Below are 144,179 nucleotides of genomic sequence, written 5' to 3'. Positions count from 1 at the left end.
ACTTCTCATTTTCTATCTTTTCACAACTTCTGTAATTTTTGCTACGGTTGCTCTAATTCTGTAATTTCAGTAATAATGGAGCATCTATTGTGAAATAAGCCATTAACATTAAATTCAGAGTACCTGAAAGCCTACTTAAAATTGATATTTTTTTCAGAAACAGAACAACAGAACAAACTGCATGAAAAAGGCTGTTTTCCTAACAGCCTGAATTCCCATGTGTACAAGTCCTCCTTCTTGGCATGATTCAACACTGAGTGAAGTTGGGATGCCTGGCCAGAATAGGGGTGAGTCCAGCAGGATGCACTTCCAGAAGAAGGACTTTCCAAAGACCTTAAACTTGATCTGGCAGTTGATTGTCTCCAGAGGTGGGAATTAATTCTGTCCCCAGGTCAGCTTAATCCCCTTGTGAGAAGAAACCTTCAATTATGATAAACTATGCTAAATTATTTATGATATGTCTGTGATCTAATGAAGCTTTATTCAGCAAGACCTTTGTCTCAGGCTTACACAGGGAACGGAATGGAGCAACTGATCATGAAACTCCAGTAACCATAGACTACTAGAACAGAAGCACTAAACAGGCTGGTTCAAATTTCTTCTTAAAAAAAAAATCTGTTGATTTCAGAGGAGTTAACATAGGAAGGAATCTAGCCCATAAAACCCAATTCTGCCCTGTTTTACACTGAGTATGGTCTCAGAGAAGCAACTGAGTTTGCCAGGGCAGCATTTCAGTTCCTGAGGTAGACTGCAGGAAGTCCTATAGTCCTGCAATTCTCACGTAACCTTTATTGTCTTATTTTCAACTGGCTGCTGTAAGCTGTAAAAATGAATTTGTAAAAAAAACCCCAAAACCCACAAGACTGGTGCTTTGGGATATCCAGTCTTAGAACCTGACCCAATAAAAAATATATATGTACATTCAACTTCCACACCATTAAAGCCAGATATTTTCTTTTAACAAAACCTGGCCCTCAGTTGTAGTCAATACCATACAGAGGCATTTAGAGAGTAACACAATCTCACAGGAAATTCTTTATATAAAGAGATTCAGAAATGAAAATACCATGCAGGTCACAGTCATTGGCACATAATGGTACAGTTAAGCCATTCATTTCTAATTAGGCCTGTGATCAGAAAATAGCCAATTTTGCTCTCTGCTTCTTGGTGTGTTCAACAATTTTGTCAGCCAAAAACTGTTAGCTGCTGAATTTTTAACGATCCTTTATTGGATAATAAGGTTTTGTTTTCATTTCTCTCAAACTGCTGGAGCCTCCGTTAACAATTATATTGGGGAAAAGGTTTCCACAGTAGGTGGGCCCCACAGTCTGTCTAAACCATGGATTAGCATTATAGAAAAAAAATAAAAACCAGAGGGAAAAAAACAAAGAAAGCTTAAGAAAGGGAGGCTTGGGCTTGGGTGTGTACAGAATTAGGTTACTTCATTACATAAATTAAGCAAAGGAAATGAATACATTCAATACAGTGAAACCTATATGAATCTGCTACTCTCTGGGTTGGCAAGATCCAGCCACCTAGCTGAAGTGGTCTTTAATCAATGGTGAAATAAAACTATATTTGTTACTTTAGGAATAATATGAGGTTTTGACAGTAGAGCTGGTCAAATCCCTGGCAGGTGCATACCTGGCTCAAAAGCTCCCTCTGCCCTACCATGATGTTTAAATGACCTGTTCCAAGGACAAGGTCCTTTTGGTTTACAGCAGAAATTGTTCACATTTAACTCAAAAAAACCTGCTCCTCTTATCACCTCGGGAGTATCTTCTCTTCAAACCAAACCAAATTTTTTCCTCTTCCTTTTCATTTCTAAGGCAAAAGAAGGGTTTCTTATTGGCTCAGCAAACTACTTTTCTTCATTTCTTAACTTCTTTGTTTCAGAAGACAGTTCTGGGACTTGTGGATAACCTCTGCTTTGCTCTCTGGTCTCAGATATCTGCCAGCATTACTTTGAGAACCGTGAAATGGCACATCAAGAAAGGGTGTCTGTTTTGGACATCTGCATGAGTCCTGAAATTTGAATATAAATGAGTGCCTGGATGGTTCTTGGGGTTGGAGAGACAAAATCAGTGACTGCAGAAGGAAAGATGTCAAAAAGAAGATAATTTGAAGGAAAAAAATAAAGTTCAAACGCACTGAAAATAGGCACAGGGCAAGCCATAGAACAAAGGAGATTTTTAAAGAGTATCTAAATTTTTAAAAAATGGTTTTGCAGCAGAATTGTATTGCAAAGCCTCCAAATCTGTACAGACTGGAATGTAGACATAATGTATGTAGGGTTCATTGCACCACCTATTTCCTGAGAAGACTTCCTGGCCCTTTGTATTAAAAACTCAGTGTTGCTTTTAACTTTGTCAAACTTCAACAATTTCCCATATGGGTATGAAAGTGAATGATAAAATGAAAAAATCCAGCCATACCAGACCAACTGTTTTCATGCATAAGGTACAAGAATAATTTGTTTCACCAATATAAAAAATAATCTGGTGACCTTTTCTTTCTTTCAAAGACTCTGAAGCAGAGATGAAAAATTCAGCATCATGATTGATCATTTTGACAAGGATATGGTTTCTGTTGCAACACCTGGCCAAACACAGCCAAGCCTTTGAAAAAGCTCTATTTACCTACAGTCATTTCTCCTTTCATCAACCAAAATTTCTACAGATTTCAACCCTACAAAGCATCCTCAGACTTTCACACTTTCTAGAGATAAAGTGTGTATTCTGCCACTCCAGAGTTGATCTCCTATTTTATATTGGACTGCATGTTTGAAAGATAAATTAATTTTTATGAATCTCGCAAATATTATCAGAGTCACAACACTATGAGAAAAGTATATGAGGAAAAATGCTGTTAAGGGGGGTGAGGTTTGAATAAAATATCTTGAACAAGACACTGGGTCACAGTCTGAATAATTAAAAGGACATCCAGAAAGAAAAATCACTAAATATAAATATTTATTTAAAGGATGGTATTACAAAGCACATGAACAAGAAAGGAAGGTGGAATTATAGACAGCTTTAAATCTTCCTTTCTTAAGCTATAAATTTTTACCCTACTAAATATCTGTAAAATACAGCTTGATACATCTAATACATTTATACAAGAAAAGTAAGTGTAATTGTGTACGCAGAATGTGTGCACCTATACGGGTCCATAAGGGCACACACAGACATACAAATTAAATGAATGAGAAAGGGTGACGGATGTAAGATAAACTGTGTCTACCTCATTTGTAATTGCATGGTTCATCCTAACCCTATGGTGAAGAACTGTATAACCCATTCCATTCGGTATATACTGACTAGGTCACATTCAGCTTAACTTCACTTGCCCAAATGCATTTCCTTGGTTGGTGGAGCCCACCAAACTGAGTCCAAAGTGACAGATGAAAAGAAGTTGTGCTTTCTCGGCACAGTCAGTAGAGCAGTTTCACTCAAATAGCTGTAGAATACGGTAACAGGAATGCTTGAAAGCTTTAAAATACAGGATGTGATGATAAGCATTCGCTGTTTGCTATGAAATATATGTGTTGTGGGTTTTGGTGCTCATATTTGAATCAACTCAGTATTATGGTCAACAGAAAGTCTCCTTAAGGAATCAAATAGCATAGGGCCGGTCTGCCGAAGAGCTGTCTTTAACCTTCCATGCAGTCAGGAAATTGAGATCACCCAGGATTTCCTAAGGTTTTTCCACTTTTTGATTGTACTGGTCCAGATTCTTTCAAGTCTCAGACTTCTTCAGTTTCTGCTTCACCTGTTTTACCAGGGTAAACTTTTCTATCTCTGCTTTGCACTCTCCATGCTACTTTAATAAGCTGCTAAGCCTGAAGCTCCAGACGCAATGAGCTCGGTGAAATCAATGGGAAATATCTGTGTGCACCAAAGGCCAGATTTTGATCCATTGTGTTCAAGCAGAATGATCCTCATTAACCTAACAGATAAAGGCAGCAATGAGCGACACTTCTGTAATATCCATGAAATCACTATTTCATTATACCGGTGAGAGCCCAGGGAGGAGGTTTCTTGGTTGCAATAATTAATAATTTACAAAAAGCTTTAACTAAGCAAGACATTGCCCACCTGGAAATTGGAATGAAAGGATATTAATGAAGCTGCGATGCAGATGGTCATGTTGAAGGTGATGAAGAATTTATTAGGGAGACAGCCATCAGAGGCTGTGTAGTATATGAAGCATAAAACTGCTATAACTAATGACAGCAAGTAGTTTAGGCAAGTAATGGACAGCACAGCTACAAAAGGGAACATGGAGATATATTATTTAGTAATAAAGTTCTCATAGAAATGTGAAATATGAAGTAGAAAGATTAATATGATTGCACAAGCCATCTTAAATATCCATACCCAAATTCTGCCTTCTAAAAGAAGTAGACTGAATTTATGCCCAAGCAGCAACACGTAAGTCACAGCACTTATTTACATAGTTTATGCAAACTACTACAGATCTATGGGCTCAATTTATTGAAATAACGTTTGAAAGTGGTTTAATTTATTGCATTAACAATAGAGCAGATGCTATATTTCTACCTGCCAAGAGATCCAAGAAGTGTAGGTCAGGTTATCAATCATCATATCATACTCCAGAAGATCCAGGGACCTGCAGGTTAGTGGCTGCTCTGCTTTCATAATTTCAGTCTTCCCTGAGATTGAGTAACAATCCTTTCTTTACATCTCCACTGTTGGAATTAATCTTTGCACAAAACCTGGGTAAAAGACTTGGCTGCAGAAGACAACACAAATATAAACATTGCTTAAGATACTTTTTCTCTAGCATTTTATATGCAATTGGAGCTAGAAAATATTTTTTATTAAACCATCTCTTCTATGGTTTTCTTTTAGTAGTAGAAAGCTAAAGAAATATTTTAGATTATGCTAACACTGGTATGCAGAGGAGGTGAGTAGGGGGAAATTACTGAGGATTCTGGGCTATTTTTAAAAGCTGTTTAAGCCTGCTTTTCTTTCACCCATCTGAATTCATAATACATTAGGAAATGTGTCTTTAATGCATACATTGATCAAACTACCTAATTAGAGGAAGCCATTCCTTTTTCCAGTTCTTTTTAAAATGTATGAATGCTTATCCCACACCAAAACCTCTACACCTGAATGTGAATTTTCTGTCCAAAATAAAAGATTGTTCTAGTGCAGATACCCTGTAATATAAAAAGCATTGCAAATTGCTACACTTCACACCACAATACAGGTTTATCCTTCTTCCCAGATTAAGAAGAAAAACTTACTCCAAAATATTCTTGATGGTATCAAAAAAGGGGATTTTCATGCATTAGCCCAAGTTCACCCATAATACTTGTCTTTACTGGAATTACAGTGACATGAGATTGGCATGAAGTAAAACACAAAAGGATTTTCTTGAGAACATTGACCTGATCATTCATCTAGAAGGACAGCTATTTTCTCAGCCACTCTTTTACTTATTGAGTTTTTAATTGCTGTGTCAAAGCATTTTTTCTATAGAGCAGTACTTCTGGGAATGCCAGTAGTACTGGGAAACATTGCTGAGATGATTTTGGAAAGAAGCAGGTGTTGAACTGATATATTTTTGGCTAAGACAGTAACTGGCAAAAATCTGGGATGTGATAAAATGCTTTCTGTCAGAGTTTTCTCAGTCGTCCATTTCAATGTGGAGGCTCAAAATGGAGCCGTCTGCCAACACTGGGGGTAAACCTTGTCTCCAGAGCATTCAGTCTCTGATATTAAACCAGCACTTAAGTAGTGAATAAAATATATATATATATATATACACACACACACATATATATTCAGATAAATAAAATCAGCTTCTCTGAGAATGTACTTTCTCTGCAGGGCACAGACAGCTCTGCAGGGTAGGGGTAGTGAGGTAAGAATCGTAGCTTGCACTCAGAAAGGCAAGCTTTGCCTACAAATACAGCGACACACTTTCATAATGGTGGATATGGAATGAATAGATCCTGAATCACAGCCTAAAGACTACCCCATGAGTGTTTGTTTTTTAAAGAAATGGAAAAACTACATTGACAGTCATTTGCGTAATTCAGAGTCGAACTGAATGAAATATAAAGGGTTATTTTGATATGTCAGCAGTAATATTATATTCACAAGTTCTGGGTCACTCACTATTGAGAGACTTATAAAATCTTTTAATGGGTAGTAGTATGAATAAATCTATAGCTTGTGTTACTTTCAGGCACTTGTTTAGAAATCATATAACATCTGCTCTGAGGAATATTCCATTTTCCTTTTAAACTGTTTCTTTTCTTCTTTCTCTCTTTCTTTCTTTCTTTTGGAGGGGGAAAAAGCTTAGAAAAATCAACCTACAGAGTGGATAATTTTCTTTTTCCATAGTACATGGAATTATTCTGCTACCTGGATGTAGTTTGTCATATTTAGTGGAGGCGTTTTTTGAATCATAAATGAATAAAATAGTTCATTTAACTCTTACTGGAATTTTGCACTTTCCCCTTGTGAGTGGTTTTGCTGGCCTTGTAATACTGTTTTGGCCAGTTGAAATCTCATGAGTTATGAGTGTTATTTCCTTACAATTGCACATATTTTCCATATTTCACACAAACCAATTATTTATCACACACATATACATGTGTTTCAAATTATTTTTAAATTAGTTCCTTCCTATTTTATACAGTTTTAAAATTACTCTCAGTGTTTTGAATCTTAAAATAAATGATCTATTCAGCACTTATTAATGTTTTTCAAGATTTCATAGAATAACTGCTGGTTTGTTTATGAAGAACACACTTTCTCACCTATGCATCATATCCTCTTGCACCAGGGGATACTTGGCAGTGGGTTCTCCCTTTCTCTCCTATAAATGGTGTAGAGCCTGACCAGTGCGGTAGAAATTGGGAATGCTTGAGGTTCTTGAAACCATCCTCATCGTCTGTTTGTGTTGTGCCAGATAGCAAAGGCTGCATAGTTCCACAAGTCAATCCTGCAACAATGGGCATAAGAGAAACATAATATGTAAGTGCCCATGTGACACCATAAGGTGATGTTTAATACATAACATATTAAATAGTAAATATATTTTAATATCATTTATATACAGTGTTTTCTATAATATTTCTATATTGTATGTTTAGACCACATATACATCGTTTTAATACATAGATACATGTATCTAGGTAGCGAGCATTTGCAGAACTCTATGTATGTCCACAGTGCCTTCTGCTGCTTTTTTCTAAACTCTCTGTAATTGGCCACAAGTAACGAGTCATCCTCAGTATCTGAAAGGAAGCTGTACCAGTGCTCTAAACAGGTTATTATCTTTTTTTGCTTTGTGATGTGATGCTTCTGCAGATTCTGCCTAGTGTTGCGTTGAGCCTTACTGCTGTCACACTCCATTGCAAATTCTTGCCTCTTTTTCTCTCCAATACTATTCGTGATCCCTTTTGCAGCATTATTGCTTTCCAGGTTTCGCTGTCTCCACAAAAATTTGAGTTTTGAATTATATTTCACCCAAACAGATAAATGTTCATATTTTTTCACACTTAATTTCATTTACTTCTTCTCCGTCCATATTTTAATCCCTCTAGTTCCACCTACAATTTTTTTTTCAGTAGTGATTGCAACATTTTCAAATTCAGTACCATCAATGGATTGTATGAATAGGCCTATTACTCCACTTCAAAATCAATATGAAGAATGTTAAAAGAAGTAGAAACAGTTCCTGTTGCCCTTCACTAAGATCCTCCCTTTTCAGTCTATGGCACTTCATGTTTTTTCTTGTTTTATGGTTCTGCAGTCACATTTCAGGCTGTGGATTAATTTGGAGAACAACATTTCATAAGACATTATGTCAGAGGTTTAACTAGAATTCAGACTCCTACTGCTTTTCTTTCATCCATTCATTTTACACACAGTAAAATGTTATCTTTGTCTATCAAGATGTCGTCTTCAAAATCTCCTTGCTGCTCTAGATTTTCAGGTTCCTGAGGAAGAGGTTACTCCTCTGCTCTCTTTCCAGTAAGGCAAGTACTGCTTCTGTAGCACACCAAAAATAAATTCTTCATGAAGTCAAAATATTTCTGATTCTTTTTCCCTTGTGAGTGAAGGAAATTATTTTGTTCCTCTCCAAGATGCAGCTTTTTTAAGTGGCAGGTAATGAGATGAAACAGAAAAGTTTGGGGTTTTATTTTTTCATTTGTGTCTGCCTGCTTACATAATTTTAATGGAATTGACTTGAAGAGTAAAGGACCTGCTCTCTGGCATGTCTGAGTAACCTAATTCCCAGTGAGGATTTTTCTTTCAATATTTTTCCAATACTGTCCTGGGATACAGAGATAATCTTCAGAACACAACTGCCAATATCACTGTTCTTTTTCTCCTTATGATTTTGTTTTGTATTCTCTATAGTGTTTTCATAATTACCAAAATTTCCATGTCTCATCAAAAATAATTGCCTGTGGCAGAGCAAATGGATTTCCTAATTGTCTCCCTACCAGTTGGCCTGGACAATTTGTAAATGTTCCACTTTTCCAAGTATTCTTTTGTCTGGTCTTTATCAATATATATTTTAAAATGTCATAATTTGCTAGTTATATAAGCTTTATTTTGTATGCCTTCTACTTAACAAAAATCTTTCAAAGGATAACTAATATCAATAATTTTTAACTATTACTAAAGTCATCTTCTCCTTCTTTTTCTGATACATTTTCTTTCCAGGATTTTTACTTCCTCAAAAAAAATTTTAAACCTTTTCATTTCGTTAACTACTTTGGCATACAAGAACTAACATAGACTAATTTTTGTTACCCCTATTTTCCTTCCAAAAACTTAACTTTTTCCATAAATTTGAGTTCATTCCTTTTTTTCCAATTTTGCATTCTGGAAAAAAATATTTCATACCATTGACAGACCCTTTGAATAATGACAAGTATGGACATTTCTTCTTCCTTGCATTCTTCTTTCATAAATAGAAATTATGTTGATCCTTAATTAAAGTATCCTTTAAATGAGCTGCTCTGAAAGATAATGGGGCATCCTAATGGACATCAAGTCTCAGCATATAGTCCTGCAGGTTGTGGTTGAACAATTCTTTCCTTTTTCCTTCACTAGAGGAAAACAACCACAGGCCTGTTCACATAGTCATGTTTTAGTCACAGAAAATTCTTACTGAGGAAGACGGAATTAGGGGTTAGTAAATGCTGATTAAAGATTTAAACATATGGACATGGATTTCTTAATTTCTTCCATTAAGTGATTCCTGAATCCTCTGAGTCTTAAGAATCCATTGGCTTAATACTAATTTGAATTGAGAAGATAATTACTCAAAATTGGTGTTATTTTCTGTTCTTTTTTTCTACTTTTATAAAGACGTAAAGAAAGATATAAGATTAATTCTCCTTTATTTATCTATTTTTTTAGCAAAGTGATCACTATCCTCGCTCCTTCCAATTATGCTTAAAATCAAATAATTCCTGTGGCCTATAGTCATCAAAGACTTTTTACTTCTTTCTCTGTAATTCTGAGAAAACTGTATCTAGTGTCCTTTTTGACTCTTATTTACAAATTTAAATCCATGTATAATATTCCCTTTACAAGAACCACCCTTCTAGGCATCGCTTAGTCCTATTAGTACTAATAGCACTATAGACAATATGTAATTATCTATACTAATACCTATAGATAAATTCTATCACTTCTGTATTCCCAGCTCTTGGGTTTCGTGCTCCTTTTATACCCCTGATTATATTGAAATATAATAATTCTCCTCTTACTCATCATTTTCTATTTCATAAACACTTCATCCTCTATTTCATTTTAAAATTACATGCCAGGCCATACATGAAGTTGTAAGGTTTACTATAAAGGAGTGGATGCATTACAGAAACTTAAGAACAGAATGATTGCATGAAGAAGATTCATCTCAGAATGGCTGAAGATAAGAAACGAGATAAAGGCATTTTATACTGCTTGTTATATCTGAAAGGGTCCCAAGACCAAGAAGGTGAATCACACGTTAACAATAGGGAACTTACCTAGTCTTGCCCTCAAGGCAGCAAACCACCTTATCACTAAAGAGAAGGAAACAATCCTTAAAAAAAGAAAAAAAAGAATAAGAGGGATAAAATATGAGTAGAATAGCAAAGATATAATCTTGCTTTTGCTATCAGATGCGGAGTCTATGTGAGTTTCTAAGATGCCGAATTCTCTTTAATTATCATTGTAAGATAGGCTAACATTGAGCAGGTGGTGAAGGTTATCAGTGTTACACTGACAATGTTTGGAGCAAAGGATCTCACAAAATTCCCAAGTTACTGTGAAATTCTAAGAGCACTTTAGCTAAAATATAATCTAAAAATAAATTAAAAAAACACCTCACCTCTCTGGAAATACTCAGCACATAATTACAGTCAGTAGCTTTCTGCCTAAACTGCATAAGTGAGAAAGAAGGCAAATGTTTAACATAAAGCCTTTAAAAGTTGGAGATTATTTTAAAAGCTACTTTGTAAAAAGGCCAGAAGGGTTTTTTTTCTATTACTACTGGTCCAAAAAAAACCCCAAAATGGAAACCAGGAACAGGAAGTTATATATCAGCCTTAAGAAATTAAAACACAAAATAAACAGCACAAACCCTTTCTTCCAATAAACTACAGATATTATTCACAGAGATGGTTCTGCTAAGATAAATCATTACTGAAATACTGCACTTTTAGAAACATAGGTAATCAATGTAAAGATACATGGAATTTTCTTTTTAAAATGAAGTACGTAGAGTTGAAAAATCTAAGCATCAGAAAATCCAGAAATAATTTAAATAATTAAAAAGCAGCCTATCATAAGACATGTCACATTGGAAGGAAACTGACTGCCCATTGGAAGTGTATATAGATATAAAATATCTCAGGATGCATGACATATATACGACTGTGATGTGTCCATCATAGTGCTCACATGACCTTAGCCAGCTTTACAAGGGATGTTAAGATGAGAAAGGATCATCAGTCATCTATTCTGATTTTCTGTGTGATAAAGGACTAGCATTTTCAAAGCGCATACATAATTTAGAAACATATAGACTGTGGGGTTCTCGTTAGATGCCCGACTCCTACTGATTCCACATTTGATAAATGACATTGAGTATCTTAAATCTCTAAGGTCCAGATCCTCAAAGGCACTTTGGAAGCTAATTCCCCCTACAATCAAAGAAAATCAAACGTCTAAATATCTTTGAGGACCTGGGCCTAACCCATTTTTGAAAATTTTGCCCTTTATGTCTCTCTTGATAAAGATAGGTGCAGTTAGATGAGGGGCCATTTTCATTTTCCTTCATAAGGAGGTGATAATGCAGCCACTTGTCTTTAAGCATTCATCCAGGAAGTGGATGACTTGGAATCAGCCCTCTCCTCTGTCTGAGGATATTCTAATTACATCTTCTGCCTCCTAAGAGGATGCCCTAAGCAATGCTCTATGCTAAGCTATATTCTACACTATTCAGGAGAGGGTACATCATCCACTGTCTTTTGCACAGCTGCCCTATCATGAAAAAAAAAAAGAATTCAAGATCCATTGGGCCAGAGAGAGAAAACAAGCAGAAACATGGCACATATTTGGAGAAAGAGACAACATGGATCATGGTCCTTGCTTGAGTTCATTCCTCGTCTATATTATTGATATATTAAAGCAAATAGAGATGTGGATGTGGGAGCAGGAGTCCTACCTGCTCCCAGCTACCAGGGTAGTGCCTTTGCCATTGGGCTGCCCTATAAAAGAGAACTATTGCCAACACTAGCACCAGCACAGTCACAGGGACCTTCTCTGATCCTTTTTTCACATGTGAAGATCCTACTCTTTCTCTGAAAGAGAAAGTTCAAACACTCATTTTCAGGAGAGGATAATAGTCTACGAATTCCAAGTAGATTGGAGCAAGGCTCCTAACCCTTGAGGACAGGTTAAAAGGTACTCTTTTTACAGGATATTTTTCATTGTCTACTGTCAGCTGTTGCTAAATTCAGGTGTCTCCTTGATAAATTAGTCAACTTTTTGCTACCCATTCTGAAGGAATGGAAATGTTACCAATAGCCTACACAAGGTGCACAAGTGCCGAACACAGAACCCTGGGCTCCATTGTACGGAAAAGTGTAGGGGCATAGCTGGCATTGCAGTTAGCTTTTAAAATACCTAAACCCATTGCTGGATTCATTTGTAAGACACTAAGTAACATAGCTGCCCGTTTCAAAAGCGACCAGGCTCAGAGAAAGAAACACGGGGATTGAGAAGTCTCAGGATAATCCCAAAATGAAGTTAAGCTGCTGTCACTGCTGGGGTGCAGACAGCAGCTTTTCAAAGGTACAAGAGTATTGGTACCATTTAAAAAGCACTCCTACAAATGTCCCAAAATGTAAATACAACTTGTCTCATATGTAATGCATTCCCCTCTGTGATCAGGAGAAACATGAGAAAACGCGAACAAGCTACAAAATGTTCTGGTTAACAAAAATCTAGACGGGAAGCTCCTATACTGTTTTCCTTCTGCCAGAATAGCGCTAACATACTCTGTTTAGAAAAATCAAGAGTAGGCTTTAGGCAAGACATATAAGAGGGCCACAGTAGGCCTGACCCTACAGTTATCCTGTGATTTATAGTCTTCTTACAGCAATGTACTGTATTTGACACTGGCTAAGGGGTTAACCAGTTCTGAGCATTGGCTTGGTAATAGGGTCCTGCCCTCAGGGTCTATTCAATCAATCAGAGTTGTCCAACGCGGTAATGCCTCAGTTCTGTGTGTAGGCAGATGAGTGTGTTGTTGTTCAGCATCCTGGAGCTATATGGGCTTTGAGAAGATTAGTGGAAATTCCACCTAGATCAGGGCTGTCAGGCTCGCTCCACGGAGAGCACAGAGGAGAAGAAGTGAGGTGACCATGTTGAAACAGGGGTCACCATCTTCTCTGAGGGCAGCCTGAAGCCTTGGACCTGCTGAGAATAGGAAGCTACAGCCGTTTAGAAGAAGGAAAATGTTTGGCCACACCCCCTCTAGAAAGATTTATTCTTTGGGCCTTGTTGGATAGGAAATGCCTCATTTTGAAGAATACAAAGGAAAATTACCATTAAGTTTAATACATTTCTTCTCAAAACCAGCCAAAAAAGCTCAGCAGGCAAAGGAATCTGGGATATTTCTGTAGAATACATGGGGGACTAGAGAAAATATTCATATGCATAAAGACAGGTTAGGTCAGAAACTGGAATGAGCTTAGGTGTTTCTGTTGTTCTGCTGTACAATATGGCACCCAGCTTGTAAAAAATAATTCTTAACCTATCAGTTCAGTGCTTATGTGCAACATTTTAAACAGTTTCTAAAACAACTAGGCCTAGGACAGTTAAACACAACTAGATTGTGCTGTGCTACATTACTGCTTCATGTGCTGTTGCTGCAGAAACTGGTATGCATCAACCTCTCAAGACCAGTGGTCTGCCTGGGCTTATGTATGCCTTTTATCCTGAATATAAGGGGAATTTCCAGCGATATCAGGTATTTGCAGTGCTGGAGGTCCTTCCATCAACTACCTCCTGCAGATGACCTCCAGGAATAGCTAGCACTTATGAGTACCCCCAAAACATGCACATACTTATAAAACTGACTACAGTCACAATACAATGCATTCAGACAGTGCTTGCGTTGTCCAAAACAGCCTGGCTACTATGGAGAAGCAAGATGTTTCAGATATAACAGTGAAGGTCAGAGCTCCTATAAAGCATGGAGGGAGGGCACTTCACTTAAACCTTTTGTTAATAATAATTCACAAGAATATCTGAAGAAAAATAATAGCTCTCTAAAGACAGCATTCTTTATTTATCCTAATTATAGTTCTGTATGAGATTACCCAGAAGTAGGTATCAGAGGAAAACTAAAGGAGCTTTCTGCAGTAATAGTACATATGTGTGAGGTCAAGAGTTTTTCAAAAAGCTTCTGAAATACTCTCTGAGCAGGGGAGGAGTGGAAATGTGATCCTTCTCTCTGGGTGGTAAATAGGAGGTGTAGGAAATTGTGTGTGTGTGTACAGGGGAAGGAGGGATAAATGTTTCTGTTTAGACCTCAGCAGAGCTTTCAGCAGCTAGTATTTCAAAACATAAATGCGAACACATTTGACAAAACTGCATAAGCTCTTTCTTTTCAATGACAAAAGATGACATCATTTACTTTGTTCAAAGTAGTGTTGATGATAGAAAAGCTAGCCTCAATACAGTCAGTGTGGTTTTAACCATTGGTTTCAATGGAGCTAGATAGAAAATCCATTTTTATTGAAATTGGTAGTTAACAAAATTAACACATATAAGAATCATGCATATTTCAGAATGGATCAATATAAATTTAAAAATATAGACCTACAGAAACTGCATTTGCTTTGGTCCTGAATAAACTTAAAACAATGCAGTTATTACTTATTATATGTAATATCTTTGTATATGAGTGACTGGACAGGGTCCATTTCTTATCACTTTTTTTTTTATTTGCACGGGTATAGCTCTTTCTCCTTTATTTATTTTCTGCTCCAACAAGTTGTTTGTATCAATAACATTAATTGGCACATGGCAACAGAGTTGTGGGTGTCTATGAATGGAGAAATTATAATTTTCCATGTGTTGCTTCACAGCTTTGCCACACATCCAAATAAGAAAAATAATTTGTAAAATAAGGAGGGTAAAAAATTACCCATGTTTTCCCACTATCAGTCATTTAACTGCCAAATAAAAATTAAAAAATTATTAGATGTGTTGGTGGAGCTTGTAGCTGTTCGGTTTTTTGTTTGGTTTTGTTTGTTTGCTTGTTTCGTGGGCACTGATGTGCCATGGAAATGATTGAAAGCATCACCATGATGAAAATATCAGCCATTAATTACCTATGATGTGGCATTCAGCATACCTAGACAAAATGTTAGTTTTCTTTAAGCACCTAATTATGAAAACAGTTACACAGCACAGCTCATTAGACAAAACAAGTCAGGACACAGGTTAAATCTGCTGCAGCAACATGTGCAAATGATCTATCTTGTCTTCTCTAAGTGTCTGTTTATTCACCCCTGCACCTACATACACTTCCTTAAATATTTTAAATGCTCTGGCCTGTAGACCTACCATCTCCGAGCACTTCTACAACATGTAGGATAAAGCACCTCCAGAGGATGTACGGTCATAGTTAGAACTAGTATTTTTTTAATTATTGATTTGAAATATAGGAATGATCTCACACACTAAGTACAGCAAAAATATTGAAGAATTCTTATCTTACTTTCTTTCTGCCAAAATATTTTTATATTATCTGTGAATGTTTCAACAATTTTATTCAGATGCTGTTCATGTAATTCACCACTGGAGGACAGGTGAGCTTAGTCAAACTTCCATAACCAGCACAGAATTACTGGGTGCAACAGTCACATTAGATAAGGAAGCAACATTTTGCAACATTTCTATTGTTTTAATACGTTCAAGGCTGATAAAGTGTTAAATTAAATATGTGACCCTTGAAATTCTGATGTCATTTCAATGGTTTCTTTCTAAGAAGAAAGGTAAGAGAATAATAGCAATATACCAATGTAGTTGTTTCTAGTTCAAGGTCAAGATAATTCACTCACTGTTGAGAGATTGGAATAACACTGGTTTTTGTGAATCAAATGGTTATTATTAGTGGTAGTATCAAAATATTTCAGTTCTTCTGTATGAGAAGAAATGACTAGGAAAAAATCTCTAAATGAAAAAAGCACAATTTCTGGGCAATGCTATGCAGTTTTACTTAATGCTCAGAAAGAATTTGCAATATACATGACCAAACAGATATGTAATGAATGTAGCATTTTTAACAGGATGCAGCATCTCTTTGACATCTTTCTTTGGCATCAGCATTGTAATCATCCACCAATGCTGCCATTTCAGCAGACAGTACAAAATTACCAGTCAAGAGAGAACAAAAGGAGGCAGCTGATCTTTTTATAATGCTTTTAAATAATGTTACAATTCAAAAATGAATGCTCATGTGGTGCATCATGTAGTCCAGCATAGTGCTGTGAAGCTTCCTTAACAAATAAAATATTTTCAAGCTAGGTAGCATGATGTATAAACTGGCCATGGTCTGACCACAATGACAAGTCCTGGAGAAAAACAAGGCTTTCTTCTTTAGGTAGATCAGTTTGCTTTTGTTTTGTTTTCCATACCTATCTTCTCACTGTAAATACCTACTTGAAATCTAAAGCTGCAATATGTGGATTTTTTCTGTCACAAAGCCTTTCTGTGCAAAAAAAGTCTCTGACAGCTTCTTCACCATGCATCTGGGTATGAGAATATTGTACATATGATGCTGGGATTTAATAAAAAATATCTATCACCATAACAAAGGTGATTCTGTAACAAAAACACTATCTCAGTTCTTAAAATTTTGTATGCAAAGGTAGATTTTCCAAGATTTTGTTACTATGAGTGGGAAGAGAGAGAATCAAATAGGAAATAGAAACAAGTCATGACCCAAGAGTTTCAAAACCAAACAATAGTTTTGAATACTTGATATTTTGTTGTTTCAAATTGCTATAACATAGAGTGACTGAATTTCAGAAAGTACTGACAGTGCTCTCTGCTGTCCACAGTGCATTTTAATTGCAGTGTGTTTAGGTAGCACATGCTATGATCCGTGCAGAAGCCATTCCAATAGTTAAGACATTGTAAATATGCTGCTGTCATAGCCTTATTGGTCACAGTCATCACTGATATCCTGAGTCACTACAGTAGTAGAAAAATTTTCTAACTGAAACTGGCCAGGCAATTCCATTGAGTGCGCTCTGGGCCACAGTTAAAGTGAGAGGCAAAATCTAATCGGTCTGTGAGAACTTGACCTTGCAAATGTTCTTAAATCAAAATCTAGAGATCAATTTAGCCCTAAATGACACATATCAGTCAGACCACTGAGAGTTTCTCAAATGCCTATAAGACCTTAAGCACTTCTTGCCCATGTTGCAACACCTGGCTCTTCAGAAAAAGGTGGGAAACCCACAAGCCATTCTGAATCAGAAAGGTGGGAAAAAAAATCCTTCCTGGCCACTGCAAGCAGTCCTGAAATATACGTGACAAAAATGGTATGGAATCCTTCTTCTGTTCCTCTTGAAATAACAACTAATTTAACACCCCAAGATTTCTGAAAGGGAAGCTGATGGTAGAACAGTGGTTTGGGAGAAAGCTGGGCTGCTCACTCTTTACAGGCTGGAGTCCAGGTCCCTCAGCCAGGAGCATGCTGGGTCTGTCCTTTGGAGCTGAGGGCTGCTGAATTGAGCTCCTCACCAATGAAGTTTACAGCACTATTGAGCTTACAGGATGCTGATACCTGATTTAATGTCAGCTGAAAGAACCTTCAGGCTCTTCTGGTGATGTTGGCTAAATCTCCATGGATTACAGTGGCAGTAATAGTAGATACCCAGTGCACATACAGACACTTATATGAAGAACCTTAAACGTAGGATTCTTCACTTTGAGTTTACACCCATCTCTAGCTGGAAAGTTAGAAAGTGGGACCAAAAGTGTAGTGGCTTTTTTCCCAAAGAAAATACACTGTTGACTCTAGACATATTCCGTAACGCAAACATGACTTCAAGTTGCTGAGCTTGCATTTTGGTCATTAAGACACTACAAATAAAAAAGGACCAAGTAAACATGTGTCGCATAAGCGGCATCCACATGGACAACAGCTCCCAGAAGCACAGCACAGGAACGGCTCTCTTTAGTTACCAAAAGGTTATGTCAGTCTCTAAGTACAATGCATATAAACTGTATTTCTTGTGTCACTTATCTTTCAGATGTATTAATGCCATATGTTTTCATAATGCCCTGTGTTCTAATAATGGCTTTTTAATGCCTGGGAAATGGTGACTGTGGCATGGTCTGATAAGGATAACCAAGTAACTGTATTGGCCATAAACAGCAGGGCACAATCCTGCATCCTGATATCAATTACCATAGCATGTCCTCTCTCTGTCTAGCTTTTGCTTAGGAACTCCCTAAGTATTTGTCTTTTTTCTTGAATACACAGTTCTCACCAGCTGGGATCCACCAATGAAACTGACCAACAAGATATCCAATGAGGACACAGGCCCTCTGCCAAAAAAGGGACAAAGTATATATATTACAAGTAAATGGTTTGCTGGATCGTTTTACTGCTATAAGTTTTACTTATGAGCTTTGTTGGATTGAGTCCTCGCTAAACTTACAATTTCAAGTAGAAAAACAAAGCTACTCAGAGCTACTCGAGAAGCTCAACAACCACAAGTGGAAAAGGACAAAACTTAAGCATCAGCAGTTAGGAAGCTAACCATTATTACCTTCAACACTGCTGGAAAAATTCATTCCAGACTCATATCTGGATTATTACTCATACAAGAAAAATGATTACATTAAGTTTTCTTAATATTGTAGTCTTTGTGTAAATGAAATGCGATGTTAAAATGTCACCTATTTGAAAAAAAAAATGACTTAGTGTATGTTGGACAAGCATATTGACAGAATGATATTTCCTGCCTGAAATCAAAAAGGGATCTATGTTCCTATGGGAATTTATAATACAACTAGAAGAAAATAAATAGCCAATTGTAAGTTAGGGTGTGTGGGGGCAAACTTTTCAATAAGGTTGTTATTATTATATTATTTTTAGGTGAACTGTTTTCAGTGATAAAAATCTCATTTAAGGAGTTGATTGGCAAGAAAAAGTGAGTCATTAGTTTGTGTATAAGGTTATTTCTAGCTCTTTGGGTGGATTTTTTTTTTTTTTTTGCACTTTCCCGAATTTCCAACACAATTGGATTTTTATTTGTTTAAGAGCTGGAATAGCTTTAAGAAGGCTAGAAACTGGGGCTGCTTACCATGAAGTAATCCCTGTTTTCCTGCAGGGATTGGATGGTTTCCTCTGAAGTCCAGAGAAAAATTCCTACCTCTGCCTACTACCTAAGCTAGCTGTGTTTCACTTACGAAGGTAATTAAGTTTTCTACTAAATGTTCATATAAAATATGTCACGTCTACAGAGCTCTAGAGCCCTCTAGTGCCTGTAATTCTGCTTCCTGTGTATCTCCTGAGGAATAATTCCATTGATTTTAAAGAAGAGATTAATCAGCCTGTCCTGCCACAACTCTCTGTGCTGCTGCTTTCAAAGTTGGTTCCACAACAAGAAAAACCGGTATGAATCTGATAGGAGGGTGGTAAGGCTGGAGCTCCTGGAGCTTCAGGGTGTTGTGATGGCCCACTCACTAGTTCTATAAACAGTGCTAGTGTCACTGGATGATAATATACTGCCTCTTGGAGCTGTGCTGTCTGGGGAAGAAGAAAATGGCTTCTGTAAACTGTATATTATATTGTGTATGTACAGATTATTTGCCGATGGCTTTTCAAGGCTGTTCTGCTCAGGAGTTTGGATCAGCTGTGTCTAAAATATAAGAACATTTGAAATGAAAATTGAGAAGGATGTGCTCAGCGAGATTAAAAAAAGAAAAAACCAACCAGAAAGCAGGAGGTTTGGGTGAGAATATTTTACGTACTGCAATAAATATTTCCTGGTGAGCAAGAGCAAAACCTTAATTCTGGAATATAGTACTGACCACAGAAGTGATATATCCTAGTTCCCTGCAGACCAGATTGCTTAGTTTAGAGCAAAAATATCCACTCTTGGAACACTGCATATCTAGGAAACAATGCAGAAGAAAAGTGGAAGACCATCATCATTTGTGACCTAGAAACCCCTGACGAAACCCCAGACTCCCAAAGCAAACTAGAGGGTTATTCATCTCTGCAAGTCCTTAAAATGTTCCCAAGGGGCTGTCAAAAACCACTGGACAACAGAGAAGCAAACTGTAGGCCTGGTAAGAGGCTCCCCTCCAGCACATTGCCCATGCTCATGTAGTCAAGGTGGAAAGAGACTTCACTGGAAGTATCAGCCTTGCATTATTCACAGATGGCTTCTCAAGTATTCAAACATATACACACATACTCCAGAGGAACTTTTCAATAAACAGTTAAACAACACTATGCATTATGCTTTGGTAATAGAAAATCACAAATTTTGTGTGCATATTTATAGTAGTCATATCCTTAACAAGAAAATAACAGGCTCCATTAGCTGTTTTTGTTGGGGTTTGAGGAATTCATTTATAAGGAAAGCCCAAAAAGCAGAATCGTAGTTAATGTCTATTCATTACTAAAGCTACGTTCTTGATGTAAGTCTTTGGATTCAGACATTTATAACTTAGAGAAATTCCAATCATTTGGACTTAATTTCACTGGTCAGATTCAAGCTAGTATTTTTTAGAGGAGTAGGAACACAAGATATCAGCAATTTCTGATTACAAGGTGAGGGGAATCATTCTCAGGGGAATCATCAGCTGTAGGTACAGCAGCCATGCCCAGCCTTTTGGAAGTGGAGGGAAGGCACATAGACTCTTATGGAGACACTCAAGAAGCTTCACATCCCTTCTCTCCCACATTATGTCACTCAAACAAAATGAAAGGATTTTTCTGTTGTGTGACCACAACACATTTTGTAACATCAGCGGGGGAATGTAAGAGGGGTCACACATCACATCTCATGATCAAGATCAGATGATGTTCATGTATTGCACATGACAGGAGGGAACACTTGCATTCTGGTAATGGGTGAATGTACATCCAGAAGAGTGGAAGAGTCATGGAATGTTTGAATAAAAGGAGCTGAATTGTTCTCATTAATTATAACCAACCATTAGAAAAACGGGGCATTTTTGGTATAGGATGTCCATAAGTCAACTGTTGCAAAAGCTGGAAGAAGATTAAAGAGGATTAAAGCAGGGTCTTATCATGAAGCCATTGAATGGTGTTTTGGAGACTGAACTTCTAACCTTGAAATCCACTGAAAAATTTACTGTTCACATGTATTAGTTTCACACTGCTTTGATTTTGAGAATAAATCCCCTGAACACATCCTCTGCTTTGGACAGGCTTCTACCATGGATGAAACTGAGGATGCAGACAGCCTGTAGCCAGTTGAAGGCCATGGCACTTCACTGTTTTGGTATGTATGTTCCTCCTGAGCAGAGAATCAGGTTTTTTCCCACTCTTGGCACCACAGAGAAAGAAGCCATGTGCTCCCAATGTAAAAGAGTCAAAGACATGTTAAAGAGAGAAGGAGAAGTGGCTGTAATAGATTAGAACAGATTCTGGAAGATTAAGATTGGACTGTTACTTGAGGCTAGATGGCTACGGGAGTGGGAAACTAGGAGATTACTATTCAGTCAGAATGCCAGGCCAGTAAAGGACTCTGGGACTGACTGAGCAAGCAGACTGGTTTACAAGCTTATAACAGGAAATGCTAAAAGAAAAGCACTGAAGAAACAGGGCAAAGGAGAACAGAGAATTAGATACTGGAACAAACTGGAAATGATTTAACCAGGTACCTGGGAAAAAATGGAGTAGAGGACACAAGATGGGTGTGAGTAAGCTGGACAGTGGAGACCACAACCTGGGAAGCTGTTTGCTATCTCTGCCTGTACCACAGAGTCCCTGCATATAAAAGATGCAAATAATGAGCAGGAAATGAGCATCTTGGAGCCATGCATTAAGCCAAATAATGAAAATACTTTTCTATCATTCTAGAAGCATAATTTGACGGTGTTGTTCACAATGGTAATTATTCAACAAAATGCTTTTGACATAATAATGCTCAGTGCTGCAATGCTTAAAAGTTATGCAGCCGGTGTATTTTAAAAAGGAATTCACAAAGCTGAGTCAGGCATTCAACTTTGTCTGACATTGTCTGGAGGAAAAATTAAGTCCCTAGACTGGGATTCAAAGTAGGCAGTATGTGGAACATGAAGATGCATGATCCCACTCTATCAGACAGCTTCAATGTGCCGTAAGTGTCTTGCCTAGATTTAAACACCTGTTTCATGGTCACTGCTCAGTGTTCCAGGTTCCGAGTGCCTGAAATCACTTCCTGCATTTAGACACTGGTTTGGTCCCAGGATAGTTTAAGTATTTGGCCTTTGACAAAAAATAAGAAAAAAGAAACTGTGCAGGACTAGAACCCATATGACCCTTCCTGGCCAAATGCCCAAACAACTGTTCACAGGGCAAGGCTCCTACTATCTGGTCTGATCAGCTTTCCCTTTCTGGCTGTAATATATCTCGGTGATAATATGAAGAGAAGCTAAGTCATGGTCAGATCACTCCAGGGACTGTCGGTACAGATGCCCTTCTAGAACACAAAAGCTGGATGTGAAAATCCTCTTACAGTGAGGAGCTAGATCAAAGAAGTCCTTTGGCAAACAGCTGAATTATTAGGCTATCATGCAAATGCAGCCAGAAGCATCAACTTCCCCCTGCACCCATGCAGTCAGATATGATCTCAGTGATTCTAATTAGCTGTTCATCTCCAGGGTCTGACATATGCTTCTGCCTAACAATGTGTATATCTAGGGCATCTCATACACCCCAGGACATAAGAATAATATTTTCCTAAACTTAAACTCTCAATTCTAGCTGAAAAGTTTCCTGATCACATGTTTAAATTGACCCTGTTGGTCTGACTGAACATCTAGATAAAATATATGTGATCATGTCATTAAGTGCTTTGTCCTACCTACACTGTGGATAACAAAAAGTTGCATACGCAGCCTAAACTGCATTTTTAACTTCCAAATACTTGTCTTTTCTATCACAAAAGAGGAATATAATGTGATGCTTCTGTGCAGTAGGCTTGAGAGCTAAAAACATAGCAGCATTAATACCAATGACATTAATATCAAAGGGATATAAGAATAATTTTATACAGTACCTGTGCAATGAGAAATAATAGAATGAAATAGAGAAAAAGAAAAAAATAAGAGAAAAAGCACCCTGAGCATTAGAACTATTAGACTGCTGAATAATTTCCCATGGGAAGTAATAGGTGTTCTGTTGCATTTTTATAAAAAGTTCAGCCAAATGCAAATGTTCTATATCAAATGTTCCTAAAGGAGAGAATCTACTACTTCTTTTCCACATATGCATCTACTTTCAGTGTTTTGAGTAATAACACACTTAACTTATTTATAGTAACATAAATCTGTAGGAAATCTATTGACTTCAGAAGATGCAGTACGCTATTTTGCAAGGTGCTGAGATCCCCCCTCCCCAGCTCTAAATTTGTACACATAGATTGTAAAAATACAGAAGTTTTTCTGTTCTTTGCTGCACTTAGGACTACAGTTCAAAGACATTTCACTGCACAATTGTGCAATACTAATATTGATTTCCTGGCTCAGTGATAGCAAAAATGACATGGAAATACTACAAATGAAGCTCAGTCAAGACCGTCTCTCTGTTGGAGACACTACTTAATTAACAGATACGATGTTTCCTACAGTTTTTTTTGAAATAAGAAAAATGTTGGTAAGTAAGTAAGTGTAAAGATAGAATCAGTGACATCCAGGGCTGTACATAAAGAGTTTGAGAAAGTTCAGCTGGATCTAGACAAGCACTGAAAATTGTGGAAGTGTCCACCAAGTATCAGCTTCTTTCAGATTAATTTTTCCAACAAAAGTGTTGATTAGCAGCCATTCCTCTTGTGGCTAAATATTTATCAACATTGTTGGGTTTGTTGATTGCAGATCTCATGAGACTCAGATCTCAACGGAAAAGTATATTTCCTGCGCATCAGGCATTATTTGAGATAAAACATTTTTCCATTAAAGGAATATTCAAGTGTTTAGGAAAGCAAAGGAATTGTTGATTCTTCTCCATTGTTTTTTTATTTAAATGAAGTGTCTTGGGCAGTAGTCAAAGTCTGGGTGTAGAAATATAGAAACCCCTGCTGGACTTCTCTCTCGCAACAGCATATATTAGATATCCTCGTTTATACATATCAAGTCCCAGTAAGTATGTTGATAGAACATACTGTTACATACAGTCCATTCTGACATTTACCTAGACCTACCATTTGTGTAGACTGGAAAAAATCAACTCAAACACCTAATTTTGTCTAAGTCTGTAGGTTCTGGGGTTGACTTAAAAATCATAAGGCTTGGTTTGGAATGAAATGGTTTTAAATAGCAGTGAATTCACTCAGTTGACCGTGACTGTAGCTAAATAATGACCCAAGACTGCTTGCAGCTAAGCCAGATGATCTCTGAGAGTTTGCAGAGACCTACTTAAAGTGGATATTTCATATCTGAAACATTTTTAGTTAGAACAAGTATTTGTAGGAAAGAATAGGTTAAATTCTTCTCCTGTTCACACAGACAGAAAAAAAGTAGTTATACTGATATAAATCTGACCCAAAACATTAAAAACACCAAGATTTTAAGCATAGTGGCTGTGCTGTCAACTTAACATTTTGCAATATGATTACTGAAGATACAAAAAATAAACACCATCTTTCCACTCAGTTGCAGTGTTTGGGTTTTTAAGCAGCCTCTTGAAAGCCAGAATACTGGCATAAAAGGTAGCTTCCTGCATACTGTATACATTGGATATCATTTTGTTATTTCATTCAGGTGAACGGGATTGCATGCAACAGTATCGCATACATACATATGTACATACATTTAAAGTTGGGTCTTGGCAAAAATCAACTGGACATGTAGATTACTTGAAAGTCCCTTAACTTTTCTTATTTTGCCCTCTATTTTATATTGAAAACCAATGAGGGACTGGCTGGCACCATCTCAGAATACATTGTGGTTTGTTTCCTCATTATGGAAATTTGTGGTTAACTTTGCATTTTGTTTTTTCATTTCAACATTGTCTCATTGTTCTCTCCCCTTATGCTGGGAAGTATCTTGTTCAAAAAAGAAAAGATACTATTTCCCTGTAGAAATAAACCCAGGCCCACTTATGAAGAGAAGTATTCATAATATAGGGTTAGAATTAATCTAAAAAATGCCCATCTGTGTTAAGAAAAGATCTCTGATTCATGAAACTATACAGAATGCCAGTTCAGCCTTCTGAAATAGCTAATGTTTTACTGTTACAAAGTTTAGACAAACATTTGCTCCCTTTAAGCATTACTCTGGATACTTAGAGTGGTGTTCATACTACGGCAGCTAAGTTAGGTACTTACAGTATTCTGTTTATCAGTTTCCAAAGGTGGCCAATCTAGTCAATGGGAAGAAATAGAGCCCTACAAGGGCTAAAGTCAACTATAGGGCTGCATATCTCCCTCTTCTCCCTGTTTGAAGAGTGGTTAATGGCACTGTGAGGGATGCTTGGAAACTAAAGAGAAGAATCACACTGTTTTACTACAATAATATTATTCATTCAAGCTTCTATGCCTCTTGTCCAAATAAGTGTTTCTTTCATTCCTCTTTCGCCATCATATCAGAAGGAAACTCAGAAAGATTCATGGAGGGCAAGTGCTGTGTCATAAAGTGAAAGGAAACAGATGGTCACCCATGACCTAAACAGTAACATTGCAAATAAGCAGCCAGGGCTGAACATCTGCACTCTGGTTTCTATAAGCAATGGAAGAGACAGGGTTCTTTGCTCAGCTTCATCTGACAGTTTTTCATAGGTTTTACTTTATATTTTATTTATTTGTAGACTAACATATTTATTTATAGACTGAAAGGTGAACTTCAGCTTCAATTTTACAATTGTGTAACCCTGCAAAGATTTGAATGGGGTTTTATCCATACAATAAAAGGCAGAATTTGGGTCCTGGGAAGAACTCTATGTGTGTGTGTACGTGTGCTCGTTTCTGAGTCTATGTATAAATACACATAAAAATCTTCATCTAAACCATGAACTGAAACAGAATGTCAAGCATTTAAAAACAGAAGCTCACAATGCAAGCCAGAAAGGATCATAAACACTGTGTCTTGTACTTGGGCAATGGTGTATCCCAGAGATACTCTCAGTAACACTGCGCTTCCATGAAGATAACAGTACTATCAGTCTCATCAGAATCTTCATTATACACTACTCCATTATTAATTCAGAGTTTCTTGAGTCCTCTGCTTTGTATCTCTAGCAAGGAATAAGCTCTTCCTCAAAGTGGTAAGTTCTGCTGATCAATATATAAATTAGCTTACTTGAAGCTGGCAGTTTGTCTTAAACAGCAAAAATATCACATATCATAACAGTGATTCCTCACTTAATAGTGCCCTTTTTAACAGAGTAAGCAGTTTGTTTCTTTTGTTTCATTTAAAAAAAAAATCAAAAAATTACACTAAGAATGAAGATGAGAAGCTAACTTATAACAGAAGCTGCCAAAACGTTAATCAGTGATTGTTTCTACTTCATTGGTCTCATTTTCAATAAATTGCTTTGTACTCAATACTGCAACTGTACTCAAACTAGTTATCTATGGCTCATTGTCAAAACAGAAGAACATTCTGTGTGAATATCCATAGGGGTCTGCTCCAGTTCTGGCATCCATTGACCTGGATGAGAGAATAAAGAGTTCGCTTATTAAATGTGCAGGTAATTACACTTTCAGATAATAAGATAGGAAGGACAGCCAGGACTTTGGAGTACAGGGTAAGAATTAAAACTCATATTGAGAGATGGGAGGTATAGTCTGAAAAACACTGTGTCATTAATAGCCATATTAGAATCAACTTCACAAACTGTCCATGATGCTAGAACAACATCTAATCAGATTCAATAGGTTTTAGGGCTACCATAAGAATACTAAAAGGCCTGGGCCTATGAGATAATGTACAGAACAGCTGTCTTGTACATTAGGTAGATTCCAAATATTATGTGTCCATGCAGACATTCTGTATGCTGGCTGTTCACCTACGCTTCAAAAAATAAAGCACTGGTGGCTTTACAATGAGTAACATATTCAGCATGTGTCAACAACGTCATCCTGCTGCAAAAAAGATAAGAACCATACTGGGATATACAAATAGAATTGCAACCTGCAAAAACTTGAAGAATCAGTCTTTTAACTCCATTCAGAACTGGTAAGTCTTAGTTGGTGTCCCTGCACTTCAAGGAAGGTGCAGACCAAGTGGAAAAAGGAAGAGAATGAAAAGAATTACCAGGTATCTAGAAAATAGTACCTATGAGGAAAGTTTGAATACATTTAATTGTTTACACTGAAAAAAAGAAGATTAAAGTGAGAGTATGATATGTTTTCTAAGCTTATGGTGGATTGTGTTTAAAGAGCAGAAAAGGAGATTTGAGTTAGATAATAAGAAAAAAAAAGCTTTTATAACAGTAAAAGAAAATTAAGCATTGCAAGAGATTTGCTGGGGAAGTTGTAGAATCTTCCTGACTGGAGGTCTTTAATACTGGATAAACAAGGAATCATCAGGAAGGATGTAAGTAAAATTAATTATGCTTGAGTTATTGATGAGGTGATCTGGCAAAGCACCTTCTAGGATTACAGTTTTGTGAAACAACTTTTCACCCCCACCATTCTACTTAGGAAATATATTTTAATATATGACTGAGACAGTATCTAAAACCAAATTGTTCAAGATATATATCTTTGCTCCACAAAAAAAAAAAAAAAAAAAAAGAAGTCCTTCTCAATTATGCTTGTGGCTTTGTAGACTGTTCAATTCCAGCTCAACTGCAAAGCTAAAAGAGACATTAAGTAAACAGCAGAGTAGTCATGTACATCTTTCATGTTTCCTGTCATGCAGTGATATTCTCAAAAAACTAAATTAACCAGCTGGGTAGTTCTCATTTTCAGCCATAATTCAGATATTGTGATCAGTGAACACACATAGTGTTTTAAGTGCTGGTTGTCCACTTATTTAAGTGAGGCCCAAGTCATTAAAGTTAAGCTTTCTAAACTGTATTTGGTTGTGTCAGAGCTCCAGACAAACCGATTTCCCTAACCTGTCTGCAGGTTATGATCATAGGATAACAGCTCTTACTGAACAAAACCATATTTTAAAATACAGAGGCAAGGATTAAGTACAAAAACACTATAACCAGAAAGGTACCACAGCACCAACAGATCATGGAGCATTAAACTGAAATTATAACATCAGCTGCAGTGTGATTTCATTCTGATACACTGTCAGGAAGTGTGGAGCTTTTCTGAACTAGCTACTAATGCTGAACAGCACCTTCAGTAACCTGAAGAATTTTGGAAATTTTGGGAAATTTGGAAACTCTGCCCCAGGAAGGAACAAATCCCAGGTAACAGTGTTCCTGAAGGAATTGTTCAGGAAGGTCTCAGGAGTCTGATGTGAACCACTAGGCTCCAGTCACTTGGAACCAGTACTCATCACCATGACAGATGCTACAAGTTCCTGAACCATAATCCTTCCACTTAGCTCTCTATATATCCTTGATAGGAATGAAAATGTTTTTTGGTTTGACCTAGATAACTCTATATTACATCCAAACAATGCTACTACACTTGAATAAAGAACAGTGATTTTTAATGAAGTAAGAAGGGTAGATGAAGTGCTTGAGGATATATGGTTTAGTGGTGGACTTGGCAGTGATAGGTTAGCGGTTGGACTCCATGATCTTAAGGGTCTTTCCCAACCTTAATGATTCTATGATTCTACGACTCTATATAATTGAACAGGGATGGCTAAAGTGCTCATATATTATTGTGACAGAGGCCAATAGAATATGTTAGACAGAGAAATGTATCAAATTTAACATCATCAAATTCATCATATTCATGGATTTGGAATTTTTCTTTTTTAATGCACAAACATCAAAAAAAGTGGAACATATGAAGATCCACAAATGCAATTTATCATACAAACAAACTGCAATCACACCAGATACAAGAAGATTAGCCTTGGAAGGAAGAAAAAATGTATGGCAGCAGGGGAGTATTCATCTGATCAAATGTAGACTCCTACAGTGCAAATCTGATCTAGCCAGCTGGATTACCCTTCGTGCTAGTGGAGAAAAACAAGTACACATAGGGTGTTATTCCTCACATCTTATTTAGAATAGGTCAGATTAATTATGTCCTGCAGTGCCTTTGTCTTCCTTTAGACTATAAATGGAGCCTAGGAAAAGTGGTTCAAATGTAGACAGCTAGACTGCAGACTTCTAAAGTGATGTGAGGCGAATTCCACTTTTAACAACCAACCAGAAGTTATGCAGGAAAAGGGGTTAAAAAAAAAAACTAGTTAAGCAAGAAGCCCATATTTTTTCTTGGAAAGTTTTCAGAGGAAATATTTGAAAAAACATAAACCTGCTAATAGCAAAATATTTTTCATGACCAGATTTAAAAAATGAACTTTGTAGAAAATATTTCCATTTATTTTCACCCCACTTTGGTTTTAACCACTTATTAAGTTGTCTTTTCCTCTCTTTCTCCAAGTGACTCCAATGGAGATAAAAACCGAAGATTTGGTACTAATGAGAAGCTAAAAGTACAGCTACGGACTCAACTCCATCTTGGTGTGTGTCTTTGTTGCCTTCAGTAGAATTCCACAAAATGAATTTGACCTTGGATGTTTTCAATCAGTGTGTTCCAAATGAGAAAAAATTGTTGTTAGTAAAGACCAAAGAGGGAAATAAATCAAAGACACAAAGGGCAGTCAGTCGTCCAATTCTGTCTGATTCTCAGTGGGAATTGGGTGCTTAACAGCCCTTAGTATCCTTGAAAATCTCCTCTTGGGATTTGAAAATGAAAAGAGAAATGGCTGACCTTTTTTACCTTCCAAAAATTGCTCGGTGAGAAGTTAGGCCTTTCTCTTGTTTTCTAGGGGAAGTGAGAACGAGGGAGAAAGACTGAATAATTTTTGATAAATTAAATTTTCCTATAGTGGATTACTCTAGTAACAAAGGTGGGGGAAAGGGATGTCACTTGTTTGTCTCAGTTTCCAAAATGTGTGTTTGAGTCAGTTTGCTTTCCTTTGCGTAAAGGCAAGGTAATAAAAAAATCCATGTCTAGATCAAAATAGTTTGTGTACTGAAAGTGGCAAGTAAGGTTTCTGCAAGAATGACTGTCATAGCTCTTTAAAAAAATACAAGAGTGGGAAGCATATACTTTCGCAGGATTATATAGGTATTAACTCAAAAGAGCTGATCAGCCTGGAGATCTGCCTCTCTCCCTTCTCATTCATATATTAGATTCCTGCCTCCTTTCACCAACCAGACTGAAATGAAAACAACAAATGTATATAATTTTCCTTTGAACATGGTGTGAGAGCTAGGAAAGAAGAATCTCTAATATATACGGACAAAAGTTTAAGATTAAAACATGAATCTCATTCCAGTTGTGATGATGAGTCGGGGTTGAAATGAATTCAAGTCTCTGGACCACTTTGCCTTAACCCAATCATCCATACAGCAAATTACCTGGAATGATTAGACTGTAGAATTGCACCCATGGGCCCCTTACCCATTAAGCAGGGGGTGCTAGAAACTCTGCCGCTGCTTCAATAGAAATGAAAAGGGCAGCTAACATTATACAGAATATTTCTGTTCTGCAGCAAGTGCCAGGAAGCCTGCAGCATCTAATCCCTGCTAGGGAGTTCCCCTGTCCTTCCTCTTTTTAAAATGCATTTGTTTGAAAGCTTTTTACTCATTCCTTTCACAAAAAGGAAGGTAAACACAGCTGTAGGTTTTTAATGGCCTGAAGATAAGTGCACATATTTTTGTTGTTTTGGTATTGCAGGCTGTTGACTGAATTTCAAAGAAAGCAGTAACAACAGAACAGTGAGGAATTGTACTGACTCAGGAGATGCATTAATATTCAGACCATTCTACCAAATGTGTTTGGGAATATTTTCAAGTATAATAAATGTACCACAAACTCCTGAACCACTATACATTGTATGCTACTATAGGCAGCTGGCGATATCTAAGGTAACTGGCCAAAAGCATGAATACATACACTAAAAATTATTCAGGCCTCAAGCTCCCCTTGACTAAGTGAGAAGATGCAGCCAGGTATAAAATGAATAGAGGGGCAATGGCCTTTGTTAAAACAATATAAATGAACACGATCATGACACTGTTATAGCATGTGACGGTACTCAGAGCATGCTGTACATATCTGATGTCATTACTTGTATTAAGTGCATTGTGTGGATGCTGACAAAGAAGAAAAGGAATTATTTAAGGTCTGTGAGTTTATTCTGTTTTAAAGATCATTTAGCTCCACACAGTCAGATTACAGCTTGCAGCTAGCATTTGTATTTCTGGGTGATAGAAAACTAAACCTGCCACCATATAGACATTTGGAGATGCTCTGGGAGTGTGCCTATCCCCCCCAAAAAAAGGAGAAAAAGAAACAGGCTACTGAAATAAACAGTATAGAAGGCTGAAGCAGAACTGAGCCATAATTCACTACGTATATGTGCATGTACCTAATGTACATGATTTGTCTCTCGGTACAAGAGTTGGCTATACATCTCTGCTCTTCTCCTATAGATGTGAAACAAAGGATCTTCACCTCAGCCAGTACACAACTAGTATGATTCTGAATTATTACTAATTTACCTGGACTCTTTGCAACTCAGTATCCAAGAAATACACATTTGCTGAGATTTTCTTCAGATAGATATGCAAAAATGTTTTTCACATTAGGTTCTCCTTTTCCTGTTGGAATTCCATTTCAGAAGAGCTACTTGATTCCCAGAGATAATGGATCCTTAAACATGCAGGAACACACTTCTATTTTTCTGGGAAGCCTCCAGGTCTATTAGAGAGGTCCTCCAACTGGAGCAAAATCAGGTGAAAGCCTAATAGAGGTTGTATTTACTGCTTAGAACTGATTACGCCGTTGATCCTCCAGCTGACCTTCCCAATCAGAATAAGCAAAAAAATGTTTTACAAAAAGAATAAACAATAGGTGATATATTGCATGAGAACAAATAATTATAAACTACAGAGGTGACTCTTTCTGGATTTCACCCCAGTGAATTATAAGGTAGAAAGCATTTACACTTTCTAATTTGAAGGAGAGAGTTCTTTCTGGCCAGTACAACTCTACATGTTGTAATGTAAAGGCATCAGCTATCCTGAAAAAACTAAACTTATGATGCTCGCTCACTCAGGGACTACCCACAGTTTCACTGACAATATTACTCACCCATATATAGCCACTTCCAAATCTGGGTCTGGTAAAATATACATACCAAGCAGAGCATGGACCAAAGCAATGAATAACTGAGTAAACCTCCATTCAGTTGCAGCCCATCAGTATTATTCATTGTCTGTCATATGCAAAGTATATGTTTAATCTGCACATAGGATTACTGCCAGTTTGTAAATAAATGGAGTAACCATTTATACAAATGACTGATCAGACATATCTATGCATATAATGCTTATATTCAGTGTCTGCGTGTATGCTTGAATCAGATGTCTCTGCGTTCAAGCATTTTGCACATACAATCGCACAACTAAAAAAGTATGAAAAAAGCAGTTTGAAAATGCAATAAGAGGTAAAGAAAAACAGTTTTAAACATAAAAACAGCATTTCAGGACTGCATCATTCTAGTGTATTTAATTACAGGGAACACTGGAAGCAGTATCTGATTAGCTGAGTACTTGGGGCCTCAAATTTCTCATGATGTTTTCAGCAAAAGGGTTCAGGAATATCTATCATCGCCTGCCCGGGCTGTAAACAGAGGAAAAAAAATGAAGCACAGAAATTCAAGCACTTTCAAAATAACAATCCTTGAATACAGGGCTTCAATATTCTCAAATAATTTGGAACACAAAAACAAATCCTTACCCTGTGCAACTGAAAATCTCCATGAAAACCTTAACTGCAGACTTACGACTACTTCAGCACAACATAGAGTCAGTACCCAGAAAAAACTAGATTAATCAGCCCCTGATTCTCGGACTACTTTGGTGCCCTGGCTCAGTTCTCTAGAATGAGACAGCTGCATTTACAAGGAATCCTCGCTTTGTCCGGCACGTTCTCTTTCATCCAAATGCTGAATATAATTGCTTAGAAACACAAAACCCATGATCAGATTAATTACTCAAAGTCTATCGGGTACATTGGTTTTCCAGTGGTGACATGATAGTCGGAATTCCCAAATTCCAGAGACATGAATAATCCAACAGGCTGTATTCCTAGCGTTATGCTTGACATGGAATTCACTATTAGACTCAGACAAGTGACTGTAATATACACAGGAAAGCCTGACTGAAAACACATCAGGCCCTTGGAGAAAATTTGGACTTTGACCCAGAGCTTGTGTCTGCTCCCAATCTGTAATGGGCTGAGTCAAATCATGACCCAACATTTGGGCAAATTCCCAGCTGGCTTTTACAGTGACAGTTCTGGCTCACCCCTAATACATTTTCTAGCTTTGGAGATAGAATATAGGGGTGGAGGGTTCTAGTTTTTAATAATAATCTCTATTTCAGAACTAAATTTAGTCAGAACTATGCAGAAAAGTCTTTCTCTTCCAAGTACATTTTAACATAAAGAAACATTGGAGATAATATCTTACCAAATTGGATATTATTTAACTCAAATTCCTTATAGTAGTCTCAAGACATAGCTAGAAGTATTATCTCTCCTAATGAAATGGCTTCCTCAGAGTTTGATATACAAAGGATTAGAAACACCAACTGCATTGATATCAGCACATGAATGACAAGTAATGACAGTTAAAGAGTCTCTCATAATAATCACGATAACTTCCTTTGGAAAGCACTCCTATAACTTTAATTGAGTTGCAGTAGTTAGTTAAAAGAGATGTAAGTTCTTAGGAACAATGTGAATATATTTTACTATTCTGAGTTTTAAAGGACCCACAGTTTGCTCTGATGAGGTCTTACGAATCTGTGAAAGAGTTCATAAGCAGAATTTTTATTACAGTTTATATATTTGCAAAGATTAAGGTGTACAGTAACTACTTTATTTACCAAGTCTTCTACTAGAGGGGCAAACATAATAATAGCAATTAAAATGGAAAACAGCAGGAACACTGAGCACAGCAGTCTGGTTACAATGGAATTCCTGCTGGTAGGACAACAGGAACACATCAAACAAGAAGCAGCACCGAAGAGAAAAGAAGCCAGCAAAAATAATGAGCTTTTAAATTATAAACAGAAATGGACAATCTTCTCTTTAAACAATGTAAAAAAGGTGAATATAAAATTCAGTTACATGAAATAGGCAGAAAGCAACTATGAATAGAAACACGTTAGACAAGTTATTATAGAATGAGGGCTGTTTGCTGCATGGTTGTCAGTGAAAATGTATTGCTCTTATATTCCTTTCAAAATTAAAATGCTGCATCTGGGGACAGCTGTTGACTGATAAGGAAGGACTGCCTGGATTTCAGTGACATTATTTCTCTGCAACAGCATGTAGAATTAATTTAGTTAAAGGGAAGACATGAAAATAAAACTGAAATAGAATGGATTTAAAGATGGTTCTTTTCCAAAACTTGGAGTTTATTATTATTGTTGCTGTTATTATTATTATTATTATTATTATTATTATCATGGTTACTTAGTCTTTATTTTCCTTCAGTTTCTGGTGCTGAAATATGTTTCTTTCAGATTATTTCCTTCTGTCTGCAAATCCAAATAACTGAGATGTAATGACAGTTGTGAGCATTAGGAAAAGTATTCTATACATGTTTTGATTGAACATTTTACATTCAGTATTTTTAAAGGCTTTATATTAGAAGAGTGAATATCAGCTAATACAAGATTTGCCTGGAAATGGACCAATAGCCACACCTTTGCTGTCATTTGCACACAATGCCTAGGGATTTAATGGAATAGAATACCTGCTGTATATAAAAATTCTCATTTTACAACAAAATGAGATCAGGCTTTTTTTTTTTTTGCCGCCTAGAACCAGAGAGAAAACCATAAACAAACCAATTCCCCATATGCTATATTGGATGATGGTCCTCATACATCCCTATTTGGGCGTATTTTTCCTGGAAAAAAATTGCTTTTGTGTTTATCTTATTGAAACTCAGTATCTCTTGCTTGGGAATAAGCTCATTAAATGTTGCCTAACATTCTGTGGGAATAAGGGTTCATTCCCATCATTCCCAGTGGAAATCTTAATTATAGGTTGCCATGAGAAGCTGAGTTATTAAGACACTCATCACTTTACAGTTCTACAACTTTCCAATTTCAGTTATACTCCAAAAGGTGATTCTTCCAGATACAGCAAATGCCTGAAAATATATCCACAGACCAACAATTTAATATTTAACAGAGGACACAGTACACTTTTCTTCTACTCAGGACTGAAGCTCAGAAACATAACTACTGTGATCCCTAGATGGTCTGATTCTGATGAAGTTTTATTGTTATGACAGTGCCCTACTCACACACCAGTGACCAGACTCACATGATATAGCATTAATAATTTACTCTTTTATTTATAAAGCTCAGCCCTTTTCATGAATCAAGATGCTCTAAGTTAACTACCCAAGATGCTCAATCTATTTTAAGTGAGGTCACAATAACTTTTGATAACATGACAAAGAAGGCCTTTACAAAGCTTTCAAATGGCAAGGAAATTTAAAAAGCATTAGGTTTGCAAAAAGAAGCACCTGCAAGAAATGTACCATATAACCTTAACTCATCTCTTTTTGTATATGAGCACTGTCTTTCCCAGTACATAACTACCACTGTTCTTATTAAAACAAAAGCCTCTTGCTTTCTTGCTCAGTGCCCAGGATGTGTTGTGCTCAGGGAACACAAGCTGTGTGACACTCCGTTCTACCCATATAGTTTATTTCCTGCACAATGACAAAGCCCTTCTCCAGGCACTTTGGCACTATTCAGTCTTCTCAGCCTTGGTCATTGTTTAGCAGGTACTGGGACAGGCTGGTCATGAGCCCACTGAAGTCAGTGAGGGTCTTTCTACAAATTTCAGTGTCCTTGAACTTGATCTGAAGGAGGTGGAGGTCCCATGGTGGAGCAGAATGTGGTCCCTTAAGCAATGGGGCACTGCTGAGCATGGAGCATTCCTTAGCCAAATTTATTTTTCTTGAGTATAGATTTCCTCCCTTCCCAAGAGAAAAGGAAAAGAATAAACAAAGGCAGTTTACCAGTCATTTGCTTTGAAAACAAAAATGGTCCGATCTGAGCAAGATACATGTTTGCAGAATAACTCCAAGTATATATGCACTTATGAGTAGCATGTAAAGAAAAAGATTTTTCTCAAAACCTTTTATTTTTATGTATGTACCTTCATATGCATATATGAAGCCAAAGTAAAGAATCTGGTTCAGAAAAAAAAAATTACATGTGCATTACAATGCAGAGAAATAAAAAATTATTTTTGTGAAACTGCTGAAAAACAAATCCCTGATGCAGTCTCAGTCCAAATCTCAGCTTTCCCATCTACCACAAAAACATCAGATTGCTTCCTTCTTTTGAAAATTAAGGTCTTTTCAACAAGAAGTCCTTCCTCCTCTCCCCTTCTACTAACTCTTTCTCTCCTTAAGGATAGAAGCATACCAGCTTTTCTTGTTACAGTTCCCAGAGTAAAACCATCTCTCTGGCAGCAACCAAGCAAAAATCTTTTAAGTAACTGACTCATCAAAAAGGAAAGAAAAAAAAAAGTCTATGAAACTGTGAGATCAATTTAGTCTGTTTAAGATAATTCAGAGCTGCCCATCAAAAGGGATAATCCTCACTTCCTCTCCGCCAGCTGTTCGTATTACTTCCTTTCTGATGCACTGGAATTCATGTAGGTGCATGGTGCAAGACCATTAGAAAAATTAATCCAGGTAAAAATAATATTAAAAAAAAAGAAAATCTGTTCTCTTTTCAGCTGAAGGCCTGGTCTGACATAACATTGCTCATTTGCTTAATATTTTTAAAATACTAAAATCCTAATCATACAAAAGAATCTCTATTAAAGGAGAGTTGCTCCTTCACAATATCAGTGAGAAGTAGCTGGCCTGACTTCCTTCTCAAAATTAGGACCTCAACATTATTCATCCCAGGAAAACTTCTATCAATATAGCCAGGAATTTATGAGCCAGGAGTGAAGAAAACTTGAATAACAGTGTCAGCATTTATCTGCACAGTGAAATTCAGAGTTTAAAAAAACAAGAAAAATCTTATTGAAATCCATATTAACTGTGGTACCTTCAAAAACATTTTCAAACAAGTAGTTTAGACGTTGTTTGAGATAAATGTCCCAAAGAATTAAGTTTCACAACACACAGAAAAGAATTTAAGATAATGTATTAGCCACATAAAATCAGTGAAGATTTTGGCTTTGACTGTAACAAAACATGACTTTGACCTGTGTTTTTCCAGGGCAGACTCAAAGTCTAGTTTTTGCCAATCTGTTATGAAATACTAGGCAGCTAACAAAGCATCTTAGGTGCTTATTAAATGTCCTACATACCTATTGTTTCTGAAACCCTACAAACAACAATAGATCAAAACAGAGGTCCATGAACCAGTGCAAATATTACCCATCTCTAACTAATATATACACTGAGCTATCTTCAAACAGCGTCCTTGAAGAAAGCTGCAAAACCAGACGGGTTTTCTGTTGCTTTCTTAGACTGGCATTGCACTTCTTTTTTCAAAGCTAACGTTTCACAGCCTTCTTATAAACAAAAAAGTGTCTGACTCAGAAAAATTTTCTTTCCTCTGTAGAGGAAGCAGCAGGCGGGAATCCGTCCCAGCGCACATCTGTGCCTCTCCTTGGAACTCAGCGCATCACCCCGGACTACAGGAACAGGAGTGATTTCTTATCCGACTGTGCCACCATGAGGCCAGACTGCACCGATGCACTAAAAACACACAAGCATCTTGTCTTTGGTATCAAATGCTTTTAAAACTGACAGCCTTCATGTGTACGCATTTTACAAATACTTGTTTTAGAAATTTCAAAATATAAGTATTCATAAAGGCAACAGGAGAGAAGCATTATTTTTATTCCAAATGCATAACAAATGGTTCAACAAAGAGTAAATTAGACTAAACATCAATTTAGCTTCTTTTTAGTTTCCTTTTCATTTACCACTATGTACAACAGTTTAAGAAAATAAAAAGTGAGGGATAAGAATAAAGGCATTGAGGATTATATAAATTAAGGATGGCTGCATTAATGTGAACTTCCTTCCAGTTCTCACAAATTAAAGCTTCAGCATTTGTTACATGTATCAGTGCCATTTGGGGCCCAGAAAGCAGATGTTACTACATGAGGATTCTGAAGGACCCTAACAGAAGCACACACACCACATTTAATACATAGTGATAACATTAAGACGAGCACAGGGCACAGCAGCAGGCAGGGGTCCTTGGATGAGAGGACAGGAGTGAAGACAGCACTCTCAACTTTAATAATGTAACCAACCAGTATATGCATTCTCTCACAAATAGGAAGCAGTGTCCCTGGCCCTCTGCATCCACAAAGGGATCCAGATCCACCGTCCAGCAGCTCACCTCTCCCACCATATAGGGGCATGTAGTGAGGCTGGGGTATGGACTGTGCAGGGAGGAATGGAAGGGGAATGGCAGACAAGAAAAAGGAAGAAAGACTTTTCATATTGTATCTGGGGCCCTGTTTAACAAAATAATGTAGAGAGTGGGGAGCAGAGAGCAGAACTCAGGTCTTCCCCTCCCAGCCAGCTGCTCTCATCACCATGGTATGGAGCCATATGGTTCAAGTTCAAGAGAAGAGTGGTTATTTCACCTACGGCTAATAGGATTCCCTGGTGTGCAGGGTAATTTCTTGGGAACGTAGATTTGAGCCCCTTCGATTCAAAAAATTACATAAAACTTGACAGTGGAGCCTCCCCGCCCCCCGAGATGAAGGCAAAGGTGAAAGGCAAGGAAGGCAGTACACAGGCTCAGGGGCTGGCAGTGTGGTTTGTAGGGCTTTCTTGCCCCTGCAGCACTGGGTGCACCAGCCTCACATCCTTAGAGCTGACCCACACACTGTGGCTGATGTTAGCCCCATATCCTAAGCCTCTAGAGCATCTGCAAGGAGTGAGGTGAGAAGTGATAGAGAAAGATTTACTCTACTCCTACTTCAAATCCCATATCCCTTTTTTTAAAAGCACAGGCAGTAAAAAGACCATATAAGGAATTTCAGACAGATTACAAGAAAAGGCTATCAATTGAAAACAAAGACAAGGTCACTCACTGTCATTGCCTATGTGCAAGTATCTACTTTGAGGACAGTCACTTTCCAGGTTCCATCAACAATATGGACAAAAAGACTCAATTCAGAGGTCTGAACATAGGTATGTAGTGACTTCTGAGAGACCACAGGCTTTCTGAAACACCTGCACGATGCTGCAAAGGTAACACAAATCTACAGGGAACATGTAGCTGAATCAAAAGGCCTACATGGGACTTCTGGTAACACCTACGTTTGGGCAACAGAATTGTACCTAAATCTCAGTTGGCTATATTAAGAGCTTAGATATTGAGGACCCATGTAGACCTACATATATAAGACCTGTAGTTACCTATAGGAAACTACATTTTAGTTTCTTAGTCTAGGAACTAATTCCCATATTTAATGTTTGAGCTGAAATATGAGAAGACCTTGCAACCTGGCAGATCATCTAGTGAGCCAGCTAGAGCTATTTAGTGGCCTTTGAGATGCCTTCAGATACCTCCCCTGGATCTTAGATGCCTCACTAGAAGATCTGTAGCTTCCCACAGGTTGTGTGTCATCTCTGCCAGTCCATGCCAATGTCTTGAATACCCCAGTGTGCCTCAGAGGGCACTGCATACCTTTGTATAGGCAACCAAATAAAGATTCTACTAAACTTAATTCATCCCAGTTGAGATGAGTGTCTGCTCATGGAGGCTGCAGCAGTAAACTTGCTAGACCAGAGACTGGACTGAAATGCAGTCTTCATGTAAGATGTAGACATAGCTGAAATCCCCTTCCCTGAGTGAGGACTCTCACTCTTACCAGTCGTTTTCAACCTGGAAGACCTGGAACACTTCTTAAAGAGTTAAAAAAAATATAGCTAGGAAAAATAGACTCATTTATAGCAAACTACACAAAATCCTACTCACAAGAGATGTATTTTATGTTGTGGGTCTTGCACCTCTAATGAAAAATATTTAGGTGTCCACAAACCAAAACAAATTTAATGCCATTTCCCTGAGCTGTCATAAAGAAAGTGAGAGCTTCAGCTGCTATTCCCTTCTGAATAAGGAGGCTGGAGGAGACTGTAAGCCAAATGTCTGAATCCCAGACTAACTGATACCCACAGAGAGACACTCATGTGCACTGCTTCTCTGCAAAATCCCTACTGACTGGATTAGCTGACCCTTTTCTCAGGGGCCTCAGTTGTTATGAATCCTACCACAGATGTCTGATGGTCCCTATGCATTGTACAAGTAACTTCAGTACCTAGGATGCAGTGGTAAAAAGTTTTGAGTGATGATTCTCAATAGAAACCTTTTTCTGGCTGCTTACATTTCCCAAACTGCCACAAGACTGGCAAATGAGAAGTCTACAAAACTAAATAATTAACTTTCAATTTTCTAAAAGTTATTACTATATTCTTTATGACTAGACAATAAAGAAAACAAAGAAAAGAACCTTTACCTTAATTATGACAGAGGTATGATGTATTCATTAACTTTAGTAAGTTAAAGTACACATTAATTTGAGGGGTTGTTCTAGGAAACCCAGAATTTTTTTATAGAGAAGGGTAGCATTTTAAACTGTGTTCAAAGAAGTTGCTAATTTTATTCATTATTGGGTTTTGCACATAATTTTTTGTAACTAACACACAGCATATTCACACACATCTACACACACACACACACAAGGCCTCTGTTTAGAAGTTCTGCTTTAAGGACCAGAGCCAGTATCTTCAAACTTCTCAACTTCTGCTCACAGATGGGTTCCTGCCTCACCATCCTCTGTGGCCTCATGTTTTTGCAGCCCATCTCAGGATCTCTCTTCCTCTGCCAGACTTTAAGTACAGCATTTTTCATGGAATCTCAGAAGACCAAGCCCAAGTGATGAGAAGGCAGAAGAAACCAGGAGAGCGGCAGGGGTCCGTGCACCATCCTAGCAGCAACTGTACAGTAGCTGTGGTGCAGTAGCAAGCCCCACTGTGCTGCACGCCGTGATGTGGGGAGGAGGATTAATAGTATTGTATGTTATCACTGGAGAATGGGCAAGAAACTAAAGTGGCCCAAATTTTTTCTTTTCTAACAAAAAGATCCTTGAGCAAAGATCTTCTGCTTTATTATATAACTAAAGACAGAAGTCAAAAATAGGCTTTTCCTTTTAAAAAAAAAAATGGCCCAAAAAATCTAGTTGGGCCCATTTAACTTTTAATTCTGAACCCTATGTTTTAACAGGGATAGCAAACACAGTACAGCACTATGAAAAGCAATAGCTAGGAATTCTAATAGAAGGAAAGTAATGGTAAATCTTATCCTCAGAACTATAAGTAAAATCAAAAATATTTTTTAGAAAAAATATTTGTAGGAAAGTCATGTGTACCTATCCACACCCATGGAATTCTATCAGAGCTTTTGTTACGTAATAATATTTTTCCCCATTTTATTTTAATATTCCTTCATTTCTTCAGACTGAAGTCTGAAGTGACTGAAATACAGAAAGGTACCATTATCTCAGATTACTGCCTCATTTTAATTCATCACATTATCTGCAGTACTGAGTAATTCACAGGACTTTGTGTGGCCATAGTTTATTTTCCAGAAAGACGTTTTTTATAACATAAATTGATCTTAACAGCTTTCCTGAGTTTAAGAAAAGAAGTTTGTCAAAATTTGGGAAAGACCGATCAGGAAAATCTATCCTATATAGAATCATGGAATCACTTAGGTTGGAGAAGACCTTTAAGATAAATGGAGTCCAACTGTTAACCTACCACTGCCAAGTCCACCACTAAAACATGTCCCTAAGTGCCACATTACATATCTTTTAAATACCTCCAGGGATGGTGACTCAACCACTTCCCTGGGCAGCCTGTTCAATGCTTGACAACCCCTTTGGCAAAGAAGTTTTTCCCAATATCCAACCTAAACCTTCCCTGGTGCAACTTGAGGCCATTTCCTCTTCTCCTATCACTTCTTACTTGGGAGAAGAGACCAACACCCACCTCACTACAACCTCCTTTCAGGTAGTTGTAAAGAGCGAGGTCTCCCCTCAGCTTCCTTTTCTCCACACTAAACAACCCCAGCTCCCTCAGCCGCTCCTCATACGACTTGTGCTCTCGACCCTTCACCAGCTTTGTTGCCCTTCTCTGGACACACTCCAGCACCTCAATGTCCTTCTTGTAGTGAGGGGCCCAAAAATGAACACAGTATTCGAGATGCAGCCTCACCAGTGCTGAGTACAGGGACACGATCACCTCCCTGCTCCTCCTGGCCACACTATTCCTGATACAAGCCAGGATGCTGTTGGCCTTCTTGGCCACCTGAGCACACTGCTGGCTCATGTTCGGCTGCCAGCACCCCCAGGTCCTTTTCCTCCAGGCAGCTCTCCAGCCACTCTTCCCCAAGGCTGTAGCGTTGCATGGGGTTGTTTTGACCCAGGTGCAGGACCTGGCACTTGGCCGTCTTAAACCTCATACAATTGGCCTCAGCCCATTGATCCAGCCTGTCCAGATCCCTCTGCAGAGCCTTCCTACCCTCAAGCAGATCAATGCTCCCACCCAACTTGGTGTCATCTGCAAACTTACTAAACATGCACTTGATCCTCTCGTCCTGATGATTGATAAAGATATTAAACAGGACTGGCCCCAGTACTGACCCCTGGGGAACCCCACTCATGACCGGCCACCAACTGGATTTAAAGCCATTCACCACAAATCTTTGGGCCCGGTCATCCAGCCAGTTTTTTACCCAGCAAAGAGTACACCTGTCCACACCATGAGCAGCCAGTTTCTCCAGAAGAATGCTGTGGCAAATGGTGTCAAAGACTTTACTAAAGTCCAGGTAGACAACATCCACGGCCTTTCCCTCATCCACTATGTGGGTCACTTGGTCATAGAAGCAGATCAGGTTGGTCAAGCAGGACCTGCCTTTCCTAAAGCCATACTAACTGGGCCTGATACCCTGGTTGTCCTGTATGTGTTTTGTGATGGCACCCAAGATGATCTGCTCCATAACCTTCCTGGGGCACCGAGGTCAGACTGACAGGCCTGTAGTTTCCTGGATCCTCCTTCCAGCCCTTCTTGTAGATGGGCGTCACATTTGCTAACCTCCAGTCAACTGGGACTCCACACTTAGCCAGAGCTGCTGATAAAGGGTTGGAAGTGGCTTGGTGAGCACTTCTGCCAGATGCCTCAATACCCTTGTTACAGCTATGGTCTTTGTCAGTAAAGGATACTTTTTCTCGTGCAGCAGACAGAAATGGATACACCACACATGCTAGCATTGTGATGTGTATAGATGTACTTTCCTGCTCTGGTACGTTAGAAGCTTATTACTGTTTTATAGTCTTTCTTTCCAAGGACATATCATGAAATAGGCTGTAATTAATGCAGCATGAACACTCAGAAATGAAGCTATCCAAAGTCAGGAAATGCAAGTTAAAAAAAGGCTAAAAAGCTTTTTTGTTTTCATTTTGATGGCAGTAGAAAGATATATGAGGCCCAGATTGTTCAGTTTATTTTTGCACTTAGTTTCATTGAATGTAATTGAAATTCTCATGAGAGAAAAGCAAATGGATTTGGCCCAGTGTGTTTCTGAACAGACTGTTGTGAGAAAATGATACAGACACTTAAATGCATCTCCAACTTCTTTATAAAGATATCATTTTCCACATATATCGAATTTCACGCATAGTGATTTTCTCTAGACAATTTAGAGAAAGCCAGTTAGATTTAGTACACTTTATTTTGACTTTCTGTTCCTTTTTAAGACTTGACTCAATAGAAGAGAGGCTTTTTGGGAACTTCTATAGCTAGATCACCCTAGCTTTTACAGCCCATGTGGTCAAGTCTGCACAGCTACATTTTACCATTACAGCATAATATTTTATATAATGATACCTGGACAAATGCACAAACACTCAAAAAAAAAAAAAAAAAGAAGAAATAATTAGCATTATGAAAAACTGCTTGCATCATTGTGTTGAATTGCCCCAGCAGGAGCATGCAAATGAGTCCATCTCAGCCAAGGCTACTTCAATTGTTATAAGACTCTGAAGACTTTCAAAAATTTAGGTTTTTTCCTTCAACTCAAAATGGAAGATAAATGTGTTTTTTTCTGTCTCATTCCTACACATGGAATTTCTGTCCCAAAACTATCCTTGCAGTCATTCAGAATGGACAGCATATAGCTCTGACTTCACACCAAGTCATAAATGAGGTATTTTATGCCTTGCAAGGGGTAGAAATGAGAATTACCATATTTTTTTGGCTTCCAGGGAGAATACAGAGATTTACAGTTCAAATCAATATACAGTTATTAATATTAATTATTGATGTGATTAATATTAGCATTACTCAGTATGAAGGACTGAGTAATTTTTAGATGTCTCTAACAATTATAAATTCCGCTTTTTGTCCTTCATGCCTACTTATAACTTGGCCCTTGGCACCCAAGTACACTTATCTAAGAGGCAGAAGATATTATCTTCAAAAGTTAAAATTAGCTGTAGGTCAATTTTCCTGAACACAATGGTATAAGGTGATCTTAAATCGATTTTCCATCCATTTGAGATGACTGCACTTCGCGTTTTCCAGCTCCTGTCTAATTTTACATGAACCTGACACGGTCTATCGGGGACTGAAGATCCAAGTATTGCCTTTCATTGACTAACAAGGAAGATACTGGAGGCAACTCACCTCACATCAGCTACTTTATGTTTTCTGTTTGTATATAGTCTCTTCCCTTTAGCAGTTTTTTTATCAATTTACTTTGAAGCAGGTTCCTAATCAGTTAAAAAAGCTACCTCAGACTGACTGTGGATAGAGTGTATGCAGACAAACCACCATGCAGGACTTGCTAACTCAGACATGTGTTCACGATATTACAGGCAAGCAGGGTCACCCTTCACCTCCCCATGGGAAGTGCCCTTCCATCAGCTCACACAAAATAACTTCAGGCAGCTTAGGCCTTTAGAAAGTGCTAAGTGGTCTAGACTGAGATGTGGCTGAAGGTCTGGTGGAGAAAATAATTGTTGCAAAAGGAGAAAGATAAACTACAATACAAAATTATTTGTGGCCCAAAACCATTTGTGCCCAAGAAAAATAAGACAGTGATAGCAATTTCATTAATTGAACAGTATTTGCATGCTTGATTTAGAATTATAAGGGAAAACTGCACTTACTGGAAAATGTTATTTGCAGTTTTAGCTTGACATTTGAATAGGCGGAAAAGAAAAATCTATCTCATGCATTATATATCTGGTCAAAATATTACCTGTATGTTCTCGTTAGACAAAATTCTGGAATGGTATGGTCCAAGCAGATCTCACTTTGCCTACACATTCCTAACATTACCTCAGATACATAATTTCTTTACATAAGGAATATTTAGTCACAGTCCTCATCCTAAACAAACACTGACAATAAAAACCCTGTGACTTTACCTCCCAGCCTCACTCCCACACACACATAGACAAAATACCTCATTCCAAATGACAAGAAGAAAGGCAAATAAAAGTTAAGTTGCCCATCAGTATGCATTATTTATATCTCGCCTCATGAGGACACACTATATCATTACCACAACTGCTGTACTCCCCATACTACTCAGCAGCAGCGTAAATCAGCCTCCCAACGTGCCCTGCCTGAATTTTCTGTTCTCTTTGCTATTAACTGTGGATCATAGCTTAATGGTGGATCACAGCAGCTCCAAAATGAGGGGATGAAGAAGCCATAGAGAGATACATTTAATAAGTTCCTCAGTGGCTTTTTGTTTGCTTGTTTTTCAGTGTTTCCAATCTGCCTGGATGAAGCACCCTGGTTCTGAGAACAGGGCTGAAGTGCAGCTACAGTTGGAAGATTATTTTTCTTCAACAGCATAAAGCCTTTACCATTGTAGAAGAAAATCTGAAAAGAGAAAGAGATTTTAACATTGCCCCCCTGCTCTGAATTTCCAGCGATAACAAACGGCATATAGGAGAATCCAAAGTCAAGCATTTACACCAATCTGAGAGGGATTTTTACAGTTCTTAAAAATTTCATTCACCAGCATTTTTAAAACACCTCAATAAACTGTATAAAAGGAAACAAAATAGCACAGAAAAACAGTAAGAAGTCCCACCTGAGTAAGAAACAGCAGCTTTTACAGAGAACTCACCCATTCAGAAATGCATGCCTGTTCAGCTCTCTTCAAAAGAGAAGCTTAGCTGTCAGTGCCTGACTAATGCTGTAATTTAAATCCTCAGATTTTTGCTACTAACAAAAATTTGTTTGGAGCAGATATAGACATACCACTAGTGGCATTACTCTCATTTTGCCACTTGAGGGCAGTCATTTCGTGTCCCCTAATAAAATGCTAATATTCAGCAGCAATTTCTTATGTTTGCAGTTAGGCTGTTCTGAGCCAAACTGCGTCACTGACATACAGAAACAGAAAACAAAAACAAGCTATCTCTTCTGAATAGCCAGTCCGATCTGAAACACATCTCGGTCAACCTTTGAGAAAGCTAATAAGCTATGACAAAATCAGCAATCAAGGGATAAGTGCTCAAATGAGAATTCAGAAAGAACAGCTTAAAGGATACTGAGAAAACTTAGATGTTTTCAGTCAGCTAGGCCTGAAGGATTTGCCCTGAAGTACATAAGGCACTTGCTGAAGCAACCTCAGCATTGTTAGTAGTTGTAGTTGAACAAAATTAATAGAGGATGGGTGGTGTTCCTAAAAACAGGAAAAAAGTTTAAAACGTGGGAGATCTTGAAAGCAGGGCAGAATCAGGAGAAGCCAAAACATTATGGAGTAGCCAAATCACTTCAGAACTGTAAAATACTGAAATAAAAAAGAAATTCTTAAGCTCTTGAAAAGTACAAAGGAAATGAGCAAATGCCAGCCTAGGCTGACAAGATAAAAACCTTGTCATACCATCTTAATTGTCATCTATGATAGACTACAAGGTCTCATGCAAAATGAAGGAGAAGTGGATGTCATACATCTTGGCTTTTGTCACATCTCGACAATAGCTCAGGTAGCTTTAGTAAAAGAAAGTTAGGAAATCATGATTTAGCTAAAGCCGTAGTCTAGACGAAACATGCTTGAAAATGTGTATGTAAAGAACAGTTATCAAAGAATTTATAATTTGAACAGTAGGACAGAAGGAGCCCTTATTAAATCTGCAGAGGATACGAGGCTTAAGGTGAGGTGAAGAGTTTGTATACCCCAGTCAGAAGTTCATTCAAAACACATCATAGAGTTTTTCTTCCCTAATAAACTTCATATTTTGGGTGTCCCATTGATTCTGCCACTCCATTCAACCAACACTCCTACTCTGCTCTCATTCAAAGTCCCCTCTAGCCACTGCCTCACAGAGTTAATTCAACCACATGATCTTCCTGAATTACTCTGCAAGGCCCACACTACACTTCCAGCTTCTTTTTCAAAATCCATTTCTGCGTTACCATTAGACTCATTCATTCACAGAAAATAACCCCTCCTTTTCTCCTAGCCACTCCTGCTGTCTCTGTATTACAAATTCCACAAATCTTCTTGCATGTCTTGACAGTCAGTTGAACAAATATCATTTGCTACGAACCCATGTTACTGATCTTAAACCATGTATACTTTTACATTGAGGTTCTTATTTTAATTAAAGTGGGTTTTTCTGTTTTCTATTTATTTTAATTTTTAAGTAGAAAGATATATTAATTTGCAAGATAGTCTAAGTCATTTTTTAAGCAAACTCAAGTTTTGCAGCAATTAAAGACTACTCTCCTTGTTCATATTTCTTCACACTGCGAGTAGGAAAAACTTGTATGGGCTCTGTGGTAAATGTAAGATATTCATACACAACGAGGATAGTCCTTGGATTTCATCAGTCATTTTCTGTATATAGAAGCTACTGTAAAGGACCTATTGACACGAGGAAAGAAGGTGGCAATAGGAGGTGAATGGATGATAAAGACCCCTTCATTTCAGTGACAATAACTGCCCTGAACTTTGATCCTTTACTGTAGCTTAGAAAGTGTGAATTCTGTTCCACTAATGGAAATAACCTTGGAAAGATTATTATTCTGAATGAAGAATAGTAATAAATTTCACTAAAATATGTATTGAAAAGAGAAGACAAATATTTTTGTTCTTTCAGAGATACCAGATTCTACCATATGAAGCAGCAGAGGATAGAGAAGGTGTTCAGGCTTTTTACTTTTATAGTTCCTTAAATGACCTTCAGGCAACCTATCTAAGAGATCTCTCTCTTGAAAGGACAAAGGAGAGCTTGTGACAGCATGAGTGCCATAAGTCTCTGGAAGGCTAGGCAGCTCTTGACTGAAGGCAGCATCATATTTATTGACATTGCAGATACCTACTGTTCAAAAGGATTCAGGGATCTGAAGTGCTGGTTAGGTTGTTAAGGTTTCGTATCATATTTAGAGCTGCCATTTAATATGAAGTAAGGATATTATTAAAATCTGTATTGTATTTGCAATGGTAGACTATCAAGATTATCCAGGACATCAGGAGGCAAGGAGGGAGAAGAGAGGAATTATTTGTTTCTCATAGTGTTATCCCACACCAAAATGAACAGCAAAATAATTTCATGTAATGTAGCCATAAGATTGAGGGCTACACAGTTTTAACAGGACACCTTTTCTATCCTCTGATGTTTCATATGGTAGAATCTGGTGTCTCTGAAGGAAGAAGAATGTTTGTCCTCTCTTTTTAATACAATATTACTATAGTTATCACTGTGATATTAAAGAATTATACTTCCTGACCTGACCCAGTTGTACTGACTCATTGCTAGAAGAAGAGCTTAGTGGTTCAAAGAGTTTTTAAATATAGTTCGCAATCTTCCTTGAGATGAAGTAGAGTGACTGATAATCTTAGCAACAGGCCTTCTGAAAGCCCTGAAAAGAGATGGGAAAGCTTTTCAAACAGAGATAGTCAGCCTGGCCATAGTGTAGCCTGTATCATTTAGATACTCTGGAGTTCATCTACAGCAATGGTGCAGCTAACTATTGTTGCAAGAAAAGCGTTTTTAAAGGTGTTTTTATAGTACTGAGAATAATATAGTTTATACTGCATTATAAATAAGCACTTGCTAACAGACAATTATTCTTAAGGACTCTAAATACAAAACCGCATTGCCCCAAAATACATTTCCCCTTCCTTAGGGGAAGGAACTCAGGAATCCGATTCTCCAATACTTGCTCAAATGACTCTATTAGCGACATCCTTCCTGGGCACAACTACGGTCCTTTGTAACATGCTGAAACATATTTTAGGTTTCGTTTCATCTACTGAGTGACTAGATTTACTTCCATTTAGTTTGTGAAATATTAAATGATATGCTTCCCAAAGCATTATATAGTGTTAAACTTGAAAAAAAAAAAAATCAAAGGAATAGTTGGAATAGGTGTTCAGAATTTTGGAGCTGATGTTTCCACTGCGTTGATAAAGGGCTATTTTATCACTCTTACAATTTTTGTTATGATTTAATTTACAGTTACGTTTGATGCAAATTATGATGCTTTTTGACATTTTAAAGGAATGTCATCAAGCACTATCACAAGTTCTTACTGTATTTTGGGTTATTGGCAGCTTGTATATTCTTGTGTATCTATTCAGGAGAAATAGAGCTAGCTGTACATTGTGTGATAGAAATGTATCACTGGTTTTAGTAAAACTGATATACTAGCATTAATAATTTAAAAGCATTCTTCCCTCTCCAGGATATTTCAAGATATATTGTATGACTGGTTTAGATCATTAGCTAACGTAAGCCTATGCTATCTTAGGATGGGATTCAATAATTCTGAAGTGGAGGCACGCGCGATCTAATATCAAGCAAATGTGGGCAAATTATACATTGCTCAGAGAAAAGTGTAGTTTGCACAATCTGAATAAGACCACATGCTTCTTACAGAAAGTCAATCAAAACACAGATTTCAGAAAGAAAAAAAATGTTTGCATTACTAATAAGTCTAATAATTCAATAATTAAGAATTTAATGCAAAATAATGAACAAAAGCAGAAATAAATTATTGAATTAATTATGCTGAAGTGGGAGGAAAATTATAGGTCATTATATACTGCAAGAGACATCAATTCTTAGGCTCAAAAAATGCTTTAGTGAAGAACTGGTGGGTTTTGGATAAAAGCAGAACTCAATGAAAGAATGCAAAAACCCATTAGCCTCAAATTTATAAATCTTTCTCTTTTACATTTGAATATACCAACACTGATCATATTTAAAAGTGCACTTCCCCTACACGGTGAAATTCATGCTGTTTGGAACACATCATCTTGCTGCAACACCTGTTGTCCCTTAAGGGAGGTGGTGAGGGACATGGTCAGAGGTAACCATTGTGCTGTGGCAAATGTTATCAGCAGTGATAGAAAACAGAGTTTTGAAAGACTAATCAGAAGCTGGATTTTCCATACCTGAAAATTAAACTCCTGTCAAATCTCCCAGTATCTCAGGCTTTGTAATACTTATTTTTATCTTTACCTTAACTAACATAAAATATGTATAAGTGATTTTTGCCCTTGTGAAGAATGAGACTGGATGCAGCCAGATATTAGTCTTTATTTCTGCTACCAAAGGATGGCTCTCGCAAGCTTGCCCCGACTCGAAATAGGAAAGGATGGTCTTACTTGTGAAAGCTACTTTGTCCTCCCCTTTCATCTAAGACCTTCACTAGTGCTAAAACAGAAACACCACATGCTGCTACCCAACGCCCAATGCAACACCTCTGAGCTCGGAGCGCTGCTGCCAACTGCTCATGAGACAAGCTTGACCGGTTTTGATGCTTCAGATGCGCAGCTGTGCAATGGGCTCCACACCATTTTCTTTAGTTAGTCTTTGCCTGTCTTGTTTATTCAGATTGGTAAACTCTTTGTGCAAGAAAGTAGCCCATTCAAAGTCAAGCTGGCTATTGAAAACAACTCAGCATCACCAAGGCACAGCTTTGACACTGCTCCGCCACAGCCCCCAGTGCCTGGCTGCTAGCACGCTCCCTGGCATGAATTTGGCTGAAACCAACTAGCTTTTTCCCAGAGAGTGACCACACTTAGCTTAGGGGACAGTATGAGCCAAGCTGGCAGAGTGGATGACGCTACCTTGCTTGGGGGACAAGAGGAGGAAGAGTTCAGCCACAAAGAGCAATGTGCAGTGAACAAGCCCCAAAGCCCCAACTTGGTTTTGTTTCTATCACACACATAACCAACCAGATTCTTTCAGTCTTGCTTCTTCCAGCTTAGCAGAAAAAAAGAAAAAAAAAAAATTAAAAGTTGACAATCTTTTCTCTATTTTAAAACTAAAAGTAGGCATTTTCTTGAAGGAATAGAATAAAAACAAATGAACACAGAACATGCAAAATAAGTGAAAACAGATCCAATCCCACACCATCACTCTCCTTGTGAGCTATACCTAAAAACTTTGAGAATAGCAGATGAAATACAGAAATTTTTTCTATATTCCCATATTGTACATATTTAAGAAAGAAGTTTAAAATGAGAAAATAATAACATTTTTCTACCACTCTGAAATACAATTGTTTAAAATTCTGAGACTAAATTTTGCCTCAAATAATTTTTTATTACAGATTTTAACCTATCTTGGCAAATACGAATGTTTGTGTTGCTTGAACAATTTTGTACATGTTTGCACAGAAACCGTTAGAGGAAAATATATCATGCTGACTCCAGCATCCCAAGAGAGGCGAAGCTGCTGCAGCTCCATAACCCCAGGTCCAACCAGTAGGGATGCTGAAGATGTATTCCCAGTAAGCACACACATACACCACATGCACCACATACACACACACACACACATACATGGCCGGCCAGCCTCACAGATAACGGACAGAGCACTCACATAAACACAGACAGCACCGACAGTCTCATCCTGCTCCCCGCTCTGGCTGAACAGGACGGAGGTCCACTAGTGAAAATACATGTATGCACATATACAGGGTGGATTCCTGCAGCAACTGGGCTCAGCCTGCCCAGTAGGCGCCCCTTGATCACAGTCTCCCCAGTTGCTGGCACCTGGGCATACAAGCCCCTGAGGCTGCAGCCCCATTCCAGTTGCTAGTATGGACCATATCTCTCTCTCACACACACACACACAGACAGACAGAGCTGGCCAGGGCTCCCCCTGGTCCCATAGCTGACCTCCTGTGCTCTCCCACCTCAAGACACACAGGCACTCTCTCACACTCACAGCTGGATCCTACAGACCCTCTCACCCCCCTGCTCCCAGATCATTTCACCTACTCACCAGCTCATCTAGCTTGATCTTCACTAGCAATCACAAACTCATTCACATACCCACACTTGCTCCAGTCTCTGCACCATGGACACACAGGACCTCCAACCCATGGCATGACCCCAGTTGCTGCACTCATACACACAAGAATTTAATAAGAAGACAAGACTGACTGCACTGATAAGCCACAGGGTGTGGCTGGACAAATACACCAACCAGTCAAATATTTACATTTTACCAGCCTTTCTTATTCCCTTATCCCTCTATTTCCCACACTTGTTCCTCCCAAAGTCACCTAAATCCCTCCCTTTTATCATTTTTGGTTCCTCCCTGAAACATCCCATAAGGTCTCCTGTGTGATCTCAAGGTGCTTTTCCCCTGCGTCCCATCATGTGTGCCATCCCCAGGCAGCCACCCCCCTTAGTCTGAAAGGTGATATGGAGAGCTGCTCCCCATGTCTTATGATGATGGGTTTCACCCCTGGACAATGGGGCTGAGGGTCTCCTGGGGCAGTCCTAGGAGGGGCCCAGGCAAGGCGTTTGCTCCTCCAGAGTCCTGAATTTGGTTTCCTGCCTCCCATTGTGCCACTGTGCTCCTCTGGGCTCATGAAGATGGGTCTTTGATGGACTGATGATTCCTGCAGTGGGCCTGGGAGTACCCCAGAAGAGTATTATTTGGGGTCCCCCAACCTACCATGGTCTCTCTGTGCAGATGAGGGGGTGCAGATGAGCATCTGCCACATAACCTGACAAAATACAGCATAATGGGACATCAAGCCTCTTGGACAAGACAGCTGGTGCATAATGAGAGCTTCTGGGTGTCTCAGTACAAAAGACTGTGATTGAAAATCTTATCTCCTTAATTTTATTTCCCCCACAAACATATACACAGTGCTGTTTGCATGCTAATGCTGTTTGCCTTGTTTCAGTGTTTAGATTTCTACAAACTAGATTTACTGTAATTTTGATTGAACCATTTCTTAATTACTAATTGATGCTTCTGCAAGGTGTTCTGATGGTATGAGAAATAGTACAAATGCACTGAATCCTGAAGCATTACTTTTTGTTGTTAAAAGTGAGGGGAGGTCCAGAAAGACTATCATTTGCCACATTTCTGTGCTGTTCAACCATTGGAGACAAGGAAAGCCCACAAAACAGCCTATGTCAGTTTCAAATATGGGTATATTTAACACTGCTTGGCTAAGAGGAATATGAAGCAAAAATAAATGAATCAATACATTATTAAATGGACTACCCTCTCTATTGAAACTTTACTATCTGCTTCAAATCTGTACATTTCTCTAGACCTTGTGCTGTTCATCAGTCACAACAAGCTGGAGCAGCCAAGAACTCTGCTCCACCTGTTGTCCACATTCCGAATCACAGAATCACAGAATGGTGGGGGTTGGAAGGGACCTCTGGAGGTCATCTGGTCCAACTCCCATACTTCAGCAGGGACACCTACAGCAGGGGGCACAAGAACATGTCCAGGCGGGTTTTGAATGTCTCCAGGGAATGAGACTCCACAACCTTCCTGGGCAGCCTGTTCCACTGCTCTGTCACCCTCACGGGAAAAAAAGCCCAGGATACCATTGACCGCCTTGGCCACAAGGGCACGTTGCTGGCTCAGGGTCACCTTGCTGTCCACCAGCACTCCCAGGTCTTCTCAACAAAGCCGCTTTCCAGTAGTTCAGCCCCCCATCTGTACTGGTGCATGGGGTTGTTCCTCCCCAGGTGCAGGACCTTGCACTTGCTCTTGTTGAATTTCCATGATGTTCCCCTCGGCCCAGCTCTCCAGCCTGTCCAGGTCTCATTGGGTGGCAGCACAGCCTTCTGGTGTATCAGCCACTCCTCCCAGCTTGGTATCATCAGCAAACCTGCTGAGGTTACACTCTATCCCATCATCCAGGTCATTGATGAATACGTTGAACAGGACTGGACCCAACACAGACCCCTGGGGAACACCACTAGTGACAGGCCTCCATCCAGGCTCTGCTCCATTGATCACGACCCTCTGAGTTCTGTTGTTGAGCCAGTTCTCTGTCCACCTCACTGTCCTCTCATCTAACCCACACTTCCTTAGCTTGCCTGTGAGGATGTTATGGGAGACAGTATCAAATGCCTTACTGAAGTCGGGGTAAACAAATGATGAGCTTTACTTAACATGTGCTTCAGCAAAGCATAACAATTTTTTAATTGGCTTATGGCACAGATACTTAAATTATGGTTCCTCCCAACTTTCCTTACCTGCCTATTCAAATACACTTAATTAATAAAACCAAATAACAAATGTTTATGACTGTACTTTAGCTGAACTGAAACGCTGTGCAATACAGCATGGCCTGGAAAATGCCATAACCTTTTGTCATTTATTTGAATGACTCATCTTTATTTCAAGAGCTCATCTGTCTTTGCTGGTAGCATGAGAAAAGGGAAGATTGAAGAAAATTACATTTTTGCAGGGTAGCACTACACACTATAATAGTCAGAGTAAATCAGCCGAAGGAAACCTAGTCCCTTAATAAAAATCAGCCACAAAGCTCTAAAAAATGTCCTCTGTTTATATTGTCTTAAATCTACCTAAAATAAAAATCACTGATGTGGTTCCCTGGTTTGAGACTCTGCATGTTAAAACTTGATTTTGCCCCAGGGTTCTTTTTTTTATGTTTGTAACCAAGGTAAGAAAACTGGCATATAAAAAGACGAATCTAGAAAGGTTAATTAATCATTGTGTAAACAGCTAATATGAGCAATTGTACATTTTACCACAAATGTTTAGTGATTATCATGTACAGGGTAAAGCTTGAAGAGCCTCCAGGTAAAAGAAGGCTCCAGCCTCCTGGGGCAGCCTCCACTGTCTTGTACTACACTACTGAAGAATCAAAGGACTTCAAAACCAGGCACTGGAACCTGACAAGGGGTGATCTCCCTTTGGGCTCATGACTAAGAGTAGGTGTGCATTCTGAGATGTTTTTAGAATACAGTTTGAGGGGGAAGACTATTTTTTCCTGCTCTCTACTGTCACAACTGGTCAAGAACTGAAAATCTGGTTAGAGAAGCGAAGAACTGTGGATGAATGACATTGTGCGTCTTTAGTGAGGCTGCATCTATGCTATCTTAGCCAGTGACTACCTCATCACCCAGACAAACATGGTGCTTGATAACAAGTGCTATCTGATTGATATTGATATTGAATAATATTTCATGTGCATACACCTCTAAAAGACAGGGAACCTTAACTTTTTTCAGAATTTTTTTTACAGATGTTATTAAAACCATAATTTAAAAAGTTTATTTTAAAATGACATTTCCAGAATAGCTCTGGACTGCCTACAAAGCTCTAGCTGGGATAGCCCAATGCATTTAGCCAGTTATCAAATAAAGATTTCATTTTTTATATTTATCATAGGGTAAATACTACCTATTATAGACTAGACTATCTGGAGACTGTCTCTGCTAATACCAGTCAGTTATAGAGAATGGCATGGAAATAATAAGGTAGAACCAGGTATTATTTATTTTTATCTGGTTAAGTTACATCCTCCAACAGATCATGAATATGATGCTGGTAAAATGTTATTAAGTCACGCACTGAACAGAAAATATACTTTCAGGAGAATAGGCTTTGCTCTTTCAGTAATAACAAACATTTTGTGTGATATGTATGGTTACACTTTTTACTATACTTTATGTAGCAGTTTCTCTATTGCTCACAGGGACTGTTTGGAGTAGGACAGCACGCAGGCAATGCAAACCCTCTAAATAATTCTAACACAGCACCTAGGAACAAAGCTCTTGGTTTTGAAGTATTGTTGGTTATTGCTAACAAATATGAAAATGCAGAAGCTCACAAGGTGGCTGCTGCAAAAGCAACCAAGTGTATTGCTGTATCATTTGGAGTCATTCATATGAATTATTTTATTGTAATAATAAAGTAGCAGGCTGTCTAAGAGCAGCCGTGTCTAAAATGTTACCTCTTTGTATGACAGAGCTTTGTTTATTGCCAGTTTTCTTTTAACTAAGAAATTCATTAAGAATAGTTGGAAAAAAACCCTATTTTCCTTTGTGGCTATTGGTACTTCAAACAATAAATATACCAAAATAATTTCTGATAGTCATACCTTATTAATACTTAAAGAAAGAAATTAAATCCACTGTTTGATGGATTACTTTCAAAAAAACCAGTGAAACTGCAGCTGGAATTTTGAACAAATGACAAGCATACTACTTTCCACTGGCCTGCACTTTGACAGAGTATTATCATCTCTAGCTGACAGGGTTAACATCAACTCTTAAGATATTGCCCTGTCTGCAAATTAATGGCGAATAAAAACAAATATTCACATCCCGCTAATTGTCCATCTCCTACAGAGCACAATACACTATAAGTCATGAAATGAACCTGCCAATGATGTAATAATACGTTTTATATTCCTTTCTCATCTTCCAAAATTTCAAGATAATGGGAGCTATGTAATTTTGTTAGTTTTAGGTACTTAGAAATGTTGTGCATGTCCCTTTATCTCTGCAGCTGAAAGCAGCTTAAAATGTTTTGTTACTTTCCAATATTGCATTTGTACCATGAGAAGAAACTGCAATTTTTAGTCTCTCCAGAGATGAGGAAGATGGATTGAAAGAAGCTTTCCACAACTGAGACTATTCCTACTTCTTTAATGACATAGTACATTAATTGATGGTTAAGTACCAAAGGAAAGTTGATGACAAATTGTTTTTTCACAAATCTAATACACCCTAACAAACATATAGCTAAACTACAACAAAAACAAAAAGTAAAGAAATTTATTTTAGCAATATAAAGTAGCTCTTTCTCTTACTGAACTTAACGATCAGGTGTCAGCAACAAAAACCCCCAAAACAAACTCGAATATAATGTAACCATTTTATCTAAAATGTATTTGGTATTTATTTTACTTCTCATGAAACTATTAGAATTATTATAGGGCTGGAGCCTCATGAAAGACCACTATGGATTGTTCACATCAGGAATATTTTGAGATTCAGTAGAGTACGCAAATTAGGAAATTAATAATTTTTCTACCTTTAAATCAGATTTTCTCAAGTTCTTAAACAGTTTAAAATGTACTATGTCTATTCCTACCTCAAGAGCAGAGCTCAAATAATTATTTTCCTACTAAATAGTCCTGAAAAAATTACAGAAACTTGCTAAATATTAATTCTGTTAAGGTTGAACATCAAACTAATTTCAGCTATATATATGTTATTAAACCTTTTAAGTTTTTACAGTTTTTAAATATATTAAAACTGGAAATCATTTTAAATAGCAATTTGAGACATGTTGACTTGTATATATAGGAGCAAGAAAAAATAGATACAACAGAATAAGTCTTAATACACTGGAGGAAATGGTGGTTTTTACATAAAGACCTTTTAAATATAATCTATTCTTCAGTTTTCCTTGTATCTCTTTGCTTTTTTCCCCATCTCCCTGGAAGTCTCAGTGAGACCTTTGCAAGACCCCAGTAGCTCTGACAGCAATTCCTAACCATGCAGACACCGATTTTCAGCGTTCTGTGAATTAAGCAGCAGTCAATGACACTTTGCTACTGCTATATTGTAATTTAGCAAAGCTAATTATAGATCAGGAATCTGATTTTACACCTTTTTTTTCTCCTTCAATGCCCACCAGCTCACTAGATTATAGTTAATAGGGATGCGGATTTTACCACAAAGGAGAAGTTCATCACTCCTCTCAAGCAATTACAAACTAACCAATTCAAGTCCATTTTTTCCCAAGGTGCCATCAGGACCTTTAAGTATCAGCTCCTGGCTTTGCCTCAGTTTTTGGCATAGGCATAGGCCTTTAACAGCTGCCTTAGTACCGCTGTTCATTTGATGCCACAACAGAAATATGAATATTGTACTTTTCGATCTTCAAGAAAATTACAGCAACGTAGGGATCTCCAGGCTTGCTCTTTTCAATGGAGTTGCTGATAATATAAAGAGCTTAAAATGTGCATATGGGCCAAGAACCTGCTGAGTGCTTTTGGGTTTGTACCTAAATAGACAGCATGGTCTTGTTTCTGTCATTACCTAGAGAGTGTACTAATTCTTTCCTTTTTTCCCTCTTTCTTTGAATACCAAAGGCAGCAGACTATCACATCTACTCATTAGTTTCTGCATTACAAAAAGGGAAATCCTCCTCAGAGCATGAACTGGGGAATGGGTGGATTCCAACACATACACTCTGTAGAAACAGCATTTTCCCAGTGAGAAAACTACACTGCTCTTGCGAAGTCTTGATTTGCAAAAATTGCAATCAAGTAGAAACAAAGGTTTTGAGAGCCCAGCTAAATGTTTGCTACTTCCTGATACAGACATACAAGTGTATGGACTATGAACATAATAGTAAAGTTAGTATAGAAAGATATATTTTACTATAAAATAATTGATATTTTTCTTGCTAATGAACAAATGAAAACAATTAATACTACGGTGTACTAGGTTTATAACCCTTAAAAATGTTATTTAGCACATTTATAAGCCAACCACTAAGAATGTTTTAGCATCCATTTTCCATATTAATGAAGTTTGGTTGTATTTCCTATAATTTTCACAAGGTTTATGTTTCAAGATACCGCATGAATGTTGGCAAAGGAGAGGTAAAACTGTAGTTTATCAACAGATTAAGGATTAGTAAACATGGTGCAAGCTTCAGTTTCTTCAGTTCAGTTCAGTTCAGTTCAGTGACTTCAGCTTACAAAGTGTCCTGGTTTCAGCTGGGATAGAGATAATTTTCTTCCTGGTAGCTGGTACAGGGCTGTGTTTTGGATTTAGGATGAGAAAAATGTTGATAACACACCCACGTTTTAGTTGTTGCAGAGTAGTGTTTATACTAAATCAAGGACTTTTCAGCCGCCCCTGCTTGCCAGGCACACAAGAAGCTGGGAGGGGGCACAGCTGGGACAGCTGACCCCAACTGGCCAAAGGGATATCCCATACCATACAGTGTCATGCCCAGTATATAAACTGGGGAGATTTGACCCAGGGGCAGCAATCACTGCTCAGGGACAGGCTGGGCAGCAGGTGGTGACCAGTTTCATCACTTGTTTTCCCTGAGCTTTCTCTCTCTCTCTCTGTCTCTGTCTCTCTCTCTCTCTCTGTCTGTCTCTCTCTCTCTGTCTCTCTCTCTGTCTGTCTGTCTCTCTCATTGCTTTCCTTTTAATTACAAACTATTATTATTACTGTTATTACTATTATTAAACCATTCTTATATCAACCTACAAGGTTTTTTTACTTTTGCCCTTCAGATTCTCTCCCCCATTCCACTGCAGCAGGGGAATGTGAGCGAGCAGCTGGGTGGTGCTTAGTTGCCACGACGTCAAGTATATATATCAATTAATTGCCTGGGAATAAACTGATATTTTAAGGGCTAAGTCAGAGAAGAAGGTGGTTTAAGCAGAGACATTTCAGGATACACCAAACGCACCAGAGAGAAATCACGTGACAGAAGAACTGCTAAGGCTTTTGCTTTGTTAGAAAGTTAACTTTAGTACTATAGTAAAATATGTCGCATTTTACAATTTTTTGTTTTATTGCACAAGAAAATATTACTTCCTAGAATAACTTGCAAATTTTCTATGTGGCGAATGTTATTAAGAAGGACCTAGCCTGTGTCTATGCTGTCTTTATTTAGCCTTCTAAATTGTGTGCTCTTAATGAGACCAAAAAGAGATTGCCATATTGTCATTCTAAAAGTAGGGATTCCCTACTTTGCCCCACCAGACAACTTCATCATTATTTTTCCTTATATTTAGGACACTATATTTATCCATATATTTCATTTAAATGCTCCAATAGTTGGTGTCACTCTACCATAATAACAGGCGTAACTTCACCACAGTAAACTAAAAATGTTTCTGTGATTTTTTTTTTCTTTTATGCACACATCATATCTTTCTGAGGCAAATAGTATTTTTCCAGCAACATGGGCTCATTAATTAAATAGAGGGTTTTTTTAAAGCTAGTTTTCTAATTGTCTTTTGCTGCACTGGGGCTATTCCTCCCAAGGGCTCTTCTGAGCTGAAAGATTCTCTTTTGTCTATGGTGTATACATTCTGCTGACCCTTGCAGTTAGTGCAACCCTTTGTAGCTATGCTACCATTTTACAGACATCAACATTGGCTGATCTTATGCTGATTGGTGCAGTTTTGTCTTTCATGGACTCCAAATTTCAGCTTTACTTCCCCTTTTTGTTTCAGATTCTCTTTTCTGGTTTGGGGTTGGTTTGATTTTTTTTCTTTGTCTTTTTTTTGTATTCTCTCATACTCATGCTATCCAAGAACTTAACTTTCTTCAGTAGGTTTTCATGTGGGTTGACAAATCTCCTTTGCTTGGCAAATTCTAATTACTTCAACAAAAATCAGTTCTTTGTGTTTGAGATCTGGGACAAGTCACAACCTGATCTTTTATAAAACACCCAGCATTCTTGCATCATTAGGTCAGCTGTATCCTCTTTTTTTATCTTGCTTTTATACAGACTTTAGAAAGGTTCATTTTTATGTATACCATTCCAGTTTTACAATTTTCTGGAAAAAAAGAGATTAAAAAAACATAACCCAAGTGCACAAAAACTGTTTTGCCATGTTTATATCTGGCATTCCTAGCGGAGTCAACAACTCAAAGTACAGCCGCTTTGAAGTAGAAACATGTCACAAATATGTCACTCTATACCTCCTGACATTCCTTTGCTGCTGCCTGCTCATTGTGCTCTTCAGCCCTGTAGGCTGGTGTGACGGCTGCACCTGCTCTGAGTGAACGGCACTGTGGTTCAGGCATCACCAACGAGGGGGCCTGACTGAAACCAGCCCTGCTGTACAAACTGCAAGAACTGTGCTGGGCCATATCTTCTCAGGAACTAAGGAGTCTAGCCCATGTCTTATCAGGAGCTATCAGTTCCAGTCTGAGCTGGGACTAGACAGAACTAAAACGGCTACAGCTGCATGCTTGCACATACACCAAGGGCGGGCAGGTTGGCTATGAGTCAATCACTCTACGCCATAAAAATCTGTAGCCCCTCCAAGCCATTGAGCTCTCCTGTACAGCAGCAGGCTGCACAGTGGCGACCACCTCCTTGAGCAGGGCCACCTCTCAAGGCTACTCCTTGACATTGAGAGACCCCTTACCCAGCATCTGATATCTATAACAAGGTAAGCGACATTTTACAGTAGGCCTAAAAGTATATTGTATGCTAGCGACATTTAGATATATCCAGCTATAGCTTAATTATTAGAAGTATAGTAAATAGTAGTGTTTGACTGCTGTCTAAATGGTTGTCTAAATCATCATTTAGTCACCATCTAAATTATCATTTAAATCATCTAAATCATTGTCAAATCATTCTCAAATCATTGTTAAATCACTGTTTAATTAGCATTAAATTATTGCTTAATCACCATTTGATTTTTGTTCAATCATTGATTAATTACTATTTGATTATCATTTGATCATTAATAAAATCCTTTTAGGTAGCGCATAACAATAACTTCTCTTAATAATTCACCTGTGACAGGTTTTTTTGGAACAGACTGATAATTCAGCTTTTCTCACTTTACTAGATGTCCCAGAAAAAAAAGTCTTTAGCCAAAATATAAATTTATAGTGTGTGTTGCTACCAGGCAGCAAGGTCTGGTTTTCATGATTATTTTGCTCCTTTTCCTGAGGTTTACACACAAAGGTTACCAATAAAATATAGATTCTGATGTACTAAAACCTTCAGAATAATAAAGCACTGGACCTACAGAATTCAAGACAGACAAGGCATCCACTGTAAAAATATTCATGAAAAGCGCTCAGACAATACATATATTGTAAATCGAACAAGGGAGGAAAGAAATAGAGCTGCCCAGTCCATTCTGAGAGAAAAAACATGCTATTGTTTTCCCATGGCATTGTTAGAGACAAAGAATGCTGAATAAGTGATGAACTTGGCTTTTGTGTGATTAAGTGCACCAGCGGTATTTCCGAATTTTAACAGTCAACAGGATGGTTTTCAGTAACCTTTGTAATTAAACATTTGCCTTAATTCTTCCATGATGTTCTTTCACATAATGTAGATTTGAATATCTACACACAGCAGCTACCTATTCTAGAACAAGAGAGAGGTTTTTAATGTCATGCTGGTACAAATCAATATCATTTGAGACATCAGGTGCCACTGAAATTATGCTTATGCAATATGACGTATCACAAATTAATGCAAAACAGCCTAAAAAATACCAGTGTTCTGAGTCTCTCTGTTACAAGTTACTGGCATTATCAAAATAGACTAGGACTTTCCTATAAAATCAGGAGAAACAGACCTTCTCAAAGGACTTTTTCTCTGAACAGCAAATAAACAGAGAAATGGAAGAAGACAAACCTGGCTACATAGGAGAAATAACATTGTCAGGGAACGTTCCCTACACAAACAGGATTTACAAATTATTCACATATACATGCACACAAATATTGCATAATATTAATTGTATCAAGACTATTTTTTTACTGGCTCAGTGTTAGTTTCCTCAGTTGAAGGTATTCTCTGACAAAGGAAAGAAGGAACACCATAAAGTTCCCTGGGAACTTGCAGGGAGAAACATCTTTTCTTCAAGGGGAAGAATGGCTACAATTAATTAGCTCAAGACAGGCTGGTTCCAAGGCCTATTTTTCATATGCAGGGTTAGGTTAGAGATCTGTCCACCCTATCCCTCTTATATAAATGTTTCCTTCCCTGAGGCTGTATTCAATTTAGAACTGGAATAATGAAGAGTCAATAGAAGCCTGACAGGGACAGGCACACACAGATAAATTTTTGACATGTCATTATTTTATTTTTGGTGAACTGTCGTGGTTTGACCCCAGCAGGCAACCAACTACCACGCAGCTGCTCACTCACACTCCCCTCATTCCCGGTGGGATGGGGGAGAGAATCTGAAGGGCAAAAGTAAGAGAACCTGTGGGTTGAGATAAGAACAGTTTAATGGTTGACATAAAATATTATTATAACAATAATAATAATAAAAATATCATGAAAAGGAAAACAACAAAAAAGAGAGAAACAAAACTCAGGAAAAACAAGAGACGCAATTGCTCACCACCTGCTGACCAATGCCCAGCCCACCCTGAGTAATGATCGCTGCCCCTCAGTCAACTCCACACCATTCATATACTGGGCATGACACCGTATGGTATGGGATATCCCTTTGGCCAGTTGGGGTCAGCTGTCCTGGCTGTGCCCCCTCCCAGCTTCTTGTGTGCCTGACAGAGCAGGGGCGGCTGAAAAGTCCTTGATTTAGTATAAACACTACTCTGCAACAACTAAAACGTGGGTGTGTTATCAACATTTTTCTCATCCTAAATCCAAAACACAGCCCTGTACCAGCTACCAGGAAGAAAATTATCTCTATCCCAGCTGAAACCAGGACACTAACTAAAATTAAAGCTCTTCATACATAATCGGATGACATAAGTAACATGAAAGAACTTGCCTCATATTCAGGCTTGGTTGCTTTTTCCTTAAAATAAAAGTTGTTATAAACCTAGCCTGCTACTTGGTCATATACTACAAGAGGAGATCTTGTTCACAGAATCTCACCCACAGAAAAATTTGATGTGTGTTGAAAAAAGTTATTTCTGAGCCACAAAACTTAGATTTTTAGTAGAGATAGTACGGTTCATAATTCTTCCTTCTTTTTGTGAATTGATAGAGATTTGAGATGAGATTGGTTCAATACATTATAAATTTCCTCTACAAAAAACACCTCCCAAAGCTATCACCTCTCAGAATGCTGTTTGAACAGCTTTGTATGTCATAAGGAACAAGCATTCCACAATCTTTTTGATAACTGTTCTCCATCTGGAAACGAAGACCAGCTCCACGATATTGCCTTTCATTGATGCAAAAATAGCAGCTGTTGAAAAACTCAAATTTAAACAGTAATGCAAATAGAATTTACAGTGAAGAAAAAAAGAAGTCATCTTCTGATAAGCATTAGAGCGGGGAAAGACACCACACACTTAACTGAAAATAGAGTGGTTAAGGCACTCAAAATTCTCAGTTCAATTTCCAGCTTTTTCACAGACTTCTTATTTGACCTTGCTCAAATTTCAGTGTTCTTCAGTTCTCCATTTGTAAAGCAAAAATGAAAGATTCCTTTTTCCTTTCTTCTATCCCTCTGTGCATTAGTGATTCAGACTATAAGATAGCCGAGATGTACATACGCACCTATTTATACACCATATCTACTTTGTATGGCTGCATGAGGTGAGTACTGTGATATTTTTTTTAGTGACACCAGTGCTATCAGCACGTTAGCTGTTCTCCAGGCTGTAAGACAGAATTACTTTAGGGCTTAAGTAAGCAGTCACAAGCTCTAGACTGAGTAGGGCTTAGGCAAAAACCAAGGATCCCTGTGTTCAGACAGGGTTTTTCCTGAGTATTCCCAGGCCCTAATTTTAGGTATACAAGGAATTCTAAGGACAGTCAAGGAGGATAAGTAGCCTCTGGAGAGGCACTCCAGCTTGGACTTGAGCAAAATTTAGAGACTGAGGCAGAATCTAGGTGACACGGATCTCAGCTTTATTTTTATGTGTATGTACAACATCCAAGACATTGTGGGGTCCAGAGTTCTCCTCACGCTGCAAGAAGTTAATCTTTCCCACTACCAAAGATTATCAATGTACCTTTACCTTCTGGTGCATATTTTACCTCGTATCATGAATAGAGGGGGTTTTTTATTGCAGACCAAGGAGTGAAATTTACAGTTTTGGTTCGATAGATGCAGTAGAAACATTGCCTGCTCCAAGTTTTAGTCAGTATCCCAAAATCTGCCCAACAGAGTTCCCCCTCAATTAAGATTGCAGCAATAATGACAAGTCTCTTGGTCTATCAGTTTAATCTCTTTTAAGATTAGAAGGACAACTAACCCTCTAGATCAATGAAGATTGTTGGAGCTGCAAAATTAACAAGAGGACTTTATCAGTGCAAAACATTCACAGGTAACCAGCATTAAACAAGGTGTGTTGCTGTTTGTAAGAGGATTTTCTTTAATGTCTCATTTTCTGATAACTTTCTTTGACATTTCATAATTAGGTATTGCAAAGCCCATACTAGAAAGATACGTTCCATTTTGGATGTAGTTTTAATTTAGAAAACGTTTTATACAATAACTAAATGGAAGGTCATGACCCAAGGTATCTTAGAGACATATGAAATAAAGCAAGTGTAAAAATTCAGATTTTATTCCCTATCTAAGGACAACTTTCAGCTGCAGAGCCCTGCAATATAGTGGCAATATATCTTCTAAATCCCTGAAAACACAGATTCTAGAGCAAGCTAAAAAATGAATGGTATTATCGATGTATACATGAACTGTATTAACAAACCAAAGGAAGGGAATTCTTAGGCAAAAAAAAAAAAAAACCAACGTAGGAAAGACCCAGCTTCTGCTCTGTCCTCCCACCGCTCCACCAAAACCTCAGAACCTCCTACTGCCCACTGACTTTTAACCTGCTGACTGTGCAATCTTGTCCCTTCTTCATTTTTGTGAAGCAGTGCTCTTGGTCTCTTCCCGCATCTTTTAGGGTAGCCTTTAAAGTAGCTTTCTTAAATCCTTTACCTTCCTAGACTTCTGTCCTTATTCTCCTTGCCTTGTCCTCCTATATCTTACTTCAACCATGGCTCCACAGTGTCTCTTCAAAACATTTCTAATACATGTTTGGGTTTTTTTTCCTGTTTAGCCATGCAGTCAAAAATCTCACTTATGTTCTTATGAATTACCACAATGTTATTTTTTAACTTTGGCACCCACCCTGCTTGTACAAAGTCAGAGCGTTGTTACAACAATGAACTTTCTATCCCATCACTTCGATTGCTGTATTCATTCCTGTGCATTCCTATATTAAAGCTTGTAGACCTGAGATGGGACATCTGCACAAGTCATCTCATTACCACCCCTATTCCCTTTCTTTTTATGATGTTGTCCTAGTTTCAGCTGGGATAGAGTTAATTTTCTTCCTAGTAGGTGGTATAGTTCTGTGTTTTGGATTTAGGATGAGAATAATGTTGATAACACACTGATGTTTTAGTTGTTGCTGAGCAATGCTTACACTAGGCAAGGACTTTGCAGCTTCTCATACTGCCCTCTCAGCAAGAAGACTGGAGGTTCACAAGAAGCTGGGAGGGGGCACAGCCAGGACAGCTGATCCACACTGGCCAAAGGGATATTCCATACCATATGACGTCATGCTGAACAAAAAAACCTGGGGAGTGTTGGCCAGAGGGGTGCAGCCGCTGCTCAGGAACTGGCTGGGCATCCACCAATGGGTGGTGAGCAATTGCATTGCACATCACTTGTTTTGTATTCTTTCATCATTATTTTCCCTTCCTTTTCTGTCCTATTAAATTGACTTTATCTCAATGCACAATTTCTACCATTTTCTGATTCTCTTCCCCATCCCACTGGCGGGAGTGGGTGAATGGCTGTGTGGTGTTTAGTTGCCTGCTGGGTTAAACCATGACAGGTGTCTTTAAAAAAATGAGTACTTAGGCTGCTCCTGTGTTATGATTCTTTCATACTGGGGAAGACCAGGACTGAATTACCCAACTGTATCCTACTATCCAGTGTCTTGATCTTCTGAATGTAAGCTACACAGGAAAATGTCTTTTTTGCACGGCTGTTTTTGTACTCTGCCTGGCCTAATCAGATCCTGATTTAGGATCAAAGCTTTTTTTGTGCTATGGTAATTCAGATCACATTTTTTATTGACATTTCTAGCAAAATTCAAACTCCAGAAAGGAGGCAGTTTGGATTTTGTGTACTGATTATATTCTGTTCAAAGAATGATGAAAACTGTAGTTACTTATGAAACTGAAGAGAATAAAACTGTAATTTTGGGCATCAGCTTCAGAGGTCTGATTTAACAAACCTAGAAGTAATTTTGTAAATTTGTAAATTTGGCCTACAGACTGCAAGTTACAAGTCTGTGCTATTCAGCTACTTATCCACTTAATTAATCTTTTGTTGCCTTGAGATAGCTAGCGCACACTGCCCAAAGGCTCTTTTCAGATGGAGCATGCTCTGCTCCTCCACTGTTGTCTGATTTGATAGTACCTCTGGAAGATACTGACTGTGTGGATATTCAAGACTCGTTTCATACAATTTTATCTGTCTGAAAGTTCGTACCTCTACAAGTACGATGAAATTCCACACATCATAAAATGTCAATGTTCAACCTACTGCACAATTTTATTCCCGTTTATCACAATAACATCTGAGTTCATTCAAATAGCAACTAAACCTCTTACAAGTTCTTCCCTGGTAATCCTTTCTTTTCTGACTGAACGAAAAAAGTTTGCAGAAGGATTTTGTGAAAGTTGTACTGTCTATTCAGCTCTTGCTGAAATTCATACTATTTTTCCAGTCTCCTTTTAATTCCCATCCTACAAAAAATGTCCCATTAACCTATCATTGAGAAAGTAATCTCCAAAAGATTATTGTTTCTCCTCTTTCATGACTGACACAGTTTGCTCTAGGAACATAAACAGACTTGAAGAATTCCACGGTCACAACAGAAGATTGACTTGAAAGTGGGATTCCTGTGGAAGCATTGAGCTTGCGAATGGGCAGGCACGAGGAGCACTTACAGAATTTTCCAACATACACTCAGAAATAAAAGAGCAAACAAAACCTCCCCAAAATTACAATTTTATTACTTTTTATAAAACTATATTTTGAAGGAAAAGTTTCACTAGCATTGACACAGAATCACTAAGGGACTTGGTTTGGGAAATAATTATTTTTAAGCAGAAAGCCCCAACACCCGAACTGCATTAATCCAAACCACAGACCAGCTTTGAGCACAGCACTTACCAGTAATTAATTTGCTTCTTTTATTCTGTTGACAATAAAAAATAATCATGAAATATACACACCTGTACAACAAGGAAACCATTTCTTAGGAAACAGGCAGATGTCTCAACGGACGCAAAAATATTCCTAAGGATGATTATCAACCGACTCAAACTCCAAATGTCCAACGTTGTCCTGACTGCACTGAAGCCAGGAGTAATTACACTTGTACAGGAAAAGGCAGGAGCAGGGACCTAAATGAAAGTTTCACTAGATGGTACCCAAAGAAACAACTGAGAACTGCAAATGCCTTGAAAGCCAGGAGAACTGCATATATTTAACTGCCACCTACTCACCAACATTTTAAAAACTACAAGCAACCCACAAGCTTCTGTTATTTAGAAAACTAAGATTAGCCACCATCCAAAATTGAACTTTTTTTAATTCTGAACTGAAAATTTTTGCCCAAGAATACTGAACAGAAAGGGATATAGAAAGGGACATAGGAAGCAAAGCTAATACACAGAATCAAAACAGGCATTCCTCAGTTTTAGAAACTGCTTTAGACAAAGTTTTAGAGGTGTTGGCACGTTACGGAGAAATCTGCCTAAAGCCCGACTCATGGGTTATGCTAGATTTGGGATTATGAAAAGATGTATTTTCTCTGGTCAGACAGACAGAGGTCTAATGTTTCTTGGCTGGTTTTAACTATTTTGGCAATGAATGATAACCTAAAGTATACAGGAGATCACTGTGGCACATTTTTGCTGTCAAAATCTTTGCATCTACAAAGGCATGAGGTTTTGGCAGCTCTCACGGTCTTTGCTTCTCTCTTCCCTGTTATACATTGCAACTTTTGGTAGTAATTTTTTTAAATTTTTTTTTAATTAAAGATCTTATCAGTGTTGCAAGATGCATTGCAAAATTGAGAGAGGACAATCTTTTCGACAAACCTCTTTTTAAAGGCTTGTACATAGCAATAAACACCTGAACTCACTGACTCCAGTCTTAAATAGGTTCCTCCACTAAAACAAGCAGGTGTAAGGGAAGAAATCTGAAAGAAAATCAGGATTAAAACTTAACAAAATTTTAAATCTGTATCAATGACACTCAAGGAAATACAAGCTGTACATGAAACGCTAAATGTGACGGCAGGCTGAACTCTTGGGAGTGTTAGTAAAACAGAAAGGCATCAAACTAAAAATGAAATGTGGACACTGCACACAGATATGTACTGAGAATAGCCTATCTACTATAGGAGTTACCACTCTGGATTGGACTCTTTTAGTCTTGATTATAACTTTACCAATTTTAAGCATTTGACCTATAAATTTCAGAATTGTGCGAGATTCAAAGTGTACTTTAATGTCATAAGAAAATTCTTTTCTCCAAAAATTGTCACGTAACTCCAACCAGAATAAAAATAAATCTGATGAGCTCTCTTTAGTTCACATGCTCTGGATGAGGAACTGACCTAACCACTCAGATTCAAACATACCCAAATCCTTAGAAGTCTGAAAACTACACATGCTCAAGAGAACTGGGGAGTTTAGCAATGACCACTTCTAAGGTCCCACTCTCACAAAGCACACTCCAGAGCAGAGTCAAGACTTTTCATTAACTACTTACCTGGTACCAGCTCTGGAAATCTGAAGTTTTCAAATCTTTTGTTCCATAACAGCCAACTCTATCTGGCACCAGACTGCATAGAAGAGGAAGATGCAAGATCAAAAGCAAAGGAGACATGAGTAACAAAACGGTTTTGCTAAGAGGGAACATTGGCTGAGGCTTTTCAGAAAGAGATGAAGGGATATGGTGACAAGCCAAAATGACACTTGGCAGTTGTGAAGAGATGAAGAGGAAGTGAGACTGAACTACGGAACCTCCAATTTCTTTGTTCCACCACACATTATTAGGAAGTGGAAAATCCCACGATCTAGAGAGCAGCTACGGTGAATACTAGCAGAAAGAATGAAGAACAACTAACATCTGTGGGGACTGGCGTAAGAAACCTGAAGATGGGAATTCGGTTGAAAATCCAATCCAAGAGGATGAAAAAATGGAGTTAGAAGAGGGCACGAACAACATATATGAAGATTCTCCAACTTCTGATTTTCCACTGTAGACAAATAGTTGTGGAATCAAGAGGTAAAGTACTGTATCTCACTTTAATATCATAGAATCATAGAATACCTGCACCTGGGGAGGAACAACCCCATGCACCAGCACAGGCTGGGGGCTGAACTACTGGAAAGCAGCTCTGTTGAGAAGGACCTGGGAGTGCTGGTGGACAGCAAGGTGACCCTGAGCCAGCAACGTGCCCTTGTGGCCAAGGCGGTCAATGGTATCCTGGGCTGCATTAAAAGGAGTACGGGCAGCAGGTCGAGGGAGGTTATCCTCCCACTCTACTCTGCCCTAGTGAGGCCACAACTGGAGTACTGAATCCAGTTTTGAACTCCCCAGTTTAAGAAAGATGTGGAACTGCTTGAGCAAGTCCAGCAGAGAGTTACCAAGATGATCAGGAGACTGGAGCATCTCCCTGATGAGGAAAGGCTGAGAGGCTTGGGTTTGTTTAGCCTGGAGAAGAGAAGACTGAGGGGGGATCTTATCAATGCTTATATATATCTGAAGGGTGGGTGTCAAGAGGATGAGGCCAGACTCATTTCAGTGGTGCCCAATGACAGGACAAGGGGCAATGGGCACAAGTTGGAACACAGGAAGTTCCACCTCAATATGAGGAAAAGAATTCTTTCCTGTGAGGGTGACAGAGCAGTGGCACAGGCTGCCCAGGGAGGTTGTGGAGTCTCCTTCCTTGGAGACATTCAAAACCTGCCTGGATGCATTCCTGTGCCCCCTGTTCTAGGTGTACCTGTTGAAGCAGGGGGATTGGACAAGATGATCTCCAGAGGTCACTTCCAACCCCCACCATTCTGTGATTCAGTGATTCTGTAATAGTTTGGGTTAGAATTGACCTTTATAGATCATCTAGTCCAAACCCACCTGCCATGGGCAGGGACAACTTTCACTAGATCACTAGCTATCCATTCACGTCAGTAAACATACTGAAGACCCACGCAGGTATCAGAATTGTCACATTACGGTATTTTTTTTTTCTTTAAAAAGGACAGATTCCACATACTACATCTAAAAAAGTGAAAAACCTATGGTTGACAAGTCAAGCACTCAGAGAACATTATGGCTAATGTCAGAATTGAGAATGCTAGTACAATCTTAATTTCTCCCCTTATGGCACATGCATTATAACAGCATTATATTATTATCAGCTATTTTTCCCACTTGGAAGAACGCTTTATATTACAATGTTAGTAATGTATTTTTAAGAATAGAAAATGCTACTATGGGACTATTATTCCTACAAAGTTTAGAAAAATGTATAAGCAAGCAATGAAGCCGACGGTGGAAAGTGAGAAAACCCAAGCAGGTTGCTACTAAAGCGTTAAGAAAATCAGACTCTTTTGTACTAAGACAATGCTGGAAGTCCCAAGGGAAAAAAAGGAGAACACATCTGTTCCTACTGACGTCAGGAGGCTAAGGGCCAGGCTCTAACCCTGTACATGCACAACTTCCATTACCTTCAGCTGAAACAACTTGTAACTTAGGGTAGAACTGGGTCTTGTGCATAAAAGTCAAAACATTGTAGTAGAGACACAAGGGTCGTAAGTTATCATCAGTGCATTTTGCAAGTGCCTAAAAATGATGTACAAACTGAAACATTGACAGTCCCTGCATTGAAAACGTGGCTGTCCTAGTCTAAGAAAATATGCAACCAGCATTAAGATCAGGATACTGAGAAACACTGGCAGAGGCTGTCTGCATCAGTGTTTGGTTATTCTAAACTGTTTACAACCAGATCATATTACTTGAAAATTGCCGTTGCTAAAGATCAGAAACTAATTTACTGAATGCAGCATAACCTTTTTGCTTTTTAATTAATATTATTTCGATATTTATGAAGTAATCAATCAGGATTTACTTAAATAATTATTCCCTCTCAAATGGTTTGGAAATGATTGCAGATAAATATATAATTTTCTTGATGATGGTTTTAGTTATAAGAAAGTCTATTCGGGTATTGTTGACACTGCAGTTCCTCTTGCAATGTTCTTCATCATCATCATAGAACTTTTGGGACGCTATTTCTGCTGTACACATTACACCTCATAAATACAACCAGTTGAACAAAATGTGTTCATTTACTTAATTTACTTAAAGGCATATCTATACCTAACAAGCTATAATGGAAGAATACAGAAAGAAAGAGTAAGGAATTGAAACAGTGGTCATGGAGAGATAGCTGAGTCTATTTCTTTTTAAAAAATATTTGCTGAAACAATACTTCCAACATCAACATTTTTGAGTACTGTTTCTTCTCAGTAGAAAGACTATAGTAATTTTTATTTTGTGTGTAATTTTATTTGTGGCACCTAAAATTATTTCACTGAAATGGTGCCAGAGGGATCAGATAGGCATTAACTTATTAAAAGGGATAACTAAGGATTCTTATGATGCATTCTCACATTGCATTTCAACATCAGTGAGACTGTTTTGGTATCCAGTAGGGACTGCACTTACTATATTCTCCATCTGAATTGTAAAATAATATTCGATATCTTATACTGCACTGTTGGTGACATATTGCAATTGTTTTTTCTCTCATGTTTTGAAAGCTTATGTAAATTTTTTTGCCCAGATCTGTTATAAAAACTGGTAAAATTCCATAAAAACTGTTTATTCATTGCTTTGCTTTCATGTAAATGCAGTCTGAAGAAATCCATAAAAAAACCTGTTATTAAAGTATACATTAGTACTTAATATTAAAAGAAAAAAGCTTATGGCAAATTATGATAAATAAACTCGTTATTACAGAACTATCCATCATTCTCCAGGAAATAGCACATTGGTTTGTACTACAGAGACTCATAAAGCATTAGAATTTTGGAACATATGAAAAGAACCTAATGTAGGTAACTGCCACATAAGCGGGTCTATAGGAGGTATGCTATTTAGGCAGAAAAAAGTGGATGGGAGATCAGAGTTCTTTTTTATACTCAGTACAATCAATTTTCCTAGTTTCAGGAATATAAACTTTAAAGAAGCCTATGAGCAGTGGACCTTATATCTTATGTTCTTGTACTGCTTCTGGCTGGAGTAGAGTCAATTTTCTTCATAGTGGCTTGTATCATGCTATGGTTTGGATTTGTGATCAAAACAGTGTTGATAACACACAGATGTTGTAGTTACTGCTGAGCAGTGTTTACACAGCATCAAGGCCTTTCCTGCTTCTCACACCCCCCAACAGCGAGTGGGCTTGGGGTGCACAAGGAGTTGGGAGGGGACACAGCTGGGACAGCTGACCCCAACTGACCAAAGGGATATTCCACACCATATGATGGCATGCTCAGCATATAAAGCTGGGGGAAGAAGGAGGAAGGAGGGAACGCTCAGACTGATGGTGCTTTGTCTTCCCAAGTAACTGTTATATGTGCTAGAGCCCTGCTTTCCTGGAGATGGCTGAACACCTGCCTGCTGATGGAAAGTAGTGAACAAATTCCTTATTTTGCTCTGCTTACATGTGCAGCTTTTCCTTTACCTGGTAAACTGTCTTTATCTCAACTCTCAAGTTGCCTCACTTTTACCCTTCCAGTTCTCCTCCCCATCCCATTGCAGGGAGTCATGAGTGAGCAGCTGTCTGGCGTCTAAGCTGCCTAACTGGGCCAAACCACAATAGTTCTCCACATAATATATGCCCTTATTAGTAAGACATCTTGTTAATCAGATCCACATTTACCAACCCTCATGGTCTATGCCATTTTTACCACTGGTACCAAGGAAAGTGGTAAAAAAGCTAAATCAGTTCCAGGAGACTTCTTTTTATTAGGAACTTCCTGAAGGTCCTAATGCTCATGAAATATCTTATATGCTTTCTACATAAGTACATGCTCACACATGTATATGTGAGCAAGAGTGTGATGAAGTATTTCCTAAAAGGAGAGCTTCAGAAAGCTCCCATAAGCTATTAAATACTGCTATACAATATATGGTGTAGATTTTTGATGAATTATGTGTCTAGGTAAAATTAAAATGAAAAGTAGGCCCATGGGAGTTTACCTTACCCTGCCTCTGAACATAGACCTCTTGGTAGGGACACCAATGTGTGTAGGGACACACATTCCCTAAGTTATAGAGACACTGAAGTCAAACCCACAGGGAACATATGAAGTGATCTTCTCCACTTTACTGTTAAAATTCACACCTCATGTATACAGGCATACTTGTCCTGTTTACACACTTTCTACAAATTATTCTGTGGATGGACTTGATTCTTGCCATTTGTTCTTATTTTTCAAATCAGCATACGGTTGGCCACATACTTACTATCTGGCCACTTGATCTAAGTGTTTGCAAGCCACTGGTTAACCACAAAGAAGAAACAGCTTTCTGTACAGCTATTTGTTAATTGTAACACACTTTCTACTCAGAAGTGTCGCTGCAGCAAAATCAAACAGGTAAGCAGAGATACAGCCAGGTCAACAAAACTCCATATCTATACTAGCCTCAGTTGAGATGTGATAAGAATACATTTTCCTTTCTCAAAACTTATGACACCACGAGCTCAGAGTCATCCTATGATCATTTAATAGCTCTGAATTTTTCTTTCTTTTCCTTTCTGATTTCCAGCTGATGAGTCTCTAGTGTATAGTTACAATTTTTGGCTTTTTTTTTTTCCATTAAAACCTCATCCCAGTTCTGCAATTTTACTCCTCATCCAGTTAGTATGTTATTCCAAACACCCCATATATTGATAGTGTTTCTTTTCCAAATTTAATTAATTTGTAGTTATTTGCCAAGACCACTACCAAAAATGAAAAATAAAATCAAATCCAAGATTTCTCTTTTTGAAATGCTACCCCTAACTCTTCTCCAGAATGATGTCTTGCCATAACAGGACAACTTTTTGCCCTCCTTCATATTCCTAGTCTCTTACACATACCCTCTATCCACCTTACACCTACCCCTATATTCTGCAGTTTATCAAATGGCTTCCATAGTAAAAACATCCCTGAATTTCAGTGTTGCATGCTACCACCAACTAGCTCATGTAACTGAAATTTCCTGGGTCTCTTCCCATTTCTTAAATACTGGAACTGTCTGAGAGGCCCAGGAATGGGCTACCACCTTTGACTTCCAAAAATCTCTTGAGATTCTATATGATATTTTCTCCATTACAGTTAGATGGACATTCACTCCTCTGACTTGAACACACTCTTCTGATCTTAATTTCACTGTGAAAACAGTAACATCCATTTGTACACATTCATTCATTCATTCCCCTTCATTGTTTTTCCTTTGCTCCCCACTTTACTCCAGACAGCAACAGGAAAGCACTCAGTTTGAAGGAAAGCGCCTAGATTTTTCACTCCATCCTCACTAAAAAAGAGCTCACCTTCTTCATTTCAGGATTTCTTTACATTTTTACAAGTGATACACCTTTTACTATTTATTATTTATTTTCACAATCTAATTTAATTTGAATGTTGGCAAATCTCACCTCACCCTTGCTATTTCTAGCCTCTAAGCCACAACTTTCTCTTCATTTGTTGGTTGACAGCCTACTTCTAATATCCTGTTTGAAGTCACCCCGTCACCCCCTTTGCAGTTAAGTCTGGAGTTCTTCCTTATAGATTGTTATTCTCACTTAAGGAAATTTCCAAGCTTTCCCCATATTCACGTGTTCAACTGATTTCACCAACTAGTTCCTTCTATTTTCCCTACAGTGTACCCTTTTAAAGCTGAAATGCTTGGATTTCAATCAATTTGTATTTACATTTGCATTTATTTTAAACTGATTGAATCCATGATTACTAAATCGAAGATTATATTCTCCAAGTAGAACAGGCTTTCTGAATGTTGCTAAATGATGCACACCTATATGTTTTTGTTTTTCTACCAAAATCAAATTCTATAGGTGTCTCACCCATGTGTCCTTCCTTTTTTTTTTTTTTTCATAATTATGTATATTGAATAGTACAAATTAATACTCTTGTGCAAGGAGCATTTACTTCTCTTGACTCTGGAATTTACTGCTACCAAAGAAATAATAATTATTATTTAATAATAATAATTCTTAGTTTCATACAGATCAAGGATTTTCTATTACACTAATCATTTAGTGGATTGTGTTAGGAGTTGCTAAGCTATGTAGCCCAAAAGAAGTCAGGCTGCCATGTCTCCATTTTCCTAGGTCCTCCTCAGTAGCCAGCCTAAACACATATTCCCAATAGGCACACACACAATGTACCTATACACAAATATATACATAAATATGCAGATGGCCAACCACACAGATCAACATAGACACAAACACTCAAGCAACCAGAGGGCATAAATGGTGTAGTCCTGTCCTCCTCTCTGGCAATGGTCCCTGTGACCTGAGGTGTGGCTCTTGCTGCTGGCACTTACACCCCACACGCATGCACACAGACCAGGGAGTCCTCTCACTCAGTAAAAGTTAGAAATAGAGTTTAATGGGAAGATAGCAGAGACTGTGCTGATCAGGCGCAGGGCACAGCCAGACAAGCGTACTGACCAGCAGCCTAAACACAGGGCTTGCCCTATTTACCTCCTCATCCCACTATTTTCCCACACTTGCCCATTCCCATACCACCTTAATCCCTTCCTTTCCCCTAAATGTCCCATAATAAGCTTTGTACAATCCCAAAATGCTCTTCCTATTACGCGTCCCATAACCTGTCCTGTACCCCCAGGCAGTAACTCCCTCAATTCATGAGGTGACACACTGAGCTTTTTGGTTGACTCTGGGGTGCCCCTGTCAGCCCCATGGGGCTGAGGCTCCCCTGGGACGGTTATTGGGGCTCCCCCACCTGCCCGCGCACCCCTGAGCTCCTCTGTGTACGTGGAGGTGAGCCACCTAACCTAACACACTGTAAACAGAGATTAAATATCACTGCTGAAAGGGTGCCGGTGCTGCGCATTCAGGCCTGCAGTGCCAACGCCAATCCATAGAAGAGGTTCAAGGAGGGGAGCAAACAGGAGCAGCCCAGTTAGGGCAACTGCAGAACTGCACAGGCACGGGAAATCAAACCAAAGACATGGACACAGTTAAAAGCCTTACCATAACCACTATAAAAATAAGCACGATGAATTTCCAAAAGGGAACTCGGGCTCAAAGTTTTTGTGTGTCATCTGAAAGGCAGAGATCCAGATCTTTACCTTATTGAGATTAATCTCCCCTTTTCTGCCTTCCTCTACCACTACAGCCAGCCTTCCCAGGCCGCTGAAGCAGCCCTTCTCCCATTTCAGACCTCGCCACCATGGAAAACATCGATGTTTCCAACTCAGGTCTACTCCAAAACCTTGCTGAGGCACCGCTTGGCTACCAGGTCAACAGAGCAGGCACAGTGCCATGGAAACACCCGTGCTCACAACACTGCTGTTTTCCTGGGAGCTCGTCCAGCGGGACTTTTCCCGACCAGACACAACCCTGCCTTGCCCGTGAAATACAGAGAGCTCTCAGACTATGGTTTGGCACCAGGCGTATCCACCTGAACCGCTGTTATTTATGCAGCAACACAGCCGTGCTCGTCCTGCGCATGGGACGGGTATGCGAGATTGTAACCTGTGACAGGAATCCAGCCTTCTTTCTGAGCCTGCCGGTTACTCAGTACATGCACAGCGCTCTGTAACAAAAATAGACATGCTGCCTACTGGTGGATCTTAAAAATATCAGGACGCCCTTGGCGAGGGAGAAGTGTGTCCTGATGACCTTGAACGCAGTGCTCTCCCCTCCCAGGCACGGACCAACAGCCACCGGCAAAGAAACTCCCCTCCACCCCAGAAACAGCTGCATTTTGAGGGGCACAGGCTGCGGAGCGCTTGCGCGCCCTGAGGCCGGGCGGGGAGGGGGAGAGCTGGGCGCCCACACGCGAGCACGAGGGATTACAGCGGATCTTCCTTCAAAACAGAGGCACGCACAAGGCTCTCCCGGGGGGAGGCTGTCCCTCGGCTCCGGCCTTGCAGCGCTGCGGGAGCCTGCCGTCCCCCGCTCCTCACGGCGTGGCCCGGTACGGCCGGTTGGGCAGGGCGGCGAGGCCTCGGCGCCGGGGCTGGGGCGGCGGGCGGGCGGGAGCGCCGCGCTCCCCGCGGCCCGCGGAGGGGACTCTCGGGACGGGAAGGCCGGCGCGGCGGGGGGCGGAGCGGCCCATCCTGCCGCCGAGCCCGGGGAGGGACCCCCGGCCCGCAGCCGCGCCGCCGGCGGACGGCGACCACCCTCGCAGCTTCCCAGGCAGCCAGGGTGGGTGTAGGACGGCGGGAGCGCCGGCCCCCGGGTGGAGGCGGAGCGCCAGGGCCCCGCGGGGACCGGGCGGAGGGGCCGTCTCCCCCTCCGCGGCGGGAGCGGAGTGCGGTGGCCCGGGGAGGGGGCGGGGAGGATGACTTCATGCCGCCGGAGCGCCGTGAATTTAGGAGCAGCAGCAGCAGCTGCCGCCGGCAGCGGCGGCGGGATGTGGGGGTGAAGCCGCAGCGGGAGCTGCCGCCGGCTGAGGGAGGGGCAGCGCCGAGCACCCCGTCCGCCGAGCCCAGCGGCTCCGGGCCAACGCTGCGGGAGGAATAGAAGGAAGGAGGGAGGGAGGAAGGAAGATGCGCTGAGCCGGTCGCTGGAAAGGTGAGCGGGGGCGGGCGGCGGGTCCTGCGGCGCTGCCCGCCCGGGGAGAGCGGGGAAGGCCGGGCCGGCGTCCCGGGAAACAGCCGCCGTGCCGCCTGCGCGCAGGCACGGTCTGGAGCGGCGCTCAGGCACGTAGCTTGCTTTTCCTCCCGCGGTTCCCTCCAAAAGCAGCAAGGCGTCCCCCTCCGAAGTGCCCCAGGGTTGCATTTTAGCTGTTGCTGCCGGGATGTGCGGCGGCTCCGCGCTCTGCTGAGCCGCCCGGGCTGCTTGCTTTCCCCGCGTCGGAAGGGACCCGCTGGCGTGGAGGGGGCATGCCGGCGGCGGCGGCGGCGGCGCGGCGCGGGGCGGGCGCGGAAGCGGGAAGGGCCGTGGGGCGCTGCGACAGGTGCAGCGCTGCGCTCCCCAGCCCGGCGGGCGCTCCTCGGGTGCCGGGGAAGACATCTTAGGGCAGAAGGGCTTCAGGGGAACAGAAGCAAAAGAAGATGTAATCTCGTTTACAGGCCTGGATTTGAAGTCGTCTCACAGGAAACTAAAGGGAGTGTAGAAGTTGGGAGTACTAGCCCTTGTACCAAAATGGATTCTCTTGACTTTTTCGGGGATTTCTGTTTGTCGAGGGTTGTTTTTTTTTTTTCCCCCTTTTCCATTTTTTTATCATTTAGCACAAGGTTTGGGACAAACAAAATAGCAGCAAAATTCAAATGCCTTTGTATGCTAAATGGAAGAATTAGTGAGTTGCTCTTCCACCACATCACTTTCAGAAGTGGGAGGACAAGAAGTACGTGTAGCACTGTAGCTTGGCCATTGACACTGCACGTTGCTTTTGGTACGTACACAGGTCTTCACATTATATATATGTGGCTTTTTGGAATTGAGTAGGAAGGGGAAATCTACCCAGCCTATGTCTCTGTCTGATACATTGGTGATTTTTGTTTTTCTTCGTTCTGCTCTAAAAAAGGTTGCTCTAAAGCAGGCGTATCAATACAGGAGGCTAGGGTTGGCGTGCAGAGGCAGATCATTAAAATAGCACTATCTGTGTGTAGTAACGGTTAATGGCTCTATGTGGTTTGGTTTGGAAGCGAAAACAATGATTATGCCTCTGGGAAGGAAAGGAGAGGGTATTAATTGTCCTTAATGAAAAAAAGGAAGCAGGTTATTGGAAGCTGAAGGTTATTTTATTCAATGTCTATTTACTTGTATGCTTATCTTAAAGGATCCTGTTATCCTATGCGTTTGCAGAGCAGCTCATGCGGTTGTGGGATCTCCAGTTGTGGTTGAAGCCTCTGGTCATGGTGCTAGAGTGATAAAAGTACTACTTAGGGAGGTAACAGGCAGTTGCTTGGTCTATTGTCATTATTTCTGGGAAGGTGTTTAAATATGTGTATCTGCCTCAGTACTGTTGCTGTGTACACAGAAGGCAAGAGATGGCTACAGAGACAAGAAATGGTTATAAAAGACAGCTGAGGCATCACAAGGTTGAAACAGAGAGTGATGGGTGAATTGCAATGTCAGAAATTGGTTCAACAGCTAAATTTTTGCTCTGGAAAACAGTCATTAACTGTGGCCCCGTATAAACTTGTTCCTTTTAAGCATTTCGTGACACATTCAATGTATGCATTTCAAGCTAGAAAAAATTTCTTACGCCATCAAACCTGTATCTTTCATCTACCAAACATTTAGTTTGTTCCTGTAAAACACTTGGGACTCTTGAGTTAGGACATCTCTACTGTCTTTCCTTTCCTAGAAAAGAGCATGGCTGGCTGTGTTAGAGGTTGCAATGTTGTAGTTATTTGCTGATTTCTCTTCTAATTACCTTTGGCTGGAAAAAGTACCATGTAGCTTAGTTCAGATACTTCTGGTGTTAGTCCACCCATTCTATATAAAGTCAACTTCCTCACTGAAGAGCGCAGCAAGTAATGGTTCCCCATTGTGGTGTTGTAAATACAGGGTAGTATGAGTACTCGCTAATGTTGGCACAACATTATCACTGTAAATTTAGCTGCTTGTGCTTCCTGGCAAACCTAAATGTTTCAAAAGGCTGTTAGTTAACACTTCTTAAAGCTATGTGGTGGTGGGGATGAAGAGTAGTTGACCAAGAGCCGTACGTTATCATAGACATGAATGTACATCTGATGGGTTTGACACGGAAAACTTGAATTGCTTTTGGCTTTATCTTGCATGTACTCCAAAGACAGGTGGTGTAATCATGTAAAATGCAAGTGTACATGTGTCCATAGAAAAAATGTGTATATATCAGTGTGAATTTAGTTCAGTGAATTTTAGTTCCAGAACTCCTTTTCCTCGTTCCCCTTACAGTAACTTCCATACCTCTGCCAAGCAAAGGAAAGTATCTTTCTTGTGGCTGATCTGGGGCAATAGCTCCTCTGACTGGAAGAACAGCGTAGTTGGCCAGCTGGTTGATGCCAGACAGACTGGGTAGCAGCTGAGAGTTAGCTGCCTTTTCCTCAGAGAGTCTGCTATTTTGGAACTCTTCATCTGGGTTAGTTCTTCAAATTTGTAATAGCTTAATTATCTTTGAGATTTCTAGGCCACAGTCAGCCTTTGAACCAGCAGGTTTGTTTGACCAAATTTATGAGTAGGGGCCAGATGGGTGTGTTTGCATAAGGCTTATTTCCTTGGGAGAATAAACTGGAAAAGACGGTGACCTTGAATGCACTTGAAGTTGCAGAGGTTTGATTTTACTTGTGGCCCTTTCCAAGGGCTGAAATGAAACAGTTCATTTAAACATTCTCATAATAAGAGAAAATTATGTTAAAGCTGATGTTTCTAAGTGCTGTTTGAACTAACTGAAATAACCACATTCCAGAGCAAGCATGTAATTTTCCGGTTATGTTGTTGCTAGGCTTTGCGTTGGTTTATCTTCCCCAAATTAAGAATTCCTTAAAGGAAATCTCAAGCAGGGTGTGAGTGGACAGATATTATACAGTGAACTTAAGACCATGTACTGTAGCGTGTGCAAGTAGTCAAAAGTATTCTACAAGTAATACCATTTTTTCTTTGGAAGAACAAAAGTATTGACACTTTCCAAATGCATGCCCTTAATGTGCAGTAGCTAACATTTCTAGGTGAGAGAAAATATCCATCTGAGAAACAAATGCCAGGCATAAACTTAAACTTTGCCTCCTACTGTGCAGATGGATTTCATGTTGGACTCTTTAATTATTACCAATAGAAGGTCTATGTGAGTGGTCGGTAATTGCAAAGGTAGCAACTATTAAGGAGAACTAAGAGTTTTATCTAATTACAATTTAATAGTGGTGGGAATAAGACAGATACCTTCTTATCTGGTATTCAAGACTTACTAATCAAGTAAGTCGGCACTTCACAACTCAGGTAGTGGGCCCCTAAGTTTATTATCTGAAGTAAGGAGATAGAATTGCAAGCTTCATGTATGCTTCTTGCACAAACAAGCTGATTCAAGCCTTTCTTCTGATGAGGGCTGCATGTGATGGCAACACAAATATGAATCCGTTTATATGTATTAATTTCATGATGCATTGAGAGACTAGTTTCAAGAAAGTCTTCATGCTGTATACTTTTACAAAGTGACTCTATTAAAACAACATGATAAAGAAAGGATCTCATTGTACAAGAACTGTATGCTTGTGGCATATATCCCTGTCTTTAAATTTAAACATGTTGGAGGAGAAAGTAACACAAAGTGGACTCTTTTGTAGGAAAGTTGGTGCAAATGTCTCGGCCAAATGCCAGATCAAATAATTTCATTTTTCTTCCTCTAATTCATACCATAGAACCAATAAGATATGAGTGTCCTTTGTCCTCCCTAACATACTGAAGATACGCTGCATTTCTGAGCTGGTTGAATTTCTGTGGTGGTAAAATGATTCCAGGGTATCTGTGCCCTTCTTCCCGAGTAAACCAAGTATAAAACATGAACTCTGCAGAAGAGCTGCAGTAGAAGAATTTCCATGTCAGCCAGGGTGTAGTTCTTCTAGTAGAATTTGTTTTACACTCTAAATTTTATTAAAGTGAATTTTAAAATTGGCTACATTGCTGTTCTTTGGCTTTACAGGATTTACGGGCAGTTTAACCTGCCCTGTGTTCAGAAATACTTTACAGCAACTGGCTGGTCTCTGCACAGTTATGCATCCCTTTCTGCACAGTGTCCCAGTGATTCATCAGACGTGATAGGCAAATGGTTCTAACTCCAACGTACAGTTTGTTTCTGTGACTTTTTTTTCCATCATATCTTTGTTCTAGCAACTTTTCCAAAAGACGCAGAAGTACATCAAAGTTATCTTGGCAGCTGTTAGCTAGCCTGTAAAATGTGCTGCAACTTTAATGAGATCATATACATCTTAATATATCTATATAATTATGTATATTATATAATATATATATTTGCTAACTATTCACTCATTTGCCTTCTACCTCCTACAGAATTTCTACTTACACATATGGTGAGCACATAACTGTGGTGAAACGATCTCACCACCTGTTGTTTTAAAATAGCACAGATGCTTATTAATGGTCCTTCCATGACACTATTTATAGTACATGTTAAACCTCACTTAAAATACTGTGGATCGTATTGGTAAAGGATATTATTACTTCAGCAGCAGTCTTAAATGGGTTCCTCTTCAGCATCTCTACTTGTTGATTGTTTATAGGTAGGACAGAGTCAAAGCTATGATGCTTAATGAGAAACCTGTCAGTGAGTCCTGTACAAGGTGTTCTGTGAAGATGAGTGCTGCTATTTGGATAGCTGATCAACCGAAAGAACTGCAAAAAGTACGAATGCACTGATTCTCTACACTCAGTCTTGAGCTCAGCTGATGTGAACTCCTTCGGGCCAGCGCTCCAAAGCAGAGTAGGGCAAGCAAATAATAGCAGAACTTGAGCCTTGATCAAAAGTGTCTCCTAATATTTTTTTTTTCATGGAAAAGTCTGTTCTAAACTAAATTTATGTAAACAAATATTTTATTTGTTCCCTGTTTTCTTTGTCCAATCTAATGAGTGATTTGGATTCTGAACTTTGCTTTTTGAAGAATTTCTAGAGTTCCACCTAAGATTTATGGTCTTTACCAGAGATTAGAAGAGATAAGTGTCTAGATTTGTCTTTGATTTATTTATTTTTTTTGTCTAACCTAGTCACAGTAGAAATGAAAAATCCATTTCTACTTTGAAATCATATCCACAAGTGGACCAAGAAAAATTCTTGTGCTTAAGTAGCAGTTCACTATCATTCTCACTTCACTGAGGTGTAAATTTAAAAGGGTGGTCTGGATAATCAGACTCTGCTACTTTCAAACTTCCCAAGGTGCTCGCTTTGAGGCACAAAAAGTTCTTGATATCTGCATGTTGTTAGTGAATTTCAAGAAGACAGTATTATACACAGCAAAGAATATATATTTTTTAAAAAAAAGAATTAATATTGTATCTTATTTAAGTTTAGCAAAAGGTCTTAGAAACTATTAGGATAAGTGTCTTTTTTTAAGTGACTTTTTAAAATGAAATACATATGGAGACATTTTTGTGTTCATGTGATGCATGACATTTGGCAATAATAGATTGAGTTTTGTGTAGCTAGTAAATTAAATAGTTGTTCACACTAGAATGGTGAGTGTCAGATGCTTGTTCAAACTATATAGATGGACAAAAACCTCTTATTCAGAAAAGCTGTGTGGCATATCTTTTATAGATCTAGCCTGCAAGAATATAAATCCGCTATTGAAATAAGACCACGGGCAAAATTTCAGTAAAGGATGTTTAGAGAAGAAATGCATAAATTAAATGGAGTAATGATCTTTGGATAGTCTCCCAGAGTTTAGTGCTCATCATTGATTAGGAGTTCTGTGAGCTCAAAGAAACGCTTGCACTATTACGTGTAATCACAGGGGGTATCGTGTTCTCGCTGAATGTGTTCGGTTGATCTGATTTATATTCTCAGCCTCCACAGTATCCTTTGGCAGTTATATGATTCAGTGCATGTGGAGTGTAAGGAAGTCTCTTTGTTTTGCCTTAAAATTTGTTGCCTAATGATTTAATTGGGGACCTTTTTAATTGTCATGATGTGAGAAATGTTAAACAACTGTTTCCTTTTCAGTTTCTCACTAGTCATGATTTCACATATCATGTTTTCTTTTCCCTCAAGAACAGAGTCTTAGTCTATTTACTCTTTCTCCATATGTAGACTCTTCTATATCTGATTGATTCCTTCTCTCTTTTATATACTTCTGCAAATTTATTTCTCATGTGCAATGGTCAGAACTTAGGAACTCCGCTTAGTGGCATGATAACTTCTGTTTCGGTTCCATTCCTTTCCTAGTTTTTTTACTGTGCATATTTTTCAGAGTTATTAATTACGTGTTTCATTTGGGCTGATCTCTTGTGTTCCTGTTAGGTTCATTTTCACTGTAGGATCAGTACAATAATGTGCTTCCAGTGAGACTGGAAAGAATTGGTGCCATTAGCAGGAGACGTAAAAGTTGATAGCTGGATATCAAAAATGTGCATTTTAAATGTAAGAAAGGACAAACTGTAGTGTGTAGCCTTATAGACCAAGAGAGTTTCAGTCATAAACCCTTCCTTTGTTTTGTGTTATTCTTGTTTTAAAATAGTGGGATGATGGCAGCTTTACTGATCTGGGCTAATATTTGTGAGCTCAGACATGGCAAGCAGAAAATGAAAGAGAATAGGATTTGTTAATGCATATAAGAATTGGAGCATATGAAAAAATTTCAGACTAAAAGGCAGGCACAACGTGAAGCACTTTTTTTTTTTTAATAGAAGCCTAAAAATAGACTGCTGCATTTTAAGTAACTGTTATTTGTAAGGTCTCATGGAGTTAAAGCGTGATAGGAGATGTGAATGGAGTATGCATGAATGTAGAAGCTGTATGACTTGAGAAAGACAGAGCTTATCAAAATTGATTACAGCATGCCTTAAAAGCTGAAGGACACTGCAGCTTTTTGTCAATGAAGTAAGTCTATTTTATCATATATTTGTTCATACACAGGCTACTAAAGTTTACGTTCAGTTCTTGGACAATCACCAAAACCTTTTCCAAGCAGAATATTTACCCTGAATAGGGAGCGCTCTAAATTATTCTGGATAGCTAGAGGCCTTGTTGAACATTGCTTTGATGTGTTTATTTGCCTGCAGGGAGTTCAGGTGTTGATCTTCTGAATGGCAGCTACAATATTCTAAGGTAGTAAAGAATTGTTTAATGCCAGTGTCATTCACTCTGAGTGACAATGTGCAAAAATAATGCCACCACTGCTACGGTGTCCTTAGAGTGTGATTGTTGTATCGATACCTAATGTGGTACTACTCGGACCTGACTGGGGCAATGGCAATATCATATTGAATTTTACAAAAGCAAACCCACCGATAAATGGAGAAAAACAGGTGCACAGCCTTCACCCATCCCCAACACACGCACAGAGCATCTCCAGAGCAAATGAAGTTTGAATGGGTATTTATAGAAGACGAACATGATAGCTATGCACCCAGAGGAATACAGATACTGTATAAGAAATTTAAGCATGTAACATCACTTCCTCACTGATCCTTTAGTATTCATTATATGTTCATGTAACAATAGGCTTTTAATATACAGAAAGCTAATAGTGGGGAATGATTTCATTAGCACATGAGGAAGGAACTGCGCGAAGATATTTTGCATGGTATGGTGCATTAGCTAATTGTCACTCTAGAAGATGATACTTTTCAATTGTACCCCGCATGCTTAAGCAACTGCTGTACAGACCAAAGAGCAAGAAGAAACATTTCTGTTATCCTTTTTTTCTCAGATACTGGGGAAATATATTATTTATGTAGCACCTTTCATCATGGAAGACCTCAAAACACTTTACAGCGCTTCCGCTTTCATTGACAACATTTGCAAGTAAGAGATGAAAGCTGTTATTTAAACATTGTTTTCCCACAGTTGTAGAGCTGATAAGACTGCAGATCAGGGTGTTATTTATGCTAATCTCCAGAAAGGGGTACTGATTTCTGATGACTGCTGCAGCACACTTAACCATGCTATTTCCTTCCAAGCAGAAAATTCTTTCCTATCACTTTTGTGCCTTATAGAAGCAATTTTTGAAGGCCATTGATCCGTTACAGACTGCAGCTCTCCTTCTTAAGCAGTGTTTCTGGTGGGACAACACGCTACGCAAATGTATTTTATGTAGGTTTACTAGGTTCTCCAAGTCCAGCCTTCGTTAGCATTTCTGTTCTTCCATCCTCTTCTAGCCTTTGTGGCCTGTCTAAGCCAGGCACTGCTACTCCTTTTGCAAGCTTTGCAAGTTGCTTTTTTTTTTCTTTTACTGAATTTTGTCAGTAAGTAAAATTTTTTAGCTTATAGTTGGGTCTCTCTTGGTAGCACAGTATTTTATAAATATGTATTCTTAACTACTCTCATACATTTGTTTGGAGACCAACAGATTGTATGCTTTAAACAAGTGCATATGATTTCTTTAAGCAAACTACAAGGCAGAATTCTAGAAAGAAGAAAATTTTAGCACTGTTCTAGCATCAGCAACCAAATGACTGTACCTTCCTGTGGTGGTATGTTGCATTAATTTCCTCCTGCAGTGGGAAGAAAAAGAGCCAAAAGCGTTCCAAGTTGCCCCTGCTTTCCAGCCTGTGTGATCTGAGCCAATTACTGAATGTTGTGTGTTCTGTGAGCCTTGAGCAGCACCTGAGCACCTCGTTTTGGTGTCTAGGCATGCTTTTGGCAAGTAAGCTCTTCTGTCCAGCTCCTCCTGAGAGGAGCAGTTGTCCATGTCTTCGCACTTAGTAGCAATTCATTACACTCTCAGGGCTGCTCCTTCAGCATCTTCTTTCTTAATTCTATTGTATGAACTTTGATGACAAGTATGGAGTTTTTGAGGGTGTTTTGTTTGTATGGAACAGGTATCAGCAGGATCATAGTTGCAGTCTTTGCTTAAGTTAAACAGTGTCTGGGAATACTGATGAGCACTGGAAGAGTTTCATCTATGACTATTGTACCAAAATCCTTGGCAACCGTTCATTTTTGGCTTGTGTCAGCTTGTTATCCCAAACAAGTCCAAAACTTGGTCTGGGAATTGGTGTGGGTTAGGTGGCACTTCCACTAGGTAATCTGAATGTTGTTTAGAAAATAAATTCTCTTGCTAGAAGCCTTTTTACTTTACCTGACTTTCCTTTGGTGTGGTTGCTGCTGAGGCAGGCCTGGTTTTCAGCTAATTTGTCTGGCTTTTCTCTGAACTGATGAAAATAGTGGAAGCTTTCTGTGCATCCTATGAGGTCTGTCTTTCAACTGATGTTCCTTCTGTGACACTATTCTTGAACACTTACTTATCCAATTCTGCCATTTGTCCTGTTGAAGAGATTTCAAGTTCCCACCCCCCTTTCTGAAGTATTTCTGTTCTGCTCAGAGAGCAGTAATTCCAGTGGAGTGTTCTAATTTTATTACGCTCTGAGCATATATGAAGGCCTTGTCAAGAAAGGCAGATACAAAGAAATAATTTGGAGTATCATGGCTTTCATAGTAACAGTAGTAGAGGCTTTCAATAGTTTTACTCTCTAGGGTGTTTATTTTGTGTTATAGTGTGATGTGAAATTCAAGAAAAGTTGTGGTTTAGCACCTCAGTTTTGTTGATTCTTGCTATATAATGGTAATTTATAAAAGTAATTAACGTTCTGATAACAGTGGCCAAAATACTAGGCTTTTATTATAAGGGTTGTCTCCCTTAAGAGGTTCTTGTGTTAAGTAAGGACATAGGTGCGGACAGGTTGGAAAGGATAAAATAAATAGGAGTTAACTGTCAGCAGAAGAATGGGAGGGTGGATCTAGTGGGGTCTTTTAGTGTAATTCAAATAAATATAGGACTTTAAAACTTCTTATTTGTATGTGCATACTGATGTTGATATATCGGTTGTTTGTGCAGTAGGTGGGTTTTTCCGTCCTCTTTCACACAAAGTGCCTTCTCTGTGGAACTAGTGAGTGTGAGACCAGTATAAGGGAAGTAGTTCCTTTTGTAAAGAGTAGTAATGGTGAAATTTGAGTAATCAAAAGGAAAGGTAGCTGTGATCTCTACTCTGAACTTTCCCTCTCCTTTCTCTTTTCTGCATGTGTATGTATGTGGGTGGTAGTCAGGTGCTCCTGTCTTATAGTTTGGGCATAAAGACTTCTTACAAACTAAGGAGCAAAGGCATCTCTGGGTTTTTTGTTTTGTTTTTCTTTTAGGTTCCTACTTTTATACCCAACTAACCAGCTCATTTAAAGCTAAAATCCTACACTTGGCATGGAGGCTGTTTATATTCAACCCAGCTGATATATCACTAAATGAAAAAGTATTCAGGGAAGCATGAAAAGATTCAGTAGGATTAAATAGCAAAACATAAGGGTTTATTCCATGCCAGAGCAGCCTTTGAAAGTTAAAAGCAAGCTAAAGAAAGAGGCATTGATTATGGGAAGTTAACATGTAAAATGGGAATCCGAAGAGAAGATTCTTCAAATCCTTTCAGCTACTGAAAGCATTGAATCAGAGGTCTTCAGTTTACAAGTGGTCAAGTATGAAAAGAGAGAGAAAAGAAGCCTATTAAGGATGGAGTAAATAAAAATTGTTGAAGTGGCTGTTATGTACCTTCCCATAATCAGATGTCTGTGAAAGGGATCTCTTCTCTCCTACCCTTGAGTGTGGTGTTAGACATATTTGATTAGAATTGTTGGTTATTTAAGGTGGCAGGGATGACATCTGAGAGTGAGACATAGACGAAGTCAGTATCCATGTGCATCTATAAATAAAGAAGACTACATGCAAGGCCTTGCTGAATGCTGGCTTGTCTGTTAACTGAAAGGGCTAACTATTCACAAGTTTAATCCAAGTCTTCTTCCTTCAAGCCCTTTATTGTTCAAAACCTAACCAAAGCAGAACACAGGCTACGTTCTCTTTGTGTGTCTCCTTCCTTATTTACTGACTGATCAAGAGCTTCATATAGAACTTAACGAAAACACATTCTGGCGTTTGTAGTCACTTGCATGGTTTCACCTGTGAAATCAGCACACGACTGTACCCGACAATAACCAGATACTCCTGAAGGACCCTTCGTTGTCCTCTGAAAATCCTTTTGTCTCTGAACACAAGAGGAATAAACCAAGACTGGAGAAGCTCTGAAATGCCAAGCCGAGTGCCTCACCATCTGCACTTGGATCATCCACAGTGCACCTACTTGGACTGTGCACAAGTACACGTCCTTTCCATGGAAACTGGAATGGTGATGCAGAGAATGGGAATGCCTAGGTCTTATCCTGACATTTAATCATGACAAGTCTGCAAAGTACTCGTGAAACATGCGACTTCAATGCAACCAGGATCTCTTTTTTGGTCTCACTGACTGGCATGTTTCGCTGCTTTTTTTGGAGTTTCTTCTCATCTCAAAATGACAGAAGCTACTCTACTACCTGCACTGAGCAATATTCCAGCCCCTTTATTTGCTGGAGCAGCTCCAGCAGGATCTATCAGACAGTGTGGCTTAGCCCTAGTCTTCTGAGGAAAATATCTATTTTGGCAAGTAATTTCTATTTCCACAATTGATTGGAAGAGAATGTGCTTTGTTCTTTCGCATCTATCTGAAGCAGAAGGAAAAGTACATTATTAACACATGAGCCTTGTCTCAACATGCAAACGTTCTGCCAGGTGCTTTGAGGGAGCTAAAATGGCTTTACTTCAAGTAACCCATTTCAGAAAGTAAGTTGTTTACCAACTTAACATTTGTAGTCTTCACTATTTGAAGTGCCTTTGTGACAAGATACTTCATATAATAACTGAAATAATTTTGGCTCCTTCCTCAAGCTTCTTAAGACTTAAGCAAGAAAGAATTTTTGTCTTCACAGGAAACTTTTCTGCAAGCCTTTGAGTAAGTCCATTTATTTCTGTGGAACTTGTATGGCATCCTTCTCATCTTCTAATGACATCTGTGATCAGTTTGCTAGTCTGTTTCTGTAACTATGCTTTAAGCTACCAAAAAGAGTGTTATTTGTTTGTCCCACATTGTTGGGTACAACTTGCTCAAAAAAACCCAATAGTGCCACACAAATTTAAATTAAACTGTCTACCATTCCTTCTTCCACGCTCCTGTGCTCTTCACTTGAATATTTTGGAATAGCAAGGAAATTACAGCAGTCAAAAGAAAGCTAATATAATGTCTTTTATCAAAAAGGATAAATATAATGACTTAGTTACCAAGGTCTATTGATCTGATATGAATCCTGGGCAAAACAGTAGAAAAAGCGATATACTTTTCACTTACAGCTTTGAAGGACAGGATTATAATTAGTGCAGATCACTGATGGTTAATGAAAAAAGATCCTGTCAAAGAGACCTTGACGTGCTGGCTTTATATATTTTGGAGGTTACACACTCGGCTTAATAGTATATTTTATTCTGTAAAAAATGAAGTTAATGCTATTTTGTGCCTGCCAACTCAAACCTCTTGTATGTTACCTGTAGGTTTCCTAGTTAGTTCTAGATGCCAGGCAGCATGGTGGTAGATAGTTACAGCAGAACTGATGATGTATTAAGTTCACACCTATGTCTTACCCATTGGAACTAATTTGTACCTGTCTCATAGGTGTGATGAATGTCTTCCCAGCAAGATCATGGTGGTGTTTAGATCAGTACTGGCCCAGACTGTAAGCAGCTGCTTCTGGATTCACTGTGATAAGATTTCTAAAAGATGGAGTAGTTAAGAGTTTTACCTGCTCAGAAAATACTGATGAGTATCTCGGTCTGTCATCAGATAGATACCTGTTGTCAAATATCTGTTTTTTCCTTTCTTGGCCAGTTTCTGTAATGGTCTGCAATATTTGTGGGTGTTGCCTTACCTTTCTCCTCCCTGACCTCCCCCCACACCAGGAAAGAAAAGCAAGGGGGAAGTTTTTCTGAAAGTAGAAACAGAATTTAGAAGTGATCTAACAAGTTGTGAATATCTGGAGAGCTACATGATTTCATACAGCTTCCATATTTTACCAATAGAAAAATTTGTTTTCCTATTGATACCTTACCTTGACACACAAACGTTCAATCTTTCTCTTAAAATAAAACTTTGAAACCGAAGAAATGCAAATTAAGTTTACTTGTTCAGAAGTGTTGGTAGTCAGAATGTTTAAATATAGCAAATTTGTCTACAGTACCCTAAAATACCCCTTCATAAGGCTAAGCGTGTTTGTTAGATGAATTCAAAGACAGCACGAAGAGGAATAAGAGTTCTTGCAGGTCATCTTAAAAACCTGTATAACTAGTGCTGTTTTGGCTGTTTATAGATAATGCATCTGTCTTTATTCATTGCAAATTTATGTATTAAATCCACCAGAATAATCACCTTCATGCTGGAAAACTATGAAACTGTTGAAACACTGGAACTGGGCATTTCTGTTTCTTTCCACATGACTCATCACTTTGTTTGCCTCGTTTAAATGTTTTACACTTCATTAATTCCTTGTGATTACATTGTGTTGTCTTGGTTCTTTCTACTTTGTTTGTACTGGACAATACAAACTTTGTTTTGTCTGTCTTTTTACATTTTGAATTTTGCCACAGAATCTTCTCCATTACAGCTCCTTGTTCCATCTGCAACAGGGTAAGATTCTTCCAGACATCAGCATGTTGCCTAAAAATCAAGAGGGGGGCTTAATGTCACATTATCTTCCTACTTCTCTTGTAGTAGATATAATGAAGACTTGACTGCTGTGAAAAAAGAAGACTGCCAGCTGTGCCATACACATGTTATCTAGTAGGATGAAAAGAACCTCTTGTATAAGTTGCTGCCAGAGGATGCTGTCTGGATCTTCCAAATTAATTATTGAAAATGGCATGTGAAGCACAAGATGAAGAAATGTGAAAAAAGGTCACCAATTATAATGAATAAGGTCTTCTGAGGAGTCTCTGAGAACCAGCTTTCAAAAAATACAAAACAACAACAAAACCCCTAATTTCTAAACTACTTGTTTTTCAGTGCTGTGGCCAGAACTCCATATGACAGTTGCCTTTGTAGAACCCTTTGTCTTCAGCCTCTAGCAGTTTCAGCTCCCTCTGTTCTTCTACCACTCCCCTTTCTTTTTGTTTTCACTCAAAGGACAGATGAAGGTCAGCTCTGTGCTCTGGACCATATGTCTGAGTGATTGCTTCATACTATACATCTATTGCTTTTTTCCCAGCTTCTTTTACAAATTCATAGTTGAAAAACAACTCAAAGGCTTTAAAAGTTCGTAAATGCAATATATTAATGAGGAAACCTCACTGCAAAAATGCATTATGATGTCATTTTTTCCAGATGCTAACAGATGAAATGTCTTACTACTTCTTTATTTTACTCCTTCAAAAACTGATTTTTAAATACGATCCTATTTCAATGCCTGCTTGCTGTGGGTATTCCTAAGGCTTTCTCTTGTGTGCCATTTTATAACAGAAATCATCATCCTGTCTTCTGTACCATGCTACCCAGCCTGTAGATAAGATGTACCTGTAAGACTTTATTAGCTAGAATATGTGTATGTGTTAGTAGGAAAATACATAGCAGTGCTTTGCTTTCAGCTATCACCAAGCTCAAGGCCAAAGAATGTGTGTTCTTGCAAATTTAGGAGTTAAATATGCAAATCTTCATCTTCTCTTGAGAAATTAAATATTTTGAACTGTATGGGTAGAATCTGATGAGAATTCAACCAGTGAAATTCTCCAGTAAAGTTAATTAAAGCTGGTATCCTGAGAATGCTTTGCATTAATTTTGTATCAGATTATAATTCTACTTTCTCTAACCTTAATTAATAAAATTTTTAATGGTTACTAATCTGTAGCACTGTCTTGGGCTTAAAGAATATCAAGAGGAATGTTTCTAATTGAATACTGGGATCTGGGGAGGGGAGGAGTAGATATTGGTCCCTTTTTCCAAAGGGGAAATAGACTCTGAAGTCTAAGCAGGGGGAAGAGAAAGAGGTAAAGGGCAGATTGTCCTTCAGGACAAGAAACGGCAGCAGACGGCAAACAGCTAAGTAATTAACAGGTCTCTCTCCAGAAGAGAAGGTGGCCTTTACTGTGCCTAATTACACAGACTGTAATTTAAAACACCCTGTCTTGGGTGTTGGATCTTTCAATGCCTGGTTCATTCAGGCAGTCTGCTTAAGTTTTAGGCCTGTGAGCAGATATCTAGGTAGTCTTTGCCTGAGGCCACAAGCTGAGAGGCCAGATTGTGTTATGAAGAGTTAGCACTCTCATCCTTTGTGGATTAGTGTTGTAGATTAATCCTTTGTAGATTAATGGCTTTGGCCCGTAATGTTAACATTTTGAATTGTACCACGATACAAAGGAGTATCAACTTTAGACTAAACCTGGGCTGTTATCCTCCAGAAAATAGAGAGCTAAAATCTGATTTTATAAACTCCGTGCAGATGTGTGATTAAAAAGAAAATATTTAGTTAATTGAGTTATATATCGGGAACAAGCAGGTCTAGAATAGGCCAAACTAATGTCAGGGAATCATCTTGCCAAGACTCAGTTGTGTCTGAAGTTGAGGGTTATATTTCACCTATGATATGGTGATAGTGACAACTTTTTAAACTCACTAATCATGGATTAAACAATGTCTCTGTCAACCAGTACCCTTTGCTTCTACAGTGCTTTTAATGAGACTGGGCTCTTGAGCCAAGAAAATAACTGGGAACTACATGTACCTTTTAGGAGACTGAACTCAAGACTGTAATCTTTCCTATTTTACTTTAAAACTGTGAGCATCTAGAATGGCTGACCAGACTTTTTCTGCATGTGTACCATCTTGTCTCTCACCTAAGACTGTTTATGATCTGGTAACTAGGATTTGTAGTGAGTTTAGGATCAGAGAGTGAGGCAGCAGTGTGCTATTGCAGTCATTTGGACCCCTGGGTGCAAAATGGATACTGACGTACCAACTCAAGTTCAGTGGAGGCTACCAAAACCATTATGAGGCTGGAGCATATGATGTGGTATGATATGATGAACTCTGTTCTACACAGAGAAGACACCGCAGGAGGTTTCACTGCACTACCCAAGGAAGGGTTATGGAGATGACGTAGGCTTTTCTTAGGATCACAGAATGGTTTAGGTTGGAAGGGACCTTTACAGGTTATCTAGCCCAGCCTGTCTGCAGTAAGCAGGGACAGCTTCAACTAGATCAGGTTGCTCAGAGCCCTGTCCAACCTGACCTTGAATGTTTCCAGGAATGGGGCATCCACAACCTCTCTGGTGAAACAGTGGAACAGGTTGCCCACCCTCATCATAAAATTTTTTTTCCTTATATCCAGTCTAAATCTACCCTCCTTTAGTTTAAAGCTATTATCCCTTGTCCTGTCACAATAGGCTTGCTAAAGAGACTGCCCCCATCCTTCCTATAGTCCCCTTTTAAGTACTGGAAGGCTGCAGTAAGGTCTCCCCGTAGCCTTCTCTTATCCAGGCTGAACAACCCCAATACTCTCAGCCTGTCCTCATTGGAGAGGTGCTCCATCCCTTGGATCATTTTTATGGGCCTCTTTTGGACCCACTCCAACAGGTCCATGTCCTTCCTGTACTGATGGCTCCAGAGCTGGACGCAGCACTCCAGATGGGGCCTCACCAGAGCAGAGCAGAGGGGCAGAATCACCTCCCTCGACCTGCTGGCCACACGTCTTTTGATGCAGCCCAGGATATGGTTGACCTGGGCTGCATGTGCACGTTGTTGGCTCATGTCCAGCTTTTCATTCACCAGTACCCCGCAGTCCTTCTCTGCAGGGCTGCTCTCAATCCCTTCATTCCCAAGCCTATATTGATACCAGGGATTGCCCTGACCCAGGTGCAAGACCTTGCACTTGGAGGTGTAAAACAGAAGAGTAGGAAGCAATGGTCACAAGCTGCAATGAGAGAAATTCCAACTGCGTGAAAGAGAAATCTTTCACTGCAACAATGGTTTAGTACTGGTACGGGTTGTCTGAAGTGCCTGGGGGATCTCCATCCTCAGAGATACTCAGTATTTCCTTGGAGTCCCTGAGCAACCAGGCTGAAGTTGAAGATGGCCTAGCTTTGAGCAAGCGGTTATTGGACTTGATGGCCTCCAGGTGTCCCTTTCAGCTAAAGTTTTTTCTATGATTCAAAGAGATCTGTTGATTAAGTAGGCATGCCTGTACAGACCTAACAGTCCTGACACAGGGTCTGAGTTTAACTTAATATCTCTGTGTGGAGGTAGGGAAGAAGAGACTCTTGTCTTCCATATAATAGTCTCATGTCAAGGAAGGAGGAGACCTGGGCTCAGCCTCAGGGAACCTGAACCTATGTCCAAGCAGAGGACAGAATCACCAGTGTAATGGGTAGGTTGAAACTGGTTTATTGTGTACAAGCATAATTGCTTTCCTTCTTGTCCTGTGCCTTTTCACAGACAAAAGGATGCCTGACTTTGTAAACTTATGATTTGTACGCTGAAAAACAGGAAGCTTCCACTTCTGGATTGTGCTCCTTAGATTATTTTTTGTTGTTTTTAATTGGCTCTGGAGTAAAATATATGAACAGTTCTGGAATTCCTTCTAGCTCTAGCTATTATGCACGAGACTAGCTTTTCTGTCATTCAATGCTTATTTCACAGCTGATCTAAGATCATGCAAGAGGCAGCTTCAGTTAGACCTGCCTCACAGAAAGTGTGCAGATGCAGCAGAACAGTACTGAAGTGCCAAGACGATATGGTTCTCAAACTTCCAGATGAGGAGCAGAGCTATGGCAAGCTGGTATTCTGAACCTGTAAGACATGACCACAGTGTTCTTTGTAAAGAGATTGCTTCTCTTATGCTGCCACGCGAAGTGAAATCTCACTAAGACAATGAGAAGCAAACCAAATAAGCAGTTCCATATTTAGTTGTTGAGTTTGTCATTGTTTAATGTACCTTAATCTGGTGCAGAAGAACACAGATATGTGACAACAGGCATTGCAAACTAAACTTATCCTTCTATCAAACCCACCCACATAGAAGATATTCAAGAAAAGCTCCATCACATGCTGAAATCTGTGAAATCTCAGGCAGCCCTGGGAAGTAAATGAATTTAAATTAGTGAATGTATATCATTCAGACTGTATTGGTGTGGGACAAGAAACAACAGCAATGAAGCAAAGAGTGTAGAAGTTCATGACTCTTGGGTTTTTTTTGTGGTGGGTTATTTTTTTATTGTGAATGTTGCTAACACTGTTCTAGGAGGCTTTGTAGCTTTGTCTCCTGATGTGTATTCACTTCCAACAACTGCCAAAGTCTTTTTGCACGGGCTTGTTAAGGAAAGCTAGTGAATAAATACGTGTTCTGGATAGAAAAAGCACCTCCCCCTCCCCCCCCTTCAGAATCAGAAGAGATGGTATCTTTTCCAGCATTGTTCCTAGTGGCTTAACAGAAAGTTATCACTTTACACAGAGTACTGTTTTTTTGTCTAAACATCCTGCACTGTTATAGTTTATACTTCACTTTTACCTATTTATAATTCATGCTTTCTTATAACACAACTAGCATAGGATTATAGCTACTAAATTCTGTACTGAGCTATTAGGTGTTAACCATGATCAACACACTATTTTTGAGACTTCTTGACAGTAAATAGAAATAGCCTTGCAACATAGCATGTTTTTGCCTCTGTGTTTTAAGGAAAAAGATATTTAGCCTTATAATAGTATACTGAGAGTAATTTTTCTTCATGAAGCACGTGAGCTGACTTAAAGCTATTTATTCTTCTAGATGTACCTAATCAGCCCTTTGTTTCTAAGAATGAACCTTCTTTTTATCTAATATCAGGCATGGCTCTGTCTCTGGAGCTCTTCTACCCTGTTATTGTTGTTTTAGCGTGACCAAGATTAATAGGAAGAATGCAGAAGAACGAACTCAATATGAAGCTGAACAGAGCAAAAATTTTCTGAGTCGTAAGGTTTAGCTCTGAAATACTTGATGATTACTGTTGTAGTATCTGAAAGACATAATGCTGCTTCGTAAAAACTTTATGTGGTAACATTAGAGCTCACTGGAGTATTTGATTACGTGCTTAATAATCAGACTAAACCAGTTTGCCTTTGGCAATGTAATCACCATCTCTATTTAATCAAATTAGAAGTGGTGGTGTGGTTTGTTTTGTTTAGCTTATCTGGGGGCTTTTTGTGTGGTGGTATTTTTGGTTTTGTTTCTTTTTTCTTCAAGTTACCATTTAACTGGAAAGCTGACTGAAAAAATGTTTCAAATAAGCTTCACTGGGTAAGAAGCATTTGTTTGGTGTTGTGTGTGATGAGTGGGAGAGGTGCAGTTGTGTTTTCCCTGGGAGTGTGGGCATTTTGTTTGTTTGTTTGTTTTTTAAAAATTAACAAACCCCTCCTCTCTCTGCTTATATTACTAAGGTGAATATGATGTCTGCTTTTCTCTGTGCTACTGTTGCTGTCATGAGGATGGCGTAGCCCTTCATTTTAATCCTGTCTTCAAATAATATCCTCTTTCAGTTGTCAGGCTTGGAGAATCTGGACACCTTTACGTACTTTCTGCAGTCCAGTTGCATGTTTTTTAAGAAAAAGTTGTTTGGGTTTTTTTAATCCTTTTGTGTTTATTTTTTGTGGGGCAAATTTGATAAAGTTTCTTTTTACTTTCTGTTGAGCACATTAGCTTTGGTAGTCCCTTCATCAGTATACCTAGGTATGGCAAACAGGAGAATAACTCACTTAAAAATAGCTTTAATGGACCTAAGAATCATCATGTTATATAATGCAATGTGTGTGGGGTTTCAGGCAAATAGCCAAATTCCCTTTGACTTTACAGATAAGTTTGGCATACAAGTCAAATGGCTAAAAGATTTGTAGTGATTCCCAAAAAGTACCTTGGCACATATAGATCACTGCTGTCTGGATACAAGTGTGTTATTCCAGTAATGACATCATGCAAAATAGCTCTGTGGAAAGGAGGGGACACATGTCAAGACATGTGGATTCAGCAGTGCTTCCCACAGAAGTGAAGTGCCTAGAGTGTGTGAGTCTTCATCCAAAGGTCAGCTCTGGGGAAATAGTTTTCTATTTCAATTAGCCTTCCAGATTATTGATTTTCATTTTTCTTTCAGTGTTTTGCATGTTTAAACTTTTAAAAAAGGTTTCTAATTAATAATAGAATTGAGTTAAAATTTTCATTTATTTTAATATTTGAGTAATATTTCAATAATATTTGAATAACCCCTGTAGGTGGCTGAGCAAGAAGAGTGGCAAGATACAAAAGGGGGACAATATTGCTTGATTCCGAAAGTAATACGTAAAGATGTTTCTGACAAAGAGTTAACAAGCAAATTGCTTAAGGGGAGGAGGAACATTTTGGAAAGAAAGATTTAACATAGAAAGACACCGAGGCTGAGCAGGGTATAGTTAAGATCTTTCTCACCTGAATGTTATTTCACCCAGACTGTGCTGAAAAGCTTTTCTGAAATTAAGATACATCTTGTCTTTCCATTTTTAGTTCAGCTCTGATTTCATTGGAGTCTGTGTTGAAAGGAAGTATGGAATATTATCTGTTTTGCAAATATCAGTACTATTTGTTTGAAAATAATGGTGCTGTTTCTGTTTGATCATGAAGAGGCTGTAGGTATAAGTTATGTAGTAGCATTGGAAAATTTTGTTCAAGGTAAGGTTAGAAAAGATCTTTTTTGGTGTTTGGGATGGCAAATTTCAAAGACATTGCAGTAGAAGTTAAAATTTACTTACCAAAAGGTTGCCTATGAAGCACATGTTCAGTGAAGCTTTTAATCCAGTGTAAATAGTCATGTTAGAAAATGTGGGCATTAATTGCCTCGTAATAGAAAGAAAAACATCTTTGTGTCCTCCTCCCTCCCTTTCTTCCCTTAATGTTTTTTACAGTGTGGGTGAATTTCTGACTCAGCTGAAATCAGTGGGGTTTTGTCATCAATTTCAGGTCTTGAAGCTTGCGCTATATTTTCAAGTTTCTCGGGTGTTATCCTACATTTCAACATTACATTAAGTCAAATTTTCAGAAAATAAGAGGCCTGGGCTTGCTAGGTTTTTTTCACTACTTATCCCAAGATACTTTTTAAAAATGTTGGCTCTTTACTAATTTCTGGAGCACTATGTCCTTTGTAGTATCTCATATGGGTCACATGAAACTGAAAATATCTTTCTCTACATACGGAGTTCCTTCACCCAGACTTGCCATGTTACTTGCATATGGGCAAATGTCATCTTTTTACCTATTATTCTTGGATTATTTACTCAAACAAGCTAATCAATGCTTAGAGTTAACCCACAAGCAAACATGTCACCTCTTGCAACATGCTTGCATCATTGGCACTTCTTGCTCTTCTAAGAGGCATTAATTCAACTGAATAATGTGGTGTGATCTTGCAAAAACTTGTCATTTTGTTTCTATAGTGAACGCTTTCATGGAAGTAGCCTATAGGCTTGAAAAACTGGTATATACTCCTCCTCTACCTTTCTTGGTACAGAAACCTAAAAATGTCAAAGCTAATCCCATGTTTATTTAAAATAACAGAGAAAAGATTCCTTGGCATCCCATGTAAAACAAGGGCTTCAGTCTTGGGGAAAAACACACTGCTTCTGGTGTCCATAAAAGTCATGGCTACAATGATCATGATCTTTGAGAGCACTGAGATTTTCTTGGTCTGTGATGGTAAAGACTGGCAAGTAGAGAATAGGGCCTATTATCTATCTCTCATGGTATTAACATACTGGCCACGCAGCAGCCTTCCTTCGAGACTGCTTCATATCAGCTGTGAGTTATCGGGGACGTGTAATGGATGAGTTCATCATGTGCCTGTGACTTCCCAGTCTGAAGTGAAAGAAAGTGAAAGAAGAGCAGTCTCAGCAATTAGTGAAGTTTAAGGAAGACACTGGAAAGCATAGTAAATGCTTCTCATGGCCATTTATGTCCACTTAGTATCTTGTGACGAATCTCAATCGTATTGATGGGTATACTGGGTGTTGGTGTCCAGGTGTTGGCAGTGAGGTGTCGGCAGGGGTGGCCTCTGTGAGGGAAGGCCAGGGCTGCCCCATGATGGACACAGCTGGTTCCAGTCAGCTGCATGGACCCACTGCAGGGCCCAGCTCAGCCCAGCAGCCAAGACAGTGGTGCCTCTGGGAAAACATATTTAAGAAAGGGCAAAAATACTGCCGCACGGGTAGAGGAGGAAGAAACAAAAAGAGTGAGAAACAGCAGAGGGAACACAAAGGTTGAAGAAGAACAAGGAGGAGGAAGAGGAGGTGGTGTTCCAGGCACTAGAACAGGAATTCCCGTGTGGTCCGTGGAGGACACCACAGTGGAGCAGGTATTTTCCTGCCAGTACGTGCCACACTAGAGCTGCCTGATATTTTATGAAAGGACTGCACCCTGAGGAGAGTCCATGCTGGAGCCCATGGGAAGGACCCATGCTGGAGCAGGGGAGAAGTGTGAGGAGGAAGAAGCAGGAGAGAGGAACTGGTATGGACTGACCTGACTGCACCCTCCCATTCCCCATCCCCCTGGGCTGCTGGGTGGTGGGGAGGAGGTAGAGCAGTGAGGAGTAAAGCTGAGCCTGGGGAAAAGCGGGGAGTGGAGGGAAGGTGTTGTTTTAACTTGTCTTTGTTTCCCACTATCCAAACCTAACTTAATTGGCAGTAAATTAATTTTCCCCAAGTAGAGCGTGTTTTGCCAGTGCTCATAATTGGTAACAGATTTCTCCCCCAATCATGTTGAGGAGGGGGAGTGAGCGAGCAGCTGTCTGGGCATCTGGTGGGCAGCCAAGGTCAACCCACAGGTGATTCTTTAAAGCTAATGGTTTTAGCTTTTATTAAAACTAAATTATTCTATTTATGAAAGAAAACTTTTTAAAATGGACAAATATTTGGAATATGAGGCAGTTCTTATACAGCTTATAGAAAATCTACTAAACTCACGGACTGTACTGGTAAGTATGTCTAGATAGAAGCACTTACGCAGATGGAGTGAATATTTAACGGTACCCATCTCAGCAGGTATGTCTATGTATATTTACACGGACGGATGAGGTAATTTTTGAAGTTCCCTGACCCTGAACGCTCAAACTGTTGTGTAAGAAACCTTCCTGGTATCTACTAATTTTCTCTGGTATTATGGTCCTTCCCATGTTCATCTAGGTTCAAAGGTGGACAGTTTATTTGGGATGGGGTAGAGGCTTACAGCTAGCTGTCAGCATCCCAAAATCTTTGCCAGGAGGAGTAATGGTTATAAAGGAGGTTTCTTTCTCTTCTTTGCTGGGAGGCACTTGGTGTTGATTGTTTCTTCCTGCTCAGCTTTAGAGTCTACTTGGGTTTATTTTTACACACTTTCTTACCAGGGTCTACCTGTATGTCTCTCCTCTTCACTGGTCCTCAATTGCTTAATTCTTTTATTATGTTTATTTCTAAAGTTAAGTTTTTACTTGAACAAGGAAATTCTGTAGTGACTGTAAGAGATGCATGTGTGGTTTTCTATTGTTTTAGATTTGGAGCAACCTCTTTTATATAGTTATCTTCTTCCTCTTTGAGGTTATACCTGTAGCTTGCCTTTTATGGAAAAAATGGTATCCAGAAACTCATATCCATGGGTGATTCTTGTTCTTAAGAGGTTTTTTCCCCTTTGCCAGGGTTTCAGAATTGGAAGTCTTAGGAAATACTCTGCCTACATATACATTCTTACTGTAAGCAGACAGCTGGTATTTCCTTTCACTGTCCGTAATACACCAGCAGGTAGATAAAAGGAGAGGTTCTATGCTTTGCATGGCCTCTGAAGGGTCAGGTAAGCTATTCAGGTCAAATATGGAAGTACTCATGTGGTCTGACAACATGAATTTCTCTCAGGAACTTTGTACAGTAGTAAGGGTTTCTGTAAGTTCTTTTGTTTCTGCTCATACCTGTGTGTTTATGCTCATATCCAGAAAATATGGCTTGCGCTTTATTTTTATTGCATTTTGTTGTTTTTATGCATGTAGGAAGAACTCTATGTTCAGATTCTTCCTAGGCTCTTAACATTTCTTAGTACTCAGCAACTGCTGTGAAAGGGAGAGTTGTGAGCTAGAATTAAGAGCTTGAGCTGCAGCAATAACGTGTTAGTTTGGTTGGATAACTTTTCTTGGCATGAGTATAAAATGTCTACTGTATGCTTTTTTAATAGGCCATCTCTTAAAGTGATTGACCAATTTGTTATGGCTGGCTGAAATCAATGAGCTCTGTGAGAGTCAAGGAAATTCTGCTTTGTTTATATGCTTCCACCACCCCCTCTTGTAAGTTGCCCACCGTTATCTTCCTCATTTGGCCCTTTCTTCTTTTAGATGGGGAATTGGGACATTAGAGAGACAATAATTAAATATTTGAGCTTTAGTTTGGCTTGAAATTGGGGACAAAAGCAATATTTGATTCAAAGCTGTAACTAGCACTGATTTTAAGTAGCTGTGGTTTTCAGAGCCTGTATTTTCCTCACTTGCTGTTGGGTATCATATTTGTCAGAGCACCTGGATTTGCCTCTAGAAATGCATCTTATATCTGAATGTCATGGACAGATTGTGTAATGCAGCACAATTGCTAATTAAATATTAGCATATGCAAGCCACTTTTTAGTTTCCATCTGGTACCAGCACATGGAACTGTGTCAGCATTGTTAAGGACAGCTCTCTAAAGTGCAGATTTTTCAGTCCCGAGTGTTCAAAATGATCCCAGGTCACAAAGGATTATTCAGGAAGAAAGGTTGTTTGTTTAACCTTTTTTCCTCTTTGCTTAATTAGATACTTTTTTGAATGTGGACATGCAAAAGAGGTCAGTAAGGTTCCGTCTTCAAACTTATCATGGCAAATGTGAGGGCTTTCTTTTTGTCTTTTTACGTCAGAAATTATTTAACCTGTCTTTTTAAATGCTCATAAATACTGCAAAGTTTAAAGTGCAGACTGAGCATACTAAAGGGTTTCCCTGTTATAAAAGATTTCCTTATTAATGTTTTTCTCTCCTCCAGCTGATCAGGCATCATTTTCATGTCTCAGGCTGTTTGCTGACCATAAAGGAGATCCTTGTAAATGTTGCTGCTCTTCAGGTCTTGACCTCTTTGCTTTCAAAACAGTATTGATAGCAATTTGAGTCTGAGCTGTACTTTTTATGTGGTTTTAAAGAATAGAGACTTGAAATTTATCACTTGGGGAGAGTCACACTCACTAAACCTTGCTGAATCATATACTTGGATAGCTTGCCTACTATGCATGCGTGTGGCTCCGCATATGGGTATGGAAAATTACCTCTTTACACTACCTCATGTATTTGTTTGAGAAGCCTGTTCCTGTGCCTACCACAGTCTACTCTTTTTAAGAAAGTCATCTTTGACTTAGGATCTTGCAAACAAGACAAAATTGCTGGTCTCTTCCCCTTCTTCCTTTAAAAGACTGCAGGTGGACTCGCCTCTGCAACAGCCATAATTTAAACCTTGTTCCTATTTCCTCTGGGTCTGGGAAACATGCTTCCCCTCTCTAACTCAGATCTGGGATAACACACAGCTATCCATAGACGTAACTGCTGCTGAGCATGCTAAGGTTGACAAGGAAAAGAAAAGAATATGAGGTAAAATATTTCCTTTCATTAAAATCTCTTTTGTACTATTAGGCCTCCTTCCTTTGATCCCGCAGCCTGGTGCATGGCCCAGTTGATTGATGCTTTAAAGATCCCTGTGTTTATATTGCTCAACATATTGTTATCGAAATAAATTAACTTAAGATTCCCAAATAAGCTAGTAATAAGAAACAAATCACATCGGTTCACTCTTGCAGCAGCAGCACTAGAAGGCTGTAACAAGAAAAGTGCTGTTTGAGGCTGGAAAGACGGAATGTTTTACAGGACAGTTTCTCAAGGGCTGTTAAAAGGTACCTCAAAAAGCAAATGTGGCCCCAGTTCACGGCATCTTTAATGTGATTTTTAAAATGTGGAATCTTGTCCTAAAGGATTCTGAAATCAACTTACTGTGTAATGAATTGCAACATAGAATATTTTCATGTATGTTCCTTCTGTTGAGCCGATCACGTTTGTAAGAGGCTTCATGTGAAAGAGGGCTTTTTTTTTTCTGACTGGTGGCTTATTCTACGTTAAATAGAGAATGCTTTTTTCCCCCTTGAATGAAATAAAGTAAGACAAACAACAATTAAGGTTTTTTTCTTTCTCCTTATAAATATATGGCTGTCATATACTGGAGAACATGTGACAAACATATAGCACTACTGGAGATATTTACAACCCTGTGCTAATGCAGGAGGTATGTCCTGAATTTTGCAAGCAATAACATTGGTTTTTGTCCTCTTAGGTAGCTACCAAAACTTCCCAGGTGACCAGTGTCTAATATTGTGGTAATAATATCAGTGGTCCATTATAAAGAAGCAGTATTCCTGCTGGAAACAAGTCTAAAAAAAGCATATTTGAGACGATTATTTCAGGAAGCCCTAAGTAGGCTATGCTGTTGCATAGCAACAGAGCCAGGCAGTGCTTAGACTCTAAAGTAGTCGGTGTACACATGGGAACAGAATATAAAAATGATGCAAACCTTGAAAAATGTAAGGCTGAGACTAAAAGGAAACTGAAGTGAAATGATATGTGATTATAAAATGTGAATGTATCATGTGAGATATAATAAATTCAAGTGCTTTTAAGTTACAAAGCCTGAAATGCTGTCAGCCAAATTGTGCTTTTTTCGTAGCTTCTAGATAAGTAACTAAAAGAAAGGCAGAATGTCTGGTGGCTGGGAAAACTAATTCAAATGTAAAGAGGACATTAAATGCCTGCCACAGGAAAAAAATTTGCACGGAGAAGTTAATTTATTATTGGCAAGCCAAAAAGTTGGCCAAATATACCATGAATGAAATACTGATTAATGTATTGTGGCACAAAGAGGTTCAAATACCTGTGTTAAAAAGCTGTTTGTCTGCTGGCCCAGTGGTATTTATCTTTGCAAATACTGAAAAGTATGGTGTCATTGGGGGTATTCTTGGCAAACTCCAAGCTTACATGTGAAATATAAGATTTTAGCAGAAGCATATTATACTATAGCAGCTTTGTTTTTGCAAGAGGTAATCTGATTTTATTAAAAGCAAATGTAGGAACCAATATTTAATATTTGGCAACATACAGTGGTGGATGATCTGCTATTAAAAAAGGCAAATCCCCTCCTTCCAGTGCTGTTTTTGCCACCACCCAAAAAGAAACAGTAATAAACTCAAGCTCTTCTGTTCTGGATGCTGCAACACATACTTTCATGATGAGTCATTACTGCATGACTTTAAAAGGTAGTCACATGCAGACAGTTGAGCTATTCCACCAGAACCTGCTGAAAAGATATGTGATACAACAAATGTTGCATCTGTCTACTGGCTTACAATGTCTTCAAGATTTGAGGCAAGTGACTTTGAGGGAGACAGTTGTTTTTTAAATGCTAAGGAAGAGTTTAAGGATATCTTGAATACTTTATAGCTAGACTACACATTGTACTGAAACATTGAAGAATCCTAGCTAATAGGTCTGGAAGAGATCTTATGAAAATGCTGGTCCACCTTCCTGCCCACACAGGAAAATGTACAGCCTAAGATTTAAATGGTGTCATGATACTGTTATCTAGACAATTTCTTTTTGCTGTTCTAACGCTATGCTTTTCCTTTGAAATGCTTTTGTTACCTACAAACGGCTGTTGTAGATGCTGTAAACATATCAATCAAATTGTCAGAATGCAGAACATCACAAAATACAAACTTTAGTTAACTTGGGAATGGGAGCAGTGTAATAGGAAAGATAACTCTCTTGCCAAATCTCTTGCAGTGAGATAAAAAGGTCCTCTAAGATAACCTCATGTACTGCAATTTCAGGGGAAAACGGGTATTGTAATCATATGAGTATTGCCTGGAAACAAAGTATGCACTGTAATTGTGTTAGATCTTGGTTCAGCAGAAAGCAGTGGAAATACTCTGTGTTCCAAGGTTGTAAAATTAAAATAGTTAAGATGGTATCCTCCAGAAGGAGGAAACTGATATCTGTTTTCTTAGTAAATAAGCTCTACAATGTTAAAATCAGTCTTTTTAGTGACTATTAAATACAAAGATGCCATACAAAGAATTAGTATAAAATATTGTTAGCATCTGACTAGGTTATCTTCCTGCTATAAGATGTCTGAGGCTTTCCCCCCACTCCCATAAAATGTCTTTTCAGTGAGCCAAACCCCTCATTTAAATCAATGGCCCTGTGTGAGTTCCTTGATTCAAGTTAGCCCACTGGGTACCTCTTGATAGCTTTGACTGTGGTGGACCCCTCCAGCTGTTCTATCTTTCTGGTTGTACAGGCTTAACTGTACGGAGAACTACTGGAGAGGGTCCAGTGGAGATCTACGAAGATGATTGGGGACCAGAGCATCTCCCTGTTGAGGAAAGGCTGAGAGACTTGGGTTTGTTTAGCCTGGAGAAGGGAAGACCGAGGGGGGATCTCATCAATACTTACAAGTATCTGAAGGGTGGGTGTGAAGAAGATGGGACCAGACTCTTTTTAGAGGTGCCCAACAACAGGACAAGGGGCAATGGGCACAAGTTGGAACCCAGGAACTTCCAGCTAAACATGAGAAAATAATTATTTCTGTGAGGGTGACAGAGCAGTGGAAGTGGCTGCCCAGAGAGGCTGTGGAGTCTCCTTCCCTGGGGATATTCAAAACCCGCCTGGACGCGTTCCTGTGCCCCCTGCTCTGGGTGTGCCTGCTCAAGCAGGGGGGTTGGACGAGATGATCTCCAGAGGTTCCTTCCAACCCCTTCCATTCTGTGATTCTGTGAACTGGTTTCTCTAACTGAACTCTCAGTTCTCTAAGGCAATTGCTGCTTCCTCCCCATCTCCATCTGCTTTTTTTCTTCCTGGTCTTATCCTCCTGAGTACCTTTTTTCAATGATATCTCCCATACTGAAATCTGATTCTTCATGCCCACATTGTGGTTTTGTAATTCCATCATATTACCCCAACCCAGCACATGCATAGATAAGTCTTGGCAATGCTAGGTAATACCTTCTTGCTAACCATTACCTTTAGTGACATTTTAAAACAATGATGAGCAAGGCTCATGTTAGTTCTTACCCTAGCATTTTATCAGATTGGGCACATATTAACATGGAAGAGATGGTCTATGTTTCTTGGCTTGTAACCAGCTAAAGGTCATGCATCTTTATGTTGGTTTCATGGTTCGCTGTTAGGAATTGCAGTAACTATAAAAAATTACTTAGGGATGTTTAGCCGTTCAAATCTATAGTTCAGCTGAGTATTTCAGCCCTTATAAATGAATGGAGGTTGCCTTGCACTATGGAGCTATTTCTTAAAAAACACAGCTGGTTCCCATTTAACTGGAGAAGTACACAACAATGTACTGCATAATGTCTTTGTGCCATTTCTTGTTTGATTTTTTTTTTTTTTAAGAGAATGAAGTCGTGATTTGCTTTGACCTCAAAAGCATTACTACTAGTAAAGTAATATCTAGCAAGTTGTATATCTGCAGAGAAAAAAAAAGATATTGAGGGGAATAGGTCTTATGTGAATAAGCATTTTACATATGCTGAATTTAAAAATCCAATGGACCAGAATCCTTTTAGGTCACCTAGAGTAGTCGCCTAACTTAATGCATGTATACTAAAGATCTCTGCTCACCTTCTAGACTTTTTTCTCTTCAGTAGGAAGAGATAAGCACATTGAAGGTACTAATTGCATTCATTCTAAAACAAATGCCTAATATGGATCGGATGAATCACCTCATAGGTACTAACCTACATATGTGTACACAGGCATTTAAAATTAGTCCAGTGAATCTCATTCTTAGGCCATTCCATAGCTCCTGCCAAAAATTGGAAATCTGTTTGATAGAAAACCCTTTATCTGAGTAAGTTCCCCATTATTGCCTTTGTACCACTGATTGTTTAGAAGGCTCTGCAGGTAATTCACAGAGCTATTTTGCTATCAGACCTTCAGTTATAAGTTGGCTAAACCTGTAAGTTTTTTCAGTTGAAAAGTTGCCTATAAGGATTACAGTGGTTCACAGCAGTTTGGCCCAAAACCTTTGCAGACTACTGATCATGACTGTTCAGTGTTTTGTTCTTCTTTTACCCCATAAAGCCTTATACATGCTGTTGTATGTAGCAGTGAATGGAGGAGATATGGGTGTTACAAAAATAGTCACTAGAGTGTGCTTGACACATCAGAGATGTGTTTTCTAATGAGAAGCGCATTGATCAATACCTTTAAAGCACTGGCTGTGCAGGCTGGCACTTGTTGACGGAAGCGTCTGAGAGAACAAACTTGCTTATAGCAAGAATCCTGACTTGAGGGCAAGGTTAGGAAGATAGAGATGCTTCATGAGGAAAGCCCACACAACTTCTGCCCTCCCCTCTACTAAATGTCCTGATGCTAAGCAGACATCTACTCTACGTTTCTGCAGAAAGTCCTTTTTTTTTTTTTTTTTTTTTTTTTTTGCACAAAGCATTTCCAAGCTGCCAGTCTGTTGTCAATCCTCAACAGACTGAGCTTTTCCAGTAATCCAGCAGTTGAGGAAGAGCTCCTTTTCCCTGTTGAGGGGTGTATTTTGTCTTCATACTCTTCTGTGGGCTTGCCTCTTGTGTCATGTCTCTGTTCCAAGAGGAGTGCTGCTAGATTGCCATATAGAGGCCCCAGTGGACAGGCTTTCCCCAAAGGCTGAAACCATTCCTTTTGAACAAAACATTGTATTTGTTCAGTATTGTGTTAATCCTGCTCCTTGTTTTGGAGCACCACACCATTCTAAACAAATAAACTGTAGTGCTGCATATCTGTTCTCATCCTGCCAGAACCCTGTAACATCAGCCTTCCCACAGCTCAGCTGGATGTGGGAATGCTCCGCAGGGCTGCCAGATGTGTGTCACGCGAGGAGCTTGACAGCTCCCATCCTGCTTGAAGCCCTTATCCATCTTTATGGTTATGAGGTGCTATAACAATGGATTTAGTTGTTCATAGGGAGTATCAGAGCATCAGAAACCAAGAGGTGCATCCACCAACTGCAAGTAAAAAAGTCACACAGCAATAGATGCCTCTCTTCTCAAACACATTTTGTTTGTCATTCCGTATTCTCTTTAGGTTAAGCAGTGACTAATGATGGTAGATGGGAACTCACCCTCTTCCATTCCCTAACATAGAGTCATCGTGTGGATCCTTGAATGTTGTGATTTGTTTCCTGCATAGGGTGTTAATTTAAAAATATCAAAACATTTGTTATTTATAATTACTTCCAATAACATCAATAGTTGTCTGTGGGAATGGCAACTTCCGTACTATATCTTTGCAAAGAACCAAGGTCTTTGTAGTTTTGCTTCATTGATTACATTTGCTTTTTTTTAATTTGCTGCTGTTATTTCACTGCCCTTTTTTATGGAATAGTGGAAGACAAAACTGAATTTGTGAACTGAAATTAAGTGGTAGATGAAAGACCAAATCCTTACACTCATGGGCATAATGAAATTTGCCTGGGCAAGGTCATAGTGGGAATTTAACTATATAGCTTTTAGTTCTATAGCTTTCTTTAGGTAAAATGTAACCTAGATAACGCAGAAGGAAAACCTATTAACTGTCTTAGTGAACGATCTCTTTGCATAGGTTATGGGCTAAAGGATATCCAACCTCATAGCGCTTTTCTTATGCAGGTTTAAAACAGCTTCTTAATTTTTTTTCTGGTTAAAAAAAACCTCTAGTGGTAATTTTCTTTGTTCTGTTTCACTGTTTAACCATTTGAATTGCCCACTAATTTCCATTAAGATCATCTTAGTACTAGGAGTACTACATATACTATGTTCACAGTAAAAATATGTTAACTGTCAAAAAAGTGACTTGTTCTACATTACTGTTTTATAGAGGTGTTCACTTCAGAAACATGAAACAGACAAAACTACGTAAAGCATTTCCAAAGTGCAGATTAAAATACTGTCCAGCTGGGTAACTGGCATGGGCATTTATATTTCCTTTAACTGGTTTTCAGGAGTAAGTGCCATTTTCTTGTTCGTCTGTATATATAAGCATTACTATTGTATAGCAGAACAGGTGTAATTTCTTGTGGAAGTAGTACACTTGTTAAATTGTTGCTCTGTTTCAGCTTTCAACATAGCAGACCATGCATGAGATGGGAATCTAGGTACAGGTTGCCGTGGAATAGAGCTATCTCCTCAGTGGAAAGAGCCCTGTCTCTAAGCTAAGGCTAGATTTGGAACCAAAATTTATTTTAAAAGCATAATTATACATCTTCTCTAAAGCAGACATGCTATTAAATGACAAGTTCTCTCTCTCTTTTTTTTTGTTCCCTTATGAAAGCTGAATATAGATAATTATATTTAAATAATGTGCTGATCGTGATACAACATTTAGCAGCCAAAGCCTGGGAGAGATTTATTTGAAAATCCCTTATTCAATGCCATCATTAAGCATGTGTGGAGAAGGAGGGGGAGTAAACATTGAAGGATCTTAGTCTTACCCTGCAGGTTTGCCAAGAAAATGGCAGCTCTCCTGTGCTAGCCAGCGACGTATGCCAAAACCCGTAGACAAGCCATGTGTCAACTGCCCGTTCTTACTCTGTCTTCCTTTTAAAATAATAATAAATACCCATTAGTGAAGGTACTTTAAATGTGTCTGGTGTTCTTTTAGGTAGCTTGTCCTTTAAATAGGCTAAATTGAACATACCTAGGTACTTCTAGCCCATAAACTGTATAGTAACTGATTTCTAATTCATGCTGGTGTGCTACATAATTCCTGTACTTTCACTTCCAAATTCTTGAGAAGAATGGCGCAGTGTAGCACCTTGTTTCACTGAATGATTACAGCATGCAGTCTAATTGGAATTTCATCTGTGAAGCCATCATTAACTTTTTTGGTTTTTTTAAGAGTTCTTTCAATAAAACCAAAGTACGCAGAAGAAAGAAAACAATTGTAGAAATTTGACAGTTAGCTTCAGAAACTTGGGGGATAAGATTTGTTATATATAGCATAGGAATGGAAAGTTTAACACTGAAATTGGATTGTGGAGACCAAGGAGTATTTGGGGAACTTTTGTGAGAACACAAATGCTGATTATTTCTGTACCTATTAAATTATACTGTTCTTGTCACCTTTTTCTCCTCTTGCATTCTCTGGATACTAATTGTACTCCTTATGAGGCTCACTTGATTTGCATACGATATAGAAGTAGGCCTTTTGCAGGTGTAGTTATATGTTACCCAGAATATTAATGAGTGATACAGAGATATCTTTTAATACTAGCTAAAATCCAAGATAGCAACCATGCCTATCTACTTTCCTCATACTCATTAATCTTTAAGTGTTTTCAACTAATTTTCAGTACAACTTTTGGAGGAAGGAGTTGGGAGGGGAAAGAGAAGTCTGATACCCACATTTCTAGGAGTTTTACGAAACTAAGAAGCTGAGGAAAGGAATGATGCCATATGAAAATCCCTAGGGCTGTATTGCAGACTAACCCCTTGTCCAAGTGACTCTGCATGGGGGGGAAAGACGAAGCACAGCTGAGGGAGACTTCAGGTGGGATAGTATCTTATCAGTTACCAAGGAATCCAACCCTGCAACAGAAGGTTTCATTAGTCTTTATGCTCACAGAACTGCTTTCTTGAGTTTGCTGGTTCATTTGGCAGAAGTGCGGTTTGCAGCCTCCTTGTTTCAGTTCAGTCCCATGTAGCAGAGTATTTTTTTTTGCCACCTAAAAAAAAAAAAAATTAAATTACTAGACCCAGTGGGACTGTGACCACAATATTTAATGTAGGAACATCTGTTAATGCAATAGTTAAGAAATTCAAATAATGTTTCACAGAATTATTAGCAAGTTCCACTCTTTCTACAGAGGCTGAAGGAAAAAAGGTTTTTTGAAGTGAATGGTAATTCTTTAATGACTGGTTCAGTGAATAATTACAGACTGCTGGGCATTGAGCCATTCATTGGAAGGGGAGCTCTCGGTTGATGTCAGTGGAGTTCCATATCTATGCAGTAATGTCTCAAGATAGTGCCAATACAAAACAGAATGGTGCTTGACATTTAGGAGAAGACGCAGACAGGAAAACTTGGAAGTGTTAATAAATGTATGTTTGGTAACATTCTTTTTTGATCAGAATGTTGTTAGCAATACCATATTGAGCCTATAGAAAATGAACCTTTAAAAGTTCTCCACAAGCATATTTTCCTATGGCTTTATAGCTTGTTTCATAGCTAAAATTAAATAAGCTTGAGATTTTCCTCAGTGCTCTCTGTGTTTGATGGAATATTTCAAGAAGAATATAATCTTACAGAAGAGTATTCTGTAGAGTGCAGTTTGTACAGCCCAGGGAATTGCTCATAGAGTACAACGCTGCTCATTTTGCCAGCCTTACAGCCCTAAAGCTTGTTCCACCTCAGTCACGGTCTTCTCCAAAACTTGTGCTGTGTTCTTACCTCGGCACAACTGTCCTCACAGTTTCCCTTCACCCTTGCAAGTTACATGTTTCATTACTACATGGTTGATACATCTGGCATTGAGACGACTGCACCATGGGCAAAGAACAAATGGTAGACTTCTTGTTTGCTTCAATATTCTTGCTGTGTTTCAGGAAGAGGGCGCTTCATGGGAAGAAATGCACATGGCCTCATGCTCGTGAAAGCATTTGTTAATTGAGGCACTACATTATTTTATATGTGTCAGGCAGGCTTTCAGTTAATGCTGATCTCTTTCCATTCCCTAGGTTTATTGTAGAGATTTTGTGGGTTGAGTTTCGTGTTTGGTTTTTTGTTTGTTTTGGGGTTTTTTATTTTGTTTTGGGTTTTTTTAAGCAGTTTCCTGTTTCATAGTGGTTGTTCATAGGAGTAAAACTATCTTGTCAGCCATTCAGTATTTGGCATGGGACACCAAAGCTTGATAGCAATGAACATCTTTTTAAGTCAGTCAGTCTTGGAATGATACTTGATATAGTTATATTTAGACTAAATAAAATATGGTGTGGAACCCTTTTCTTGGCTTCTCAGACACATCATAGGTACACCATCACACACCTGACTGAAGCTGGGGCGATGAGGACTAGAATGAAGACAAAGACTGGACAGGAGTTTTGAAGTTATTCAGAGATGAGGGTGGGGAAGGGTTGGCTGTCACCTCTTATGCATCTACTTTTAAAATAAAAATGTTTATAAAGAATTAGGTTTTTCTTTTTATTTAAAGAGAGAAAGCTGAATCTTTTGCTGCTCTTAAGTGTTTGTGATGACTTTAGGGGCTTCGTCAGTGTCCAGCAACTGCAGTAGGAACGGATTAAAAAGATTTGTACACTATGCAAATGTGACATTTCAGCTACTTTAGCAATAATAGCTAAAGCTTCTCACTGCATACAGCTGTGCAGTGTTGCCCTTATGCCCCCAGTCTCTGGTTACAATTCTATAAATTAAGAAAAAAAATCCTAACAAGTTAGATGTAGAGCAGAGACAGCACATACTCTAGCAGGGGTGAAACTCTTTCCCTTACTGAGGTTTTAATAGGAATTTCTGTATATCTTTGGCAGATCTTACATTAATACACATCATCACAGTATTCCATAATAACATAAGAAATAGAACTTCTTTTCATTAGAAGATAATTGAGTTTATAACTAGCTTATAGAGCATTGCATTCTAACCTCTGTATTACAGTTTAGCTATTCTGCTTGCTCTGTTAGCGTGTCTCTGCTTGTTTCAGTCATTTTATGGTAATGCGTTCACTTTGCAATGATCACACCAAAATAAATCAGTTCAGTCTGAAGAGGTCTATATACAATGCCAAAGCTAATAATACTAACAGAAAGGAAAATACACAAAACATAGGTGTGCCTGTGTATGAGCGCGGTGTTCTGCACACAGAAGTGTTATCGATTTGTACTTTCTTACTCCTTACACTCTGCATTTTATGCAGAAAAGAACTTTCTTCCACCCCCTATCTACCTCCTACTTCCCAGCTAATATTAAAAGCAGAGACAGCTTTATAAAGAAATTATGTTGCTGAGGTCATTGCTTTTATAAAGTACTCACCAGCACTCTATGAAGTATGAAAAATGAAATTGTTTAAAGTACTGTTGAATACAGTTTGCATAAAATCCACACACCTTTTTTGCTTTCTACTCTGTTTCTTCTCTAATTCCTCCAAATTTTGAGATTGAGGCATCTTCTTTTGCTGCTTACTGCACAGCCAATCTACTCCACAATGAGAATCCTCTAGTTCTTCTATTCCTGTTCCATAATGGCATCTGTTTTGCTGGTGTTCTAAGTGTTGTTCTTTTTTTCTCCCATCCAGGTACTGCTATGTGGATATTTGTTAGCAATGACTGATGTGGAATCTACATATGCAGACTTTATTGCTTCAGGAAGAACAGGTAGAAGAAATGCGTTACATGACATACTTGTGTCCTCTCCGGGTGGGAACTCTAGTGAACTGGCCTTAAAGTTATCAGAGCTTGATATAAACAAAGCAGGTGAGTACATTTTGGTCTTTTATTATATTTATTTAAAATTAATATGAGAAGAGTAGTACACAAGATGTGGTTTATGTGCACACATTATTCCCTTGTCCGTCAGCAACAAAAATATTTTTTTCTGATAATGGAAGATCAGCAGGGGTTGCCTGCAGTGAGAAGCCCAGATTTCATAAACAGGGAGGGTGATTATTTGCAGGTACAACATATTGCTGAAAAAACAAAAGTCATTCTGTAGTGAGTGCCTAGTGGCAGGGTCCATGTCAGGATGAACTTTATGGAAAATTTAGCATAAGGAAGAAAATAAGGAAGTCTGTATTAAAACCCAACTTGTCATAATATCCTTTAATGGAAGTTCTTTCGTTTGAAGCCTGCAGGAGAAGCCATGTGTCTGCTTGAAAGCTTGTTGTGGAAATTAATTTTGCTTTCAGCTGCCAGAGGGCAGAGCAATAGCAATGCATTGTTGTTTGTTTTACTTGGCTCTTTGTTCCTGGGTAAATTGTCTCTTTCCCCTTTCTGCTGATACTTTGTCCTTCTTTTAAGGTGATTAGCACTAATGCAATCCTAAATCTTACTTCACCTCTAATATTACCAGAATTTTTAGCTGGTTGTGCACCTTCAGTTAAGAGGAAGGAGGAAGAGTATATGGTGAAGGGCCTTACATTAAATAAAAATAGTAATATGGCTGTATAATTACCTTTATGTTACATGGGTGGGCGTTAGTGAATGGATCTTACAGATGTTTGAAAGCCCTTTTCAGATCTTATGGAAAAAGGTCTTATGCTTATTTTAATAACAGCAGAAGAAAACAAACACATGAAGAGCAAAACTGTTGATAAGCAGCTGCCCTGCTTGTGCATGTATTTTTCTCAGAGACAATGGCAAGAGTTCTGAGAGCCAGTCTCATCACTGAACAATCAGATGTGGGCAGCGTGACATTTGGATGGTTGTAGTGCTGTTTGGAGGGGGAGGATTCTTTTTCTGGCTTTCAGACTGAAGTACATCCTAAGTCATTCCTTCTGCAGTTGTCAGTTTGGGGCCTTATAGCTTCTAGATGCATGCAGTTCTAGCTGGGCAGGGCCTTTAATTTTTTCTATGTAAAAAAAAAAAAAAAGCTGCTTTAGTATGTGTGTAGGTGTATCTGTTTATTTTAATGTGGGGATACGTGTAAAACGTTGGAAAAATATACAGTAGGTGGCATTTGAAATGCATAATGCCAGCCTTCCTTCTTGCTTTCATTTTATTCAGTCTCAAATTTACACTTATCAAAACTGTCTTTGGTCTTGTCCATTTAGAAGATATAAACAATCCCTATTTTTTAGGTTAAGCTGTTGGAGTGATTGTAAGCCAGAACTGTGTTCTTTTGTGAGCTGTAAAAAGAATGTGACTTTGTGCCTGTAATATATGTTGTTATGCATTTGGTACATGTGGTTAACTCTGTAGTGATGAGAATGGTTTAAATAACTGTTAGCATAATCTTTAATACATAATTCAGGAATCTGATTTTTCTTGGAGACCTCTTTTGCAGCTTGGGTAATTTAATCATTGCAGTAAAGTGTACAGAATGCTCATAAAATTACCTTAGGTAATAGATACACAAAAAACCCCTGCATGCTTCTTCAGGAGGTTATGCAGTTTGAATTGGATGCAATGAAAATATAGTTAAATTTTGTATTATTAGTACACCTAGGTGCCGGATAAAAGCCTCCAAACCACAAATATTGGAAAATGCATTGTATTATCATTCATATGAGTATTAGTGTATTATCCCATCATGTCTTTCCAAACCAAAGAGAGGCTAAAAAATATTTTGCATCCCAAATTCCAGTTTATAATATACTAGTGCTTGAGGGATGCATTTATGCACCACACCTGACAGGATTAAGAGGAAAACAGATGTTTGGGGGTTATATTTTATTTCTTTCAAGCTGGATGTCAAACAATTTAGGCTAAATACTACCTTATTACACAAATATTAGACATCATGTCTGATTCTCTTTTTTTCTTTATTCTTATTACAGCTATATGCATTTTCTTGCAAAAGTGCAAGTACATTTGCTTTCAGCTGCGTGGAGGAATGGCAGAGTAGGATAATGCAGATTTTAAAAAAATATTATTATGAAACATATGTAAATTAAGCCACCCAAGCATATTTAGTGCATTCACTTTGAAAATCCTGCAGATACATTTCCTGTGAAGAACAGGAACAGCTTCGAACAGCACTAGCCAATGAGGCCTTGTTCAAAGACCACATATTTTCTGTCATGCACTATTTGATGCCTGAAATGAGTGCTGGGTAATCCACTCATTCATGAGCCAACAACAGAGACTCAAGAGTTCATTGCATGATTATGTATAATACATATAATTCCTGTATAATACTCTCCCTTCAAAACAACTGTGCCAGTGTTCTTTGTCCATAATAAGCTAACAACCTGCTAAAATCTATGGAATGGACATATTTACCAAACTTCAAAATACAGGTTCCAAGTACTCTGTGGCAATGCATTATATCTAAATTTAGTAAAAGCAACACTGGGTACATCTGATAAGTAGAAAACTGCAACAGAAATCATTAGACAAAAGGGGAAAGAAAGATTTTAGTAGGGCAATCAGCAGGTAGCTCACCTGCCTAACTCTCTCTCAAGGTAACGAATGGAATTCCAAGAAACTTTATATTTGGTTCATCTTACAGGTGATCGTAGCTCAATAAAGTAATAAGGAAAAAGCACAATGAAGAACGAGGACCAGTTTCTGCAAGTCAAATCTCTAAAACTGCTGGTTTTCTAGGTGTCTGCAAATACGCCACAGAACACAGATTCAGTGGAGAAGTGCAAAGCAGACTTCCTTGTAAAAGTTGTAATGGTCCAACCATCTACAAAAAAAAAACGGGGATAGTAGAGGCGTTAGTCATACAGAACTGGAATGAACAACTGATTATAGAAATCTGTGATTAAAAGATTCTAGTTCATGGTAGAAATGTGTTAGGTGTAAGCACAAGGAACATAGACACTGAAGAGTCAGTAATATTACAGGAAGAAAATTAAAAGCAGCATGTTAGCATAAGTAATAACTATTGCTAGCTTACCAACTCACGCAACTTACGATATTATATTATTTGGTTTGGGTTTTTTTAATACTGCCTGTCGCCTTCAAAATGCTTTGTAAGAATGGCAACTCTTACTCTTAAGAGCTTATAGCCATCATGTTTTTAAGGAAGAATAGTTCAAGAGTGTGCTTAGGCAATTTTGCAATTCTCAGAATCTACAAGCAAAATTATTTCCATAAATGTATTTTAAGGCCTTTGGTAGGAGAGGTCTGACAGCAGAAAGATGAAGTCTGTAGTACCAAGGCAGTGTATTATAGATTAAATGGATTTAGACTAGTGAGTTTTTTCAGTGAGTTGAGAAAATCTTTTAAGAAGTGGTATATTAGAACCTTAGTGCTCTTTCTCTGAATCTTTGTGCCCTGTGTTTAACATTTAGGTAGTGAAATGTTTAGGCTTCGCATCCAGGATGATTTTTCTTTTAAACACAAATACCTTGCAAGGCTTTTTTTTTCTCCCTCAGTTTTGTCTGTTTTGTTTTTTTTTTTAATAAGAATGCTTTCAGGAAAGCTTGACTTGCACAGATAGTATGAGGGATATTAATGACTTCCTAGTAGTCAGAATAAATGGAGTAAAGAGCAGGCAAAAAAGGAACTAAAAAATCAGATTCCACTCACATGGACTTTTGCAGTATCAGAACAAATGTAGGGGCTTTGTAGAAAGTGTTTGGACAAATTGGGCTAAAAGGTTTTCTGTCCAGTAGGAAATAATTGCATGTAGATCCATCCTGATGGAATCCTTTGTAATGTGGGAGATAAAACTGAGACATAAAGAGTTTTCTGAGAAAGTGCCTTGCAAAAGAAATTTTTATTCATTACTCAACCCCTAATGAACCAAACAAACATCACTGTTTGATAGGTTAACCAACCTTCCATAAAACTTTTCATCAGGCTTAACCTGATAATTGCCAGTACCCTCTGAGGCATTTTGCTGGCTAAATACTCAGCGCAGGCACAAAATACAGCTATCGCATCTGAGCTTTTTGCAATGTTCTTTGCAGTGCAAAGAACCTTTTTTTTTTCCATTAGCAATATGCCATTTCTTTTATATAGAACAGAGAAGGTGTGTGTTGTGCTTATTTCTATACACAGAAATAAAGCTGCAGATGTACAGTGTGATTTGAAATGGGGAAACAGTAAAAATCTGTATTGAGAACCTACCTTTATTCTAAAGATCTATAAAGTTAAGAGGCACTACTACCTCTGCTTAGACCTCTTTACAACTTAGTCCATGGAACATTCTTAACTACTGTATCAAGCCAGTTTGATAGAAATTACTCATCCTCACAAGATACAAGAGACAACTTGTGTCTTAACATTATTCCTTACCTAACCTTATTCCTTAATACATACCTATAGCTGATTAGTCCAGTGTTCAGGGACTTCTGTCTTACTTGCACTTAGCTTCCAGCTGTTTGAACTTGTTAGGTCTTTAATCGTAAGGTGAAATACAATACTTTGCATATAGGTGCTAACAGACCATTGCAGTGCACTACTTGGCCTTCTTCATACAGATAGCTTTATGAGCTATCAGCTCACTGTGCCGCTGTAAGATGTTTTCTGTTCCTCAGATCGTTCTGTGGCTTGCAGTGAAACAGCTGGACTGAACACCGTGGAGCATGGTACTGAAAAGGGATGCACAGAACAAACACAGCTTTAACAAGCTATTGCTTGCATTGAAGTTGCATCTCCTTAGAATAAATTCTGTTCAGACCTGGTGTAGTGAGTTTTTTGTCTTATATTGTCGTAGTATCATAGTGAATAAATTGTCAAAAAATACCGTTATTTTTTTTAAATTCCCTCATTCCTAACTACTTTAGGTCTGTACTTAAAATTATAGTGGTGGTTGCAGCTAGGAATTTGTTTCTGAAGGTGCCTCTTGAGGGGCAAAGTATGGCTATCTTAGTAGTAACAGGTTTCGTATTTAATGCAAGATTTCAGTTTCAATTTCTTTTTACTTTGTTTTTGAGACTGGTGGATGAACAGCTGGGGTTCTGGGAGCAAGACCTCTTTGTTTTAGGGTGGATCACTCGTCCTTTTCTTGTATGTTATAGAAGGAGAAGGAGATGCACAACGAAATCCAAGTGAGCAAACCGGGGAGGCCCAAGGGGAGGCAGCAAAGCAAGAAAGCTGACATCCGACTTTGACCGACTGGAGCAGCTGCTGGATGTTTTCAGACTACAGGAGCATGCTGGAACAAATTTGTTTCCATGAGCAAGCTGGTGGAAAAGAAAGTGCATGTGTCTTCACTGCTGGAACCCACTCAACACAATGCTAAAAATGGGGGTACAAGCTGTGGCAGAAGACAGAATTTTCTCTACCTCTGTCATTAGCAATGGTTGAACATGTATTGATTTTTTGGGATAGTGTCATCAGATGGATCCCTTCATAACGACTACTTGATGGGAACACTTTTAGAAAGTAGAACAGGTAAATCTCGTAGCAAATGGCCTTTGAAACGTCAGAGGATCTATTTGTGTATCTTAAGAAAAGGCTTGTGTGATCCTCAGAGTTTAAAATTCTTTGGCCAAAGTGTTCACCCATTAAAAGAACTGTAAAGAAAGCACTGTTTTTAGAACTTTGCGTCTGTTTTACAGCTCTGTTATTTACAATGGTTTTTGTATTGTATGACTTAGATGCTCCACACTGCCCCTTCTCAACTGCTTATGAAGAATATTTCTGTTACTGTGAATTTTTCTACCACGCGTTTTGAAAGGGCTGGTTTTTTGCATAATGTGGTGATGTGCACATGATAGATTTAAAACGTCAACCGTTACATTGATTATGCCTAAACCTAAATGACTCAGCAACACTCTAATTTGTTACAGATGAGCCTTCAAAACGATTTGTTAATGTGAATACTTCAGTGTGTTTTGTGTCCTTGGTACAGTTTTGCTACTTGCCTGTAGTTAGTTGCATATCAGAGACGCAAATTGAATCTTTTATGTTATTCTTCCCCATTTTTCTAATTTTACTCCCAATTTCTTAATCTTTCTCCAAGATATTTTTTTAAAATGTTAGTCCAAGTACTTTATTGTTATGGTAGTTTTAAGAATACATTTACAACCTTATATGGGTTAAAATTCAAACAAATTCCACGGTGCTAGAGATTTTCCTGGTTCACGTTGTTAAAGATGGGCCTTTGTTTACACACGGGAGAAAAACTGGCATAGGTTATTGTCACTTATGTATTCTGGAATGAGTTTTAGATTGCAGGATAGTCCAACTGTGGATCGTGGGCTGGATCCAGCCAGGGGGGCTATTTTTTTCTATTCCTTGCCTTTGCCTCAGTTGATCAGGCTGTTGAGTTTGCACAGCCAGTAGCCTGTTACTGATGCACCAGGTACAGCCAAGTGCTAGAAGCTGCTACAGCAGCCTTTCAGCGAGGATGTGGAGAGGGAAGTGAGAGACTTTGCATCTAGCACCCAAAAGACTGTATTTTTCCCATTTCAGCTATTCCAAAATGACAGTCCAAACTGGACCTTCATTGATATACCAGCATAGCTTGTCCACCCAGAGGATTTCTTAAAATATCCACAAATTAATAACCTATCCTGCAGTAGCTATGCTGATTGATTTCTTTCCCCCCATCCCGCCTCAACAGACAAGGCCGTACATGAGGCTGAATACTGCAAAATGGGGCAGCCCCCGCCTCTGTGACTAAGGTGAGTAAAGAGAGTGACTGACTAGTAAACCATGGCAATCACATAAGCACCAACCACAAAGTCAGAAGATTTGTTTTCTTTTATTAACAGGAGGTGATGTCACTTTCTTTATATATATTATATATATTATATATATTTTTGTGTTGTTGTTGGTTTCAAATGTTATGCACTTTTTAATGTTTGTAAACTTTTACTAATGAATAGTGTGATTGCTTCCTGAATATATTAATCATCAGTTAACAAAACATCTTTGTGGCCACAGCTGTTTGTTTCTACCATATGTATCATAGTACTTGTCACCTGAAATTCTTTTGTGAGATGTGTGGAGAAAAAAAAACCACTTCTGATCAGTATTATGAGCTCAATTATTAGTGTTAATAAAAAACAAGCCAGCAGTATGCTTGTGGCTCATTAGTGTAATATTAACTCTCACCTTTTATGGTTTGGAAGCTGAATGCCTTGCTGTCTTATTAGCTGTCAAATGCCCTATCTTCTTGGTAACAGAAGTAGTCCATTTGCTTTGAAATTACTGTTTCTCTTAAACTAATTATTTATTCATTTGTTCCTTTCAAAGTTAACACCTTGTTATTGATTTTGGTTTTTTAACTTTTTTTCCCCCACCCTTGCTCTTGCATCGGGTCTTCAAGCTGAACTGGTTGCCCCTTTGTCATGGAGTAATTACTGTCAATCTAGCACAAGCACCAGAAGGAAATAAGATTCTAGGGCTTTTTATAGTGTTACTTTATTGACGATTCATGAAACACCATCAATAAAATGTCATGGAAAAAGGTAATAGTGGAATAAGTAATTACAGTACATTAAAGTGTTGGTTTTCCGTATTTTCCTTCAGTGCTTTTCTTTATTTCAGTACCCTTTCCTTCTTAATTCTTCTGTGTTGTGGAAATAAAATTCATTTCAGCTTTTCCTCTCTATTTTGTACCTGTTTCTTCTATTTCTCCTCTTGTTTTCTTTTGTTTTTAAAACAATTATAGAAGCATTTGCTGGTTTCTGAAACACATCTCTCTCTGATGGAAAATAGCGTTGTTAATTTTAGTAGAGTAAAAGGATGTTTATGTTCCTCATGCCCCAAAAGTGTGTGAATGCTTGCTTTATCACTTGAACTCTGCTCTCTGTCTTTATTTGGGGTGTTTCTGTAGCATCTATAAGCAGGCCTCACTTTATGTAAACATGTGGTTAGTCTGTGCCAAATCACAGCACTGTGTCTTGAGTGCTACCACTACCCAAGCAATTACAAAAGACAGAGTTGTAGTATAGTCACACCTTTATTTCTGTGTAATTGTGTCACATAACAGGGACACTGATGGCAGAATCGGACTTTGACTAGGTTATTTTTGCCTTTTCCTGGTTATCTTTTTCAGTAAGCCTGCCACTCTGGCTTCTGTTCCAGTATTTTCTTTATATTTTGTTGTTCTCATGATAGGTAAAATGCTTAAATGTTGGTTTAATCCAGGATTATCTTACAAAAATCTCTCCAAAAGCTATATAAACTCAACAAAGCTAGGTATGGACTATCAGCTTAATAGAATACTCCTTAAAAGTTTGGTTTTGGTGGGGTTTCTTTGGTGGTGGTGGGTTTTTGTTTGGTTTACTGTTTCTTTGGTTTTATGTTTTTAGGTGTTTCCTTCACCCTGGCAGTCCCATCACTTCAAAAAATAGTCCCTGTACTCATATTCTTGTTACCCCTAATAAAATCTGTTACTGTGTTCGCAAGAATTGCACCTGCAGAGTTTAGATTCTCCATCCACCTGAAACACAAAGAATATAGAACTGGAATTGAACAGAGATATTGGCATTTTTCTTCTGCTTATTTCCATTAATGTTGTCCATGTGCTTCAAAAAGCTATTAAAAGACAGCAGCAAGCACGCACATACTGTTATTTCATCAAACTATCGTTTTAAGCCAAGAGTTCGCTATGACCTTCCATACATAGAATCATAGAATCATTAAGGTTGGAAAAGACCTCTAGGATCATCAAGTACAACAACAATTATTAAATAAATATGAAAACAAAGTCAGTATACCTGCTACTCGTCCCTGCTATTTCCCTTGCCATGTGTTTTCCACAATTTTAAAGTGGGGAGAAGTATATCCTGGTGGCAGGTCCTGAGGAGTTAGGTTTGATGCAAGTGGATAATTAAATTATCTGGTGTCCAGAAGGAGGGAGCGACTACCAAAGTGGTTAAGCTGGAACTTCTACCTTATGAATGCCTTCTTCAGCTAAACAGTCAAGAATTCCAGGTGTGCTTAATGTTTATATTTTATGTTTCAGAAACATCAATGAATTTTTTACAAAGGAAAGACTGAGAGCTGCTGTTGAGACTAAGCGCAGTACTGTAACCTCAACTTTGACAATGTTTGCCTTACCTCAGCACTTATCCCTACGTTAATTTGTTTCTTTGTTTTGCTCTGCCTCTCTTCCTGGGTGGTTTATTTTCTGTCCTGTGCTTCCCTCATGTAAAATATTACCCTAGAAATATACAGATATGGAGTGCTGTACTGGATTTTCTATATATTTCACTGACTGAAGTCTTGTAGTGGAAAGGTGGTTTCTCTTCATTTTTTTGATCAGTGCACAAAGGGGGATCTCCTTCAAAGTTCTCAGCATGAGAGAAACAACAGAGCCAGGAAGGAAGTGAGAATTCAAGAAGATAGACCAGCAATATAAGGAGGATATCTTTTCTTAATAGGAAAGCATGTGGAGCCCAATGTAGAAAATAGCTTCCTCCATCAAATGATGAACAGTCAGGATGTGTTGGTCTTTGCTAAAAAGATGATAAATTTTTCAACTTAGGTGATATTTTGATTTCAGAACCAATTTGAAATTTTCAACAGTGCTCTGGAATAGAAGCATACATAAATCTGTGGCCCTTACCCTTGAGACAAATGAGAATCACCAGGTTCTAATGAAAGAGAATGACAGATTTCTTATCTAAGTAGAATACAGGATCCCCTCTGAAAAGCAGCAACTTTTAACAGCTAGGAAAATGATAGAAATCAAGGTAGTAGCAGGAATGTTCTCACTCTTCTCTGCAGGCTCAGGCCAAACTCTATTCTTTCCTGCTTTTTTGATAATGATTAGGGATATGAATGCAAGAGAATAAGGACAGAGATGCTCAAGATGGATGTTTGATACATTTCCACTATTATTTTATTTATGTAACATACTGCCAATATCTGTCTGAGAAAATAATGGTCAACAATGGTCTGGAAAAATAAGATAACAGGGTACTGAATCAGTTCCTACTGTTGTGTGTGACTAATAAATCTAATTGTAAGTTAACAAAATACGAACACATCTTATAAAAGCAAATAGTAAAGCTAAACACAAATACAGTGCACTTGTACTGACAAGAAGCATCCCTTTCTTCTGAAAGCAGCAGGGCTTCACACTCTACCCTTTTACACTGGCTCTTTATGGCTTGGAGCTGCTCATGGTTTAGGATGGAGGGCAGGACAGATTTGTCACCTTGTGACATGGGTGTACAAATGATCTCTGATTTTTTCAGGCAACACATTGTGCTTCAGTACCCTGAAACCAAATGTTTCTATAAAGACCAATGCTAGTGATGACTTGTTTATGAGTCCTTAAGTAAGCTTGTAGCAAATTAGCCATCAATATACTTTTTCAATCCCATTTGCCTTTAAGAAATTCTCTGTTGATGATCCATGTGTGGTGTAACAGGTGACAGCCTGATACAGGCTTGACCAAGGCTGATTCCCTTGAGTGCTCTCAAAATGCCGAGACAAAAATATTTGCAAAATATCCACACTTCCTTCTTGCACTAGCAAAGACAGATAATAACAGAGTTTTGTATTTGTTAAATAATAAACCTGTTCTATCAATGTTTAATTAGTTAATGCCTAAATCTATTTCCATTTTAAAAAAAAATCTTTTCACCCTGAAAAATTAATCAGTCTTTAACATACGAATGGGTGAGAGATGAAATTTTAGAAGAAGTAACTTTGCAGTAATTTATAGGAAATAATGACATATCATCTGAGAGCTGGATGGGAGATATTTGTAGGAGCAGCTCTGCAAGCCACTATCAGGGGATTAAAGTTACTTGTCATTCAATCCATACCAGTGTGGCCCAAATAATCCATTTGTTAGCAGGAGAGTTGATCTATTCTGCATTTGTTTTGTTGTATTAGCATGTAAATTAAGTCTCATTGTGTTCATCAAACATGGATATTGCAAACGTACACAGAAGCAGTTTTTAAGAATGAACACATAAATAGTGGCTTCCAGGACAGCAAAGGAGAAAACAAGATATTTTTTTTTAACATGTAGCATGCTGACAGATCCATTTAATTACTAGTATGCTTCCATATGTAGGCACCTTTTCTCACTAAAACAAGAACACAGGTGTGATTGTGCAAAGAAATTCAGTATTGCAATATGCACATCAGCAGAACCGTCCATTTGCCGTAGCAGAACTCTGTTGTCACTCGGGACCTCAAATGGAAAGTACCTAGCCAATGTATTAGCCACATCTTTGATGTGAAAATGTTTTAGCATTCATTTTCAGTGGTGGTTCACTGTGGTTTCTACTAGTTCAGTGAACTTACTTGCCTGAAAAATTATTTCCACTGTCCATGTTCATTTCAGTTCAGTGATTTAGCTGGCTGTTGATGTTAGAACGTGTATTGTGAAAGTTAAACACTCATGTACATTAATGATATCTATCTGCCGCTTTAATATTTCTCTATCAATAGAACAGGACATATGTGAGTCATTGGGGTCAGGAGCTACTGGGAAACATTCCAGAGCTGCTGTCACAGGTGGCAATGCAGTAACTACTTCTGGAAGAGGCTATGCTAGGTTTTTGGTGGAATGGTGTTATGGTTACAGATTAATATAAAAGACCAATACTACAGGTAAATTTGGGGGGGGGGGGAAGTTAAGTTTGCAGTTTTACAGAGGTAGCCTGAAAACCATATCTTCAGTGAAATGTGACTACTAAATTAGATTTGGCAAACTTATAAATCTCTTACTGTTTTAAGAAATCTGGCCATAACCCATAAAAGCATTGCATTTGGAAATCTTTTTCAGGCTAATGATTTCTCCTCAACAAGGATGGCATGCACTTCATCAAAACACACATTGATCACAGGATGCAACAGAAAACAGAAATAGTCAATGTGACTACAGATACGAAAAAGCGTCACTCCTGCACGCTGCCCTCCCTCTCACACAGCATCTGCAGGTAGTGCTTGTGACTGTTGCAACACACTGAATATTAATTTGATTGGAACAGGATTTTCAAGAGACCCTGTGGAATACGTATGAACCATATGTTATATCACTAGGCAGGACTGATCATATTTTATCAACTAATTATTTTCTCCTATCTGATGTTCAAATGAAATCAGATTTACTATTCACTCTAATGAATGCTTCTAAATATCCATGTGGTAATAAATACGGCACTACTTTAGGCTGTAGTGTAAATGCATGTCTTGTAGCCATTCATAATGTCCTGTGGATCGCTATGGATCTGTACATAGTTCATGCCTATATTTACACTGAAAATACACTTATATATTTTTCAAATAAATATCACAGACCAAATGGGAATGTACAACATATAAATACTGTATGATATTTAGCTTGTTGCAGTATACACTCATCTCTTTTTACTAATCCTGGAAGTTATACACAAGTGCAAATAGGACACAATTTATGTGTTTTAGTAAAAGATCTTCATTTCCACAGCCTCATCTTTGATCCTGCGATGCAGTCAAAATGTAGACTCTGTATCATCTCATTACAGTCATCATTTCCCTAGCAACAGACTGATATCCTCAATACATTATACAGTATACCTCAGAGAACAGGGCATGCTCTAAGGGGAGAAGATGGATGACTTAACAGGTCCTTTTCATCTATAATTCTTTTCATCCAGAGAAAAAAATTAAGAACTCTCTCCAGACACAAATACAACATCCTGGGTGTTTGTTAAGCACAAGCACCAATGCCGTATAATAATAATGATTCTATAGAAACTGCTACCACTGTGGCATTGTTATGAAGCCCTCCCCACAAAAAAAAAATTAAAAAGATGCAAGCACCTCAGAAAGGAACCGATAAATAGCACACGGACACCTCCTGGTGGCACTGGGTAGTATCTTAAGTAAAGCGATGAGAAACTAAACCGACCTATAGAAACAAAGGTCCAAACAGCCACGGTGGATCTGGGATGATTAAGGTGTTGGGAAAATTCTTTGGAAATCGTGAGAGCAAAGTATTGTAAATTCATCTTTTATACGATTGAATTACAGGCTTGGCTTTTGTCCTTAATCTCTTAAAACACCTGTTATTTTCAGAGTTTCCCCAGGATCTGCATCCATACCCCACAAATAAGATCTCCATAACTACTGGAAATAAAAAGGGTTTTAAAGTAGGCCTTGCAACTGATTCCTGCAGATTAACTGGAATCAGAAGTGCATTATTCCCTTGTCTTCATGCAAACTCTGATTGCTAAGAGGACAGCCCACAGAATCCCAGCCTGGATGCACCAGTCTGACAGCACAGTCAAAACAGCGTACCTCCCTGGTGACCTGTGCTATCAGGAAATTAAGAACTTGAGTATATCAAATAGGCTTCAAATTAAAAGAAGTCATCATAGCAAAACCAAAGAATATTCTTCTGACATTTGTGGGAAATTTGTGTTTACTGGAATACCTGGGGGGGGGGGGGGGGGGGGGCGGGGGGCGGGAGTCCAACCCAGGGATGTCCTCAGGCAAATTCAGAAGAGAGATATTCCAAAGGTTGCATTACAGGGTGCTTATGATAGAACTCTCTTTCCTGGTGCTAATCTTATGATCAGGGCCAAGCAACTAGATGTTAGAGACTAATAATGAAGGGATTTGGTGGCTTTTACAATAAGTAGCCCAAAATGTTTCAAAGAGAGGAGCTTTTTAGTGCAGAAGAGATCATATGGAAAGGTGGATGAGAGGCCACTTAATTTTAGTATTCTTTAAACAAGCCTGCCTGCCATTTCCTCGCAGAGAGGAGGATATGAAGTTGGAGGATGTGAAAGGACACAATGTGCTACTAATCTATATCACAAATCCCAGGCATGACACCAGGAAAGGCCGGTAAAACACACTTACGTGTTACTATGCTATACAAGTGCAGAAGTCTCAGAAAGCTGCTTTTCTGAAGATGAACACAGTTAGAGTCCTACCACCTCTTCCACCTCACCTGCCAAACTGTGTTCTGTTGCTGACAGTCGCACATCTAGGGTTTATTTTTTTCTTTCTTCAAAGAAATACAAGTTTTCAACATGTTTTTTACAAAAGATCTGAAGAGTCCTGAGATAGCTTGTCAATCTCAAATGCCTAATGTAGACAAGGCACTTAAGAAACTCAGAACCTTCTTCACTCCACCAACGTTAGTGCATGTTTATATATATATAGCTAAGAAGATGGAAGCTTCCTACTGTCTCCAGTCCAAAATTGCTCTCTCGGGGATCATTCTTAATCCATGATGTTATGTTATTGCTTCCCTCTTTGTTTCAGTGTTAATTCCACCACATTTCAAAGTTTGGCAGGTCTTAGAAGCTCTGGAGAAGTCCACAATCTAAAATACTTGTCTTTCTAAAGGCAATACTTGCCATGCTAAAATTTGCCAGTGAAAGAATTGTCCATTCCTCTCAACCATGTACTGTTTGCTTATGATAACATGTAATCAATATTGCCACAACTCTGGTGAGGAAACCTAGTTTCTGGCGTCTTTTCTGATGTCTGAAAAGGGATGTAGTGCTGCAGTGGGCCCCATGTTAGGCAACGTTAGTGTAGAAATTCCATTTTATTTCAACAAACTTCTCCTTACGCTGTCTATAACATGTTCCTTCTTCAAAACCAAGTCTTTAGACCAATCATTTTTAGGATATTGAAACAGCTCTGCATGAGACAAAGGCACACAGAGGAATTAGACTCGCTTCAAAGTAGCCTATCTATGTTTTCACAAATTCAGGATCCACATAATATTGTAATATTATGATTCATTGCAGCGTTGGTAAGATCTTGTATATTGATACTCCCAAGCATCGCAAAAATGTTATGCTTGTATCACTCAAGAAGTAGAAAATGCTATTCAACTATTCCAAATGCAGTGCTGCCACATGCGCAGCTTCCTCCAGTGGAGTTCCCCGTATACCTAAATGTATCTAGCCAGCTGTGAACCTGTGGATTCTGTTTCTTTTGTTTGGGAACACATTCTTCCCTAAAACATGCTTGGTTTTGAAAGCTGAAAATCATAAAATTCCCTGATGAAAACTAGGTACATTCCTGATAGATATATATGCACACACACACAGAGACACGTAAAGGAATATTCAAGGACTGGAAAAAAATGGCAGACGTTCCTTTCTTTGGTGTGTTTTGTACTAGCTCCTGGCTTATGAAAGTCAAAACAAAACAAATTCCTGTATTTAATATTACAGAAAAATCCACATACCTTACTAAATAGCATTCTTCTACCAAATTTTGTCCATAAAAGAACTGATGTTAATGTCAGCTCCTTGTATTGTCACTGTATTTCTCTGGAGACACTTGTTTCAAAAGACAAAGTACTTTCTTTATTCTCCCATGGTGGTTTTACCATCAATTATGTTGATACAAAGCTTGTACACAGATACATCAACATAATATTTTTGTCAGCATTTGACCTGTAGGACCCCTGCTTTCATATCAGCTACCTGCAAGGCCAGTCGACATCTTCCTAAGAGCTCACAACCTCTTTTTGGTCCTTCCCAGCTGTTTCAGGTGTAACTCCCTGCCTCTTCAGGCTCTGCTCTCTGAAGCATTATTCTGTTTCTCTAAAATACTTCAGTGATTGTTATTCATGTATTGTGAAGTCATAAAGGTATTTAGAACTTACTATTTTTATCCCCCATATTAAAATTGAATGTTATTTTTCTCTACTGTTTTTATTTCTCTGGGGCAAGTGAGACTATTCAGTAGATATTCCAGTTTCCTAAACATTTTCATAGTAAGACTGAATGTAAGTGACTGAAAAGAACTGAGCAGTTAATTTCAAGCTAGAAAAGAAGCAAGTAACTACTTTGAGGTTTACAGCACACTACAAATACACAAGTAATAAGTAGACTGTGCTCAGTTCATTCAGCAAAAATAACAATTTTTTTAAAAGGGAGGATCTGGTTTATACAGATTATAGAGCAATCTCATAAAAACTCCCTTCACTGAAGACATTAGACTTGGACTAGTATAAAACTCATATCGAGGAACACCGACTACCAGAAGCAGATTCAGTTGATAAATTTTTGGTGACGGTTTGAATCACAACAAGAATTAATAGAGTATTTTTTGCCCTGAGGTTTCATTAAACAAATTGCCCCAATTTAAAACCAATGATTCTTATCCCCCATCTAACCAAGTGTACTGGTTTTGGCTGGGATAAAGTTAATTTTCTAGGTGCATAGTCAATAAATAGAGAGAGAAGCTTCTCCACGGGATGATTGAGAACCACAATCTAGTTTAGGTTCTCTGAGTTTCCCCCTACAAAAATCATTCCTGGCTTAGTTACACAGACAATTCCCTTCAGTTTCTAGCATGAATTTCTCCTTACACCTATACACTGGAGTATCAGGACGCGTAAGCCTGTCTTTTCATCTTAATTCTCTACACATTTTGTCCTTTCTCAAGAAATGAGATAGCAAGGGCCCATATCCAAAGTGGATCAGCTATTCCAAAAATATGCTCCAGTTTCACTATAATTCACCATTATGTTTTAGAAACCACTTGAATTTGTAAAATATTTAAAGTGGGGCTACAGTACTTGCTCTCTGGGTGAATGAGGCTTTGCAAATTTAGACACAAGATGATTTACAATGAATTTGCCGTTGATAAACACTGATACTACTACTCAACATATAACAATCTACTGAGCTGGAAAAAAACCTTGGAAATGGCAGTCAAAGCAGCACCCCAAAAGAGACTAATTTGACCAGCTTTGCAAGGTTCTAAAGAAAGGATGTTAATAACTCTGGTAACAGGCATTTGGAGTTTGTTGACTTTAGCAGCTGTATCGCACATGAAAGCGCGTGACTGAGCTGACAAGTGCCTTCAGTGGTCACAGCTACAAGTCTCCACTTTTAATCCTGCAGTGGTATTTGATATGAATTTGAAAATTGTTCCTACATGAAAACTTTAAAGTTGTTTTGATATATGAAAAAGCTGTTTATTGGGTTGTGCCAATGATTTTATTTTAAAGGGACACGACGAGAATACTATATTTCATATTATCATATTTCTCTGCACTTACGTGGTAGAAGGAGGAGGGAGATATATGTCACCTTGAAACATATTTTCTTTCCATTTACTACCATGTTCTTTTCTATTTTAAGATTTTAATAGTGCTGCAAAATGAATATAACATAGGAACTCTCATAACAAATTAGACCAGTGGTGATGTCTGGAACTAAATATCATATTTAGTATGAAGTTTCAATATAATTATATATAATCTATTGTAATTTTTACCACTACATGTTTCATACGTATTAGTAAACTGATTTTCTTTTTTACCGGTTATGTACCATATACTGACATTTCTTGCTGTACTTTGTTTTGCCACTTTCTGAAGACTGAATACATTGATTGTTTGAGCCTGAGACATCTACTTTTAATACTTTAAAAATTAGTCCATTTTGGCCTCTCAAACATATGTAAAAACATAGAAAACATGCAGCTTCAGAGAAGCATGTGCACTACGTAGCTAACAGCTTTGAGGTGACAATTCAGGTTTTATTATTTTGCTGTTTTGTCTACAGCACAGAGAACAATTAGGAAGGGTTGTAGAAAGATCCTGATGAGGTGGGGGTTTTTTTCATAATATGGAGGCATACCAACTAAGAATATCAACCTATTCCACTCCTCAGCCAGGAGCAATAAGTTTTGCCCACTTAAGATCTGAATGAGTTCAGACCAGTGAAAGGCTTCTTTTCTTACTACTTGTGTCTTGAACCATGTGGTTCATCAATAAAATATCTGTATCTATATACCTATATATTTTTATTTATATCTGTATCTACACTTATATCTCCATCTAATCATATGGATCAGATATAGCCATACGGAGATATACTAACTACATTTATACAGATATAATCCTATATGGATAGATATTATAGATATATATTACAGATATAATCATATATAGATAGATATTAGAGATATATATTACATACCTCTGTAATCTATAATGAGTAGAACAGTACAATTTCCCCAAACAGAAAAATTTCTTGACTCACCAACCTCAATCACATGGCCATTCTGTCATTATTTTTTCAGTTTCAGCAACAGGAAAAGCAGAGCCCATTTTCCACGAGCGTTATAACACCTAACTAGTCCAGGCAGGCTGAGATTATTTTTGTCTTTGTTCAAATAGATGAACTACTTAATTCAAAGCTGTATGCTTGATCACATGCACATTATGGAGATGTAATGGCACGTTAGCGTTTATATTCCAGTAAAGATAATACACCAAGCCTTTTGCAGATACATTACAGGAAAAGTAAGCAATTTTATCTTAAAAGATTTCATGCTGTAGTTTGACAGCTTGGGCTTTGAAATCTGATTTCTATGAACCAGTCTGTCAGGCTGCATCGCAAGGAAGTGGAAATGCACTGTACAAGAAGTGAAGAGGCAGCGCATAACCTTGAAGCTTCACACATGAAAATGGTTAGTCTTTTCTTTCAGTTATCATTTTTTAGCCATAAACTGATATGCTCACTCATCCTTACCGGAAATCTGAAATAAATGTTGGAGGGAAGGGTTTGCCCAGAGAGATTGTTTTTGACTAAGCTTATTTAGTGGCTCTGGGTATGACAGACACTGAGTATGAGACTACCGAGGCAGAACTGCCTCCTAAAACCTTCATTCTTCCTGAAAGTTGGGTTCCTTCTCTTTTGGACAGCTATTCATCGCTTTTGCCAGCTGATCTTTTAAAGTCAAAACTCAAAACCTTAAATAAGGGACCTTAATATAGTTCAAGGTCTAGATGCTGTGTCCCTTTGTCGTTGAAGGTGAGATCTCTTCCCCTTCCCTGTTGAAAGCCATAGAAACTTTGGGAAATTTTATTCTTTAAAGAAAGTTCCTCAAGCATATGTGAAACAAAACAAGGGCCAGGTGATCGTGACAGTACATTGTGTCTTAGTGTAATGTTCATTCTCCCTATGACACCACTTTGTCAAAAGATGTAGCAACAGTGACTGTTTACCCAAAGGTTTGAAGATTAAATCTTTGATCCATGACATCAAAGGTACAGAAAAAAATCCCATCGTTTGTCTGAGGCTTTGAATCTCCATCATCTCCCTTCTAGGCAAGAAAGTACTCTGGTATGGAGACTCTCAAGCCTTCCTTTTAAAGCGTTTCCCCACTGTGTAAAAGGAAATCAAAGGCCTTACCTTCTCCCAGGTCAATGCCCTAACCACTAGACTACCTGACAATGGGTCCAAAACTATGCTGATTGTTTTCTTTAAGGAAAAAGAGAAAGACCGATAAGCTCATCTTCAAAGGAAACTACTCAAAGAGATTTACATGCTTAAGAGCAGTCAAGCCAAAGAAGAGAAAGGCACCCCAAGCCCAAAGGAAGAGATTTACATCCTTGACAAGCAGGTCTTAAACACCACCTTGTGGTATTCTTTACAGGCTTACGTAGAGGCATATGACTTCTGTAGATCCCATTTCTATGCCCATAATCCAGACTCAGTCTCGGCATCCTCAAAGGACAGAGAATTACGATACTTGCATCCTCCTCACGAACACAGTCCAACATTTTTTAACTGTCTTCATCTCTCAACAGGAGAGATCACAAACCATGGCTGATGAAATCTAGATATAATCAACATTTTCCCTCCAACAACAAGAATAATAAAAACTCCTTAAACTATAGATATGCAACCAATCAGTGGCATCTAGGATCAGATTTCATTTTGGCATTAATACTCCGGGCTAATTTAGGGAGAGGCTAGTGACAAACAGCTGCTTTTGAAGCTGTCAGTTAACTGCTGCTTCCCCATGCTAGGGTCTTTGCCTTTATAACACGACCTGCCTTTTTCGTGTATGGTGTTGGTAGTTCAGAAAAAGTCCAAAACACCCTTTAGCAAGAGAATCATACAACTGGATGAATAAAATTTTGGAGTGGAGGAAGAAAAAAAAAAATCTACAAAATCATTGTATTTAGTCCTACCCTGACTTGGGGAGTTGCTTTTACAGTATTCTGAACAAATATTTTTACAAGACTTATATAAATAAAGACTTATTCTTCACTAAGAAAACGTACTTCGAACAAATAGAAAAAACCAATAGAGTTTATATGGCTGTGTTTAACAGAAAAGTACATCTGTATGCAGGAAAATATGTGACAGAAAAGTATACCGTAAATCTATAATTATGACTAGAGAAACTAATGAAATCAGACACTGAAACTGAGTAGTCACCTGAAAATAGAAAATTACAAGTGGGAGTTTTCCCTTGACTCCATCTCTCTATAATACATTGACCCTTAGTAGATGCGAGACTGCTAAGGCAAATTCAGTTCCTATGATGTAAATCTAGATCAAAAGTGTTGAAGTGAATATTAAACTGATTTATAGGCTTCGAGAGCAGGAATCAACTGTACCCTATAATTTCTGCATCAAGCCCATGCTGTAAATCAGCTTCATATTTTAGCAGGATTTAAATCTCTGTATAGATGTATTTATTTCTACGGTGTGTTTGCTGCATAACTGCTACTTCAGGTCCACGGAGGTGGGTTCAAACATTGGACTGGAGTTCCTTTTATGCAAAATGTCTTTATCCTAAAAAATTATCTGTAGCAGAATCCAGCAAAGGTATTTCAGAGGTCAGTTCTTTCTTTGAGCATGTGAATACAGTACTGTTACTACTTACAGCATCAGAGCTGTATGGCAGCATCTGAGAATAGCATATTGTTTTGAAAGTTCAGAAGACCAAATGATAAATGGGAAAGGCAAACAAAAAAACAACCCTTCAGACAAAACCTTGGTTATTTTTATTCCTCTCATGCAAGTGAGCTAATCAGTAATGTCAAGACTGGAGGCAGCCTGGGATGCAGCAGTCATTCACTGGTGGAGTTCTCAGTCTGGAGGGATATGGGTCATGTGAAGAGTAAAGTCAGGACCTTGAATTTTAGGAAAGAAAAATTCCAGCTCTTCAAGGATTTAGTCAATAGGTCCCCCTGGGAAACTGCCCTCAGGGACAAGAGAGCAGAACAGAGCTGGCAGATCTTTAAGGATGCTTTCCATAGAGTGCAAAAGCTCTCGATACCCAGATGTAAGAAATCAGACAAAGAAGGCAAGAGACCTGCATGGCTGAGTCAAGACCTACTGGTCAAACTAAAGGGCAAGAAGGAACTGCAGACAGCGGAAGCAGGGACAGGTATCCTGGGAAGAGTATAGGTACCACTGCCCGGTTGAGTAGGGATGGGGACAGGAAGGCCAAGGAGCAGCTTGAGCTGAATTTGGCAAGCGATGCAAAGAATAAAAGGGCTTCCACAGGTATGTCATCCAGAAAAGGAAGACCAAAGAAAGCATACTCCCCTGTGATGAGCAAGACTGGCAAACTGGTAACAATGGACAAAGAGAAGGCTGAGTCCTTCTCTCCATCTGAGCCAGCAACTTCGCTGCCTCAGTCTTCAATGGCAACCTCTCTTCCCACACCTCTTGAATGGATGGACTGCAGGGCAGGGACTGGGGGAGCAAAATCACTCCCACTGTAAGAAATCAGGTTTGTGACCACCTGAGGAACCTGAACATACACAAGTCTATGGGAGCTGACAAGATGCATCCCAGAGTCCTGAAGGAATTGGCTGATGTAGTTGCCAAGTTACCCTCCATGATATTTGAAAAGTCATGGCAGTCAGGTGAGGTCCCTGGAGACTGGAAAATGGAAAACATTGCACCCATTTTTAAAAAAGGTAAAAAGGAGGGCCCTGGGAACTACCCACCTGTCAGCCTCACCTTTGTGCCTGGGAAGATCATGGAACAGATTCTCCTAGAAGCTATGCTAGGGCACATGGAGGGCAGGGAGGTGATTCAAGACAGCCAGCATGGCTTCATCAAGGGCAAGTCCTGCCTGACCAACCTAGTGGCCTTCTATGATGGAATGACTACATCAGTGGACAAGGGAACACTTATGGATGTCATCTCTCTGGACTTCTGTAAGGCCTTTGACATGGTCTCCCACAGCATCCTTCTCTCTAAACTGGAGAGATATGGATTTGATGGGTGGACTGTTCGGTGGATGAGGAATTGGATGGATGGTCACATGGATGGTAGTGGTCAATGGCGTAGTGTCCAGATGGAGACTGATGACAAATGATGTCCCTCAGGGGTCTGTACTGGGACCAGTACTGTTTAATATCTTCATCAATGACACAGACAGTGGGGTTGAGTGCAACCTCAGCAAGTTTGCAGATGACACAAAGCTGAGTGGTGTGGTTGATAGGCCTGAGGGATGGGATGCCATCCAGAGGGACCTGGACAAGCTCAAGAAGTGGGCTAATGTGAACCTCATGAGGTTCAACACGGCCAAGTGCAAGGTCTTGCACCTGGGTCAGGGCAACCCCCAGTATCAATACAGGCTGGGGCATGAAGAGATTGAGAGCAGCCCTGTGGAGAAGGACGTGGGGGTATTGGTGAATGAAAAGCTGGACATGAGCTGACAATGTACTCTCTCGCAGCCCAGAAGGTCAACCATACCCTGGGCTGCATCAAAAGAAGCATGGCCAGCAGGTCGAGGGAGGTGATTCTGCCCCTCTGCTCTGCTCTGGTGAGACCCCACCTGGAGTGCTGCGTCCAGCTCTGGAGCCCTCAGCACAGGAAAGACATGGACCTGTTGGAGCGGGTCCAGAGGAGGGCCACAAAAATGATCCAAGGGATGGAATACCTCTCCTGTCAAGAAAGGCTGAGAGTTGGGGTAGTTCAGCCTGGAGAAGACTCCAGGGAAACCTTACTGCAGCTTTTCAATACTTAAAGGGGGCTTATAAGAAAGACAGGGACAAACTTTTTAGCAGGGCCTGTTGTGAAAGGACAAGGGGTAACGGTGTTAAAGTAAAAGAGGGTAGATTTAGACTAGATATAAGGAAGCAATTTTTTACAATGAGGGTGGTGAAACACTGGAACAGGTTGCCCAGAGAGGTTGTGGAGGCCCCACCCCTGGAAACATTCACAGTCAGGTTGGATGGGGCTCTAGGCAATCTGATCTAGTTGAAGATCTCCCTGCTCATTGCAGGGGGGTGGACTAGATGATCTTTAAAGGTCCCTTCCAACCCAAACCATTCTATGATTCTGTACTATTTATTTGCCATTCAGCTTTGCAACTTTATTTGAGAAGTCATGAGGAGGGAATATTAATAATAATGTATAAAAATAAAATCCTGAGTTCAATTTTTTTCTTCATAGCTTGACTCTGCAAGACTTTCTCACAAAATAGTCACCCAAATAGAAGCATGGTATCATCCGTATAAGGGTAAGAAATAAAATAACTGCATGCATATATTTAATACATGGCAAGTAATTAATTTAATTTATTGGTACATATCAGCAATAGATGACACCTACATGCCTACAGGTTTTATCCTTAGGACATATCCACCCTGGTGACTGACATACCTATGAACATGGGTGATGCCACCTCTCTACTTCACCCTCACCTTTTTTTACTGGGAGGGGAAAAGGGGAAGGTCTCATACATTGGATCATCTTTACCTGAGACATGGTGCTTGTTGAAACTTATTAACTGTATTTGCTGGAGTCAAGTGCTGTCTTCAGTACACCTGGCTTTCTCATTGTCCAAAACAGAGGCTTTTTAGGCTAGCGGCTGCAATTTCCTTCTAAGGAAACCATTAGAGTGAGTGGGAATGGTGAGCTGTTACACACAAAATCTTTTACTTCGCTGTGGGGCTGAGGGGCACACGGGCACAAGCCTGGGTCTTCTAATTTAGACATTCAGTGCTGTATTCTAGGAGCATTCACCCATGCTTGCTAGACCCTACAGACCAGATCCTTACTAAGATATTATATCTGGTACATTGTGGAACATTTTTTCTTCAAAGTATGTAAAGAGGAAGGTAACTTTGTCCAGACCATACACTGTCCAATTAAACATAATTATAGTAATACATGTGAGATCTGTTGGAGGAATTCTTCATGGTTTGGATGCTTTCAGAGGGATTGCAGAGGACGTTTGGTAATTTATAAGGCCAGAGAACACAATAGACAGCCAGACAGTGTGCACAAAGACTGAAAATCTGATGCACACCATGCTTCTCGTTCAATTTCTGGTTTACAGCAGTATTTTTAAGAGGGTAGGACGGTTAGATTTCATCTGCAAGGACATGTCTTATTCACCACTTCTGTGAATATCTTTCCTCAGACTTTCCCAGACTGGTTCTTCTTTTTGAAGTGTGTCATTAGCAACTCCTGTTCTAGAAATGCTGATCTTTATTCCCAGTCCTGCTGGTCACAGAATGCATTACCTTTCTGCTCCAGCTGGGAGCACACAGGCTTTAGGCCTCTGTTGCAGCGCCTTGGTAGGTGTGAAGCAGCCAGACATCCCAGACTGAGGCATCTTCCAAGAACTGTACAGTCAAGTTGGAATTTTGTTTTCCTGAATAATTGTAGATGAATTTTCCCTCTTTTATACTCCACCTTGTCCCATTTCATGTTTTAAGTCCTGCAAGACTGAGTTGTGGAGGGAGGTACTTCTCGTTAGCAGTTTCAGAAAGCCATCTGTAGTCATCTTTTATGTAGTCATAGCAGATGGATGCCTATTAAGACAATCACAGATCATGACAGTCTCCTCTTCTTCCTCCTTTTTAAGAAAAACATTTATTTTCAAGGTTTTTAGGCATTTTGCTTGACTGTATTGCACTAAGGAAAGAACACTTACAAAGCTTCTCCTGTGAGCCAGTGCTCTGTACCCAAAACAATCGCAACTTACACCCCTGGGGACCTGAATAGACAGGAGAGGTAGCACTGCTGGTCAGGGAGAATGCCCCCTCAGAGCGGAGGCTGTCAGACACCAGAGATCTGGACCATCAATGTGGCAGCACAGGCTTTACTGTTATCACTTTTGTGAAGTTTTGTTCGGAAGAGGATACCGCAGAGAGAGATCTGTTCTCCTCACACGTCCTGACAGAACAAATTTGGAAGGACTGGCTAATGAAAAAAGCTATGATAAATTATTACAGTTATTATAATTGCAATTGGTGATATATGCCTTTCAGCAACCCTTAGTGAGATTTTGATAGAGAATGATAAACCTTACTAAGTAATTGAGTCTTACTGGTTAATTAAACAACGTAGAAATAGAAGACTATGTAGCAATCTGTTCATGCATTACTAAAAAGCTCGAGTGAATGCCTTTGTTGTTTAATGTAATATTATAATAGCTTGCATAAGAAGCAAAAGGAGTTCTGTGTCAGGACCTGCCTAGAATTTTAAGAGGGTTGTTAGGTAAACAGCATTACTATTTTCAAAATGGCATTTGACCACATCACTGTGTTTCACTCTCTACTCCTAAGTTTCCTAACTGAGCTGAACTTTCACAATTTTACGAATTCATCTTTGAATAAAGCATAGGGGCATTTTTGCACAACTCCTTCAGGCAAAATCCTCTTTGAAATGAAGGCGAGGTTTGCATAGCAACTATAAGAAGGAAGAATAATGTAAGAAATTATAAGAATGTGAGGTCAGATCTTAGGCTGATGGTTTTGGAAGCACATACTGAACACATGAAAGGATAAAAGAGAGCTGTAGCAGGTACTAATGACAAAGGCTCACATTTTATCTACACCAATTATATGGGTGTAACCTCCTTTAGCCAGAAAGTCAAGCACTGAGGTCAACACCTTTTAAAAACCAATACCACTCTTTCAGTTATGAATAAGTAAGGGGAAAAAAAAATCACGTCTTGCAAAATGAAAGGCAGAGCCAAATAATAGATCAATATTCTCATTCACCTCTTTAGAAAGCAAAATAGTAATAAAAAAACTTTAACATATTTACCAAACTCCACAGCATTTCTGTATTAGTCACAATATGCATACAAACGCACTCGATTCTTTTTTACAGAGCTAACATAATGTCATTTTAAAAAAGAGCTACCTTATGAAAAAAAAAAAGACTTCTCAGTCTGTTTTTCTGCCTTGTAGCAGGTAGATGAATAGCCATAAATAGAATGATCAAAACAAATAAAAGTGATATTTCTCACCTACTCTCAAGCACGGAAAAAAATCTATACCCTCTTATTATTAATATTCCTGGAATTATGGAGTTGCTGTGAGGAAAAAGCAGAATAAGCTTGGTTTATTGTTCTGATGTTCAATGACAGTGCATGCCCATATTGAGCCACCTAGTGTTGTTTCATGGCTGGACAGTACTTTTGTCTGTATTATTTGGCATCCAGCTGGACCAGGAAGTGCTTCCATTCACAAAAAAAGCTTTCTACTGGCCATTTAAAAGAACTGTAGCTAAAAATGAGTCCTGGCAAAGGAAGAATCTGTCTTTCTGAAAATGAAGCCAGAATACTTTCCTCGCCAATGCCTACAATCAGATCCTCTTGCACGGTTTCCTACACCTCTAGAAAATCTTGTTTCTGTCAATATTAACCCCCAAAGAATTACTGAGAGCAGGATAAGGACCTCAGTCATCTGTACCACAGCAGCATGCAAATTCAGCCTTTCTGCTGTTTTCATAGTGTTTTAATGATCTGTAGGAGTAATGGGGATGTTTCACAACTAAATAATATTTTATATTAAAATAGTGTTTTATCAACTGGGAATGGCTGGAACTGCAAACACAAACTTTGTGACAGGACCTGGAAAGAAATACATTCTCTCAAGCAAACAAAAAAGAGGAGAATTTGCCTTGCAGAGCGTGCATATGCTATTTTGATAGCAAGTACAGGTATCTGAATTCACAGTGCAAATAGGAACAACGCAGAGATTCCGTAAATTACTGTAACAAGTAGGAGTCTGGATGCTGATCCATATCTCCATATATATGAAACAGAGACCTCAGCCCTTCTACTAGAACTGAGAAATCTGTTATATATAAATATAGCTACACAGTAATTGTACATCATTGGCAAGAAAAACCCAATTACCTCAAAGAATGTCGGTGGCAGCATCTGCTTCTAATTTTTGTTTCCATTATGGCAAAAAATAATTATTATTTTGTTAGCAATTACCAGATGTTTATGCATCAAGCATATTAACTGAACTGGCATATAAACAACCATAGGATAAAACACACAAAAGATGACTGATTAAGATAATGGATGATTAAACACATCAGCTGCTGGAAATGACATTTAGGATTTCTGTAGAGGACTTATAGCGAGCACAGAACTCGGAAGAGCTAAAATGGTAGTTCAAATCCAAGGCCCAAGGTACAAAAAGTCTGGGGTCTTAATGTAGGGGAACTGAAAGGCCTAAGAGAAGTCTACTCATCCATTGTAGTTCTAACATGGAAATACTAGTGTAAGGGGACATTCAGACTACCAGGAGCTCTGTTGAACTTGTATGTTGGACTGAATTACAGAATCACAGAATGGTTGAGGTGGGAAGGGACCTCTGGAGGTCATCTGGTCCAACCCCCCAGCTCAAGCAGGGCCACCTACAGCCGGTTGCCCAGGACCATGGCCAGGCAGCTCTTGAATATTTCCAGGGATACAGACTCCACAACCTCCCTGGGCAACCTGTACCAGTGCTCAGTCACCTTCACAGTGAAAAAGCATTTCCTCATGTTCAGAGGGAACCTCCGGTGTTCCAGCATGTGCCCATTGGCTCCGGTCCTGTCACCAGGCACCACTGGCAAGAGCCTGGTACCCTCCCTTCAGGTATTTATAGACATTAATACAATCCCCTTCAAAAATGTGAATTTGGGTTTAAAGCTCAGTTTGATTTCCTTGTTTCTCCTTTTCAGTTTTAACCAGACCTTTCAAAGAATCAGTTCTCCAAAAGTATTTAAAGAAAAATCAAAGGAAGGAATTAATAAGGAGGGGAAAACCCAGCAGTCCCTGACAGCAAAACATCCATTTTTTCCTCTCATTACTGCCTATGGCTGACTTCTGAGTAACTCCTTTGCATTTCAGTTGACAACACTTGGCACCATCTGATACATTTAAGACCTAAATGGCCTTCCCAAATGTACATAAAAATCTATGAAACAGAGCACTTAAAATATGTTCATTGGTTAAAGACTAAGAAGAGGCACATATGAGATATGGATGTACACACACACAAAACAAAAAATATTTATGTGAGGAGTTTTGCCCTGCCTGTTTTACCTTATTTTATGTATTATCTATTGAGAAAATAAAATTAAATCCCAGTTAAAATCAACAAACTCCTCAAGAATAACATGGAAGTGATATGAGGGAAAAAAAAACCAAATCCCCACCATACTGCAATCAATGTGGAATACTGTCTTCACAAAATCTCCTTTGGTAGCCAGTATTAAATGAAAGACAAACTCACGTATTTAATTTTTTACTTTGCACATATTTTGTATTTATATGATTGTGAGTAAGAGTCAGAGGACATATTTTCAACTCTTAATTCTGTGTGTGATTTTTTGTGTGATTTCACTTCCCCTTTCCATGTCTTACACTGCCAGCGTCACTAACAGCTTGAGATCAGAAGACTCCCTTAGTTGCTAACCATTATTTTCTTATCCAAATAGGGTTTTTTAGACTGAGTATCTTAGAGCAAAGATCAGCTTAAGTTCAAAGTGTGTCTCATTGGATAAAAGCAGAAACCTTCATTCAATTTCAGTTTTGAGACCAATGTATATAAATCTTATAAATCAATATGAAATTTCACAGTTAACCAAAGAAGAGGTCAAAACATTAAGCTATGCCTAATCAAATAATCTCCAGTGAATCAAATAATCAAAGATTTTTGCACATCTAAATTCTACAGTTTGGTCAAATAACATGAAGTATTTAAGAATATATTGTGAGAATTATTCTGAGCTAGCATGTGTCCCCTCCAGTTCTGAT

General features: G+C 38.8%; 1 protein-coding gene across 3 annotated transcripts; it reads left to right on the top strand.

The window, feature by feature from the left end:
- The first annotated feature begins 78,055 nt into the window (after positions 1-78,055).
- Positions 78,056-123,031, top strand: PKIA (cAMP-dependent protein kinase inhibitor alpha). Of its 3 annotated transcripts, none has more exons than XM_064442508.1 (3): positions 78,056-78,220; positions 115,154-115,331; positions 120,491-123,031. In XM_064442508.1, the coding sequence occupies exons 2-3, from the start codon at positions 115,181-115,183 to the stop codon at positions 120,568-120,570; spliced, it is 231 nt and encodes a 76-aa protein (XP_064298578.1). In that variant the 5' UTR covers positions 78,056-78,220; positions 115,154-115,180; the 3' UTR covers positions 120,571-123,031. The 3 variants fall into 3 exon arrangements, with proteins under 3 accessions (XP_064298578.1, XP_064298580.1, XP_064298579.1); XM_064442510.1 differs by lacking the exon at positions 78,056-78,220 and adding an exon at positions 78,337-78,450; XM_064442509.1 differs by lacking the exon at positions 78,056-78,220 and adding an exon at positions 78,520-78,819.
- The last annotated feature ends 21,148 nt before the right edge of the window (positions 123,032-144,179 follow it).

This window comes from Phalacrocorax carbo, chromosome 2, assembly GCF_963921805.1.
Source record: "Phalacrocorax carbo chromosome 2, bPhaCar2.1, whole genome shotgun sequence".
Classification (NCBI taxonomy): Eukaryota; Metazoa; Chordata; class Aves; order Suliformes; family Phalacrocoracidae; genus Phalacrocorax; species Phalacrocorax carbo.
The sequence above is the reverse complement of the archived record's forward strand: the minus strand, read 5'-3'. Positions and strand labels throughout refer to the sequence as shown.

Bases quoted from the DNA above. Each gene is read 5' to 3' on its own strand.
- PKIA (XM_064442508.1), top strand. From the start codon at position 115,181: ATGACTGATGTGGAATCTACATATGCAGACTTTATTGCTTCAGGAAGA. The intron at 115,332-120,490 runs GTGAGTACATTT...TGTATGTTATAG, and splicing joins GCTTGATATAAACAAAGCAG to AAGGAGAAGGAGATGCACAA.